Here is a 144,179-nt window from a genome sequence, read left to right as displayed (position 1 = left end):
GACTGATTCCATTTCTTACAAATGAAGATTTATCTGAGTCTCTTTGAACTTAGAGTCCTTCATTGATTAGTTTGTGTTCTAACATGATATATTAAACATTTGCCTTTAACTCTGGGGGAAAAAAAAAAAAACAACAACAAAAAAAAAACAAAAAACACTGGGGGGTACTATGATCAGACTACTGGGTAATTCCCTTCATTAAGACAAGGAAATGCCTTGATTGAGGTTCTAGGTACTTTGACTCCTGAGAGCAATCAAGGTGAATAACGAAGTGAGGAGATTTAGGAAGCCAGAAGTGTAGTGAGGAGATTTAGGAAGCCAGAAGTGAGTAACAATTTTGAATGCTGGAGGGTGTATATTTTGCCTTGACACTAAGGTTGCTCCTTGTACCATGCTGCTGCTGCTGCTGCTAAGTCGCTTCGGTCGTGTCCGACTCTGTGTGATCCCATAGACAGCAGCCCACCAGGCTTCCCCATCCCTGGGATTCTCCAGGCAAGAACACTGGAGTGGGTTGCCATTTCCTTCTCCAATGCAGGAAAGTGAAAAGTGAAAGTGAAGTCGCTCAGTCGTGTCCAACTCTTCTTGACCCCGTGGACTGCAGCCCACCAGGCTCCTCCATCCATGGGATTTTCCAGGCAAGAGTACTGGAGTGGGGTGCCATTGCCTTCTCTGGCCTTGTACCATAAGAGGGAGGGAATGAGGAAGTAATTAACCATCACTACAGGAACCATTGGTGCCTAATCTCAGTGCATTATTCAGTATCCATATCCTACAGCTCCCCTCTAAAAGTCAGAATGTGCTGCTATCATTCCTTAAAATATAAATACATTGACCCAGACATCTCTGGAAATAACAAAACACATTGCAAGGTCATCTACTTGATTTTTGTATTTCTACATATTTCCAGCAGTGGTGAGCCAACTTTTCCACATTTTAACACAATGGAATGTGAGTGATTAGAGTCGTTCATTTATGTGATGTTAAAAACTGTCAGGCAAAGGCTATTACAAGGAATCAATGCTTGGATCTGACAGCTGTGTAGAAAAAGCAGTGGGGTAAATAACCTATCACCAAGGAAAAAGAAAAGACAGGCATAGCAGTTCTATAACATATCTGCTGCATCCAATGACGTGCTTAATCCAAAGACAAGGATTTATGATTAAGGTTCACTTATGATTTGACTGATAGAATCTGAATTGTACATTCACCATTGTTCTATTACTGGAAGGCTGTGATTGTACTTAGGATATGGGTATTCTGGAAGAATATGCTATTTTTAGATTACATATTTCTCTTCTCAGCCCCCGGTGTTTGTTTGTTTGTTGTTCTCTTTTATTTGTTGTGATGTTTCATAAACTGATATATCTGAAGAACTATAAAGCCACTATTAAAATGCCACTATTATGTATTATGTTTACTTGTGTTTTTCTTTTAAATCCAGATTAGTCTCATAATATTCTTATCAATTTGGAAAAAGTTATAAAATTTCTCCTATTATGCTGTTATGGTTGTAATCAGCAATAGTTTCTCTAAAGTCTTTATCAAAAGAGTTAGGAAATTGGAAAACTGTGAATGAAGCCATTTTGCCAAATATAAAAGAGTATTGAAAGTCAATTCACACTCTTACTTCCACTTCTAAGTTTTAGATGTTTGACTTTTGAAAATTTTTCTTCTACCAGAGATGCCTCTGTAATTCTTATTTTAAGAAAATTTATTTTTATAATTGTCTATCTCTGTACTATATAGATTTTTAATTTCAATTAAAATCTAATATCATTAAAAAAATCAAAATTGCAGTCAACATTCAATTTCTGAGCAGCACCAATTTTAGAAAGTTGTGTAATAAAACTTATATGGTTTTCCTGTAGTTAGTCCTTTGTTTCTGTTATTTTTGTCATCTGTAAGATGAATGACTATGAAATAATAGACACCAAGGATAAAGAAGGACCAGATAAGTATAAGCTTTGTACTCATAAAGTTAAGAATCTAGTAGAAGAAAGAGTCAAACAGTTCACTCATTTAGCAACAATTTATTTTATTCCTGGTATGAGTTGAGCACAATTTTAGATATTGAGGCTAAAATCCAAGATGAGACAAACTAAAATTATGCCCTGGTAGAGAATCATTTTAGTGGTAGACGCAGATAAATTACAGAAGAAAGGGAGACACCAACTAAAAACTTGCAGTATGTGTAAGTATAATCAGTTCAGTTCAGTCCCTCAATTCTGTCCAATTCTTTGAAACCCCATGGCCTGTCCCACGCCAGTTTCCCTGCCCAAAACCAACTCCTGAAGCTTGCTCAAACTCATGTCCATTGAGTCAATGATGCCACCCAACCATCTCATTTTCTGTCTTCCCCTTCTTCTGACTTCAATCTTTCCCAGCATCAGGGTCTTTTCAAATGAGCCAGTTCTTCGCATCAGGTGGCCAAAGTATTGGAGTTTCAGCTTCAGCATTAGTCCTTCCAATGAATAGTCAAGACTGATTTCCTTTAGGATTGATTTGTTTGATCTCCTTGCAGTCCAAAGACTCTTAAGAGTCTTCTACAACACCACAGTTCAAAAGCATCAATTCTTATGTGCTCAGCTTTCTTTATGGTCAAACACACATCCATACATGACTACTGGAAAAACCATAGGTTTGACTATATGGACATTTGTCAGCAAAGCATTGCCTCTTCTTTTTAATATGCTGTTTAGGTTTTTCATAGCTTTTCTTTCAAGGAACAAGTGTCTTTTAATTTCATGGGTGCAGTCACCATCTGCAGTGATTTTGGAGCCCCCCAAAAATGAAGTCTTCAGTTTCCATTGTTTCCCCATCTTTGTTATGAAGTGATGGAACCAGAAGCCATGATCTTAGTTTTCTGAATGTTGAGTTTTAAGCCAAATTTTTCACTCTCTTCTTTCACTTTCATCAAGAGGTTCTTCAGCTCTTCTTTGCTTTCTGCCATAAGGCTTGTGTCATTCTTGAGTCTGAGGTTATTAATGTTACTCCTGACAATCTTGATTCCAGCTTGTGATTCATCCAGCCTGGCATTCACATGATGTACTGTGCATGTAAGTTAAATAGGCAAGACAATATACAGCCTTGGCATAATCCTTTCCCAACTTGGAATCAGTCTGTTGCTCCATGTGCAGTTCTAATTGATGCTTCTTGACCTACATACAGATTTGTCAGGAGGCAGGTAAGGTGGTCTGGCAGTCCCATCTATTTAAGAATTTCTGCAGTTCACTGTGATCCACAGAGTCAAAGACTTTGGTGTAGTCAATAAAGGAGAAGTAGATATTTTTCTGGAATTCTCATGCTTTTTCAATGATCCTATGGATTTTGGCACTTTGATCTCTGGTTTCTCTGCCTTTTCTAAATCCAACTTGAACATTGGAAGTTCCCAGTTCACGTACTGTTGAAGCCTGGCTTGGAGAATTTTATGCATTACTTTGTTAGAATGTGAAATGAGCGCAATTGTGCAGTAGTTTGAGCATTCTTTGGCCTTGTCTTTCTTTGGGATTGGAATGAAAACTTACCTTTTCCAATCCTTGACCATGCTGAGTTTTCCAAATTTGCTGGCATATTGAGTGCAGCACTTTCACAGCATCATCTTTTAGGATTTGAAATAGCTCAACTGAAATTCCTTCACCTCACCAACTTTGTTAGTAGTGATGCTTCTTAAGCCCCACTTGATTTCACATTCCAGAATGTCTGACTCTTGGTGAGTGACCACACCATCGTAGTTATCAGGGTCATGATGATCTTTTTTTATAGTTCTTCTATGTATTCTTGCCACCTCTTCTTAACGTCTTCTGTTAGGTCCATACCATTTCTGTTAGGCTTCTGTTAGGTCCATATCATTTCTGTCCTTTATTGTGCCCAACGTTGCATGACATGTTCCCTTGGTATCTCTAATTTTCTTGAAGAGATCTCTAGTGTTTCCCATTCTATTGTTTTCCTCTATTTCTTGCATTGATTACTGAGAAAGACTTTTTTATCTCTCCTTGCTGTTCTTTGGAACTCTACATTCAAATGGGTATATCTTTCCTTTTCTCCTTTGCTTTTAGCTTCTCTTCTTTTCAAAGCTATTTGTAAGGTCTCCTCAGACAACCATTTTGCCTTTTTTGCATTTCTTTTTCTTGGAGATGATATTGATCACTGCCTCCTGTACAATGTCATAAACCTCCATTCATAGTTCTTCAGGCACTCTGTCTATCAGATCTAATCCTTTCAATCTATTTGTCAACTCTACTGTATAATTGTAAGGGATTTGATTTTAGGTCATACCTGAATGGTCTAGTGGTTTTCCTTAATTGCTTCAATTTAAGTCTGAATTTGGCAATAAGGAGTATGTATAATAGCAAGGCATATTTTGAAATAAAGCATATTAAAGGAATAGCAGTAATTGAGAAGAGAAGGGATCTTAACTGAGTGGTCAAAAATAATCTCTGAAGAAGTCGGCTTTGAACAGTTTTCTGAATGATAGCAGATAAGAAACCACACAGATATTTCAGGAATTGATGATTATTCCAGGATTAAAAAAATTGTAAAATCTCTGAAGTCACTGTACAGGCTGACAGTTTCTATAAGAAGGAAAGTTCTAATTAAGAACAAACAGAAATTACAGGGGTTTGAGAGAAAAGGGAAGGACTCCCTGTGGATTTAATACTTAATAAAAACTATAAAGGATGAATAGGACTTAGTTTATAGTCACTGCGGTCAAGAATTTCACATTTCACAAGACAAACTCATGAATAAACACACATGCAACAAACCTTCACAAAAAACTACAAAATAACATGATTGTGATGATAATGATATACATAGGGAATTACAGACCATAAACAAAATGCCATCAATTTAGATTATTTGGGAGGGTTAGTAAGAAGAATGAGAAAAAGTATTAGTCAAATATCTCTTAAATGACGCAATTTTTGTTTGCTGATTTCAAGGGCAAATAGCCTCACTATTTAAGGAAAAAGATGCTATTCAGCTATAGAAGGTATAAAGCCATAGCAGTGTGAAAAATACTTGATGTTTATTTGCTACTGCTTCCAGGAATGGTGATCTAAATTCAGGTCAGTTCAGTTCAGTCACTCAGTCGTGTCCAACTCTGCAACCCCATGGACTGCAGCATGTCAGGCTTCCCTGTCCATAATCAACTCCTGGAGCTCTCTCAAACTCATGCCTATTGAGTTGGTGATGCCATCCAACCATCTCATCCTCGGTTGTACCCTTCTCCTGCCTTCAATCTTTCCCAGATCAGGGCCTTTTCCAGTGAGTCAGTTCTTCATATCAGGTGCCTAAAGTATTGGAGCTTCAGCTTCCACATCAGTCCTTCCAATGAATATTCAGGATTGATTTCCCTTAGGATTGACTGGTTTGATCTCCTTGCAGTCCAAGGGACTCTCAAGAGTCTTCTCCAACACCACAGTTCAAAAACATTTCTTTGCACTCAGCTTTCTTTTTGGTCCAACTCTTACATCCATACATGACTGCTGGAAAAACCATAGTTTTGACTATACGGACCTTTGTTGGCAAAGTAATGTCTCTGCTTTTTAATATTCTGTCTAGGCTTTTCATAGCTTTTCTTCCAAGGAACAAGTGTCTTTTAATTTCATGGCTGAAGTCAACATCCACAGTGATTTTGGAGCCCACAAAAATAAAGTTTGTCACTGTTTCCATTGTATCCCCATCTATTTCCCATGAAGTGATGGGTCAGGATGCCATGATCTTAGTTTTTGAATGCTGAGTTTTAAGCTAGCTTTTTCACTCTCCTCTTTCACCTTTATCATGAGGCTCTTTAGTTCCTCTTCACTTTCTGCAATGAGGGTGGTATCTTCTGCATATCTGAGGTTATTGATATTTCTTCAGATAATCTTGATTCCACTTTGTGGTTCATCCAGCCCAGAATTTCACATGATGTACTCTGCATATAAGTTAAATAAACAGGGTGACAATGCACAGCCTTGACATACTCCTTTCCCAATTTGGAAACAGTCCACAGTTCCATGTCTAGTTCTAACTGTTGCATCTTGACCTAAATACAGGTTTCTCAGATTACAGAAAGTAATGAGAACCTAGAAATATATGCCCTAAAGGCTTTTTTTTTTTTTTTTTTTTGCTATAAGAACATTTGAAACAGCTAAAACACACAGCCAAAACAGACTTTATTAATAGAGGAAAATTCAAAACCCAGCAGCAAGCACATCAGCGGACTTTGACACAATCCGGATTTAAGTTGTGATTCCCAAAGCAGAAGGAGAAGCAGAAGTAGGTACAGCCAGCCAAGCTTGTCTTCTATGTAGGCTAGGGAAGTAAAGCACTGAATCTGGTATACAATTGTCATATAGGAAGATTCCTTTAAAGTGAAATTTTAAAACATTAACATATGAATATAATTGAACAACTAAATGAAAATAGGGCTTTTCTTGTAGCTCAGTTGGTAAAGAATCTTCCTGCAATACAGGAGACCCGGCTTGTTCCCTGGGTTGGGAAGATCCCCGTGGAGAAGGAAATAGCAAGCCCCTCCAGTATTCTTGCCTGAAGAATTCCATGGATGATGCATCCTGGCAGGCTACAGTCCATGGGGTCTCAAGAGTCAAACACAAGTTAGTGACTAAGCTACCACCAAATGAAAATATATTAAAGATTTACAAAGTAATAGAATGTGTAGTGGAAAGGGTATAATGGTGAAATCATAAAGCCTAGATTTTTATGATGCTTCTTTACTACCCATGTAATCATAAACCAGTTATCTAAATATTATTAGCCTCAGTTTTCTCACCCATGGAGTAGTGATGCTGATACTTATACAGAGCTGTTGTGTTAATTTAATGAACCATATAATATGACAGATTCATATCTGAGGCTAAAATGGTAGCTATTGTGTATATATATATATATGACTAATAATTCTAGAAAAAGTAATTATATTGTTCAGAATACTATTAATTTATATTTCAGGGTCCTGTGTTGATTATTCATAGGCATATATTTACTAAAATATATTTTCATTCTGGTTTACCTTTTCTAATAATGTTCAATCCATAATCCAATATGTCACATTACAAATAATAATGGGTATAATTAATACCCTAACTGATTTTTCTTCTATTTATCTATAGGGCACTATCTTTCACTGTTGGACATAAAGAAGCTTAAACAAGTCTGTCTGTTACAAATTTGTATGGCATTTTCCTATGAAATTAGATTATAGAACTGTATAAAAAGTTCATGTAGTTAAAACATTTATCTTAAAAAATACAGATGGTCAATTTAGTATTTTAAAAGAAGATAAATTTAGATCTTAGAACCAAGGTCTTTCCATATTTTTTATACTCTGTCCTTCATGCTTGGTAAGTATGGCTTCAGTTTAAACTAAGTAATATTTTAGTCACAATATGCATAGCTAAAATGGATTTTATATTCTGCTGTTTCACAGTTAGTTACAGGTTTTAATTTTTTCCTTCCCTTTTGAAAAAAAAAGACATTAATTCTAGTAAAAAGTGTATTTCCAGCTTTATTGAAAAATAATTGGCATATAACATTGTGTAAGTTTAAGGTGTACACTGTGATGATGTGATACAAGTATGTTTTGAAATAACATATAATGATATTAGTTAATATATCTATGACCTAACATCTGTCAATCATACTATCACATTGTTGACTATGGTCACCATGCTGTATATTAGATCCCAGAACTTATTCATATTATAACTGTTTCTTTGTCCTGTTTGACCATCTGTACCCATTCCATCCCTAATCCTGGTAACCAATTTACTTTCTATTTATTTCTTCTTTAGTTCTATTCATTTGTGATTGAATGACTTATTGTAGCAGCATGCTGAAACTCCTTTATCAAGATCTTTTCTGTATTTACAACCCATTTTTGTTTTGTGTTTACCATGAAACTTATATAAAATATCTTATAGTTGTAATATCCTATTTTAAGTTGATAACAGTGTAACTTTCTTAATACACACAAACTTTATACTTCTTCCCCCATAACATTGTTACTGATGCTACAATTTAGATTTTTTTTATATTGTGCATCCAATAATAAAGGATTGTGGTTACAGTTATCTTAGTATTTTTAACTTTTAAAGCAAAATTGTAAATTATTTACATAATTAAATATTAGAGAGTACTTTTATAATATTAGAGAGTATGACTTTGACTATATATTACCATTACTTATCTCTTTTGTAGATTCACTTATTTTCACAGTGGCATCACCCTTTCATTTTAGCTTGTAGAGTTCCCTTCAGTTTTCTCTTGTAAGACAAATTCAGTGTTGATGAATCTCAGTTATTTGTTTAGAAAACTATTTATCATTTCTGAGAAATAGCTTTACTAGATATGGTATTCCTATTTGGCAATTGGTTTTTCAATATTTTTAAATTTTTTATTCCATTTTCTCCTTGTCTTCAAAGTTTCTGCTGTGAAAGCCACTGATAGTCTTATGGGGATTCCCTTGTACATGAATATTTTTTCTCTTGCTGCTTTCAAAATTCTTTATTTTTGACTCTTGAAAATTTAATTAGAATGTATCTGGGCATAATCCTCTTTGAGTTTAAACTATTTCAGATCTATTGAGCCTCATTAGATATCCAAGTTTCTTTTTATCATCCCCTTCTGGGATTTCCCATAATGTGCATGTAATTTCTTCTGATAATTCCTATGAATACCCTAGACTTTCTTCATTCCTTTTGTTCTTTTCTTTGACTCCTCTGACTGGAAAATCTCAAATAATTTGTCTTCAAGTTCATTGATTTTGCTGCCTTTTCAAGTCTACTGTTGTTCTTCATTGAATTCCTTAGTTTAGTTATTATATTCTTCTTCTCTAGAATTTCCTTTTTTAAATATAGTTTCTTTATACTTAATAAACTTCTTTTATTCATCCATTGATTTCCTAATTTTGTTTAGTTGTTTGTATTATCATATTTTGCTGAGCTTCTTTAAAAGGATTATTCTATATTCTTCATCAGAGAGTTCATAGATCTCCTTTTCTTTAGGATCAGCTATTGACATTTTGTTTCCTTTGACAATGTCACATTTACCTGATTTTTCATGATCTTTGTATCTTTTTTTTGGCATTTGTGTATTTGAGTATGTGGTCTCCTCTTTCTAATTTTACAGATCTGTTTTAACAGGGAATAGTCTTCACCAGTCAGATTATTTGGAAATATTCCATTGGTCAACACATAGCAGTCATGGACAAATGCAGCTTTATATTAGGTTCTCTAGTTGGGCAAGGCCACTGCCTATGTTCTGAAGTTGTCTTGACTGGGCTATATGATTAAGCAGGGCCAATGGATGAACTCCCTCATCAGGGAGGGCTTCTGACTATGCTCTGAAGTCAAGTGGGGCAACTAGCTGGCCTCTAAAATCACTTCTGACTGGCCTCTAAAAACACCTCAGATCTCAAGCTGTGTTCTCCTGAAGGTTGGTGCCACTGGCTAGATTCCATGATAAAGAGGGGTATGGGACACACTTTGTTATTGCAAGCAGTTGGGTGAAGCCTCATGTTGTACTCCTTTAGTGATTCAGCTGGCTGAATTCAGCATTCAGGTGGGACCATAAGCTATGATTTATATTCAGATGTGTTTTTAGGCTGTACTTTGCAACCAGTTGGGCCTGCAGGCTGTAACTCAGTATAGGAAGGAACTGCAAGCTCTATGGTCAGAAAATCTATTGGCTCTCCTCTGCTTTTGGGTGAGGTTACCGATTGGGCTCAATTGTCAGGTAGGGCCTCTATCTATATTTCACAGTTGGATGGGAATGGAGACAGTGCTCAGCATAGGTGGGGTCAACTGTCTAGGCTTTCTGGTTGTCTTGGGCCACAGGCTATTTTCTGGAATTAGACAAGATCAATGCTTGAGCTCCCTGCCTGGGCAAGGCTGCAGGGTGTGTTCAGCTATCAGGTAAGGCTGTAGCCTGCCAGGTACCTCTGTCCTTGGGGATTATCCAGGCAAGAATACTGGAATGGGTTACCATGCCCTTCTCCAGGGAATCTTCCCAACCCAGGGGTCGAATTCAGGTCTTCTGCATTTTAGGCAGACTCAATCATCTGAGCCACCAGGGAAGCCATGAAAGAACCATGCAGTAAAATTGGAACTGTTTCTCTTAACTTTTTAATGTGGTCCTTTCATGTTCTCTACTAAGGCATTTCTTTAGCCTTATTCCTGCATTCTGGAACTTCCATAATGGCATTTTGTCTGTTGGTTATTGTTAGTTGGTCTACTTGTGAGGGGCTTCCCATGTGGTACTAGTAGAAAAGAATCAGCCTGCTAATGCATAAAACACAAGAGACACTGGTTCAATCCCAGGGTCAGGATGATCCCCTGGAGGAGGAAATGGCAACCCACTCCAATATTCTTGCCTGGAAAATCCCTTGGACAGAAGAGCCTTGGCAGGCTGCAGTCCATGGGGTTGCAAAGAGTCAGAAGACTGAGCAGACATACACTTCTTGTGAGAGCAACTGAAGTCAGGAACAACCTATGTTGACATCTCAGTGACTGCACTACCCTTACAAATCCTTATGAAACTTTGCTTTAGCCAATGTTTAACTGTATCATATTGCATTCTGTTAATTGGCAGGCCAGTTTTACCATTTCTAATTTTTAACATTTTATTTCTCTTTAACATAATTATTTACTTTCTTTTCAGCTTTATAAATGCTGCTACATTTGTAGTTTCAAGTACAAAAATAAATTTTAAAATCTAGATCATATGCTCCATGATGGCAGGGATTTGTCTGGTTCATCACACACACACAAAAACTGGCATTAAGTAGATCTTTGTTGATTGAATGAATGAATGATGTGTTCTGACACCAGCAGAGCTTATAGAAGCAGAGATGAAGCAGAAAATATAATGACTGTCAAATGGGTGAACTTGAAGATGAAAAGACACTTTTAGCTTAGTTACTTTGATATGTGCTCTGGATAACACTCCAATTTTGCCTGAATTTTTGGAATGAAAACAGCTCTACTCCTAAATAATAAATTTATTAATTGCACTTCTTATGAGTCCTGACAGCAGTCAGCTTTGTGGGTTTCTGATTCCATTCCAAGGGGTTGAATGTCCCTGTGATTTATGTAATAGGCAGCAGTATCATGAGGAAAAGACTTGTAGGATAAAACTTAAAGATAGGAGCACAGATGGCTGCCTGTGGAGTGTGTGGTGTATGTTAATGAAAATGCATTGAACAGTGAGGGAAGAGCAGCAAACAATCAAAGGAAAGGTACCTTGAGTTTGGGGTTTTGTTTTTAAAGATAGATACTAATTTTTTTTCCTTGTGGAAATTTTCTAATTTATTTTACGCTAACAACAACAAGCACTTGGGGCATTATGAACACAGTATAGACATTAAAGAATAAAAACAAACAAAAAATTGAAAATGTTTAGGGTTCATCATACATTTCAATCATGTTTCTCTATGATTACTCATTATGTAGCCTGGTTTCTAAAAGGTATGTTCTAAGATCAGACTGTTAAACCAACACAACAAAAGGGCTTTATATAATTTTGTATATCACCATCTAGGTTTTCTACACATTTACTGTCTCTCCTGAAAATTCATAGATCATAAATGCTTGTGCATTGTATCACTATATTTTTAGTATAATCATACTCGCTGGATAATTATAGGCATACCTCAGACATATTTGTGGGTATAATTCCAGATCACCACAGTAAAGCAAATATTGCAATAAAGTAAGTCACACTCATTTAGGTGTTCCCCAGTGCATGTAAAATTTATGTCACTATACTGTAGTCTTATAAGTGTACAATCATGTTATATCTAAAAAAAAAAAGTATGTACCTTAATAAAAAAAAATACTCTACTGCTAAAAAAAAAATGCTAACCATCATCTGACAAAACAGGGTTGCTACAAACTTCAATCTATAAAAAAGTGCAATATCTACAAACTGAAACAAAATGAAGCACTGTAAAATGAGGTATGTCTGTATTTTGTTTACCACTTGATTTTGGTCCTACTTAAATTTTGAATTTCTTCTTTCTTCTTTAACTGTTGTTTCCCAAAAATATCAATTCATCACATGTTAGGTAAAGTAAAACAAAGAGGAATGGCTACTATAAAAATAACTCATAGGTGATTTGGTAAGTTTTTGTGAGACATTATTATTGATCAGGCAAGGTATTTCCATAATATCATTCTAAAACCTTCATATAATACTGCAAAATTGTTCAGATTTAGTCAAAAATTCATAAAGTCTTCATTTTTAAAAAGAAAAAGCAAAACATTATATTTATGATACATTGTTTTTTAAATAAAGAGAGGCATAACTACTTAAAAATTAGTGCTTATGTATAAGCCCAGGGAGGAATGATGCTTCATAATAAAGAAACTACTCACAGTAGCACACACATCATGTCCAGAAGAACTCTAAGCCACACTCTTGGCAACTGGTAAGGTTTAATAATGTGGTTTGGGAAAAAGTGGTATGTCTTTGGATGGACCCTTTTCTTTGTCTAGTTTCTTGGAAATGTTCTCAGCAATCACCCTGAATGCCAGCTTTCAAACTCTCATGCTTTTCTTCAGTGATTTGCCAGGACTGAGATAAGAAGATAAGCACGGAGGATGAATTCGAGATGATTCAGAATTTCAAAAATCATTTCTCAGGCATGTTTCTTTTGAATATAATCTCTTACAGAGTATGGATTACATACACCCACCTCCCCACAGCCTGTTCTGATGCATTTAAGAAAAAAAGAATGCCACTTTGTTTTTTCTAATCTAGAAGTCAGTCGTTCATGTACCATCTAAAGTCTACTCATTTTACGTAGTAACTGATTTGTCTACCCAGTTCAATCCTTATTTCATTTATTGCTCTGAGAGTAAAAATGGATGGAAAAAGAATATTTCAAAACATGGTGTTTTGTCCTCTCTACACTACCGAATCTGGGTAGGCACTCTTTGATCAGAGATCTAAGCAAGAGGTCCAAATTGATTAAAAAAACAACAAACAAAATATTTGCTCTAAGCTCTTTCTTGAATAATTTGTAGGAACCATAAAAGTAAAGCCATATAGAGGTTCTGTTTTTTTGTTTTTAATTTTTAACTTAATGTTTAATTTGCTTTTGGATTATACTGCTCCTTTAACTTTGTCTGGTGCTGTGGACATAAACACAAAAGAAAAATGCTTCTTACAACAATTCAAGATGCTCTCCTCTAGAAATTTCACTGCTTAATAGTCTCAGTCCATAGCATAGGTGAGTCTTGGACTCATGTTTTTCTAGACTTTGTTAATTGTTAAGGCAGTCATTTCAAATAAACCCACCCCTATGTGCTATTTGAATTCCCATACTTACCCATCTCATACATCTGATTTTTCTGTCTCCACAGCTTATATTCCATAAGCTCTGTATTTCACACATCAGCAAACTTGACTTTAGGAACACATTTTTAAAGTAACTATGTGTGTGTGCTCAGTTGTGCCTGACACTTTGCGACCTCATAGACTGTCCACTAGGCTCCTCTGTCCATGGGATTTTTCAAGCAAGAATGCTGGAGTGGATTGCCTTTTCCTCTTCCAGGGGCATCTTCCTGACGCAGCAATCAAACCTGTGTCTCCTGCATCTCTTCCATTGGCAGGCAGATTCTTTATCACTGAGCCACCTGGGAAACTCTTTAAAGTATCTGGTGGTGGTGGTTTAGTTGCTAAGTCATGTCCAACTCTTGTGACCCCATGGTTCCTCTGTCCATGGGATTCTCCAGGCAAGAATACTGGAGTGGGTTATCATTTCCAACTCCAGGGGATCGTCCCTACCCCAAGGATCAAACTCAGGTCTCTTGCATTGCAAGCAGATTCTTTACCAACTTAGCTCTGAGGTATCTGTGTAGCCCCAAGAGCTTAATGTCTAGAAGCACAGTAATTTCCACAACTCCTGCTGCCATATTGCAGTATCTTTGCTTCCCTGTGTTTATCTCCAAAACCACTTGACTATCAGTGATGAGTCAAAATGCATTCTTCTTTGCATAATTTTTGTGGCAGATGCTTAGCCACAACATCCAGAGAGCTGGTTTTCCATTGACAGGATGTTAAGCAATAGCTCTTCAAAATTGTTTTTAGCCATTTTAGCACTTATATCTATTAACCAAGGTCTCTGTTGATTATATTTATTGCATTATGTCAGGGGCAAAGTGTCAGAAGAAGATGGGCATGACGCTCAGAGCCATATTCATTTGTTCAAGTGTTTCATGAACGTTGTGCTTTCCACAGAGTTTGACATGCTCCTAGGTATACCACCTCCCTTTGTGGAGTCTGCTTTAGAAGTTCTACAGTAAGAACTATATCACCAATTTTTTTTAATGTTAAAAAAAATATGTATTTTATACCTAGTGTAGTTAAAAACACTAGTGTTTTTTAACTCCTCTATTCAGTAAAATTTGGTAAAGAAAACATTGCATGAACTCTATGCCAATTATTTGGTATTTAAAACCAATTAATGTCTCTAATTATTGGATGTGATTTCCTCAAAATTCAAAAAGGCCTATCAAATGTAGACCTTTTTAGTCAGTTTTTCATAGGACCAAGGCAAGTATAATATTATTCACTGGAAGGAGAGATTCCATGGTGATTGTAAGCCAAGGAATAGCCTGAATTCACATTTGGTGTTGGTTATTACACTTTGCAACAATTATTTTGCTTTTTGCATTAAAATTTTTAGGTAGTTTAATGATATTCTTATAAAAAGAAACTAGTTAATTTCCATATCAATAATAACACACCTGTCTTTTGCAACGAACTACTCTTCTCTTATGGATTAAACTGTACTGGCATTGTAAAAGCAATAGAGAAATACATTTTTCAGATCTTAATAAGCTTCTGTCAGTCTCGATGAGCCATCTGCTTTTTGAACCTGCCAAATGAGGCCCTTTTAGAAAGAATTAGTTAATTATTAATTCAATTTTCTCTTTCCTAAAACCACTTTAAGTGTTCACAGAAATATGCTTTTTTGCCTTCAGATGTACTGTATATTGATGGATCCTTAAATGGTATCTGATACTAACTCTGTCATCATCTAGCATCCTAGAAAATGAAATTGTTTGGTGACATAATTTATAACAGTATTATAAAATCCATTTTTTTTTTAATCTACCTTATGCCAGTTTCTTTGCCAAAGGTCCATCTAGTCAAGGCTATGGTTTTTCCAGTGGTCATATATGGATGTGAGAGTTGGACTGTGAAGAGAGTTGAGCGCCAAAGAATTGATGCTTTTGAACTGTGGTGTTGGAGAAGACTCCTGGGACTCCCTTGAACTGCAAGGAGATCCAGCCAGTCCATTCTGAAGGAGATCAGCCTTGGTGTTCTTTGGAAGGACTGATGCTAAAGCTGAAACTCCAGTACTTTGGCCACCTCATGCGAAGAGTTGACTCATTGGAAAAGGCTCTGATGCTGGGAGGGATTAGGGGCAGGAGGAAAAGGGGACGACAGAGGATGAGATGGCTGGATGGCATCACCGACTCGATGGACGTGAGTTTGAGTGAACTCTGGGAGATGGTGATGGACAGGGAGGCCTTGGTGTGCTGTGATTTGTGGGGTCGCAAAGAGTCGGACACGACTGAGTGACTGTACTGAACTGAACTGATGCCAGTTTATTAAAAATGTATTTTGAGTGAATTTTACATAAATATATACAAATGTATGCATTATAATTATGAAAATAGGTTGAAGTTTTATTTAGAAAATTTGGAAAAGCTATTGATACTGAAATGTTGAAGTATGTCTAGTTTCTAAAAAGTGGATTGAGATGCATTACTATACAGTTTGTTCTGAACATCATAAAAGTTGGTAAGGTTGATAAATTATGTTCATAGAAGCAGCTTACTTTAAAATATAGGACATTCAACATTTTCGTAATTTAAATTGCATTTGAGGTTGAAGTAATACATATAATCGTTTTAATTCATATTAATATGGGCACACAGGTTAATCAAAGTATATCACACCTTTGTCTTTAAAAATTCTTAGTTATTTAGTGAAGTAGTTTATTAATATGTCAGTTTTGCATATGAGATTGAATTAATGATTGGTTTTCTAATACATGCAAGCCCTTTATTATCTATAGAACTTTAAGTTATTCTTAAATTATGTGATAGAATTTTCAGATACTCAATCACATCTTACAGAACTACTTTTACTCTGATTTTTGGAGCTGGACTGTGGAAGGAGCAAAGATGGTTGATGAGGATGAGGATGGGATATTCTTCCCCACCCTCAAAGATAAAAGTACCGGAAGCTACTCAAAAGACTTCACAAGAGCAAATCAGCAGGGGTCAAAAGTTCTCAAACCTATTTGTTGGTTGAATTAGTGATTTGGTGCTTAGTCAACTATCTTGTTTTTCTTGAATGCTGACCTACATTTCCAAAACCACCAGATACTCTGGGGATTTAGAATAAACTAAAAAATTTAGCCCTCAATATTCCACAAATTGAGTCTTTGTGATTATTTTGAAAGAATGATTCCAGAAAAAAGGTGACAGAATGTTTATAATCTATGTGATACTTGTTAACATTGCTGTGGATATTCAACCCAGCCATCAGAATAATCAGTTTAAATAAAGTGAAATCATGTTATTCCTCAAAACACTGCGATCACCAAGTCATTCAGTGTAAGAGCCAATGTCTTTTATGATATCAAGTGCCTGCATGATCTAAATTCCTTATTAGCTTTCTGATTTCCTTTATTACTTGTCCCTCATAACTCCCATTGAGACCTACTGGCCTGTTTTCTTGAACATGAAAAGACATTCTCAATCTTCATAGACTTTGCACCAGCAGCACTCCCTTCCTAGAGCATGGTTCCTTTAGATATACACATGGCTTTCCATAACATGTCTAACTGCTTCACCTCATCCAAGCATTTGCACAAATGTCAAGTTCTCAATGAGACATACCCTGACTACTCAATATTAAATTGCCTATTACATCTGACACAGTAACTTCTACAGAGTCATGTTCCTTCTTTCTTTGGTCTCTTTCTCTCGATCCTTCTCATAATAATTGTAGCTTGTGTCACTTTCTAATGTGCTATATAATTTACTTTGTAATTATATACAATTGCTTACTCTCTGTCTCTTCCACTAGAACGTAAGTTCCATAAATTTAGGGAAAGACTCTGATGCTGGAAGGGATTGGGGGCAGGAGGAGAAGGGAATGACAGAGGATGAGATGGCTGGATGGCATTACTGACTCGATGGACGTGAGTCTGGGTGAACTCCGGGAGTTGGTGATGGACAGGGAGGCCTGGCGTGCTGCTATTCATGGGGTCGCAAATAGTCGGACACGACTGAGCAACTGAACTGAACTGAGGCATCTGGAGCAAAGTCTGACTTTTAAATGACACTTAAAAATAAAAATTACTTTTAATTTGATTTTTATTATTTGTGATAACATTATAGCAACTGGAAACAGATCTTTGAAAGTACATTGTTTCTGAAGTTAAAGATGTATGTTAGCACAACAATAAATCAGAATATGTAATTCAACCCTGCCCATTAGTGACCTTGTTGTATATTTCTTTGGGAATGTTTCACTGAGTGCATTACTATCTGCCTAATTATTGCTCACAAAATGTATGTCACATTCACTGAGTAAATATTAGCTTTATACTTCTAACTGCCACAATAAAACAAGCATATTGTAAAATGTCTGATCAGATTGAGCCAGTCTTTCCACAAACTCATGTCCAGTACACTGACAGAGAATCAAAGCACTTGGTAATAGACAGATGGTTTAAGTTTCTTAGATCTTAGCAGCATTGCTAATTATACTTACTCAAATCTTCACACATTTTTAGATAATATTACAACTCCATGAGCTTGACCTAAAGCATTGGAACCAACTCACAAAATTATAGATGGAATTTTGATAAGCTTATGAGAGTTTTCCTGAGGACATCTTATTAAAAAAAAAAAATCTCTGCTTGTCATAAACCACAGAAAGTGGGAAAAGGATCTTCAATGACCAAGATTGCTCAAGGGTTTCCTGGCAAATCTTAATGGGGTATAGACTTTGACTTAAAAATGCAATCCTTTAAGAAATCTTCAAAAATGCACATACGTTAGCAGTGAACACATGGACCTTGAGTTTAGACCTAAAAAGAAGGCAAGGTTAGGGTTAGAATGAAAACTGATTGAACAATTAGAGGAACATCATTTGCATTTGGAAAATATTTATAGACAATATATACTATTTACCAAGTATTCTCAGTAGTGGATACACTGCGGTAACTAAAATAGATAAATTAGTTGATTTAGTGGTATAGTTTTTCTAAGACTCTTCAATTTCTAAAACTCAAGTTATATTTTAATCAAGTCCTTTTAAGTAGCAAAATTAAATAATTTTATGTATACATGATATGACCAAATGCAGCATGAAATGAGGATTTCAAACTTTTCATCGTAGTACCCGATTTATAAAGTAAAAAACAGAATACTTCTGTCATTCTATAATCTGTGCTTTGTAGGGTAATTTCCAATCTTTACTGCTATTATATATAAAATCTCTATACACACAAATATATTTCTGTATTATATTCATATATATGCAAATCTAATATGCACACTATACATTTGTGTTTTTTTTCTCAACTACTACCACACAAACTATAGGAAGTTTTATTTAAATAAAATGAAATTTTATTTCCCTCAATTTCATCAATATGAAGTTTAAAAAAAACACATCTTTATTTTGTCTATGCAGGCAAAATAATAGGCACGTGTCATAAAATATTTATTGGAAAGCACAAACAATTTTGGGGGGTAAATTTTTCAATATTTAAACATTGTTTTCATCAGATGTATCATTGTCATCAACATTAGATCACCTTAGGCATTTGCTAGCCCTTCATTCCTCCTTCAGCTGATATTAATCATGTGACTTGAAAGAGTAACAAGGATGAAGCACAATGAATCACTAAGGGTGCTGAGGGCTCTTCATTGAATACCGCAGTTAGTAGTCATTGATCATAGGAAGCGGGAATTAAAAAAAAAACCCAATTTCATAAATATGGAAACTGAGTATTAGAGTGTCATGTAACACAACTTTGTACACCTTCTTTCTAATTCCAGAACCCATTATGTAAATGACCCATTAGAATGCTACTTATTGTGTCCTGTACCTTGCTAAGCCTATATTAACTACTCTTTATGAAAAACATCACTACAACCCTATTAGGGAGTCAAGACCATCTGATTTTACAGGATATTAAGATGAAAAAGGTTAACTGCATCCTCTGAGGTCCATAGCAATTTGATTTGACTCCAAAATCTATGCTAGCAGCCATGAAACTACAAGTTTTCTCATAAAGGTTAGTTGTCCAAATCTCTTACATTTGTATTCTTGTAATGCAAAGATGATGGTAGAGCAGAAAAATAATTTTCAGAGAAATTAATTCATTCACCATAAAACAGTAAAAATACGAGTATAAATGTATATATTTATTTCAATTCAGTTCAGTTCAGTCGCTCAGTCATGTCCGACTCTTTGTGACCCTATGAATCACAGTACGCCAGGTCTCCCTGTCCATCACCAGCTCCCGGAGTTCACTCAGACTCACGTCCATCGAGTCAGTGATTCCATCTAGCCATCTCATCCTCTGTCGTCCCCTTCTCCTCCTGCCTTCAGTCCCTCCGAGCATCAGAGTCTTTTCCAATGAGTCAACTCTTCGCATGAAGTGGCCAAAGTACTGGAGTTTCAGCTTTAGCATCATTCCTTCCAAAGAAAACCCAGGGTTGATCTCCTTCAGAATGGACTGGTAGGATCTCCTTGCAGTCCAAAGGACTCTCAAGAGTCTTCACCAAACCCACAGTTCAAAAGCATCAATTCTTCGGCGCTCAGCTTTCTTCGCAGTCCAACTCTCACATCCATACATGACCACTGGAAAAACCATAGCCTTGACTAAACGGACCTTAGTCAGCAAAGTAATGTCTCTGCTTTTGAATATGCTATCTAGGTTGGTCATAACTTTCCTTCCAAGGAGTAAGTGTCTTTTCATTTCACGGCTGCAGTCACCATCTGCAGTGATTTTGGAGCCCCCCCAAATAAAGTCTGACACTGTTTCCAATGTTTCCCCATCTATTTCCCATGAAGTGATGGGACCAGATGCCATGATCTTAGTTTTCTGAATGTTGAGCTTTAAGCCAATTTTTTCACTCTCCTCTTTCATTTTCAAGAGGCTTTTTAGTTCCTCTTGACTTTCTGCCATAAGGGTGGTGTCATCTGCATATCTGAGGTTATTGATATTTCTCTCGGCAATCTTGATTCCAGCCTGTGCTTCTTCCAGCCCAGCGTTCCTCATGATGTACTCTGTATATAAGTTAAATAAGCAGGGTGACAATATATTTATATATGTATGTATATATATTTTATGCCTAAGAATATATTTCTTTATTTTGTTTTTCTAGATAGAGAAAAACTGCCATATGCATTTTAATGTTATGCATATCATACAATATTTTCCTTTGTACTTCAGAAAATTATTACATATTTAGTCAAAATGGGATAAAAGTTAATAAAGCAGTTTTCATTCTAATAGATAAGTTCACTGTAAATTTACAAGACTACCTTTATTTTATATTATACAAATTCCAGAATGCATGTTATACTTAGTTTATCTACTCAAAATAAAAGCTAAACATTGTTCCTCTAGCTCTTCTAATGGAAAAAAAAAAAAGCAAAAGCCTCTTTGCAGCCCCATGGACTGTAGCTCACCAGTCTCCTCTAGCCATGGGATTCTCCAGCCAAGAATACTGGAGAGGCTAGCCATTCCCTTCTCCAGGGAATCTTACTGAACCAGGGATTCAACACAGGTCTTCTGCATTGCAGACAGATTTTCTACTGCTTGAGACACCAGGCAGGGAAGCCCCTCTTCTAAATCATAACTAAGTCTTCTGGTTTTGAAAGCAATGGAATGATGCATCATAGGCTACATTACAAATTACTGTACCAAATCCCAGAGATATCCATTAGTAAAAGATTTAAACATTTTCCATTTTTTTATACCTTTGAACAGAGGACACTATATTAAAGGAGGAAAATCCCAGAATGTTATCACATTATTTTTTTGATGTGCTAGTTCTTTTAAGAAATTGCTTCTTATTTTGACACACCACCGAATTTGATTTCTTTGATTTAACTGACAAGGATCTTTCCTGTGATAAAACAGTAAAGGAATACATGTACATTAATCAGATCACTATCACATCATGTTTTAGAAATGGAACAATATATGACCATTTTAAATTGTATGAAACGTTAAATCTTAAAAAATTGAGGAAAAGTTTAGCAATAGATAATTAATTGTATTCAAGTATTTGCTTACCCTCTTTTATATTAACTTTAAATATAACACTTTTTTTTAACACTATATGTGAAATAGACTCCCTCTTTCCTCTGTATCATGCTTTAGTTTTTCAAAGCACTTATAAGCCCATAAAATATTGTTCTGTATATTTTGTAACCATTTGTACTTTTCTTTTCCCTACTTTATTTCCAAATGTCCGTATGAAAACAGGCACTTCTGTTCAAGACTGTATACTTGGTCTGTAGGATTTTGTGAGACATGGAGAAGATAAATCAATTTCTGTTGTATAAAAAAGTGTGCAAATACCAAACAATAGTTTGGAATAAATATTAATTTGTTACTCATTTTTCTAAAAGAGTTAGTAAAGTATCATTTTATAGAAATATTATAATATCCTGAGTTCCAATTATAGTCCTAATTATAGTAATAGATACATTACTGTTTTTCTAAAATGTTATTATAAAGAATTGAAATCAACATTAAATGAGATTTTTTGGATGAATATGTGATACTATGTGAAAACAATTTTTGAATGAGTCTTATTTATAAAATGCAGGTTTAAGAAACTTCAATAGGGAGAATTTGGTTCCATGAATGAAAGAGATTATTTGAAATATATATTTGTTTTTATTAGATAATATACATAAAAGAGAATCATGTCATTTATCATAGCAATTTTCTACTGTACTGTAACAAATTTTCAAAAGACAGACCTTCCTTCATGTATTAATAGCAAGCATTTATGAAAGCTTTCATCTGTTCTTGGCTCATATTCTGACTGCTACATGAAGTGTTCATAAGTATTGAATGGTCAGACAAACTTGACTTGATTCCTTGCTTTACCTTGTATCAGCTAATTTTGGTATGTTACTTAAACTACCTAAATTATGGGCTATCTATAAAATTATGCTTGTCTGTCTTTGTGGGATTATAATAAGAATTAAAAAATAATATGTGCACATAAATTAGTATAGTGTGTTATGGATAAATATGTATCTGGAAATATTTTTGTGGATAAATAAGCTTTTTTCTATAATGTTTTTGTGTTTATACATATAAATAAAAGTGTGTGTATAATCACTACCTAGTTAATGCATGTTTTATCCACGTGTGATTATTTTTCTTAGAAATATTACACCCTCATGGTGATTATATATATATAATTTATATATGTATATATATTTTGTTTCAAAGATGTTAATAACAATTTGTGTTCTTAACAAAATATTCTTATTTTGATACTTTTACTGCAATACAGCTTAACGTATCTCTGGTTCTTCTTTATTCAAACACTGAATCCATTATCCGTTTTTAAAGACATTTAGGATACACGTTTTAGTTGTGCATGATTTATGTTGGATCAAGACAGAGTCTTTATCTACATAGTTTATTTTATTCGTTGTTAGATAATGATAACCATTTTCTGCTGGTAAAAAGCACAACATTTTCCTTTTCTTTCTTAATGTAATTATCTTACATTCATTGGAGACAAGAAGCATAACTATTTGAAAGCTCCATTATTTTCTCTTGCTTTGTGCCTAAAGCATATAAAGCAATCCATATGAAGTAAAGGAATTTCAGCAGTGACTATTAAATATTCTTAAGTGCAGATCAGGAAAAGAGTAAAAATGTGAAGAAACTGGATATTCGTATAAACAATAAAAGCATTAAATGACTATATTCCTATACACATCTGATTAAATATCAAAAATTAAAATGTATATTACCATGCCAAGAACTACTGTGTGGATTCTGCACACCAAATTATACAGCTATTATTGCAGTGATTGGATACATATAAAATAGATATGATTAGTAGCCCTGTCACTCTTAAGTCATTATCCAAATTATGCCTTGATTGTACTTTTCAAGAGCCTTGAAAAGAAGCAGTCTTTACATCTGCTGAACAAGATGGTATTTTGTAACAGAACATCTACACTGTATTGCTTTTGATTTAATTAGTGAAAATATAATCAAAAGAAAGACCTTAAATATTTCAAGACAGCAATTGGATTTTATTATGTAGTGCTACCAGGTTTCATTACTGATTTTAATTATTATATCTCTACTAAAATGAAAAGTGAATCATGGAATGTTTAATTTCCATAGATAAATGTTGTATTTGGATCCAGATGGTATGAGAAACTATGACTTATGCATCTGCAACCTCTTTTATACATCCTGTGACAAAACTATAGCAATGACAAATAAAATAACTCTTTAAAGTTAGTACTAAAACTCTGTCATGCACAAAACCATTTCCTAGAAGAAATTATACATAATGGTAAGTAGTGTTGAAGGTATGGAGTGAGTGTTTTAAGTTCTAAAGGAGTTAGATGTGACCGGAAGATTCACTCTAGCTGGATAATAAAACTGTAGTGTCTCAAATTAATAACAACAATGAAGCCAGAATCACCACACAGTAAAAGACATAAGATTTGGAGGGCCCACTGACTATAGGGCTATCTAGTAAATTAAAAAATAGATAAATAAAACATTTTATGTATAAATATACACAGAGAGATATGGCTTAAATACATCAGCATACTCTTCACAATCAGGTCTGTACTAGTGATTGCATTTGTTATATTACCAGTGTTTCTGAAAAAAGCATTTTCATGGTAGATAAAGACAAACACTCCTCAAATCTTCTATAAAGAATGATTGAAAAATTGAATGTGTGTTTGTGTGTGTGTGTGTTATTTTTAAATACATCCCACCAAGAGCCTTCAAATTAAATTACAAACCCATGTGTTAGTCATTCTTTCCACAATTCAAAAATTTTAAAGTTTACACTGGAGTTTATTCTGAGATGTATAATTCCAGCCACTGAAAACTAGGGAAAATAGTGTCAGTTACTTCCACCCACAACCCATTAGCTACAATTTAGCAAAAAATAATAGGAAGACAGAGAGCAGAGAAACATAATCTAGTTCTGCTGGGGAAAAAAAAGAAGAAGAAGGTGACCTGCAGGATGTAGTTAGAAGTCTCTGTAATAAACAGCTTAAAATTATCACTAACAAAAACTGCCCACAAAAATTGTGTTTCAACACATGAATTGAATCCAGAAAATGAAAATGGAGTGTCCTAAAATATGATCCTAAATAAATAAACAGATATCTTGCATCCTATCTTGAAAATTAAATGTTCCACACAGAAAAATAATTCAACTGAGGTTTTTTTACATGCTACATGGGAAAAAAAGTGTAATATACATCACCCTAAGCACTTAAATTTTTTTTCTAAAATCTGACTGAAACACAATAAAATCATTTATGTAAGTGATAAATTGCAATGTTAAATCACCTTTGCATCATTGTTCCTGATTACCAGACAATGAACAAGATTGCCCTTCGCATACTTTTCAAAATACCTACTGATATCCTATCACTTGATGAACTATTATTTGAATGACAACTTGATACTATTTTTGTGCAATATTTTGTTAAACTTTTCTACATTTGCTGTTCAGTAGCTCCATTGTGTCTGACTCTTTGCGATTCCATGGACTGCAGCACACCAGGCTTCCCTGTCCTTCACTATCTCCTGGAGCTTGCACAAATGCATGTCCATTGAGTTGGTGATGCCATCCAACCATCTCATCCTCTCTTGCCCCCTTCTCCTGACTTCAATCATTCCCAGCATCAGGGTATTTTCTAATGACTCAGCCCTTTGAATCAGGTGGCCAAGTATTGGAGTTTCAGTTTCAGGATCAGTCCTTCCAATGAATACTTGGAATTGATTACCTTTAGGATTGACTGGTTTGATCTCCTTGCAGTCCAAGGGATTCACAAGAGTCTTCTCCAACACTACAGTTCAAAAGCATCTGTTCTTTGGTGCTCAGCCTTCTTTATGGTCCAAGTCTCATATCCATACCTGACTGCTGGAAAAACCATAGCTTTAACTATATGGACCTTTTTCTACATAATACATATCATTACTATTTGTGACATAAGTTATCTTCTGTATAAAACTGATTATTAAGATGCAGAAGAAAATACTATTTCCATAAATGGAAGATAATCCTAGAATCACAAATTAGAATATTACACTTTAAATCTGAATAAGATTACTTAATCTTATTAGTTTTTTCAAACTCATATGTTTTAAATTACATGTATAACCCAAAAGTCTTATTTCATCACTTAGAATGACTTGAAAAAACAATCAGAAAACAATCAATTGAGTATTATTATTAAAAATTATAGTCATATTTAAGAAGATAGACAAAAATCCAATTAAACGTCTTGCAAAGATTCAAAACAATGATTTATACTATTTTTCATGAGGCTATTTACACCTAAAAATATTCAAAGAAATTAAGAAAACTTTACAGATCAGGAATATCATCACTTAAAAATAATCAAATCTTTCATATCAGTACAAGAAACAGCTTTCACACCTCATCAAAGAGATTGGAACCACAAGCTAACAAAATTGCATTGTATCATAAAATATTTAAAATTCATTTCATTTGTCAGGATTTTCCCTTTAATAATTAATCAGAGACTCACCCTTTAAGTTTAATAGGATCTGCATAGTAAAGGCAACTCCATATAACACTTAGTAATCTTCCCAGAAAAGTGCATGAAGTTTCAGTGTTGTTTTTTATTTTTATTACAATTTTTAAAACAGTGTAAAGTACCAAACATACATGTGCATACCAAGCAGATATTAAACCACTAATTTGTTGCCATGCTTTTTTATGATTTCTTAAATAAAAGATTAAGGATAGGCTTTTGTTGTCCTTATATCATAGACGACTCCATTATCTAATTGTTCCACTTCTCTCACTAGAAGGCAGTGGTTATTTTTGCTGCCCATGATTTTAGAGTTATTATAGCTCCATATCTGTGAATAGTTTTTATGTTTTTATTTTTTAATTTACATATATGTGTTACACTCCCCAAATCATTCATCTTCCTTTCTTTTACAATAGCATATTTTAAGAATTTTTAATATCAATACACATAGATCTGCTTGTGTGTGTGTTTGTGTTAAGTCACTTCACCTGTGTCTGACTCTTTGCAACCTTATGGTCTGAAGCCCACCAGATTCCTCTGTCCATGGATTCTACAGGAAAGAATACTGGAGTGGTTTACCATTTCCTCCTCCAGGAGATCTTCCCGACCCAGGGATCGAACCCACTTCTCTCATGTCTCCTGCAGTGGTAGGAGGGTTCTTTTACCACCTGGCAAGCTATTCTAATGCATCACATATGGCATTCTAGTATCGGTTCACTTGAGCCACTCAGTCAATTCCAACTCTGAGACTCCATGGACTGCAGCATGCCAGATTTCCCTGTCCATCACCACCACCCAGAGCTTGCTCAAACTGATGTTCACTGAGTCATTGATGCCATCCAACCATCTCATCCTCTGTCGTCCCCTTCTTCTCCTGCCTTCAATCTTTCCCAGCATTAGGGTCTTTTCCAATGAGTTATTTCTTCGCATCAGGTGGCCAAAGTATTGGAGCTTCAGCTTCAGCATCAGTCTGTCCAGTGAATATTCAAGACTGATTTCCTTTAGGATGGACTGATTTGATCTCCTTGCAGTCCAAGGAACTCTCAAGAGGCTTCTCCAACACCACACACAGTCCAGAAGCATCAATTGTTTGGCAATAAGCTTTCTTGATGGTACAACTCTCACATCCATACATGACTACTGGAAAACCCATAGCTTTGACCAGACAGACCCTTGTCGTTAAGTAATATCTCTGCTTTTTAATATGCTATCTAGGTTGGTCATAGCTTTTCTTCCAAAGAACAAGGGCCTTTTAATTTTATGGCTGCAGTATCATCTGAAGTGATTTTTTAGCAAGAAAATAGTCTTTCACTATTTCCATTGTTTCCCCATCTATTTACCATGAAATGATGGCACCGGATGCCATGATCTTTGTTTTTTGAATGTTGAGTTTTAAGTCAGCTTTTGAACTCTCCTCTTTTAGTTTTTTCATGAGGCTCTCTAGTTCCTCTTCACTTTCTGCCATAAGGATGGTGTTATCTGCATATCTGAGGTTATTGATATTTTCCAAGCAATCTTGATTACAGTTTGTGCTTCATCCAGCCTGGCATTTCACATTATGTACTCTGCATATAAGTTAAGCAAGCAGGGTGACAATATACAGCCTTGACACACTTCTTTCCCAAATTTGAACCAGTCCATTGTTCCATGTCATGTTCTAACTGTTGCTTCTTGACTTGCATACAGATTTCTCAGGATGCAGGTACAGTGATCTAATATTCCTGTTTCTTTAAGAATTTTCCTCAGTTTGTTGTGATTCACACAGTCAAAGGTTTTAGCATTGTCAGTGAAGCAAATGTCTTGCCGGAATCCTCCTGCTTTTTCTATTAATCAACAGATGTTGGCATTTTGATCTCTGTTTCTTCTGCCTTTTCTAAATCCAGCTTGAACATCTGGAAGTTCTTGATTCATATACTGTTGAAGCCTCTCTTGGAGAATTTTGACCTTTTTTTTTTTTTTTGCCAAAGTGTAAGATGAGTGCAATTATGCAATAGTTTGAACATTCTTTGACACTGGCTTTCTTTGGGATCATAATGAAAAGTGACCTTTTCCAGTCCTCTGGCCACTGCTGAATTTTCAAAATTTGCTGACATGTTGAATGCAGCGCTTTCACAGAATCATCTTTTAGGATTTGAAATAGCTCAGCTGGAATTCCATCACCTCCCCAAACTTTGTTTTTAATGACGCTTCCTAAAGCCCAATTGACTTCACACTCCAGGATGTCTGGCTCTGTGTGAGTGATCACACCATTGTGATTATCTGGGTCATGAAGATTTTTTTGTACAGTTCTGTGTATTCTTGCCATCTCTTCTTAATAACTTCTGCTCCTTTTAGGTCCATACCATTTCTGCCCTTTATTGTGCCCAGTAATAGAATAATTAGAATATAATTCTAATATATGAGTATCTAAAATGTATACATCCATATCCTTACTGACAGGCACTGAGTTTTTGCCACTCTTGTACTCTTACTGATTCATTTTATAGTATATGTCCACGTTTTATTTTTAAAAAGTAACAGAGTGTTCCTTAAAGTGTACTAAATATTTTCCAATTTTTCTCCAAATATTGTTCCTAATTTACTCACTGACCATTTTTTCCATGAAATTTTTTGTTCATGGTTCTTTATATTTGAGAACTTTAGGTTTTTGTTAGTATGATGTGTGGAATACCTTTTCTAATTGTATCATTCTTGACTAACTTGAAGGGTTTTATGCCCCGTGTATTTACTTATTATTAAGAGTTATTCTTTTTTAGTTTGTCTTCCTGGCTGTTTTACAAAGTCTTGGTTTTTGGTCATTGATGTTTTAAATAATGCTTCCTAGACTATGCCTTGCCTTTTACCTTATTGATGTTTTATTTGCTACACAATACTAGACTGTTTTTAATTTTGCTAAAATAATAAAATAAATTTGCATTAATCTTTTCCAATATGGTTTATTCCACTAATTACAACATTCAATAGTGTTGAATTGTTTTTGTTTCGGTGTTTGAGTGTGATTTTTAATATTAATATGTAGAATGCTTACATATTTTAAATTTAGTGAGCATTCATTTTAGTTCATTAGATAGTCATATTTCAGTGTAGTAAAATTTATACTCTTCTTGTGAGCATGATTGTATATTTTTAGCTTATTTATATCTATACTTTTCTATAAACTATTTCTTAACTTTTATGCCCAGTGTTTTTATTTTCAATTTTTCTTTTTTCTCTTAATTTTAAAACTTCTTTATATTTTATGATTAGTCCTTTTTTGTTGGTATGTGTTGAAAATATTAATCCCATTTTATTTTTCTATGGAGTTTTTGTCATGAAACTTTTTATATACTTAAATGTAGTTAAAATGACCCATTTAAAAAAATTTTATTGCCTTTTCTTTGTGAAATAATTTTAAAGGTATATCAACTCCTTTCGTATTTGAGATTTCCTTAATGGTTTGTTTGTCCTCTCTGTTTTAAAATTTAAGTCTCTTGAACATTGGAATTATTCTGATATAAGGTACGCCTGTGGATTTAATCTTTATCCAAATGTTTATAATTAAGGAGAAGTTTTGCATTATTTCAACAACCTTTCAATAATCTACAAAGACTGAGCATATCATTATCTCTCTATGTCTACTTGTATGGGAATTATATTAATTATCTAAATATGGGTAATCCCTATTCTTATTGATTTTTAGAGAAGCATGTTTTATTCAATTATGTTTATAAATAAATAAAATTTATTTTAGCATTAATAGTTTATGCTTTTAAAAAAATTGATAGTATATCTTCTCATTGCTCTATTTGTTTTTTCGTTTTTCTAACTATTCTTACATGCTGCTTTTCCACATTCATTTTATAATCACTTTGTCTTATTCAAAAAATTCTTGGAGTTTTAAAAATCAGATTTGCTTTAAACTTATAAACTAAAAGGAACTGAAATCTCTAACTCACTGAGAGCTCAAATCCAAGAAAGGTGTGTCTTTCCATTTGTTCAATTCTAATTTTTCCCTTCCAATTCTATATATTTCTAGTTACATTTATTAAAGTATATTTTTGCATGTGTAATTATACATAACGCCATATTTTCTATTATATCTGCTATCTGACTACTTAAGTAACAAGCATTAGTTATGCATATAGTGTGAGGTAGGTATCAAAGTAAGTAGTTTTTCATATCTAACTATTTCAGTGCAATTTATTCAAAGTAAACATCTCCACTGAATTGCAGAGGCAAAATTATCTTAAATGAAGTAATCATATAGGTATTGTGCTTAGTCGCTCAATTGTGTCTGACTCTTTGTGACCACATGGACTGCAGCCCACCAGGCTCCTCTGTCCCTGGAAATTCTCCAGGCAAGAATACTGGAGTAGGTTGCCATGCCCTCTGCCAAGGGATCTTCCCAACCCAGGGATCCGATCCATGTCTCCTGCATTGCAGGTGGATTCTTTATGGCCTGAGCCACCAGGGAAGCCCAATCATATAGGTATACATGGATTTATTTCTGGACAGTCCATCCTGTGAGCCTACATATGTTTGTACCTATAGTGCTATATATTGTTTGGTTTGGTGGTGGTGGTTTAGTGAGCTTCCCCAGTAGCTCAGTTGGCGAAGAATCTGCCTGCAAACAGGACACCCAGGTTCTACCCCTGGGTCAGGAAGATCCCCTGGAGAAGGAAATGGCAGTCCACTCCAGTATTCTTGCCTGGAGAATCCCATGGACTGAGAAGCCTGGTGGGCTACAGGCTATGGGGTCACAAGAACCGGACCTGACTTAGTGACTATGACTATGGGGTCACAAGAGTCAGACAGGACTTAGTAAGAGTCCACCATTATTTGGTCCAGATTTACATAAAATTTAAAAATGTAAGCTAATTTCTCCAAGTCATTTTGCAAAATTTTAGTTATTTTAAAATTTTTTTCTAATTAAATTTTCAGATCTGCTAGGATTTGATTGAGATTGTACTCATACTATAAAGCAATTTGTGGAGAACTGACATTGTATATTAATTTACAATGTATTTAACCTTTCCATCCATGAAAATGGAAAATATATTATTTATTTATACATTATTTATCATAGAAGTTTTCTACAGTTTCCAGAGTTGCAATTTGTATCCTTATACACATTTCCACAGATTTATTTCTATGTAGCTACTAACAGAACTGCCAATCAATATCTTCTCTCAAGAAACTCTGTGTAGCTTTTTACTGTTTTTCACATTGTATAACATTTTAAACTTGTTCGTTGCCAAGATTCTTTGCAAAACTGTAAGCTTCAAGGATGGTTTTGTGTAAATTTTTATCCTACTTGTACACTCCAAAATCAGAACACATGTTTTGACAAATATAAGCACAATGTATATTTGTTAAATAAATAGATAGATAAGTGGGTAGATAGATGGGTAGATATGTTGTGATATGTGTATGTGTGTGTGTGTATCAAGTTAAGTAATGAGCTCCATAAGAACCTTTATTATTTAAGCATAATTTAACATAATTTAAAGGAAAACGGTAAGGCATAAGACATCTATGACTGTGATATGATAGCATATGTTAACTAACCAGATTATGGTATGGCTCTGCCACTTACTGAACATGCAATATTGCTTAAGTTTGTGTCCTTGGACATATTTATCCTGATATCAAACTGAAAAATATATACATATGTATATACATATATAATTATATATAAATTGATGTATGTATATATAGAAAACATATGTGTGTGTGTATATATATATGTGTACATTCTTATATTCATATAATTAATTCTCTGAAGATGTAAAGACATGTCATTTATTTTCCAGTCCGAGAAAAGGAAAGAGAAATATGTGGAATTCTATCAAAATGGGTTACAGTCAGTAAGTTAATCTACAAACAAACTCTGAATGCCTGCTAGGTTATAGGCAGTATAATAAGCACTGAGGTTATAATAACCAAAATGGACAAGCCCTCATAGTGATTGCATAAACTAAGAACATGATAGCAATTACAAGGGAAAATATAAGGTTGCTATAAGATACCATTAAAAACAAAAACTCTTTACTACAGGAACATGGGGTGAAGAAGATTATTTTTTTCTAAATATGAGATTTACACTAGCAGATGAGAAGGTGTGCATCAGGTTTCAGGTTCTTGCATGGATCTACAAAAAGGAAAAAAAGAATTTACCAAGAAGTATTCTTCTCTCAAGAAGACATAAAGAGTACAAACTCAAAAGAAATAAAATGTAACTGGTCACATAAAGAAGCTAAAAGCATTTTGCTCCTGAAGAGTTTTATTCTGGTTTCAGACATACTAAGCAAACTTGTTTTCAAATATTTGTAATCGTTTATTGAAGTATTTTTAAGGTCTAACTGTTCAGATCCTTGGATCAAGATAAGTAGTTAGACAATCTTAAATTACTTTGAAGAGAGGTTTTATTTTTTGTTTTTGTTTTTGCCTCTGCTCTTTTTCATTTTTAGGACTGTAAGGAATAAAAAGAAAACAGAACAAAGTTGAACTAGAGAGGACTGGCAGTGAGTATTTGGGGTAAAGGAAGAAAGAGTTCTTGTCTTTCTTCGAGACCATAACAGTTGACCATTTCAATCTCTTGCATGATTCATTGTTTGAAATATGTGTCCCTTCTGAATAAAGAGTGCTTTTACCTTAAAATTCCAACCTTGTTACTTATGATACATAGTCTGGTCTTGATCACTCATCATACACAGACCCATTTTTTTTAAATAAAAAAGGAGTTAGATTTTTAATTCATCTTTTAAATCCAAAACTGTGTGAGTACGTCATTGACATTAAAAATATTGCATATTGCCACACATGTTATCTTAATATATAGAATCTCTCTCTGTCTCTTCTTTTCTCCCCATCAGTTCAAACGTAAAGTCCCCTGTTAGAAGTTTTTACATTGTGGGAGAAATAAATATATTAGGCTACATTATTGTTTTTGAACTTAGTAACATAACATCTCTTTATTTTTTAAAAACTAAGTCTTCCATTTTTGGATAATCCCCCTATTTTGTAGAGTAGATATATTTGAAGAGTCACCACTTCATTTGCAATTACTATGTAGAAAATAAGATTGCCAAACTAAAAATGATGGCTATTTTACAATGAGTTTTACTATATAATATTTTGTAAGAAAAAAAAAATGAATGAGAATATTAGCAGAAGCAAGAAACTGATTTATTCTCTCATTCAGAGAAAAATATCTTTTTATGGGCATTGAACATGCATTTTATTGCCACATTCTTGAAACTAAAGAGCTTCAAAAATCATGAACTACTGAATCAAATCATTTTATGCAATTATCCATTGCTTTTCTTTGTTTTATCTCTGATTCTTATCAATTAAACATTAACAATATTATGTTATTTTAGCATTTTGATAATTTTATATCATCTTATGTGGAACAGTGATGAACAGTATTTTGAATTTTCTTTGAGTGGATATATAAATTATGTTACAAGAAAGACTTTTAAAGGACATTTGGTACAACCATCCATTTGACACTTTAATATCATCAGACTTTCTTAAGTAATCAGTAAACAAATCCCTTCTATTTTCTAAAGAAACTGTTCTGAAAAAGACTGTGACTTGCCAACCACTAAGAACAAGTACTAGTTAATCTTCCATATATTTAAAACATGTCTTCTCACAACAGGAGAGTGAAAAACTTATCAGTATTGATCAGGATTTATTCCCAAGCATATTTAGGCCAATTGTAGCTGCTATTCTGCTTGCTTATATAATTATAGGTTATTCTAATTACCTAGTTTTATTTACCAATATCAAAGTTGTTAAACACTGATGTAAAATGGATGAATTTCCTAAGGAAATTAAGTTGAATATTTGCAAAGATCTTTTAAGAATGAATTATTTACAGTATTCTCCTAAATTACTTGGAACAGTATATGTAACTATCTCAGAAAAAAAAAGCTGAGTGTTTTAAATTAGACTGCTTCACAAATGTATTTCATAGACAGAAAGAAACTGAAATTTAAATATGAATTACGGGTGTGGTTTCTGTGAGAGAGATGAATTAGAACTCAATCAGTGACAGAAAAAAAGAAGTAGAAGGGTAAGGAAGAGAAAGAAAGAAAGCAAAAATAGAGAGAGAAGGAAGAAAGAAAAGAGGGAGGGAAGGAAGGGAGAATAATCACAGATATGATAATATTATAACAGTTGCCAGTAATGCTGAAGAATCTGAAGTTGAACAATTCTATAAAGACGTACAAGACTTTCTAGAACTAATACCCAAAAAAGATATCCTTTTCATTATAGGGGACTGGAATGCAAAAGTAGGAAGTCAAGAAACACCTGGAGTAACAGGCAAATTTGGCATTGCAGTACAGAATGAAGCAGAGCAAAGTCTAGTAGAGTTCTGCTAAGAGAACACATTGGTCAAAGTAAACACCCACCTCCAACAACACAAGAGAAGATTCTACACATGGACATCACCAGATGGTCGACACAGATATCAAATTGATTATATTCTTTGCAGCCAAAGATGGAGAAGCTCTATACAGTCAGCAAAACAAGACTGGGAGCTGACTGTGGCTCGGATCATGAACTCCTTATTGCCAAATTCTGACTGAAATAGAAGAAAGTGGAGAAACTACTAGACCATTTGGGTATCACCTAAATCAAATCTCTTATGACTATACAGTGGAAGTGAGAAATAGTTTTAAGGGATTAGATCTGATAGACAGAGTGCCTGATGAACTATGGATGGAGATTCATGACATTATACAGGAGACAGGTATCAAGACAATCCCCAAGAAAAAGAAATGCAAAAAAGCACAACGGCTGTCTGAGGAGGCCTTACAAATAGCTGTGAAAAGAAGGGAAGTGAAAAGCAAAGGAGAAAAGGAAAGATATACCCATTTGAATGCAGAGTTCCAAAGAATAGCAAGGAGAGATAAGAAAACCTTCCTCAGGGATCAATGCAAAGAAACAGAGGAAAACAATATAATGGGAAAGACTAGAGATCTTTTCAAGAAAATTAGAGATACCAGGGAACATTTCATGCAAAGGGGCTCAATAAAGGACAGAAATGGTATGGACCTAACAGAAGCAGAAGATATTAAGAAGAGGTGGCAAGAATACACAGAAGAACTCTACAAAAAAAGCTCTTTATGACCCAGATAATCACGATGCTGGGATCACTCACCTAGAGCCAGACATCCTGGATTGTGAAGTCAAGTGGGCCTTAGGAAGCATCACTACGAACAAAGCTAGTGGAGGTGATGGAATTCCAGTTGAGCTATTTCAAATCTTGAAAGATGATGCTGTGAAAGTGCTACATTCAATATGCCAGCAAATTTGGAAAACTCAGCAGTGGCCGCAGGACTGGAAAAGGTTAGTTTTCATTCCAATCCCAAAGAAAGGCAATGCCAAACAATGCTCAAACTACCACATAATTGCACTCATCTCACACACCTGTAAAGTAATGCTTAACATTCTCCAAGCCAGGCTTCAGCAATATGTGAACTGTGAACTTTCAGATGTTCAAGCTGGTTTTAGCAAAGGCAGAGGAACCAGAGATCAAATTGCCAACATCCACTGGAGCATCAAAAAAGCAAGAGAGTTCCAGAAAAAAAACATCTATTTCTGCTTTATTGACTATGCCAAAACCTTTGACCATGTTCAGTTCAGTTCAGTCGCTCAGTCCTGTCTGACTCTTTGTGACCCCATGAATTGCAGAACGCCAGGCCTCCCTGGCCATCACCAACTTCCGGAGTTCACTTAAACTCACATCCACTGAGTTGGTGATGCCATCCAGCCATCTCATCCTCTGTCGCACACTTCTCTTCCTGCCCCCAATCCCTCCCAGCATCAGAGTCTTTTCCAATGAGTCAACTCTTTGCATGAGGTGGCCAGCGTACTGGAGTTTCAGCTTTAGCATCATTCCTTCCAAAGAACATCCAGGACTGATCTCCTTTAGAATGGACTGGTTGGATCTCCTTGCAGTCTAAGGGACTCTCAAGAGTCTTCTCCAACACCACAATTCAAAAGCATCAATTCTTCAGTACTCAGTTTTCTTCACAGTCCAACTCTCACATCCATACATGACTACTGGAAAAACCATAGCTTTGACTTGACGGACCTTTGTTGGCAAAGTAATGTCTCTGATTTTGAATATTCTATCTAGATTGGTCATAACTTTCCTTCCTTTCCTTTGCTGCCAAGTAAGCGTCTTTTAATTTGATGGCTGCATTCACCATCTGCAGTGATTTTGGAGCCCCCCAAAATAAAGTCTGACACTGTTTCCACTGTTTCCCCATCTATTTCCCATGAAGTGATAGGACAGAAGCCATGATCTTCATTTTCTGAATGTTGAGCTTTAAGCCAACTTTTTGACTGTGTGGATCACAATAACTATGGAAAATTGTGAAAGAGATAGGAATACCAGATGACCTGACCTTCCTTTTGAGAAACCTGTATGCAGGTCAGGAAACAACAGTTAGACCTGGACATGGAACAACAGACTGGTTCCAAATAGGAAAAGGAGTACATCAAGGCTGTATATTGTCACCTTGCTTATTTAACTTATATGTAGAGTACATCATGAGAAATGCTGGGCTGGAGGAAGCACAAGCTAGAATCAAGACTGCCGGGAAAAATATCAGTCACCTTAGATATGGAGAGGTCACCACCCTTATGGTAGAATGTGATGTAGAATTAAAGAGCCTCTTGATGAAAGTGAAAGAGGAGAGTGAAAAATTTCGCTTAAAGCTCAACATTCAGAAAACTAATATCATGGCATCTGGTCCCATCACTTCATGGCAAATAGATGGGGAACCAATAGAAACAGTGGCTGACTTTATTTTCAGGGGCTCCAAAATCACTGGAAGGAAACTTTCAGTTTCCTTGGAAGGAAAGTTATGACCAACCTAGATGGCATATTAATAACCAGAGACATTGCTTTACCAACAAAGGTCAGTCTAGTCAAGGCTATATTTTTTCCTGTGGTCATGTATGAATGTGAGAGTTGGGGTATAAAGAAAGCTGAGCACCGAAGAATTGATGTTTGAACTGTGGTGTTGGAGAAGACTCTTGAGAGTCCCTTGGACTGAAAGAAGATCCAACCAGTCCATCCAAAAGGAGTTCAGTCCTGGGTGTTCATTGGAAGGATTGATGTTGAAGCTGAAACTCCAATACTTTGGCCACCTATGTGAAGAGCTGACCTTCTTGAAAAGAATCTGATGCTGGGAAATATTGAGGGCAGCAGCAGAAGGGGACAACAGAGGATGAGATGGTTGGATGGCATCACTGACTCGATGGACATGGGTTTGGGTGGACTCCAGGAGTTGGTGATGGACACAGGGACCTGGCGTGCTATATATAGTTCATGGGGTTGCAAAGAGTCCGACATGACTGAGAGACCAAAATGAACTGAACTTATATATTATGAATTACAATAATTATATTTTATTATTTAATATATATGTATTATTATTTGATAAATGTTATGCATTATATATTAAATGAATTATTTAACATGTATTATAATTTTTGTATGTTTAAAATTCATGTGCTAGTGTAATTATGATGTAACAGTACATAAAAATACATACACAAACAATAGAAGCTACATGTGAACAAATGAAATCTAAATCAAAATAGAAGTTGTACTATCTCCTTGTTTCCTAGTTTGTCATCTTAAGCTTAATCCTCTCAAGACTGCTGTTCATGTACACTTATAGGAAGATGCTGACAATCAGTTCTAATTTCCTTGTGTCTGGTTTTGGTGTGAACCAGAGAACATGCACTATTACTCCACATTCATTTAAATCCATGCGTAGGGTTAAAAGTGCATGTCTTTTTTTAAGAATTTCATACCATGGAGTATGCTCTTCAGTTTCAACCTGGGTATTGCTCTCTGCCAAACCCAGTTTCTAGCCTCAGTTCTTTGTGATCAAATGTCAGCACAATTTATTCTTTATTAAAATTTATTTGTTTATTAATTTGAGGTAACTGGTTTAAAACATTATATATTTCATGTGTACACTAGTCACTAGTGAAGTCACTCAGTCGTGTCAGACTCTTTGCGACCCCATGGACTATAGCCTACCAAGTTCCTCTGTCCATGGGATTTTCCAGGCAATAGTACTGGAGTGGATTGCCATTTCCTTTTCCAGGGGATCTTCCCAACCCAGGGATCGAACCCAGGTCTCCTGCATTGTAGACAGATGCTTTACCATCTGAGCCACGAGGGTACACTATTATATTTCAAATTCTATATTTGTCATTAACTCATCTCTCAAATCCATGAGACCATGACAGATGGGCAACTCTTGCAACTTCTGTTGCTGCATGCTCAGTGTTGAAAAACAAGCTACCCTTCATTATATTCACAGCCTCTGTGGGAATAAGGGATTCAAAAAGACTTGTCTCTGATCTCCTTCAGGTATCCTGGTGGTGGATTAGTCACTAGTTGTGTCTGACTCCTATGAGCTTATAGATTGTAACCCACCAGGCTTCTTAGTTCATGAGATTCTCCAGGCAAGAATACTGGAGTGGGTTGCCATTTCTTCTCCAGGGGATCTTTCTGACCCAGGGATCAAACCCAGATCTCCTGTATTGCAGGCAGATTCTTTACTGACTGAGCTACCAGGGAAGCTCATTACCTAAATATTAGAAGGTTCATAATTACACAAATATTAGATTGCCTAAAATTGTCCTAATTCACTGATGGTTTGTGTACTTTTTATCAATCTCTACTTCTTCTTTGTTTGGCTGTGAATAATTTTTATTGTGTTTTAAATTCACTAAACTTTTCACCTACCACATCTAATCTTTCTTTTTTCATTTATTTATATTTTATTAACATGTAATTGATACATAATATTATACAAGTTACAGGTGTACAATATAGTGATACATGTTTTTTAAGGGTTATACTTGACTTAAGTTTTTATAAAATATTAGCTATATTCTCTGTGTTGTACAATATATCCTTGTGGCTTATTTCATACTTAGTAGTTTGTACTTATTCTTTTACCCCTGTATTACCCTGCACCTCTTCCATCTCTCCACTCTTAACCACTTGCTTATCCTCTGTATTTGTGTATCTGTTTCTTTTTGTTATATTTCCTAGTTTCTTGTACTTTGTAGAAGCCACTTGTAAGTGATATTATACTGTAATTGTATTTTTCTGATATTTAATTTAGCATAATACCTTCCAAGTTCATCCATCTTATAGCAAATAGCACATTTTTCATTGTTTTTATGACTGAGTGGTATTCCATTGACTTCCATGGTTCAGTTGTAAAGAATCTCCCTCCAAGTAGGAGATGTGGGTTTGATCCCTGGGTTGGGAAGATCCCCTGGAGAAGGAAATAGCAATCTACTCAAGTATTCTTGCTGGGAAATCTCATGGACAGAATAGCCTGGTGGGCTACAGTGCATGGGATCACTAAGAACTGTACATGACTTAGGGACTAAATAGCAGCAGCAGCAGTATTCCATATATATTTCACATCTTTATTCATCTGTTGGTGGACATTTGTTTCTATATCTTAGCAATTTTTAAATAATACTGGTATGAACGTTGAGGTGTAAATATCTTTTCAAATTAGTGTTAGGGTTTGTTTTTCTTGGAGATACACCCAGTAGTGAAATTGCTGGGTCATATAGTAGTTCAGCAATATATGAACCATGAACTTCCTGATGTTCAAGATGGTTTTAGAAGAGATCAAATTGCCAACATCTGCTGGATCATGGAAAAAGCAAGAGGGTTCCAGAAAAACATCTATTTCTGCTTTATTGACTATGCCAAAGCCTTTGACTCTGTGGATCACAATAAACTGTGGAAACTTCTGAGAGAGATGGGAATACCAGACCACCTGACCTGCCTCTTGAGAAATCTGTATGCAGGTCAGGAAGCAACAGTTAGAACTGGACATGGAACAACTGACTGGTTCCAAATAGGAAAAGGAGTACGTCAAGGCTGTATACTGTCACCCTGTTTATTCAACTTATATGCAGAGTACATCATGAGAAATGCTGGCCTAGAAGAAACACAAGCTGGAATCAAGATTGCTGGGAGAAATATCAATAACCTCAGATATGCAGATGACACCACACTTCTGGCAGAAAGTGAAGAGGAACTAAAATGCCTCTTGATGAGAGTGAAAGAGGAGAGTGAAAAAGTTGGCTTAAAGCTCAACATTCAGAAAACGAAGATCATGGCATCCAGTCCCACCATTTCATGGGAAATAGATGGGGAAACAGTGTCAGACTTTATTTTTGGGGGCTCCAAAATCACTGCAGGTGGTGATTGCAGCCATGAAATTAAAAGATGCTTAATCCTTGGAAGAAAAGTTATGACTAACCTAGATAGCATATTTAAAAGCAGAGACATTACTTTGCTGACTAAGGTCCATCTAGTCAAGGCTATGGTTTTTCCTGTAGTCATATGGATGTGAGAGTTGGACTGTGAAGAAGGCTGAGCACTGAAGAATTGATGCTTTTGAACTGTGGTGTTGAAGAAGACTCTTGAGAGTCCCTTTGACTGCAAGGAGATCCAACCAGTCCATTCTGAAGGAGATCAACCCTGGGATTTCTTTGGAAGCAATATGCTAAAGCTGAAACTCGAGTACTTTGGCCACCTCATGCGAAGAGTTGACTCATTGGAAAAGATGCTGATGCTGGGAGGGATTGGGGGCAGGAGGAGAAGGGGACGACAGAGGATGAGATGGCTGGCTGGCATCACTGACTGGATGGACGTGAGTCTGAGTGAGCTCCGGGAGTTGGTGATGGACAGGGAGACCTATCATGCTGCTGTTCATGGGGTTGCAAAGAGTCGGACACATCTGAGCGACTGAATTGAACTGATAGTAGTTCTAGTATTAGCTTTTTTGAAAAAGTTTTTGAAAAAGTTCCACAATGTTTTTCACAGTGGCTGCACCAATTTACATTTCTACCAACAAGAAATGTACTATTTCTACAAGAATTCCTTTTTCTCCAAATTCTCACCAACATTTGCTATGTGTGTTCTCTTTGTTGATAGCCATTCTGATAGTCAAATAGCCACCTCAGGATAAGAGGGAGGTGATGTCTCACTGTGGCTTTGATTTGCATTTCCCTTAAAATTTACAATGTTAAGCATCCTTTCATGTGCCTATTGGTCACCTGCCTTTCATCTCTGGAAAAATCTCTATTCATGAATGGGAGAAAATATTTGCAAATGATAAGACTGATAGGGGGTAATATCCAAACTATATAAACATCTCATACAACTTAACATCAAAGAAAATCCAGATTAAAAAATAGGCAGAAGAATTATCTAGTCTGTTTTTAATCCTATTTAGTGAAATTTTTTTGATATTATAGTTTTTATTTTTAGAAATAGATTTTTTTGAATCTTCCATGTTTGTACTTACCAAGATAAATTTTACTCTGCCTCCTTGTATATATTTCAGCTATAACAACCTCTATATAATTCTTGCATCCGTTTCTATTATCTGTATCACTATCAGGTCTATTTCCAGTAATTTCCTTTTTTTTTTTTTAATTAGGAATTTTATTTTCCTGTTCCTTTGCGTGCCTGCAACTTTTTTGTTAGATATCAGACATTATGGATAATAACTAGTTGGGGGTTGGATTTTTTTTTATTCCTTTGAATACATTTGACCTTTTAAGTTACCTGAAAACATTTTTATCCTTTGAGACTAACTATTAAGTTTTATGGGCTTCCCTCATGGCTCAGCTGGTAAAGAATATGCCTGCAATGCAAGAGACCTGGGTTCAATCCCTGGATTGGGAAGATTTCCCTGGAACACGGAAAGCCTACCCACTCCACTATTCTGGCCTGGAGAATACTGGACATGTTCCACGGACAGAGGAGCCTGGCAGGCTACAGCCCATGGGGTTGCAAAGAATCAGACATGAATGAGCTACAGATACTACAGAAATGACAGACACGACACTAAAGTCCATGGGATCACAGAGAGTTGGACACAACTGAGCTGCTTTCATTTTCATTTTTTCACTTTCATTAAGTTTTATTAGGCACGGTCAGAACTGCCTTTCGTCTAGGACAAAGTTTTCACCTCCAAAGCATGACTCAGCTGATTTCCTAACCCAGCACACTTCAAATTATAAGATTTCCACCACTGTTGATCAGCTGTCCCAATTTGCCTGGTATGGATGCATTACCAAGAATACAGGGACTTCAGTTCTAAACCCAAGACCATCCCAAGTAAACTAGGACTATTAATTATACTTTGGGGAACACATATTATTTTGCCTCTGTGAAATTCTTGCCTGGAGAATTCCACGGACAGAGGAGCCTGGTGGGCTACAGTCCATGAGGTTGCAAAGAGTCAGACACTCCTGAGTGACTAACACTTTTCACTAAGTTTGGAGGATTATATGCACTGATCTCTTTTCTTTCTCCTCAGCAAAAGATTGTATGGGAAGCCTGTAAACCTCTGGAGTTTCCTACTGCAGCTCTCCTTCTGTGGAATTCTACCCTGCAATCCTTAAGCTTTTGGGCATTGCCAGACTCCCACACCATCTTTTCAACTCACACAGGATAATCAGCTTTCCTAAAGACTTTTTCGTGCCATTCAGTCTATAAATTGGAACTGTCTTAGGGCTCAACTTCTTGACTTCTCCTTTCTTAGGATTTCTGTCCTGTGTTGCCTGCCATCCAAAGACTAAAATCCATTGTCTAATGTATTCTGTCCAGATTTTTGTTTTATGGAAGGGAGTCATGCTAATCCCAGTTATTCCATTTCAACTGCAGTCAGAAGTCTTTGACACATTTAGACAAGTATCTTAGTATTTGTGGTATATATTGAAAGTCAGCTAATAAATTATACCATTTGGATATATATAAATTTTTTGAAGAAGTGGAAGAGGAAACTGAAGATTATGTAAATAGCTATAGTTTTCATTTTAAGTAAAGTAAATATAAAATAATACTTTTAAAGTAGATTATAAAATAAGCAGCATGGGCTCATAAGAATAAAATCAGGTGTAAAATTTTATATATGTTTAAAATAATGGGATACTTTAAAAATATAGAACACAAGAAATATAAATTGCTGTAACCATTAAAACATGAAACCTCTTTATTTGATATTTACCGAAGTAATTTTATGTGTAGTGACACACTATCTGGATTTTTGTTAAAATATTACTGGAAAGACAAAATAAATACCAAGCCAAAAAATTACAAACAAAAGCAGTAAAAGAAATGAATGTATTTATGAAATAAGATAGACAAAATGTTATTTGTTGATGCCTATAGGTGGACATAGAATACTATATTCTACTGTTCTGTTTTTATATATTTTATAACACATAATTTTTCTAAACTGAAATAGTTAATATTAAAATCTGTGAATTTCAGCAGAGAATGATCAAGGTACTTAAATATGACTAGAAAGTATTAGAAACTGGGAGGTTTGTGTCAACATTTGACCAAGAAGATAATGTTGTTAACCACAATTGATAATTTTATCTCACTAACAAAAAGATTCGTGGCAAAATGCAGACAAGGATTTAACCAGTAGCAATACAATGCAATAGTTGAAAGTAGGATATTCATATAGTGGAATGCAGGAGACATACAGAAGTATAGAAAATGAGGAGAGATGGACAATGAGATTCTCAAGGTCTTAATTTCTCAGATAAAAAATTGTAGAAGAGTTTCAACAATTGAAATTTAGATGATATAAGTAATGCTTTGGAGAAGGCAATGGCACCCCACTCCAGTACTCTTGCCTGGAGAATCCCATGGACGGAGGAGCCTGGTGAGCTGCACTTCATGGAGTCGCAAAGAGTCGGACACGACTGAGCGACTTCACTTTGACTTTTCACTTTCATGCATTGGAGAAGGAAATGGCAACCCACTCCAGTGTTCTTGCCTGGAAAATCCCAGGGACGGCGGAGCCTGGTGGGCTGCCATCTATGGGGTCACACAAAGTCGGACATGACTGAAGTGATTTAGCAGGTAATGCTTAAGGTACAGAAGTAGTTTGATGATTGACTAATGAAATAATTTCAATCATTTCAAAATTATAGTTACTACCTGAGTTGAGGGAGAATTTTGAGAACTGAATTATACAATGAAATTTTTATATGACAGAGAGCTGAGAAAATCAATAGAGCAAAGAAAAGCATGAAAGTTGAAACAGAGAGTTAGAAAACAAATGAAGTATAATTAATGTGCATAATGGAAAGATATGATGCCAGTAAATCTTTAAATTAAATTTTTTTTCTTGCTTTAAGCATTTAATATTTATTGGATTTCAAACCATCGTGTAGAAGGATTAAAAGGGAATAATTGTGAGGAAATAGGAATTAGCACTTGTTCGTTCACTCTGAGACATTAAGCTTTGAAAGGGAGTAAATATGAGGATTTAAAGTTTAAGTTTTGATTGATTTTTATCCCCATCTCCATCTGACCAAAAAAAATTCTGAAACAGATTTGTAAACATCAAGAACAGGGAGGAAGAAAAGAGTTTAAAGTTTTGATGAAACAATTACTCCAGATTCTTTGCAACTGTATGTGGTGTGGAAGTGGGAATACCTCTATTTCCTAGTGAATTTCATGTGTAGAGAGTCCTGCTACCCACACAATTTGTCATTTTTATTTAGCATTTATCTTTGAGCATATCATCAAATTGATGGCTTATTCAAAATAATAGAAGAATACAAACAATTTAATAATTTGATGTAGTATGGCTGCATGTCACATAATAAGAGCCTTTAAAAAGATCCATGTTTTCAGAAAGTCCCTGGAGGCCCTCATGGAATTTAAATTACTGACTAAGTATTGTGAACCAGAAGGTACAAAGTGCAGTTTGATAGCAAGACTCAGTGGCACTGGGAGACCTAAAAAAGAAGAATTGGTGTTGTTTCAGCTTAGAACATGCCCATGAGTGCTATTATTGATTTTATGATATGTTGTTTGTAACTGAGATCAAAGCAATTGTAATGCCTCCAGGTTGTTTCTCTTCCTTCCTTCCTCCGCCTTTCCCACCCTATTCTCTCCTTCATTTCTCTTGTCTTTCTTTGTCCTGTATTACACTGTAATACAAGAAAATAAGCCAATTTAAAATATATATAAATACTTTTAAGATCATTTGTTAATGGTGGAATAGGTAGTCAGTTTTATAATTCACTTTGAACAAACAAATGGAAAGAAGTAACTAGAATATCACTTTTCAGAAAGTCAGAAACAGGAATAAGTACATTTTAAAAGGGCAGACAATAATGTGTACAGGGCAACTATATTATATGTTATTCTTTACATTTTATTTACAATTTTATATATATTTATATATACACATATATATATACATCTTTTCTCCACAATATTCGAAAATGCTCAATTCTAATTATTATTAAATTGAAATTAATTAGTTTAATAAAATTAATTAAATGAAGCTGATTTCAGTTCAGTTCAGTTCAGTCACTCAATCATGTCCGACTCTTTGCAACTCCATGGACCACAGCATGCCAGGCCTCCCTGTCCATCACCAACTTGCAGAGTTTACCCAAACTCATGTCCATTGAGTTGGTGATGCCATCCAACCATCTCATCCTCTGTTGTCCCCTTCTCCTTCTGTCTTCAATCTTTCTCAGCATCAGGATCTTTTCAAATGAGTCAGTTCTTCTGATCAGGTGGCCAAAGTATTGGAATTTCATCTTCAGCGTCAATCCTTCCAATGAACACTCAAGACTGATCTCCTTTAGGATGGACTAGTTGGATCTTTTGGCAATCCAAGGGACTCTCAAGAGTCTTCTCCAACACCACAGTTCAAAAGCATCAATTCTTCTGCACTCAGCTTTCTTTATAGTCCAACTCCCACATCCATACATGACTACTGGAAAAACCATAGCCTTGACTAGACAGACCTTTATTGGCAAAGTAATGTCTCTGCTTTTTAATGAAGCTGGTAAGTTAGTGAAAATTTGAACTACCTTATAAAATCTGCCTCAAATTTTCTGAAACTGAATTCTAAAATGCTTGGTAGAAACTATTTAAAAACCCAATTTAAAAGCAAATTTAAAACTCAACCACTTTGGGAAATTACCAAAAGAAAATAAGTATTTTTTTTTCCTTAAAAAGTAGGAAATATATGTATAATGAATAGTTTACAACAGCATAGAGATGTTCAGGAAATCTTGCAAGAAGCTAAAACCCTGTTATTCAGTTTTACAGTACTTCTCTTAATGTAAGATTATGTCAGTGTGACTTTATTTTAAAACTGGAATTCATAATCTAATGGTCATTTAAAAAAATCTGTTAGCCTTTCATTATTTGACAGTACTGCATCTACTTCAGTTCTGTATGTTTGTAACTTTTTAAAACCCTCTGAGTTTTGTAATTCCTTTTCTACTTTCTGATATCTATCTCTATTCCTAAGAGTTCGCAGCTCTGTCTTTTGTCCTATTTTCTTTCCCTTGCCTACTCTTTCTCCCCAGAGCACTTGCTTTCCTGGCTTCTACTATAACCTGGACACAGATAACTCTCAAATTTTCATGCCTCTGTTACTTTCTTGCCTTTAACTTTTCAGTGACTCTCTGATGGCATTTAGGCTAGCATTCCAGTTTTATCCAGGGCTTCCCTCATATCTCAGTGGTAAAGAATCTGCCTGCAATGGCAGGAGACCCCCATTTGATTCCTTGGTTGGGAAGATCCACTGGAGAAGAGAAACGCTACAGACTCCAATATTCTTGGGCTTCCCTTATGGCTCAGCTGGTAAAAAAAAAGAAATCTGCCTGCAATGTGGGAGACCTGGGTTCTATCCCTGGGTTGAGAAGATCCCCTGGAGAAGGGAAGTGAAAGTAAAGTCACTCAGTTGCGTCTGACTCTGTGACCCCATGAACTATAAAGTTAATGGACTTCTCCAGGCCAGAATAATGCAGTGGGTAGCCTTTCCCTTCTGCAGGGGATCTTCCCAACCCAGAGATCTAACTGGAGTCTCCTGCATACAGGCGGATTCTTTACCAGCTGAACTACTAGGGAAGTCCTTGGAGAAGGGAAAGGCTACCAGTTTTAACCAAGTTCTACCATATCTTTTAAGACAGAATTTAAACATTTGACAGATGCCGCTTCCTCTGGTAAGAAAATTCTTACTCTGCTGTTTGCTAAGCTGAAGCCTATTCATGCTTCAAGTTTTAACATAAACATGTTAAATGGCCTTCAGAGGCCTTCTCTGATATCCACAGTACCAATTAAGTCCCCTCCACTTCATTTCCTCATATCCTATTTTTTTGTCCATAGGGATTATTTTACAGTTTTCTGTTATCTGTTTATTTGTATGATTATGTGTGTTATATCTGTCTTTGATCCTATGCTATAAGCACTCTGAAGACAATGACCATACCAGATTTATTCCCCACTCTATGCTCAGAAACAAATAAAGAAACTCTCAAAATATAAGTGGATGAACCAATTAAATGCTTTTCTTAACTTATGAGCTAGAGTTATATTTTCAGTTGTTTGGAAGATTTATACATATTGTTAATTGTTACTTCCCCAAACTTTTCATGTCAAAAACTATATTCATCTTTTCCAGAAAGAGACTCCCCCTCATTGCTACATTTTATAAACCTGGAATCATCTTGATTTTATTTCATTTCCCCCATTATTGTTTTATACATGAAATAGCTTTATTTCTTCATTCATAATTTTTCTCATATTTTCATTTTTTTCTCCTTCCTGCAACCACAAAATTCATTACCACATTGAAAATACAAATTCATATTTTATGTATATTTTCTTCTGAACTAGAAGAATATTTGAAGAATGTGTTCTGTTTATGTAGATATAATTCCACATATCTCTTTGTGATAAACATATAATTATCTTTCAGGTCTCTGTTTAGAAGTGACATTTTTGTAGGAAAACGCTTTTTGGTTATTGTCAAAAGTGGCTTCCCCAGACCCTGAAATGGGGTTTAGTGATCTGAATGTTACTTAAGGTTTTAATTGGAGTTGATACCTTTAGAAGGAAGAGAAAGAAAGTATGATGGACTAAGAGAGAAGCCTGTCTATGATGTGGCCTGATGGCTGCCTTGGCTGACTGCAGGGGTTCTGAAGCTAAAATGGTCCATCAGGTTGTTCTGTGTTAGTTCAAAATGTCACACCATTTTTATGTTCACCTCCATCATTGGGTGAGCCTGGGAGGAGAGTGACTTTGTATAAAATCACATGGCTGTCCAAGGGTGAGGTAATCCCTGAAGCAGCTGACAATGTCAGTCCCATCAGCATGCACATTTCTTACTTGGTGGAGCTGGGTGACATGTCATAGTTTCCACTACCGTCACTGAAGGCTGAATTAGTGCAAGTGTTTTGCATACTGCTTTCCAGTTCCAAGGGAACTTTGGTTTTATTCATATGGTTTAATTTGATTAATTTAAACAGAAAACACAATCTAAGGACATAAAAAAAAACCCACTTATCTAGGATTTGTTAATTTAGGATTCAGGATAATGTTTATTGTATCATTCAATGGATATTCCTGTCCTTTCCAGTATTTTTGAATAAAAAATAAACATGAATTACAGTAACCTTCTTTGAACTTTCAGTATTATACTATGATTATCCAGATCTTGATATCAGATAACCTTATTGCAATTTTCTATTTAGTTATGTATTAATCATTATTCCAAATTTCCACAAGGACAAGTTCTTCCTCAATTTAATTCTAGAAAAATGCCAGAAATACAGCAGTGCATTTACCAAATATGTTTTTGAATGAATGAGAATTGCTGTGTGTCAGATTCCAATGATGTAATTTGAGTGGAAACTTGCAACATGATTCCTCCATGTGTCTTGTCTATAAATTGTGAATCTTATAAATTCAGAAAGTACAAGACTACAAGCTCATGAATGGATCTGAGGCACAAAATTCTGTTAGAGTAGCAAGCTGGACTCTTGGTCACAACAAGGAGAATCACTTTTATCCATTTTCTCACTCTCTTAAGAATGTCTTTTTGATCCTGTAATTAACTTGGCATTTGAAGAGTGATAAGTTTAAATCCTCTCTTCAAGAACTTGTACTAAGACTAGAACTGAGCTATCCATGTGGCATATTTTATGTAAGCCAGCTCATGGAACTTGCTCTAACAGCCAATCTATTTTACCCAAACCCCATCCCAATGCCAGAATGTAACTATTACAAACTCATTGATGAGCAAATACCAAGAGTGATCCAAGGAAGAGGGTAAGATATTGATAGCTGACAATGGGTCCTGATGAAGTTCATTTCTATAACTGACCTATCACACATTCCTGGCTTTGATGTTGTATTGAAAGAATTTAGGGTTAATTAAAAGTGAAGTGATAGTAAAGTTGCTCAATCATGGTTGAATTTTTTGCGACCCCATGGACTGTAGTTTACCAGGCTCCTTTGCCTGTGGGATTTTCCAGGCAAGAGTACAGGAGTGGGTTGCCATTTCCTTCTCCATAGGGCTAATTAAATGGAATCAATTAAAATTTTCCTAAATTTCTATGGTTCCATGTTTGGGTTAGTATACCTAAGTACAAAGGAAAACCTCTGAACTGTAAAAGCTAAGTCTTAAAGCTGTGTTTATGAACTCAAGATTTTTATGTGCAATAGTCACATAGAACTGTTCCAGGTTTTATTTAATATTTTACTTAAATCTACTTTTGTAAACCCAAAATGTTTTTAAAGAAAATAATTAAACCACTAATTAAATTAGCAAGTAATTAAAAAAAGAAACTATCATTTTTTACCAATAGAAATCAGCCAATACTTAAATACTATTATATTTAATTCAGATTTCATGAAAAATTATATATGGTTGAGAGAATATGCCCTACACAGTGGTAAGTAGTCTCTTAAAGATTAGTTTAGTTGTTCCCTTTTCCTTACCCATTAACATCCTGCATAGTTTCAAGCTAGAGGTCTGTCAGAATTTGGGAATAATAGCCCTAAAACTATCAACATATGAAATCACATTATTCCTGAACTTTAAATATAAGAACCTCAGATTTTTAAAAAAAGACTTAGCCATTATCTTACATAGCCTTAATGAGCAGAATTTGTATTCCCTAGTGAGGTTCATTAGCAAAATTATTAAAAAGTATTGTGCTTAAAGTTAACCATAGAATATTTTATCACCCTGGATTGCATTCAAATCTTTTGCTTTGCTTTGAATAAGCTTTAGAATGGGAACTCAAATGCTGAAAACCCTTCTTTTCTCATGAAATCATATGGTGAGTAGAAACTCAGATAGGCCATGCAACTCCATCATCTGACTTCAAAGTTGGATACATCTAAACTACTCCTAACAGATGAACTTCTGTTCTCTTTTAAGATACCACTAACAAAGGAAATTTTAAATTTATTTCAGGGATATTTCCTCAGTACTAATACCTTTAACACAGAGGGAAATCTGAGCATTTAAGGCAGAGTTGATCTGCTAAATATTATTTGTTGATCTGCTAAATATTTTATTTAATTTCAAATGACAAAAAATAAATTGTAAATCATCTTTTAAAAATAATGCTTAAATCTATCCTTGCCTCCTCTTTTCTAAACTAAAAATCTGAGGTAATTTTTTAATTATGCAAAAAATTCTGAAAATTTACGAGAACTTCATAGTTTTTAAAATGTAGACTTTTGAAATGGCTGTAATTTTCATGTATTGGAATAATTTTCTATTACAGCAAGCAGTTTTCAAATACCCAATTTTTCACACTAATTTCCATACTAAGACTTTATTTATATTATTCTGTTTCATAGCTATCATCAGAAAAAAAAAATTAGCCAATGATCCAATGATATATTTCCCAAGTTTATGACTTTGTCATTACTTATCAGATATCCTAAGAATAAATATTCCCACTTAGAGTAGAAAGAATCTTATTTTTTTAAATATTTCCCCTAATGTTTTACTAAGCTATTTTCATTGACCTATTTAGAAAATTACATTAAAAAAAAAAAAGAACATTACATTAACAAATAAAAATGTCTATGCGGAAAACAGTTAATGACATTATATCATACAGACAAACCAAAATATTATATCATGAAATACTGGTAAGACTAAAACAAAAGTTCCAGAAATTGAAAGTCAAATAAGTTTTTTATTCATTTCATTTTATGGAAATAGATGTTTCCAATATGTACATTTTTCATGTAGCTAGATTTTTTAAAAAGGTGAAAAATCTGTGTATTGATTAAAGCATTATAACCAGTATAAATACCACATGAAGGAGCTAATTCAATCCAATTCAATCTAAATCAGTTCAGTTCAGTTGCTCAGTCATGTCTGACTCTTTGAGACCTAATGAATTGCAGCATGCCACGCCTCCCTGTCCATCACCAACTCCCAGATTCTACCCAAACCCATGTCCATTGAGTCAGTGATGCCATCCAAGCATCTTATCCTCTGTTGTCTCCTTCTCCTCCTGCCCCCAATTCCTCCCAGCATCAGAGTCTTTTCCAAAGAGTCAACTCTCCACATGAGGTGGCCAAAGTATTGGAGTTTCAGCTTTAGCATCATCCTTCCAAAGAACATTCAGGACTGATCTCCTTTAGAATGGACTGGTTGTATCTCCTTACAGTCCAAGGGACTCTCAAGAGTTTTCTCCAACACCACAGTTCAAAAGCATCAATTCTTCAGCGCTCAGCTTTCTTCACAGTCCAACTCTCACATCCATACATGACCACTGGACAAACCATAGCCTTGACTAGATGGACATTTTTTGTCAAAGTAATGTCTCTGCTTTTGTATATGCTATCTAGGTTGGTCATAACTTTCTTTCCAAGGAGTAAGCGTCTTTTAATTTCATGGCTTCAATCACTATCTGCAGTGATTTTAGTGCCCCCAAAATAAAGTCTGACACTGTTTCAACTGTTTTCCTGTCTATTTCCCATGAAGTGATGGGACCAGATGTCATGGTCTTAGATTTCTGAATGTTGAGCTTTAAGCCAACGTTTTCACTCTCCTCTTTCACTTTCATCAAGAGGCTTTTTAGTTCCTCTTCACTTTCTGCCATAAGGGCTGTGTCATCTACACATCTGAGGTTATAGATGTTTCTCCCAGCAATCTTATTTCCAGCTTCTGCTTCCTCCAGTCCAGCGTTTCTCATGATGTACTCTGCATGTATGTTAAATAAGCAGAGTGACAATATATAGCTTCGATGTACTCCTTTTCCTATTTGGAACCAGTCTGTTGTTCCATGTCCAGTTCTAACTGTTGTTTCCTGACCTGCATACAGGTTTCTCAAGAGGCAGGTCAGGTGGCATGGTATTCCCATCTCTTTCAGAATTTTCCATAGTTTATTGTGGTCCACACAGTCAAAGACTTTGGCATAGTCAATAAAGCAGAAATAGATGTTTTTCTGGAACTCTCTTGCTTTGTCCATGATCCAACCAATGTCGGCAACTTGATCTCTGGTTCCTCTGCCTTTTCTAAAACCAGCTTGAACATCTGAAATTTCATGGTTCATGTATTGCTGAAGCCTAGCTTGGAGAATTTTGAGCATTACTTTAGTGGCATGTAAGATGAGTGCAATTGTGTGGTAGTTTGAGCATTCTTTGGTATTGCCTTTCTTTGGGATTGGAATGAAAACTGACCTTTTCCAGTCCTGTGGCCGCTGCTGAGTTTTCCAAATTTGCTGGCATATTGAGTGCAGCACTTTCATAACATCATTTTTGAGGATTTGAAATAGCTCAACTGGAATTCCATCACCTCCACTAGCTTTGTTCATAGTGATGCTTTCTAAGGCCCATTTGACTTCACATTCCAGGATATCTGGCTCTAGGTTAGTGATCATACCATCCTGATTATCTGGGTCATGAAGATCTTTTTTGTACAGTTCTCCTGTTTATTCTTGCCACCTCTTCTTAATATCTTCTGCCTCTGTTAGGTTCATACCATTTCTGTCCTTTATCGAGTCCATCTTTGCATGAAATGTTCCCTTGGTGTCTCTAATTTTCTTAAAGAGATCTCTAGTCTTTCCCTTTCTGTTGTTTTCCTCTATTTCTTTGCATTGATCTCTGAGGAAGGTTTTCTTATCTCTCCTTGCTATTCTTTGGAACTCTACATTCATATGATCATATCTTTCTTTTTCTCCTTTGGTTTTCACTTCTCTTCTTTTCACAGCTGTTTGTAAAGCCTCTCCAGATGGCCATTCTGCTTTTTGGCATTTCTTTTCCATGGGGATGGTCTTGATCCCTGTTTCTTGTACAATGTCACATATCTCCGTCCATAGTTCATCAGGCACTCTATCTATCAGATCTAGTCCCTTAATTTATTTCTCACTTCCACTGTATAATCATAAGGGATTTGATTAAGTCATACCTGAAGGTCTAGTGGATTTCCCTACTTTCTTCAATAAGTCTGAATTTGGCAATAAGGAGTTCATGATCTGAGCCACAGTCAGATCCTGGAATTGTTTTTGCTGACTGTATAGAGTTTCTCCATCTTTGGCTGCAAAGAATATAATCAGTCTGATTTTGGCATGGACCATATGGTGATGTCCATGTGTAGAGTCTTCTCTTGTGTTGTCGGAAGTGGGTGTTTGCTATGACCAGTGCATTCTCTTGGCAAAACTCTATTAACCTTTGCCCTGCTTCATTCTGTATTCCAAGCCTAAATTTGCCTGATGCCCCAGGTGTTTCTTGACTTCCTACTTTTGCATTTCAGTCCCCTATAATGAAAAGGACATCTTTTTTGGGTGTTAGTTCCAAAAGGTCTTGTGGGTATTCATAGAACCATTCTACTTCAGCTTCTTTAGCATTACTGGTTGGGTCATAGACTTGGATTACTGTGATATTGAATGGTTTGCCTTGGAAATGAACAGAGACCATTCTGTCATTTTTGAGATTGCATCCAAGTACTGTATTTCAAACTCTTTTGTTGACCCAATGGCTACTCCATTTCTTCTAAGGTATTCCTCCCTACAGTAGTAGATATAATGGTCATCTGAGTTAAATTCACCCATTCCAGTCCATTTTAGTTTGCTCTTCCTAGAATGTTGACTTTCACTCTTGCTATCTCCTGTTTGACCACTTTCAATTTGCCTTGATTTATGGACCTAACATTCCAGGTTTCTATGCAATATTGCTCTTTACAGCATCAGACCTTGTGTCTATCACCAGTCACATCCACAATGGGGTATTGTTTTTGCTTTGGCTCCATCCCTTCATTCTTTCTGGAATTATTTCTCCACTAATCTCCTGTAGCATATTGGGCATTTACCGACCCGGAGAGTTCCCCTTTCAGTATCCTATGATTTTGCCTTTTCATACTGTTCATGGGGTTCTCAAGGCAAGAATACTGAAGTGGTTTGCCATTCCCTTCTCCAGTGGACCACATTCTGTCAGACCTCTCCACCATGACCCGCCTTTCTTGGGTGGCCCCATAGGGCATGGCTTAGTTTCATTGAGTTAGAGGAGGCTGTGGTCCATGTGATTAGATTAACTAGCTTTCTGTGATTATGGTTTCAATGTGTTGGCCGTCTGATGCCTCTCGAAATACCTACCATCTTACTTGGTTTTCTCTTACCTTGGAAATGGGGTATCTCTTCACGGCTGCTCCAGCAAAGTGCAGCTGCTGCTCCTTACCTTAGATGAGGGGTATCTCCTCAGGGCCACCCCTCCTGACCTTGAATGTGCAGATCAGGGGCAGCGGCCAAGAGGAGCTACACTATGCCAGAGGTCAGGGGCGGCGGCCAAAAAGAGCTACTCAAATCTAAATATCCTTGATGATTTATTAGTCCTGGTATCACTTAGAGCCATCCCCTACCAAACTGATTAAGTCTCACCTTTGTTTTAAAGAAGACACTGTTAAAATGATGTCCTGTGATTTCAAAGGCTAGTTGGTAGAAGACATAATTTTTTTCACCCTGCTGTGTCTTGGTTCACTAGCTCTGGGGGAAACTAAATCTTATATCAGTAGCATGGTCCAGCAATCTTATGGGAAAATTCACGTGGGAAGGAATTCTTGGCTTCCTGTCAACAGCCAGCACTAATATGTCAAGCATTTGAATGACTGTTCTTGGAGTCAGGCTCTAGACTCAAGTAAGTTTAAGAAGACAACTGCTTTGGCCTACATATTAATTTTAGTCTCATAAGGAACTCTGTATAAAATGGTAAAGATACATACTTTTAAGATGCTAAATTCTGGGATGATTTCTTAAATAACAATAGATAGCTGATACGTTATCTTAAGCTCTAAAGAAATAGAGTGTTTTGTCTTCTTTTCTGATTACAAAAATAAAGTATTACCTTGTTTTAATATCAGTTTTTGGAACATTACAGATCCGGTTATATGTGAAAAGATAAAAATAGAATAAAATCAACACACTCCTAGCTAGACAAGGATATCTTTGATGTTAATGATTATCTGTGGTTTTCTAGACATGACATATATAGATAGAATTACTGAACAAATAAATGGAGATTTTGAATATATGAGGAGAATTAAACAAAAACCATATCTGTGATATTTGATAAACTCAACTGTAGAGATTGGTTTGATAAACTGCACAGATTCATTGATACAAAATAGGTACATATAAATATATACACACATTCCTTTCCCCCGCCCCCGCCCCCACCCCCCCCACCCCCGCCCAAGAGGTAAGTATGCAAGTTATGTGGGAAGAGAGTTGTAACACAGTCGCTCTGAAGACACCATTAACTGATGCCTGAAACTTAAGTGAGTGAACCTAAGAGCTAAAATGTAGGTTTGTTTTTTTTTTTTTTACTAAAGTGCACACTCTTCAATGTCATATAATGTGTAAGGTTATATGCTATACATTGAAGCTACCACAGTAAAGATTTTATAAAATCGTGATTTGATTTTTTCAGCTTAATTTTTTTTATTATCATTTTTTTTGTTTGTTTCTTTCTTCTTTTGGATTATAGACTTTCTTGAGTAATCCTCAGTGGTAGATTTCCCTTTTTAACTTTTTTTCTTTCTTTCTTTTTTTTTTTTTAAAGTTAATACTTATTTCCAAGATGAGGTAAACATGGAAAATTTGCTCAAGCAAATCTTTTCAGCACTTCTACAATTTTACATATCATGCATCAGTCTTCAGTTTATAAGAGATTTGGAATTTACTTTAGAGTAATTTACAATGTACACATCTTTTGTTATTAATATATCCATTGTTATTGATTTATTTATATTTTATTTTTCCTCCTCTATCTTATATAAGATTTTTATATTTTGTATATTATAGTATTTTTCTGATGTAATATACACATACACACTCACAGAAATGGACACAGACACATTTTGGCAACATTTTTAAAATTTTTTCACATGTGTATAACTTGATTAAAAATATATTTCATATAGATTTATTGATTACTAATGTCATATAAAAGTTGTGTCTCTTTAATCTGTTAGGCAGACCAGATGTTTGTTTATTAATTTTAAACTTGTCAATGTAATTTAGCTCTGCTATTTTCTTTTTGTTAGCTCTGCTATTCTCTTTTTTGCCATATTATTAATTAAATATCATGAAACAAATACTACATAGACATGTAATTTCATTAATTCGGCAAACACACAGTTTTATAACTATCACATGATCAAGATACAGGAGATTTCTACAAATAGTTATTTATGATGCCTTAATAGTCAATCTCTTATCTCAATCCCACTCAAAATACACATGCAATTGCTGATTTTTCTACCCCAATTATTTTAATTTTTCAGAATATTACATAAGTGGGACAATATAAAGGGTAGAATCACTCAGACATTTGGGATCAATTGTGCTACAGTTCTGATCCAGAACGTGAGCCCCACACTCTCCTATGCTGTGAACCAAGGCAACTTGCCGTCTCTGGCCAGGCTTGCTACCTTGTATGCCTTCTGCTCTTTCTCGGATGGCTCAGTGGTAAAAATAAATAAAGAAATGAAAGTATCTGTCTGCCAGTGCAGAGGATGCAGTTTTAATCCCTGGGTTGGGGAGACCCCCTGGAGGAGGAAATGGCAACCCACTTCCATATTCTAGCCTGGGAAGTCCAATGGGCAGAGGAGCCTGGCAGGCTATAGTCCATGGGATCAAAAACAGTTGGACACAACTTAGCAACTAAGCAAAAGCATGAGCTCTATGTCTTCCACAAGTTTTGTTTCCCTAAGGAACATTCCTCCCACAACTTTTGTCCTCCCTCCCCAAGACAGAGACCAGAGCAGTGTCAACTCCTGAAGAAAAACAAACATTTCTACTTAGATGTCAACTCTTGAAGAGAAGTTGACATCTAAGTAAGAACTGGAAGAATGACTATATTTTCTCAAAAACAAACTCTGTGGTAATGTTTCTAGGAATTGAATAAGCCCTTGTAAGCACCTGGATCAATTAGTATACTGAAAATTTAAGCTAAATTCATATTTTAGACAAAATTTTCTGTTAGGATGCGTATTTTATTTACAGAGAGGAAATCAATGTAGGAATCCAGGAACAATTACAGATAAAGAAAAAAATTAGTTTTGTTGGAATGTAATCATGATAAAGGGGAACAAAAGTAAACAGGAAAATCCAATGGAATCCAAGTTTTTAGATGGATAGTTGAAGATATTATAATATAGTAAGGAGTATTGTGTTGCATAGAAAGTGTGAGAAAGGTGGGTTTTTCAGTTTTTCTCTATATTAGGAAGAAATAATTTAGTGTTTCCTCACTAAGAAAGATATTAATTATAGGTCTTTATTTCTTGTTCTTTTTTAGTTTGATGAGAGTTTTTATTATAAGTGGATGTTGTACTTTATTATACTCTTTGATGTATTATTGAAAAGTTGATATGATTTTCTTCTTTAAACTGCTGACATAATAAATTAATGATTGGCTTTTGAATGCTGAATCAACCTTGTAATCCTAGTATAAACCCTTTTGGTAAGGATATGTTATACATTTATGATATTGATGACAACAATAGTAAAAATAATAAGTGGAAATTATTTGGAATTTTTGTTGTAGTTGTTTACTGGAAAGAAGTCATCATATAATATTATTTCAAATAATATTGAGGCAAATTAAAATGTGTATTTAAACTCTAGGGCAAAAACTATAAAGCATAGCTATAATGAATAAGCCAATGTGTTGCTTCCTTATGAGTATTTGGTTTTAAGCAGGAGACAGATTTCTTGTTTATTGGAAAGCAAATAACTTAATCTCTAAATGTACAAAAGAATTAATGATGGCCAATATTTACCAGAAAATAGTATGCCCAAAAAACTTTATCTTGTTCCATGGCTAATTGTCTTTTAAATGCAAAGTCAGTTATTTTCTGTCTTTTTTTCAGAAAAAGCCCAGTGTGCATTCTAATATTTCAACTGGACATCTGTTCTGTGTAATCAAGAGGACTATAGCCTATTGAGAGTGACACAAAATAAAACCATTTAGATAATTTTATTTTCTGCTGTCATTGATGCAGTAGCCCCTCCTACATACTACCTTTGAAGTATTTATTGTCAAAAACTGAAGTTTTCATAAAGCAAGTTGATGATGTAATAATTCACTTTAGTCTCATTGTTAATATAACATTGCTTTGTCTAAGTTTTAGTTCTGAAAACTTCAGGTTTTGAAATTAATTTTACTATGGTCAAGAAGCAACAGTCAGAACCAGATGTGGAACAGCTGACTGGTCCCAAATTGGGAAAGGCTGTATATTGTCATCCTGCTTATTTAACTTTTATGCAGAGTACAGCATGCGAAATGCCAGATGGATGAAGCACAAGCTGAAATCAAGATTGCTGGGGGAAATATCAATAACCTCAGATACACAGATGACACCACCCTTATGGAAGAAATGAAGAATATATAAAGAGCCTCTTGATGAAAGTGAAAGAGGAGAGTGGAAAAGTTGGCTTAAAACACAACATTCAAAACACAAAGATCAAAGAATCCGGTCCTAAAACTTCATAGCAAATAGATGAGGAAACAATGGAAACAGTGACAGACTTTTGTATAAAAAATCACTGCAGATCGTGACTGCAATTATGAAATTAAAAGATGCTTGCTCCTTGGAAGAAAAGGTATGACCAACCTAGACAGCATATTAAAAAACAGAAACATTACTTTCCAACAAAGGACTGTCTAGTCAAGACTATGGTTTTTCCAGTAGTCATGTATGGATCTGAGAGTTGGGCTGTGAAGAAAGCTGAGCACCAAAGAATTGATGCTTTTGAACTGTGATGTTGGAGAAAACTCTTGAGAGTCCCTTGGACTTCAAGGAGATCTAACCAGTCAATCTTAAAGGAAATCAGTCCTGCATATTCATTGGAAGGACTGATGCTGAAGTTGAAACCTTATTTTGGCCACCTAATTCGAAGTACTGACTTCTTGGAAAAGGCCTTGATGCTGGGAAAGATTGAAAGCAGGAAGAGAAGGGGATGACAGAGGATGAGATGGTTGGATGGCCTCACTGACTTGATGGATGTGAGTTTGAGCAAGCCCTGTGAGTTGGTGATGGACAGGGAAGCCTGTGGGTGATGACAGGGTCACAAAGAGATGGACACATCTGAGTGACTGAACTGAACTGAAGGATATTACACATATCATCAGACTCTTTTGTGCCTTAGAAAGCGTGAGTCATGGAATACTAGAATCATGATGTATTTTGTGCATACAACCTTAATGATCAAGCAAAACACTACTGAATAAGGTGAAAAATGGGAAGTTTTATCATTATTGTTGTATTTTTATTATCAATCTGTTTAAATATTAGTAAAACAATGTAGATAGCCTCTATATACTCACACCTTAAAATCTAGGATAAGGGTGGTAGTGTACACTTATGATATCTTCTAAAAGATAAATTAATGCCAATAATTTAATAAAGATCTCAGGGGAAAAATGAAGGTTAAGCAACATACAAAACTAGCTAAGAGAGTTATAAATGTGTATTAGCTGTGTTCTTCGAACTTAAAGTTGTTGTTAGCACCTTATAAACATGTATTAAATTCAAGAACTATTTAAATGAATAGTTGGTTGGCATGCTTGAACAAGTTTTAAAAGTAATACATATCTTTGAATTGTATTAATAAGGCAAACATCCTTTCTTTTGATCATAAGAACTATTTTCTATGTTAAACTGATACTGTCTACTTAAGATATACTTAAAAGATCAGTGTTTATGCACAAACACACTCACTCAAACATCCACAAAATTTTGTATAATATAAGACAATATGTGTGTGTGTGCTCAGTCACTTCAGTCGTGTTCAACTCTTCATGACGCTATGGACTGTAGCCTGTGAGACTTCTCTGTCCATGAGATTATCCTGGCAAGAATACTGGTGTGGTTTGCCATTTCCTCCTCCAGTGACCTCTTGACCCTGGGATTGACCCTGTGTCTCCTGAGGCTTCTGCATTGACAAGCAGATTATTTACCACTGAGCCACCTTGAAAATCCATATGAAACAATATATGAGAATCTAAATGATATGGCACAGCCTGTCAGCAGCAAATGTGGATGTCAAGGGGACAGTTGTCTTGCACTGAGCTCTAAGCAGTTTCATACCTGACCTTGGTCACTTGATAGAACTCCAGAACTAGCTAATGGCAAGCAATATAACTAATGTTTGCTGGACAGATTAGACACTGTTATTTTAAAATTTAAAATGCATGTCTGTTTTCTAAAAATATATTGGGAAATTCCCCAGTGGTCAAGTGGTTAGGACTCCATGTACATGAGGGCCTGGGTTCAATCTCTTGTTGGGAAATTAAGATCCCACAGACTGTGCAGTGAAGCCAAAATAAATATGATAATTAATAATAATGATTTATTTATTGATTTATTCCAAAATCAAATAATTTTATTTAAAAGGATTTGTGAGTATAATTCTTTTTAATTTAAAGTAAATAGAATTTTAGGAAATATACACTGAAAACACTGAAACTTCCCATTCCTAGACATATATACAGAAACTATGAAAACTCTAATTTAAAAAAGGCACATGCACCCTCATGTTCATAACAGCACTGTTTACAATAGTCAAGACATGGAAACAACCTAGGTGTCCAGCAATAGATGAATGGATAAAGAAGATATAGGATATATATACAATAAAATATTCAGTTCAGTTCAGTTCAGCCACTCAGTCATGTCCGACTCTTTGGGACCCTATGGACTGCAGAATGCCAGGCTTCCCTGTGCATCACAAACTCCCAGAGCTTGCTCAAACTCATGTCCATTGAGTCAGTGATGCCATTCAACCATATCCTCTGTTGTCCCCTTCTCCTCCTGCTTCAATCTTTCCCAGCATCAGGATCATTTCCAATGAGTCAATTCTTCACATCAGGTGGCCAAAGTTTTGGAGTTTCAGCTTCAGCAATCAGCTGCATTGAGTGCAGCACTTTCACAGCATCATCTTTCAGGATTTGAAATAGCTCAACTGGAATTCCATCACCTCCACTAGCTTTGTTCATAGTGATGCTTTCTAAGGCATATAATATTATAATATTCCATAATGATGGAATATTACTAACCATAAAAAAGAATGAAATAATGCCATTTGCAGCCACATGGGAGGACCTAGAGATTAACATGCTAAGTGAAGTAAATCAAACAAAGAACAATAATATGATATGATAATATAACATAACAACTATATGATATCACTTATATGTGGAATCTAAAAAGAGTAAAAATAGCTTATTTATAAAACAGAATCAGACTCATATATATAAACTCTGCATCACACCAGGCTTCCCTATCCATCACCAACTCCTGGAGCTTGCTCAAACTCATGTCCATTAAGTCAGGGATGCCATCCAATCATCTCATCCTCTGTTGTTCCCTTCTCCTCCTGCCTTCAATCTTTCCCAGGATCAGGGTTTTTTCGAAGGAGTCAGTCCTTCACATTAGGTGGCCAAACTTTGGAGCTTCAGCTGCAGCATCAGACCTTACAGTGAATATTCAGGATTGATTTCCTTTGTGATTGACTGTTTTGTTCTCCTTGCAGTCCAAGGGACCCTCAAGGTTCAAAAAGCATCATTTCTTTGGTTCTCAGCCTTTTTCATGGTTCAACTCTCACATCCATATGTAACTACTGGAAACACTATAGGTTTGACTATATGGACCTTTGTCAGTAAAGCAATATCTCTGCTTTTTAATATGCTTTCTAGGTTTTTCATTGCTTTTCTTCCAAGGAGTGTCTTTTAATTTCATGGCTGCAGTCACCATCTGCAGTGACTTTGGAGCCCAAGGAAATAAAGTCTGTCTATGTTTCCATTATTTCCCCATCTATTTTCCATGAAGTATGTGACCAGATGTGAGAGTTGGACTATAAAGAAAGCTGAGCACCAAAGAATTGATGCTTTTGAACTGTGGTGTTGGAGAAGACTCTTGAGAGTCCCTTGGACTGCAAGGAGATTCAACCAGTCCATCCTAAAGGAAATCAGTTCTGAAAATTCATTGGACGGACTGATGTTGAAGCTGAAACTCAAATATATTGGCCATCTGATGTGAAGAGCTGATTCATTTGAAAAGACTCTGATGCTGGGAAATACTGAGGGCAGGAGGAGAAAGGAATGACAGAGGATGAGATGGTAGGATGGCATCACTGACTCAATGGACATGGGTTTGGGTAGACTCTGGGAGTTGGTGATGGACAGGGAGGCCTGGTGTTCTGCGGTTCATGGGGTCACAAAGATTCAGACATGACTGAGTGACTGAACTGAAACTGGATGGGACCAGATGCCATGATCTTAGTTTTCTGAATGTTGAGTTATTTGTTACCATACATAGTACCATGTATAAAACGGATAAACAACAAGAATTTACTGTTTAGCACTGGGAACTATATTCAATATCTTGAAATAACCAATGTTTCAATAATCAATAATGGAAAATAATCAGAAAAAAATTGTGTGTGTGCGTGTACTCTGAATATAAGTTAAATAAGCAAGGTGACAATATACAGCCTTGACATACTCCTTTCCCAATTTGGAACCAGACTGTTGTTCCATATCCAGTTCTAATAATTTCATTATTAGTCAAACCATTGTAAGTCAAAAGGAGTAGAAGGGAAATTTTACCCCTCCTTGACTGTACCAACTTATTGATAATAGTATTGCTTCAACAATGACTGCTCAGCAGAATACCTAATCAAATATTTTAGGTTCAGTTCAATATTTAAACAGTTCAACTTCTGTGATTATCTTACTAATATGTCATAATGATAATTTTGGAGAAACAGTGAATCAGTTTTTTATAATTAGTTTCTTACTACAGAAGGGTTCAATGAAATTTTAGAAAATATAAATTGACAAAATAAAACTTCACAAAATTTATGATTGACAAATAGCTCTTAGAGCATTATATTTGATTTTGTAAAAGTAATTGCAATTTTACATTGTTAAACTGTGCCATTTGATATTGGAATACATTCTTAAATGCAGTAATGTTATGCATGATTTTAATGTACATTTCTCACTTTATGCTTTTGCTAATGATTTATTACTTGCTGTTTATTTTATATGTATTTTAGACTAGGAAAATTATGTTAGACAGATGGTAAACTTGAGCTATTTTCTTATTTGAGTTCAAAATGGGTCCTAAAGCAGCAGAAACAACTCACAACATCAACAACACATTTGGGCTAGGAAGTACTTACAAAGGTGCAGTGCAGTGATGGTGCAAGAAGTTTTGCAAAGGAGACAAGAGTCTTAAAGATATAAAACACCATGGCCAACCATAGGAAATTGAAGATGACCAACTGAGAAGATCATTGAAGCTGATCCTCTTACAACTACAGAAAAAGTTGCAGAAGAACTCATTGCTGACCATACTATGGTCATGTAACATTTGAAGCTAACTGGAAAGATGAAAAAGCTCAATAAGTGGGTGCTTCATGAACTGACTGCAAATTTAAAAAACATCATTTTGAATTATCATCTTCTCTTGTATGCAACAACAGTGAACCATTTCTGTATCGGATTCTGTCGTGATATGTGACAAGAAGTGGATTTTATATGACAACTGACAATGGCCAGCTGAGTGGTTGGACCTAGAAGAAGCTCCAAAGTGTTTCCCAAAGCCAAACTTGCACCAAAATAAGATCATGGTTACTGTTTGGTGATCTACTGCCATCTGATTCTGCTGCCAGTCTGATCCACTACAGCTTTCTGAATCCTAGTGAAACCATTACATCTGAGAAGTATGCTCAGCAAATAAATGAAATGCAGAAGTTGAACAAATTTGGCTACAAAGTTTCACTCCATCTGCCATATTCACCTGACCTCTTGACAACCAACTACTACTTCTTCAAGCATCTGGACAACTTTTTGCAGGGAGAATGCTTTCACAAGCAGCAGGAGGCAGAAACTGCTTTCCAATTCATTGAATCCTGAAGCATGGATTTTTAAGTTATAGGAATAAATAAACATTTCTCATTGGAAAAATGTGTTGATTATAATGGTTCCTATTTTGATTAATAAAGATGTGTTTGCACCTAATTATAATGATTTAAAATTCATGTTCAGAAACCACAACTACTTTTGTACCAATCTATTATTTCATTCGCTGGATCATTGAAAAAGCAAGAGAGTTCCAGAAAAACATCTATTTCTGCTTTGTTGACTATGCCAAAGCCTTTGACTGTGTGTATCACAATACACTGTGGAAAATTATGAAAGAGATGGGAATACCAGACCACCTGACCTGCCTCTTGAGAAATCTGTATGCAGGTCAGGAAGCCACAATTAGAACTGGACATGGAACAACAGACTGGTTCCAAATAGGAAAAGGAGTATGTCAAGGCTGTATATTGCCACCTTGCTTATATAACTTATATGCAGAGTACATCATGAGAAAGGCTGGGCTGGAAGAAGCACAAGCTGGAATCAAGGTTGCCAGGAGAAATATCAAGAACCTCAGATATGTAGATGACACCACCCTTATGGCAGAAAGTGAAGAGGAACTAAAGAGCCTCTTGATGAAAGTGAAAGAGGAGAGTGAAAAAGTTGGCTTAAAGCTCAACATTTAGAAAACTAAGATCATGGCATCTGGTCCCATCACTTCATGGCAAATAGATGGGGAAACAGTGGAAACAGTGAGAGGCTTTATTTTTTCAGGCTCCAAAATCACTGCAGATGGTGATTGCAGCCATGAAATAAAAGATGCTTATTCTTTGGAAGGAAAATTATGACCAACCTAGACAGCATATTGAAAAGCAGAGACATTACTTTGTCAACAAAGGTCCATCTAGTCAAGGTTATAGTTTTTCCAGTGGTGATGTATGGATGTGAGTGAAAGTAAAAGTGAAAATGAAGTTGCTCACTCATGTATGATTCTTTGTGACCCCATGGACTATAGCCTACCAGGCTCCTTCACCCATGGAATTTTCCAGGCAAGAATACTGGAGTGGGTTGCCATTTCCTTCTCCAGGGGATCTTCCCAATCCAGGGATCGAACCCACGTCTGCCGCATTGCAGGCAGACACTTAACTATCTGAACTACCTGGGGAAAGTTGGACTATAAAGAAAGCTGAGCAGATGCTTTGGAACTGTGGTGTTGGAGAAGAGTCTTGAGAGTCCCTTGAACTATAAGGAGATCCAACCAGTCCATCCTAAATGAGGTCAGTCCTGGGTGTTCATAGGTAGGATTGATGTTGAAGCTGAACCTCCAATACTTTGGCCACCTGATGCGAAGAGCTGACTCATTTGAGAAGACCTTGATGCTGGGAAAGATTGAGAGCAGTAGGAGAACGAGATGACAGAGGATGAGATGGTTGGATGGCGTCACTGACTCAATGGACATGGGTTTTGGTGGACTCTGGGAGTTGGTGATGGACAGGGAGGCCTGGCATACTGTGGTTCATGGAGTCACAAAGAGTCAGACACGACTGAGTGACTGAGCTGAACTGAACATTTCATGCAAAATGTATTTTTTATAAACTAATTTACACACTAGTAAACCAAAAACTTTTAGTCATGCTAGATTCTAAACCATGTAAGGTATTAGGAAGTCATCTGGCAATTATTTGCCTTAGATGGAGTTAATAAGATGAATGCTGTCACTGTGCAATATAGAAACATACACATGAACATAATGGCGTGTTACATTACTTTTGTGCTTTGTGTAAAAATATTTCCCTATGAAAAGGCTTTTATCAGCGACAGATTTGCAAATTTATCAAAACTCGGAAACTAGCATAGTGTAATTTATTCCTGAGCAGAGGAGAGGGATAAACCTTTTAGATGAAAACACAGGAAAGTGTTTCCACTTGAATAGAAAAGGTAGCAATCCCAAAAGGTTTATTGAACATGAAAACTTGAAATGCTGTAATGCTCCTAAGGAATTAAATGATGCAGTAATAAATCACAAAAAGGATATGAATTACCAAAAGTGTTTGCATAATTGTAATGTACAAGTGCCATTATAGTACATTAGTGTAGGATTCTAAAAAAATTCTATAGAAGAATTCCACTACTAAACTGTAGAAATTATGCTTATTTTTCCTCCATATATTAGTATTAGACCATTCATCTAGCTTTCAAAATTTTCCATTTAATACAAAATTTTACTCATTTAAATGTGTGACATGATTTTATTTCTAATGCTCACATATATAGACTTCTAAAGTAAGTGGTGACTTCCCAGGTGGCTCAGACGGTAAAGCATCTGCCTGCAATGCTGGAGACCTGGGTTCAATCCCTGGGTGGGGAAGATCTCATGGAGAAGACAATGGCAAACCACTCCAGTATTCTTGCCTGGAAAATCCCATGGACAGAGGAGGCTGGTAGGCTACAGTGCATGGGGTCGCAAAGAGTCAGACACAACTGAGCAACTTCACTTTCACTTTCAAAGTAAGTGGTAGAACCTACAAAGGAGCCCAACAACAACAAAAGTAACTTTAACAAATATTCATTGAGCATTTATAATTTTCCAGCTGCCCTTCTAAGAATACAAAAACTACAAGAGATAGATCCCATGGAGCAGGAAATACCGACCTGTCCCAGTATTCTTGCCTTAAAAAGTCCCATGAACAGAGGATCCTGTAGGGCTCCAGTCAATGCGGTCACAAAGAGTGGGACATGATTGAGCAACTGAGCACAGTATACAGTGTATGAGATACCTGAGAGTAAAAGTTTACATTCTATCGAAGTGTAATAGCAAAATAAACAGATAGTGGAATAATAAATATATGGCTGATGATGATAAGAATTACAGAGAAAAACTAAATGAAAGTGAAAGTCGATAGATAATGCCAGGGTAGAGGTTAATTTTATTTTATATTTGATGGTTATATTTCACTTATGAAATGTTATTTGAGCAGAAAAACACAGGAAATGAAGGAGGATGTCATACAAATATAAATAAAAACATGTTCCATGTAGAGGAAATTACAAGTATGTAGACATTGAGTGAACAGCTTGTCTGTTGCATTTGAGGAATAACTAGGAGGCAACTAAGGTCATAGAGATGGCAGAGGAAGAACATAGTGGTGGATTAACATCTAGCACTTAGAAAAGCTTTGAATTTTTAGTTTTATTTTTCTAGCAGCAGAAAGAAACCGTCTGATTTTATCTTTCAGAAAAGTTGCCTTGTCAAAAACAGACTGGGGAGGAGGGAGAAGTGGAGCAAGTTTGGAAGTGAGGAAATCAAACAGATCAATAATTCAAGAACGTATTATGGTGTGTTTTTTTTTTTTTTTTTTTAACCAAATCAGTGGTAATGGACATGTTCAGGCATGGCTTGTTCTATATGTATTTGGGTAGTTGATGAATATAATTTGCTGGTGAATGGAATGAGGCATGTGCAAGACAGAGTATGTCAACATTTATTTTATCTCCTGAAAGTGAGGGGTGGAATCTTTATTTCCTGATATGAAGAGAACTTTGGGTAGAGGTGTCTTTTCTGACTGAATAACACAATGATTATTGGGATCTAGTTGTATGACAAACAGCAATAGTAAGTGCAAAGCTTAAGAGGTAAAAGATCATAATACATTGGGAATGAATGTCATCAAGGAAGCATTGTGTTGAATTTCTTGTTATGTAAAGGAATATGTGAGTGAAGCCACTTGGGGTGAAGAAGACTGCTATAAATCCAATCTTACAGTTCCCAGTGAAGAAGAGTGTATAATCAGACATGTGTTATTAAAATAATCAAATGTAATGAAGGTAGAAAAGTAGAACAATAAGAAACATTAAAAAAAAAGAAAAACAGAGGTTTTAAAAAGTACAGAGATTTAAGAAGAGAATCAGTTCAGTTCAGTTCAGTTGCTCAGTCGTGTCTGACTCTTTGCGACGCCTTGAATAGCAACATGCCAGGCCTCCCTGTCCATCACCATCTCCCGGAGTTCACTCAAACTCACGTACATCAAGTCGGTGATGCCATCCAGCCATCTCGAATATCAAAGAGTAAAAATGACACTGATATGTACTCCTGATCCTAAGGACAAGAGCATTTGGAATGTTTTTCCCCACTTTGAAAAAATTTGAATGATTCAGGGAAGAATCAGTTTTTACTAAGGCAGAGAGATGCAATAAACTCTCACAAAGAATTCTCTGATAGGCAAGATAATTATTTCCCTTGAAACAAGTTATGTAGAAGACAAAGGGAAAGGCTTGGAAGTAAAAGAGATCACACTGATAAGAATTAGGAAAAAGATAAAAAGGATTGAAAAACTGTACCTTTGACAGAGACCTAGAAAATAGGAGTTTTATGGTTTAAAGCCTATGGTTTAAAGATTTTAGGATAATATAGCCTGATGCTTCTAGAGCCCAAAAAAAAAAAAAAAAAAAAAAAACTGCTCCTTTCATTAACTTTATTGACTAACTTTTAATTCACAAAGTTATTAATTTATTAACTAAGAATTAAATATTAAAGTATCTTGAAAGTAAAAGAAAAACATATGTTATACTAACATTAATCAAAAGAAAATTTTGGTGATTATATAACATGATGTAAGATGGATTTTAGAGCAAAATGCATTACTAAACATAAAGAAGTGATTTTAAAAATATAAACAAGCAAAAGGGTCAATATATCAGAGGAATATAGCAATTCTTGACTTTTAGATAACTAATAAAAGATCTTTGGTACACATTAAACAAAAACTTATACCTTGAAGAAGAAATGGAAAAATTGGCAATTATTTTAATTAATTTCAAACATTCCTCTTTTAACATTTTTTGCAAGTACTCTGCAAATTCAGAAGATATAGAAGACTTGAAAAAATCACCAACAAATTAGAAATGATGGATATTATAGAAATAGGAAAATACCGGTACATTAATAAGTGACTTTCTTTGAGAAAATAAACATTGATTTTCTAGTTACTATTTTTTAGTGCTATCTGGAATGAGAGAAGTAGCATATTTCTTGAAAGACACAAGCTATTGAAACACAAGAAAAAACAATAAATATTAACAGACCTACAGAAAATGTATTTCACATTAAAATCATACCCACAAATACAAGTCCAGGAAGAAGCAGCACAAATTATATATAAATGAAGATTGAAGAGGAAAAGAATATTTTCTAACTCAGTCTTCAAGGCCAGCATTACTCTGATACCAAAATCAGAAAAAGAAAATTATAGGAAAGCAACACAGTGTCATTTACAAGGATAGATTCAAATGTCTTTCAGATGTTTTACTAAAAGGAACACAAAAAACAAAAAAAGGTTAACATATGTTGACAAAGTAGGATTTATTTCAGAAATGCTAGTTTAGTTTAACGTTTGAAAGTATAACAACTTACCAAAGGACATCCATATGATACTTTTAATAGGTTTATAAAAATCTTTAGGTAAAATTCAATATCCACTATGGATAAAACTCATCAAACTATGAATTAAAAAAAAAACTCATTATGATAAAGAACATCTACAAAAGAATACAATTTTAAAAAGCTATTAAACATCATATTTAATGGTGAAACCTTGAGTATTTGCTCCCTAAAATATAGAAGAATAGCAGTAATGTCTTCTCTCACTATTTTAAACATTGAAATAAATAAAATCTCACCTAGTGCAATAAGGCAAGAAAGAAAAGCAATAATCTTGCTTAAAAAGAGAATAAAAATTTATTCACAAATGGCTCAACTCTCTGTATCTATGATGGGAACTGGCAAGGTTGCAAAAATCAACAGCATAAACAATCATGTATTTCTATATTCTAACTATAAACAAAATGAAAAGTACTATTTACAGTGGCATAAAATATAAGCTTGTTCCTTGGAAGAAAAGTTATGGCCAACCTAGCTCAGTTCAGTTCAGTTCAGTTGCTCAAACATGTCCGACTCTTTACGACCCCATGAATCACAGCACGCCAGGCCTCCCTGTCCATCACCAACTCCCGGAGTTCACTCAGACTCACGTCCATCAAGTCGGTGATGCTGTCCAGCCATCTCATCCTCTGTTGTTCCCTTCTCCTCCTGCCCGCAATCCCTCTCAGCATCAGAGTCTTTTCCAATGAGTCAACTCTTCGCATGAGGTGGCCAAAGTACTGGAGCTTCAGCTTTAGCATCATTCCTTCCAAGGAAATCCCAGGGCTGATCTCCTTCAGAATGGACTGGTTGGATCTCCTTGCAGTTCAAGGGACTTTCAAGAATCTTCTCCAACACCACAGTTCAAAAGCATCAATTCTTCAGCACTCTGCCTTCTTCACAGTCCAACTCTCACATCCATACATGACCACCGGAAACACCATAGCCTTGAATAGGCGGACCTTAGTCGGCAAAGTAATGTCTCTGCTTTTGAATATGCTATCTAGGTTTGTCATAACTTTTCTTCCAAGGAGTAAGTGTCTTCTAATTTCATGGTTGCAGTCACCATCTGCAGTGATTCTGGAGCCCCAAAAAATAAAGTTTGACACTGTTTCCACTGTTTCCCCATCTATTTCCCATGAAGTGATGTGACCAGATGCCATGATTTTTGTTTTCTGAATGTTGAGCTTTAAGCCAACTTTTCCCCTGTTCTCTTTCACTTGCAACAAGAGGCTTTTTAGTTCCTCTTCACTTTCTGCCATAAGGGTGGTATCATCTGCATATCTGAGGTTATTGATATTTCTCCCGGCAATCTTGATTCCAGCCTGTGCTTCTTCCAGCCCAGCGTTTCTCATGATGTACTCTGCATATAAGTTAACTAAGCAGGGTGACAATATACAGCCTTGACGGACTCCTTTTCCTGTTTGGAACCAGTCTGTTGTTCCATGTCCAGTTCTAACTGTTGCTTCCTGACCTGCATACAGATTTCTCAAGAGGCAGGTCAGGTGGTCTGTTATTCCCATCTCTTTCAGAATTTTCCACAGTTTATTGTAATCCACACAGGCAAAGTTTTTGGCATAGTCAACAAAGCAGAAATAGATGTTTTTCTGGAACTCTCCTGCTTTTGCCATGATCCAGCAGATGTTGGCAATTTGATCTCTTGTTCCTCTGCCTTTTCTAAAACCAACTTGAACATCTGGAAGTTCACGGTTCACTGATTGCTGAAGCCTGGCTTAAAGAATTTTGAGCATTCCTTTACTAGCATGTGAGATGAGTGCAATTGTACAGTAGTTTGAGCATTCTTTGGTATTGCCTTTCTTTGGGATTGGAATGAAAACTGACCTTTTCCAGTCCTGTGGCCACTGCTGAGTTTTCCAAATTTCCTGGCATATTGAATGCAGCATTTTCACAGTGTCATCTTTTAGGATTTCAAATAGCTCAACTGGAGTTCCATCACCTCCACTAGCTTGTTCATAGTGATGCTTTCTAAGGCCCACTTGACTTCACATTCCAGGATGTCTGGCTCTAGATGAGTGATCACACCATCGTGATTATCTGGGTCATGAAGATCTTTTTGTAGAGTTCTTCTGTGTATTCTTGCCACCTCTTCTTAATATCTTCTGCTTCTGTTAGGTCCATACCATTTCTGTCCCTTATCGAGCCCATCTTTGCATGAAATTTTCCCTTGGCATCTCTACTTTTCTTGAAGAGATCTCTAGTCTTTCCCATTCTGTTGTTTTCCTCTATTTCTTTGAATTGATCGCTGAAGAAGGCTTTCTTATCTCTTCTTGCTGTTCTTTGGAACTCTGCAGTCAGATGCTTATATCTTTCCTTTTCTCCTTTGCTTTTCACTCTCTTCTTTTCACAGCTATATGTAAGGCCTCTCCAGACAGCCATTTTGCTTTTTTGCATTTCTTTTCCATGGGGATGGTCTTGATACCTGTCTCCTGTACAATATCACTAACCTCATTCCATAGTTCATCAGGCACTCTATCTATCAGATCTAGGCCCTTAAATCTATTTCTCACTTCCACTGTGTAATCATAAGGGATTTGATTTAGGTCATAGCTGAATGGTCTAGCAGTTTTCCCTACTTCCTTCAATTAACCTAGACAGCATATTAAAAAGCAGAGACATTACTTTGCCAACAAAGGTCTGTCTAGTCAAAGCTAGGGTTTTTCCAGTAGTTATGTATGGATGTGAGAGTTGGACTATAAAGAAAGCTGAGCACTGAAGAATTGATGCTTTTGTACTGTGGTAATGGAGAAGACTCTTGAGAGTCCCTTGGACAGCAAGGAGATCCAACCATTCCATCCTGAAGGAAATCAGTTCTGAAAATTAATTGGAAGTACTGATGAAGCTGAAACTCCAATACTTTGGCCACCTGATGCAAAGAATTGACTCTTTGGAAAAGACCCTGATGCTGGGAAAGAGTGAAGGCAGGAGGAGAAAGGGACAACAGAGGATTAGATTGTTGAATAGCATAACTGACTCAACAGACATGAGTTTGAGTAAACTTTGGGAGTTGGTGATGGACAAGGAGGCCTGGTGTGCTGCAGTCCATGTGGTCACAAAACTTCAAACATGACTGAGCAACTGAACTGAACTGAACTGGCTGAAGATACACAAACTACTTGAAGAACAATCTGATAAAAAAAAAAATGTACAGAACTTCTGCACTGAAGGCCCCCAAAAATATTTTACTAAGTAAAAAATTATTTTACTAAGATAAAATTAAAAAAAATAGATTGAAAGCTATATAGTAATCATGGATCTGAACACTTATATTGTTAGATGTCAATTTTCCTGATAGATAAAATGCCATCACAATTAAAGCTTTCATCAGGTTTTTGTTGTTGTGAAAAATTGGCAAGCTAATTCTAAAATATAAATAAAGATAAAAGGACTTAGAATAGCTAAATTAAAGTTTTAAAAGAAACAAGGGTAGAGAACATATACTGACTTTGTTTTTATAAAACTGCAAAAATGAAAACAAAGATGTAATGATGTCATAGTAGACAAATCAATGTAACAGAAAATAGAGATTCATGATTCATGCATCTTTGCTCAATTGATTTTTGACAACTGTACACAGGCATTCAGTGGAGAAAAATAAGTTCAGTTTAGTCTCTCAGTTGTGTCGCACTTTGCAACCCCATGGACTGCAGCATGACAGGCTTTCCTGTCTATCACCAACTCCTAGAGCTTACTCAAACTATTGTCCATCAAGTCCGTGATGCCATCCAACCATCTCATCCTCTGTTGTCCTCTTCTCCTCCTGCCTTCAATCTTTCTCAGTATCAGTGTCTTTCCCAATGAATCATTTCCTCACATTAGGTGGCCAAAGTATTGGAACTTTAGCTTCAACATCAGTCCTTCTGATGAATATTCAGGACTGATTTCATTTGAGATTGACTGGTTTTGTCTCCTTGCTGTCCAAGGGATTCTCCAAGGGAAAAACCACAGCTTTGACTATATGGACTTTGTTGGTAATGTAATGTTTCTGCTTTTAAATATGCTGTCTAGGTTTGTCATAGTTTTTCTTCCAATGAGCAAGCATCTTATAGTCTTCTAAATATGGTGCTAGAATAATTAAATATCCTTGTTAGGAAAAAAAAAAAAAGGAATGCTGATCCAAAGCTCATATCAGATATAAAAATTAGCTCAAAATGTATCATATACTGAAATATAAAAGCTCGAAGTATAAAAGCTTTATGAGAAAACACAAAATAAAAATATTTTTATCTCAGTTTAGCAAAGATTTCTCAGAATACCAAAAGCATTATCCATGAAAGAAAAAGTGAAGTGTTAATGTTGCTCAGCTGTGTCCATCTCTTTGCGACCCGGTAGAGTCCATGGAATCCTCCAGGCCAGAATACTGGATTGGGTAGCCTCTCCTTTCTCCAGCAGATCTTCCAAGATCTCCCACCTTGCAGGTGGATTCTTTACCACCTGAACCACAAGGGATGCCCCAAAATAGTAGAGTGGTTAGCCTATCCCTTCTCCAGGGGATCTTCCTGACCCAGGAATTGAACCTGGGCCTCCTGCATTGCAAGTGGATTCATTACCAACTGACCTATCAGGGAAAGAAAGAAAAAAAAAAAATTTGGTGTGATCAGAATTAAAATCTTTTGCTTCTTGAAAACATTGTTAATATTTGTTTCAAAAGAAGAAGCCAACAAATTGGAGAAGGGTCTTGCAAATTGTATCCCTGAAAATTAATATCTACTCAGATTATTAAAAAATAAAAATTAAAATTAACCTCACTAATCATTAAGCAGAGTAGGTACCCAATTTTATATATGAAGAAAGTATTTGAAAAAGTACTTCACTGATGGTACATGATGGCTTATATGCGCATGAAAAAAGGCTCAACATTTAGACATTAAAAAATAGAAATTAAAATCACAGTGAGATGAACCTACAAATCTACTTAAAAAATTGAAACTATAAAGACTGATAATACTTGGTATGAGCAGGTTATGAAGCAACAAGAAATTCCATAAACTGCTGATGGCATATAACATGATATATTATATGTGAAAAATTGTTTGAAATTTTCTTAAAATGTTGAGCATATTGTGATTATATGATATAGACATTCTTGTCCTAGGAATTTACAGAAAAGAAACAAAGCCTGTGTTCATACAAAACCTTGGAAGTGATGCCAATAACCATTAACACAGCAATGATAAGTTATGATATATATTTTAAGCATAAAATGAACTATTGATATATACAGCTTAGATGATTCTCGAAATAATTATGTTAAATGAGAGAAACCAGTAAATAAAGGGTGTATGTAAAAATTTAGAAAATATAAACAAATGTATAGTAACAGAAGGTCACCAAGTATATAGTCTGATTTTGATGGCCTTTTTCTGTGTCACCGTAACTCCTTACACTTGGATCTCGGAGGATTTGTCATACCATATTGAAACATGTACTCTTTTTCTTATTCTGTCTTACTAGAATAAGTATCCTTGAAGTTGTAGACATTTGAACTCTCAGTTATTAGCAGAAATTCTATCCTGCAGTAAGTTTTCAAATATAAAGGACAGAGTTTTACAATGACATCTAAGCTTTTACATGAACTAGCCACTCATTTAACCTCTGTGACCTCATACCTACTACTCCCCACTCACTCACAGAGGCCTCCTTGATATTCCTCAGATATGCCAGGCATGATCCAACCTTAAGCCTTTGCAATAGCCAATACTTTTGTCTAGAATAGCCTTACTGCTGACAGTTCTTGGCAAACTATCTCACCTTTTCATTTCTTTGTTCAAATGTCACCATCACTATAACTACTCTGAGCTTCCCACTTAAAATTTTAACTCCCCATCCTCTGCTACCAATCTTTTTCTCACCCTAATCTATTTTTTCCCCCACTGTACTCCTCGTCTTTCAACATATGCTTAATTTTCTTATTTAGAATTCTTGCTTTATGTATTTATATCCCCTATTAAAGCTATGCAAAGCCAAGTGTTTTGTCCACCAGCATAATCTAAAGTAGTATCTGCTCTATAGAGACTTCGTAAATTACTGAATAAATTAATGTTAAAAGAATGCATAATTTTATAGCTCAGTGACAAAATTTTTAAGTTAAATTCATGAATATTATAGCTTAGATTTATTTCAAAAATATTCTGTAACTTTTAGTAGATAATATATATGAACCTTAAAGAAACAAACATATAAATTACTAGTTCATAACTACTCCAAAGATGGGCTTGATAAGGACAAAAATGGTATGTACCTAACAGAAGCAGAAGATATTAAGAAGAGGTGCAAGAATACACAGAAGAACTCTACAAGAAAGATATTCATGGCCAAGATAAATCACAACGATGTGATCACTCACCTAGAGCCAGACATCCTGGAATGTGAAGTCAAGTGAGCCTTAGAAAGCATCACTACGAACAAAGCTAGTGGAAGTGATGGAATTCCAGTTGAGCTATTTCAATTCCTGAAAGATGATGCTGTGAAAGTGCTGCACTCAATATGCCAGCAAATTTGGAAAACTCAGCAGTGGCACAGGGCTGGAAAAAGTCAGTTTTCATTCCAGTCCCAAAGAAAGGCAATGTTAAAGAATGCTCAAATTACCGCACAATTGCACTCATCTCACATGTTAGTAAAAGAATGCTCAAAATTCTCCAAGCCAGGCTTCAGCAATACGTGAACCATGAAATTCCAGATGTTCAAGTTGGTTTTAGAAAAGGCAGAGAAACCATAGATTAAATTTCCAACATCTGCTGGATCATGGCAAAAGCAAGAGAGTTCCAGAAAAATATCTATTTCTGCTTTATTGACATTGTCAAAGCCTTTGACTGTGTGGATCACAATAAACTGTGGAAAATTCTGAAAGGGATGGGAATACCAGACCACCTGACCTGCCTCTTGAGAAATCTGTATGCAGGTCAGGAAGCAACAGCTAGAACTGGACATGGAACAAAAGACTGGTTCCAAATAGGAAAAGGGAGTACGTCAGGGCTGTATATTATTACCCTGCTTATTTAAATTATATTCAGAGTACATCATGAGAGATGCTAGGCAGGAAGAAGCACAAGCTGGAATCAAGATTGCCAGGAGAAATATCAATAACCTCAGATATGCAGATGACACCACCCTTATGGCAGAAAGTGGAGAGGAACTAAAAAGCCTCTTGATGAAAGTAAAGGAGGAGAGTGAAAAAGTTGGCTTAAAGCTCAACATTCAGAAAACGAAGATCATGGCAAGTGGTTCCATCACTTCATGGGAAATAGATGGAGAAACAGTGGAAACAGTGTCAGACTTTATTTTGTGGGGCTCCAAAATCACTGTAGATGGTGATTGCAGCCATAAAATTAAAAGATACTTACTCCTTCAAAGGAAAGTCATGACCAACCTAGATAGCATACTCAAAAGCAGAGACATTATTTTGTCAACAAAATTCCGTCCAGGCAAGGCTATGGTTTTTCCAGTGGTCATTTATGGATGTGAGAATTGGACTGTGAAGAAGGCTGAGCACCGAAGAATTGATGCTTTTGAACTGTGGTGTTGGAGAAGACTCTTGAGAGTCCCTTGGACTGCAAAGAGATCCAACCAGTCCATTCTGAAGGAGATCAGCCCTGGGATTTCTTTGGAAGGAATGATGCTAAAGCTGAAACTCCAGTACTTTGGCCACTTCATGAGACGAGTTGACTCATTGGAAAAGACCCTGATGCTGGGAGGGATTGGCGGCAGGAGGAAAAGGGGACGACAGAGGATGAGATGACTGGATGGCATCACTGACTCGATGGACATGAGTTATGAGTGAACTCCAGTAGTTGGTAATGGACAGAGAGGCCTGGTATGCTGCAATTCATGGGGTCGCAAAGAGTTGGACACGACTGAGACTGAACTGAACTGAACTGAACTACTCCAAAACCATTTATTTCCACACTTCTAGATCCTCTCTGAAGACTCCAAGATAATCTCTCAAAGGAAAGAATTTATTTTAAAAAGCAGCATTTTTGTAAATAATTTAACAAAGCAAAAGTTTTGTTCAGCTATGTATATCATCAGTAATCATAATAAATGTTTTTAATAAGCATGAAATTATAACTCTGAAGTTTACTAAAATTAAACCACCTGCTAAGGCTAAGAAGATGAGAATAAACATTCATTTTTTTCCAAATAGGTGGAATGTAATGCCTGTTTTAATCAAAACATAAGGATTTATTCATATTGGCAATAAAGGACAGTGCAACAGAAATCATAAAAATTTATATTTTAAATTTCTAAAGATCTTCAAAATGAAGGGTATACAACTTTTAAATGCTACATGACGCTATATAATGACAGGATGACAAGTTGTAACAAATGGCATTTTAAAAGCTCTGCTTATAATGGTACTAAAGGTATCATTTCCTATAATTTTATATATGTCATTAATTTACTATATCTGGATGCAACATATTACCAAACAGATGTTCATCTGGGACTAAGATATTTTAATAAAATATGATAATTTAAGCCTACATCTATTAAAAATTTTTTAATCTAACATTCATAGTCTAGCTAAACATATTACATTACCAACAAAACTTTTAGAAAACAGGAAAAGTGGTGTTTGAAAAGAATATTTCTTTCAAAACTACATTTAAATGAAAGCATTTGCCAATATTTGTTTTCAAGAACTTTCAATATAATTTTATAAACTAGATTTCTGACCAATTCATACAATACGATATTTGTTAGAAAATAAGAAAGTAACTGACATGTATATTTAATACTGTAGAAGGTTTTGATAAAGAACACTTAATTGTTTAGTTTGTATTGGGGTGTGTCAACTCACAGAAATTGATAAATGCTAAAAAAAATTTATCAAATTAGATATAAATTAGATCAAATTGCCAAATCTTCTATATCATCGAAAAAACAAGAGAGTTCCAGAAAAACATCTATTTCTGATTTATTGATTTGGCAAAGCCTTTGACTGTGTGAATCACAATAAACTGTGGAAAATTCTTCAAGAGATCGGCATACCAGACCACCTGACCTGACTCTGTAGGCAAGTCAAGAAACAACAGTTAGAACTGGACATGGAACAAGAGACTGGTTCTAAATAGGAAAAGGAGTATGTCAAGGCTATATATTGTCACCCTGCTTATTTAACTTATATGAAGAGTACATCATGAGAAACACTGGGCTGGAGGAAGCACAAGTTGAAATCAAGATTACTGGGAGAAATATCAATAACCTCACACACACAGATGGCACCACCTTGCATGGTGGAAAGTGAAGAACTAAAGAGCCTCTGGATGAAAGTGAAAAAGGAGAGTGAAAATGTTGGCTTAAAACTCAACATTCAGAAGACTAAAATCATGGCATCTGGTCCCATCACTTCATGGCAAATAGGAGAAACGGTGGAAACAGTGTCAGACTTTATTTCTTGGGTCTCCAAAATCACTGTAGATGGTGACTGCAGCCATGAAATAAAAGATGCTTACTCCTTGGAAGGAAAGTTATGACCACCCTAGACAGCATATTAAAAAGTAGAAACATTACTTTACCAACAAAGTTCTGTCTAGTCAAGGCTATGGTTTCCAGTGGTCATGTATGGATGTGAGAGTTGGACTATAAAGAAAGTTGAGTGCTGAAGAATTGATACTATTGAGCTGTGGTGTTGGAGAAGACTCTTGAGAATTCCTTGGACTGCAAGGAGATGTAAAGGAATCCTAAAGGAAATCAGTACTGAATATTCATGGGGAAAGACTGATGTTGAAGCTGAAACTCCAATACTTTGGACACCTGATGTGAAGAGCTGACTCATTGGAAAAGACCCTGATTCTGGGAAAGACTTAGGGTGGGAAGAGAAGGGGACAACAGAGGATAAGATGGTTGTGTGGCATCACTTACTCAATGGGCATGAGTTTGAGTAAACTCTGGGAGTTGGTGATGGACAGGGAGGCCTGGCATGCTGCAGTCCATGGGCTTGCAAAGAGTCAGACACGGCTGAGTGACTGAACTGAACTGAACTGAAAAAATTATATATTATAAAATTATAGTTATTGCCAAAATGTTGAAATAACTTGAATTTTTGGATTCCCTCTTTCACAGTCAATTTTGGAGAAATTTTACAATTAGGAAGTAAAAATATGTTTTAGATACTAACAGATAATAAACAACGAAACACCAGTGAATCCTGAGAAGACTCAAACTGTCTTCCACTGGTATATTTTAGGTCCTATTTCTCCCTTTGGGACAAATTTTAACTGGCTCTTCACTTGTAGATGTCAGTCCAAGTGATGAGGATATCAAGAGTGTGTAAAAATCTTTGAAGAGGGAAGAACTTGATATAATTTTTCTAGGGAGACCAACTCCCTCAGGTATTATTCATGAGAGGTGAAAACTGAAACCTTGACTGTAAGATTTGCCATACAGAGTTAACATGAAGCATGAGTGGTAAGGGTAAGTTCTGAAATACTTGAGATTCTAAATCCTTCCTCACTTGTGCATTTCTCATTAAATAACCCAGTTCTCTCACAGAGTGATTACTGGCCTTCAGTCTTTCACTGATGCACATTACCAAGTAAAGTAGTCATAGTGCAAATATGCACATAGTTCAGTTAGGGAATGTGGTTGAGTTATGGCCAATAGGATTTGAACAAATACTTTGATAGCCACTTCTAGACTTGTTCCTGAAGAATATCTTTCATTTCTCTCTTCCCATCTCTCCAGAGAACTCTACCTAATATACTCTATCATAGTAATATCAGAAGTCAAGCTTTTTGCACACTGTAACTGTAAGAATGAAGCTGTTCAGTATGTGATAAATCCTGACTGATGAGAAAAAAAAAAACTTCACTGTAATTATCTGCAAAGAATTCATGTATTTTGCTTGTTTAGGAAAGCCTAGCATACCTTGACTTTACAATAGATTGCTAATACTAAAAGAAAATAAACTCACATATCAAAATAAATAAGCACATGAAAAATACAACTTTTTTTCCCTAAAAAACACATTTTTTTTTTCCCTAAAAATCACCATATAGTGGTCCCCATACACAAAGTGAGGTATTACTGGAACAGGCAAGAAAAATAAAACCTTAAATGTAATATAAAATAATGATATATATATAAGGAGAAAAAAAAGATGCTGTTAACATAAGATACAATTATTGACTAAAAGAATTAAAATAAAGAATGGATAGTCAGATGATTGTCAATGTAAAATATATACATATGTTGAAAGCAGATTAATGACCTCTGCTAAAATGAAGCAGAAAAAGAGAAAAAAAAAGAACATATTTGATTAAGCATTGAAATATATTTTAGAGAATTAAAGAGAAATGAAAGATACTTGATTGCAAGAAAGGCAAACAAGAGAGAGAAAAAAACACACTCATGGATATATTATGGTGAGTTTTAAGAATACAAAGACAAAAAGAGAAGATTGTGAATTATGTCCAAGAGAAGGAACAGATGCCTGAAAAGTACAAAATCACGGTGATCAAACTTTTGATAGCAACTACATTTAAAAAAGATGCTGAGTATATGTATGCTTTTTTATGTATAGATGGAAAAGATATTTGAAACTAAATATTTTGCATCAAACCAAACTATTGATTTAATGTGAGAGCACAATAAAAATCCCCTGATGGATGTTTGGTCTTGGAACAGTTGTCACACAGAGACACACATTTTGGAAAAAAAAAAAAATGGAGGACAACTCAATTTATTAGAAGAGACACACATATTTTGAAGGAAATATGAGTATAGCAAGCAGTGCAAAATTTAATCCTTAAATTCTGAATGGCTTAAATTTCAGAAGTATTTGTCTGTCTTTGTCTTTAATTAAATTTTATGCAACTTTTTCATGAATTCTAGAAAATCAGGCCATTCTGATCTCTCTTTGTTGTTAATTGAAATTTCAAGAGAACATAACTATGAAGTTAGTCTGGCCTATTATTTTAGCCATTTTTGCAACAGAGGGGGTAGTGTGTATGTTTGCATGTTTAGTTATTTAATTTTTTGTATTTTTACTTTGCTATGTGATTTTAAAATGGATTTAATTTTAATAAAATGTGATTTTTTGAAATTTTAGGTTTTATCAAATGGAATGGCACTTGTGTGAAATAAAAATGTACATCTCCATATTAAAAAAAATAAAACAGACTGGTCTCTTAAAAATGGCCAAAAGTATATTATATTTATCAACTTAAAACTGGTAATGTACTATAATGTATTTCTTGTCATGGAGAACTCAGTTCAGTTCAGTTCAGTCACTCAGTCATGTCCGACTCTTTGCGACCTCATGAATCGCAGCACGCCAGGCCTCCGTGTCCATCACCAACTCCTGGGGTTCATTCAAACTCATGTCCATCAAGTCGGTGATGCCATCCAGGCATCTCATCCTCTGTTGTCCCCTTCTCCTCCTGCCCCAATCCCTCCCAGCATCAGAGTCTTTTCCAATGAGTCAACTCTTCGCATGAGGTGGCCAAAGTATTGGAGTTTCAGCTTCATCATCAGTCCTTCCAATGAACACCCAGGACTGATCTCCTTTAGAATGGACTGATTGGATCTCCTTGCAGTCCAGGGGACTGTCAAGAGTCTTCTGCAACACCACAGTTCAAAAGCATCAATTCTTTGGCGCTCAGCTTTCTTCACAGTCCAACTCTCACATCCATACATGACCAATGGAAAAACCATAGCCTTGACTAGATGGACATTTGTTGGCAAAGTAATATCTCTGTTTTTGAATATGCTATCTAGGTTGGTCATAACTTTCCTTCCAAGGAGTAAGCCTCTTTAAATTTCATGACTGCAATCACCTTCTGCAACGATTCTGGAGCCCCCCAAAATAAAGTCTGCCACTGTTTTCATTGTTTCTCCATCTATTTCCCATGATGGCGAAGAGGAGCAACCCCACAACCAATGAGTGGCAGCTGCACGGGCGGGGAGGGCTGAAAGGAGCTACTCAACGTTCAAGGTCAGGAGGAGTGGCCGTGAGGAGATACCCCTCATCCAAGGTAAGAGAAACCCAAGTAAGATGGTAGATGTTGTGAGAGGGCATCAGAGGACAGACACACTGAAACCATAATCACAGAATACTAGCCAATCTTATCACATGGGCCACAGCCTTGTCTAACTCAATGAAACTAAGCCTTGGAGAACTAGGAAAAGGAAATAGTTTCCAACCTTTATTTTAAATTACAAAGGAAATATTTTCCTACATTTATTTTAATTTACCTCTTTATTTAAAATTCTACTACTAGTTCATATTGACAATTATAAGAGGAGAAATTTCAGAATAAAATACAGTATTACTTACTAAACAAGCAGCAAAATTTAGCAAAGTATGTATAATGATTTTGAACATGAAGTATAATTTGAATGATTTCAATGTTTTACACAGAATGATGGCACTTTATTTCCTTAAAAGCTGCTAAGTAGCCCAAAACATTGCTACAAAAACAAATTTGACTCTGAGGATGGGTTTGCAAATCCACTTTGGTTAATGTATGTATAACTTGCCATTGTGAGTCATCATTATACATTATTTTTATGTGTAATGTTCTGAGTTCCTTTAGTTCAAAACCATGCAGCCAATTAGCAAAAATATTCAGGTACACTCATAGGCTAACTCCATATTTTGAAATAAGAAGAACATTACCATCCATTCCAACAAAAAATACATTTTTTATAAGTGGGGATTTTGTTATTCAACACAGTTTACATAGTAAGCAGAAATGGGAAATGTTGTATCTAGTAACCATCTAAAATGTCATTTTAATTTTCAAGATAATGCATACACAGAATTTATATATTAAATATATTTGTATGATAAATATACATTAAATAGATTGAGAACATTTTTAAAAATCTAAATATCAATATATGTATATAACTATGGAAATTAACCTTACATTTGTAACAGCAAATTATCATGAAAGTCTTAAAATTAGTCAGTCTTCTCTGCATTGCTAGGCAAAATGATCAAGAATCAGTTTAAAAAATTAATCTCTATACAAGTTATCCTGTTAGCATCACATCAAGTTGCTCATGTAAAAAGTATTTAATCACCAATCAAGTTCTATAATTTACATTGACTGGCAAGCAATTTTTTAAAACAGGGACTTATATCCAAAGTTTACTTTTTCTTCTTCACTGTCTTACTAAATTGCATATATTCATCCTAATGGATGTTTACATGTGTGCCCAGTTGTGCCTGTCTCTTTTCTACCTCATGGACTGTAGCCCTTCAAGCTCTTCAGCCCTGGAATTTTCCAGGCAAGAGTACTGCAGTAGGTTGCCATTTTCTCCTCCAGAGGATTTTCCCACTTAGGACTCCAACACACATCTCTTACTCCTCCTGTCAGTTCAGTCACTCAGTCGTGTCCGACTCTTTGTGACCCCATGAATCTCAGCATGCCCAGGCCTCCCTGTCCATCACAAACTCCCGGAGTTCACTCAGACTCACACCCATCATGTTGGTGATGCCATCCAGCCATCTCATCCTCTGTCATCCCCTTCTTCTCCTGTCCCCAATCCCTCCCAACATCAGGGTCTTTTCCAATGAGTCAACTCTTCGCATGAGGTGGCCAGAGTACTGGAGTTTCAGCTTTAGCATCATTCCTTCCAAAGAAATCCCAGGGATGATCTCCTTCAAAATGGACTGGTTGGATCTCCTTGCAGTCCAAGGGACTCTCAAGAGTCTTCTCCAACACCACAGTTCAGAAGCATCAATTCTTCGGCACTCAGCCTTCTTCACAGTTCAACTCTCACATCCATACATGACCACTGGAAAAACTATAGCCTTGACTAGACAGACCTTTGTTGGCAAAGTAATGTCTCTTCTTTTGACTATGATATTTAGGTTGGTCATAACTTTCCTCCCAAGGAGTAAGCGTCTTCTAATTTCATGGCTGCAGTCACCATTTGCAGTGATTTTGGAGCCCCCCAAAATAAAGTCTGACACTGTTTCCACTGTTTCCCCATCTATTTCCCATGAAGTGATTGACTAGATGCCATGATCTTCATTTTCGGAATGTTGAGCTTTAAGCAACCTTTTTCACTCTCCTCTTTCACTTTCATCAAGAGGCTTTTTAGTTCCTCTTCACTTTCTGCCATAAGGGTGGTGTCATCTGCATATCTGAGGTTATTGGTATTTCTCTCGGCAATCTTGATTCCAGCTTGTGCTTCTTCCAGCCCAGCGTTTCTCATGATGTACTCTGCATAGAAGTTAAATAAGCAGGGTGACAATATACAGCCTTGACGGACTCCTTTTCCTATTTGGAACCAGTCTGTTGTTCCATGTTCAGTTCTAGCTGGAAAAGATCAGTTTTCATTCCAATCCCAAAGAAAGACAATGCCAAAGAATGCTCAAACTACTGCACAATTACATTTATCTCACATGCTAGTAAAGTAATGCTCAAAATTCTCTAAGCCAGACTTCAGCAATAAGTGAACCATGAACTTCCAGATGTTCAAGCTGGTTTTAGAAAAGGCAGAGGAACCAGAGATCAAATTGCCAACATCCGCTGGATCATGGCAAAAGCAAGAGAGTTCCAGAAAAAACATCTATTTCTGCTTTATTGACTATGCCAAAGCCTTTGAGTGTGTGGATCACAATCAACTGTGGAAAATTCTTCAAGAGATGGGAATACCAGACTACCTGACCTATCTCTTAAGAAATCTATATGCAGGTCAGGAAGCAACAGTTAGAACTGGACATGCAACAACAGACCGGTTCCAAATAGGAAAAGGAGTACTCCTCCTGTACTGGCCAGCAAAATCTTTACAGTTGAGTTGCCTGGAAAGCCCATTCTAATGGGAATTAAAATAAAATGCATGGTATATCAGAACTGAGATGTTTAGCTCCCAATCCTTGAATGTACTTTATGGTAATGTAGCAAAATATGAAAATTAATAATGATTCATGAAATATTTGTCATGATTCACAAGGAGATAAAGAGCTTGTACAAAAGTGTAAATTGCTTTGCATTAAACACATCGTGTATTTCAGCTGACGTTTTTTTAATATCAAGACTTTCTCAAAAAAAAGGAAGCAATGATTTATGTTTTATCTCAAGTGCCTAGCTACTCCTGGACCAATAACCCATGGTTCAAAGTTCAGCTACTCTAAATAGCATTACTTCACATAATTCCTAACATAGTCTTTAATTTAATGACATTCTGTCCAGCTAGATTTATTTGATGTAGCAAAAGACAAATTTATCAAAAGATCATTCTTAATTTATATAGATTTCCAAACTTCATTTCTGTATAAGACCCAGTGAAGTGTTTTTAAAAAACAAACAAGAAAATGCCAGGAGCACTATTAGGTCAGCCTTAGGCAAAAAGTGGCTGATTCTATCTTATTCTCTCCTAGGAAGTATATTGCAGTCATTAAATCTAATAACCTGAGGCGATGATATCAAATTCCTTAGGTTAGAAAGTTTCAAGAACAGTTTGTGTGGGTTCATTTCATTTAGAATTTGACAAAGATTTTGTTGTTTGTATATTTTAATAATTGATTTTTAAGGAGTAATAACTATGTTTTAAATTGATGCTGTTATTTGAATACTGTTGGATAATATTCCTAAAATTGGATATCCATTCATCCTAGGAAAAGGAAATTGAAAAAAGTATTGCTTTTTAGATCTGACTTCTTTGAATCATTGAAGCTTTCGCATAAATGCAACAGAAAAAGTGATGTTTAAGTATACAATAATTTCTATAAATAAATTATATTACATGGGAAACCTAAAATACATTGGAATGACTAGAGTTTAATAAGATCTTGTTTTCAATTCAAAGTAAACTGTAAAGTGAATTATACACCTTCAGTTCAGAGATATCAGCATTCATTAAGATAACAGATAAACTAATTGTGTTGAGATTTCAGTGACATTAATATTGCACTTACCAAAAACAATGGCTGATATTTCTAATTATGGATTCTTGATATAATATACTCCCCAAAGAGGAGTAATATTGTGATGTTTAATTGTTTGTTATTAATAATAAAGGATGTAACAATCATTATAAGTATAGTAGGAAAAATATGACATCAGCAAGTGCATTTAGAAAGTGGGAAATGCTAGGAAAAAATACCTCCCCATATTTCTCAAGTTAACACAATATAGTAGATCTGAAAATATTTCTTAAAGTTACTGTGTGTTAAACTCATTTTGGTAATTCTTTTTTACTTGAAAATTTAGGAGTTGAGGTATATGATAAAGATTACACAAAACAATCTCAAGATTTTATTATTTTAAAATTCTTAATAAAGCACAAATCCAAAGGGACTGTCTTTGTTCTGATTTAATTAACAAGTTGTCAATTAACTCTCCCATTTCATCACAGTATATCAGACATTAATAACTTTTTAATAGTCCTACCTGATGCAGTAAATACCATCCTTCAGACACAGTGATCAGAGACCATCAAATAAACAAGAGAACTGTAGTTTAAGCATCTACCTGCATCCATATGGGACTATGGCAGACAATCTTTTGATCACAATATAGCAATGGACAGAAATTATTCATGATCTGTAATGAACCTACTGATGAAGTAGAAGTGGTTGCGATATTAATTTACATTGAATCTTTATTAATTACATTGTAAAAGAAATACAACATGGCAAAGCAGAAGTGAATGATAGAAATGCTCAGCTCACACTCTTTAAATATTTTATTTTTATATGTTTAGATCAGTAGTTTAATAGTCAACCATATTCAATTTTTTATATTTTGAAAATTTTTACAAAAGTAACAAACCTAGCAACTAGAAAATACATCTTCTTGTAAAACAGTTTTGCCAGTGCCATAGAGAAACATCAAAGCAAATAATAAAAATAGTCAATACTTCACAATTTTTATTTTGTCTACTTTATGTAATAAAAATATCAGAAACATAACTTAAGAGGAGCATTAAACCAACTTGAAAAATTATTTTTCCAGAAGTTATAATACATTAGTTTGGTGATTTATTCAAAACAATTATATTACAAGCTTTAGTGTTCTTGCAGTGAGTCCCACTTAATCAACAAATGAGTCAGGGAGCTTATCATTATTGAACTAATATAATACTGAACTTATTCAGAGAAAACTTTCTTTTTTTTTTTTGAAAATTTTCTTTTCTTAACATATTTCAAATAGTCTGCGAAAGGTAAAGTGGATCTAAGTAATCTTTATATAAGATTTGAAAGAAATATGTATCTTCTAAAGGATATGTAAAGTACCTTCTCTATGTAAGGTACTGTTCTGGGCTTTGTGGAGAACACAAGGAGTCAGATGTGGTTTTTGCTTTAAGAAACATATACTATACTAAGGTTTAATAGACAAAGGAGCATTTTTTCTCTAAGAAAAACACTGTGCCTATTCTTTTTACTGAAATTTTAACCTCACAGCTTTCATTCTCAACCATATTATTCTAGTGAATTCAACCTGCTATAATAGAAATATCACAGATTAAGAGGCTTAGAAACACAGAAATATGTTTCTCACAAGACAGATTAGCAATTCCAAGGTTAAAGTATAGGGATATTTGGTTTCTGGTGAGAGCACACTTCCTTATAGGTGGCTGTCTTCTCATGATGTCCTCATGCAGCAGTAGGGTAGGAACCCTCTGGGGTTGCTTTAGGACACTGATCCCATCCATGAGGGCTCTATCTTCATGGCCTACTCATCCCCTCAAAGTCTCTCTTTTTAGTACTTCGGGGGTTAGATTTCAAAATTTCAACATGTCGGTTTTGGGGAGACACAAACATTTAAATCATATACACATATAAAGAGGTCAAGACACACACACAAACAAAATTCTACTTTAAATATCCTATTTTTTTCAACTGCAGAAAAATTGCAATTTAATTTTCCTCTTAAGTGATTCATTGGAGTAATTCATTCACATCCAATGCATCTAAACCCAAGACCATTCAGTGTAAAGTTGGCTACTCAACATATACAAAGAATTATTTCTTCAGAATATTCCATTTGTTTTCTTCACAGAACTTAGTGCAGTTATTGGAGAGGTAGACATAGATGTATATATACATACACCCACAACTCCTTATAACTCAGATGACAGAGCAGAGCACCTTAGGTGTTTAATGCAGGAGATGTGGATTTGATCCTTGGGTCAGAAAGGTCTCCTGGAGAAGGAAATGGCAACCCACTCCAGTATTCTTGCCTGGATGATTCCAAGGACAGAGGAGCCTGGTGGCTATAATCCACAGAGTCACAAAGAATAGGACAGGACTGAAGTGACTTAGCATGTATGCCTGCAAAGTCATTTAAATAAGCATTCTGTGAGGCAAGTAATTTAAGTCCACTAAAAGAGCTGAACATTTTCTTGAATCTTCTGTTTAAGAGAACTGCATGCATTGTATATTTTTTGAAACAAATGGTATACCCACTTCAATATTTTGCCTGGGAAATCCCATGGACAGAAGAGCCTGGTGAACCACAGTCCATGGGGTGCAAAGAGTTGGACAAGACTGAGCACATACACATGCATACACACACCCACACGTGTATGTATGTATATACACTTTTTCTGTGTAATGTTACCCATGTAAAGAAATTTTAAACTCAAGGAAAGAAGAAGTCTGTTTTGTTTATTACTTAATATTCGGTTTTTAGCCAATATTCTGCCTTATAACAGAAAATTCAGTAAAAAGTTTTGGAATTCGTTAATGGACAAATAAACAAGAGAATAGTTAATGGATAAAATTATCTATTCTGGTATGATTTTGTATTTTTGGCTAGCATCTTTTCTTCCCCTTTAAGCTTCCTTTGTTTTATTTTGAATCATTAAACAGAAATTTCCTGAATGATATGGACATTTGTCTCAAAATGCTTTGAACAACAATATGAGATTTGGAATGGAGTACAACAGAAAAAAATGTAGACCAGACCCTTTATCTTGTCTCTACCTGATGAATGCACAGTACTTCCACAGGTGCAGCTCTCTGTGACCATAGCTCCAGTTTAATTGTGTTTGGGTATATGTTTAGAGGTTGATAACACTATCCCAAACTGTAAAGGGTCTGAGAGTTATTTTCACTTACTTGCAAGCTAAAAAGTGAGTCAGTCATGGTTTCACAGGTGCTGATAAAAGACACAGACTCCTGATTTTGAAATAAAAGACAATTTCTTATTCACAGCAACAGCTGGAGTGCTAGCTGTGTGTGTGTGTGTTTGTGTGTGTTTGAGATAGAGAGAGAAAGAGTTCTCTGAGCCCTAATTTCCACATGAAGACACAGAAAAGAGGCAGAGAATATCTGTAAAACCATGAGTTGCATTAGAAGGGAAGGAAGCATGCTTGTACTTTGACCTGAAGGAAGATACTGTCTTCCAAGTCTGTTCAGTACACAAACGTCCTTCAACAGATAGGATAGGGCAAATAATAAGGGCAGAAACATAAGAGGCCAATATAAATTGTCTACCCCAAACACAAAAATTGTTAGAGATCCCCCATATGGAACAGAGTTTGAAAATACTGCGGGATTGTTACCGACAGAGGACGGGTCCAACTGCTTGCTGCTCAGAAGCCAATAAATAGGCCGGGTTGGCAGAAAGGAAAGTTTGCTTTATTTCAGATGCCAGCAACTGGGGGTGGGGGGTGGAGAGGGGTGTGGATATCTGTCCAAAGACCTACTCTCTCCACACTGGCAACCAATGGGGCAAAGGTTTTATAGACAGAAGGAGGGGGCTACATGCAGGAAATAGCACTGTCAGCAGTTTTCACTTCAAATTGATTATCAGTGGTCTGACCAGTGTCATCTCATTTATTTGAGGTACAGTTCATCTTCGGTTCCAGGTTCTATTTGTTCCCATTTCTTTGAGGTTAATTCTCAGTATTGTGGGGCAGCTTATGTCATAGGTACAGTCTGGTGGTCATGTAATTAACTTCTTCACCCTGGTTTTTTAGTACCTATAAGACAGCTCACAGGATCTGGCTCAGAATATGACCTATAGCCCTTGAGAAATAACTAAAGGTCGTTGACTATGCTTAATGACTACATTATTACTATTCAATCTCCTTTGTCTGTTTTTCTTTGTTTCTGCATTTCTCATTTATCTGATTAAACTTACTCTTTGACTAAAGTTTTCCACAGATGAAAGGCAGGCAGAAGACATGCAGTGAAGCATGGGGGGAAGCAAGGTCCTTAGGATCCTGCTTTGTTTCACGATATCACTTGGATAAGATAAGATGGACAATAGCCTGCTAGGCTCCTCTGTTCATGAAATTTTCTAGGCAAGACAACTGGAGCAGGTTGTCATTTCCTTCTTCAGGGGATCTTCCCAAACCAGGGTCAAACCTGTGTCTCTTACATCTCCTACCTTAGCAGGTGGGTCCTTTGCCACTAGTGCCACCTGGGAAGCTCTGATCAAGGACTGTGAGGGATCAAATCTTATTAGACAGTTCTGGGATCCAGTAAACCTCAGCCAAGCTTTATAAAATTGAGACAAGAAGCCATCAAAATCTGAGCTCAACTATATAAGATGTGTGATTATAATTCTAGTCCCTGTGGGGTTATCCCCCAGAGGCAGTTTCTCTAATTAAGTTGGAGTAGTTTCCTAAACAGCACAACCCCATTTACTCTAAAAGAGAAAATATATGCAAGAGGCAAAGTGACACATGGAAGCATCCTGCTTTTTAGTGGAGTATAGAATTAATTCCTTTAGGATGAACTTATTCCACATTTGACTTCCCACTTGAGAGAAGACTAAAGTGACTCTGACCTAATAGAATTCCTGACCTAATTCCTAATAGAATTTAAGTTGGAGGTATGGCAAAAGGAAGATTACACAAGACTATAAAATTATGGGAAATTTCAATTAGACAAGCAATAAATTTCAAAGTACTTTTGTTCTTGTTAATATGACAGACTCTTCACCTAATCATAATTTTATTTTGATACTGTATGGTGACTTCAAATGCATTAAAAATGTTAGAATTTACCGTATCAGATCACATGGAGTCTTGTAGTTAATGATGAAAATACTTTAAAAAGGATGGCTTACCAATTATTAATAAATTTGGAGTTTGGTAATGAAACATGACAACACTTAGAACAACAGGGTAAAGAAGTAGGACAAAGCTGTAAAATACGATCAAAAGATAATACTTTTAGGCCTGACAAAGAAAAAGTTATTCTTTACAAGATGAAATTGTGGCTGTTGATATTTTATAACTAATTTTCCGAATAAGGACAGAAAGGATCGCCTAAACTACAGCCAAAATCTTATACAAAGCAGCAGGAGAATGATGCTTTCCTACAGAATAGATTTTTCTAAATGGCCATGTTAAAGGGTAGGATAGATGATGCACTGAGAGTCTCTAACTATAAGATTTATACACTGACTTATAATGTTTTCAAAATAATGGATATTATTAATCGGCTTTTATCAAAGACAAGAAAAAAATCATTAATGGTCTCTTTTTATAAAAGGAGGTAAACAACAACAACAAAATTAGGGAAGGCCTATTAAAATAAAAGCAAATATTGAACATAGGTATTGTTAAAGCATGAATACAGAGGATAGAAGTTCTAGTACAGAACGAGGGAAGCGTAGCTAGATGACAGAATAGAATAAAAGGAACTCAGTTAGTAAATTTAGAAGAATTACTCATCATCCAGAGATTGCAAAGAGTGGGGGGTGGGAGTGGGGGATGGGGAGAGCAAGAGTGAGCAAGAGAGATCTTAAAAGCAGAGAGAGAGAACAGGTAGACCAAAGGAGAGTTTACAACATTTTAACCTCTAAAGGGAGAATTCCCAAGGCTGAATAGGAAAAGGAATAAAGATCTTCATATGATTAAACACAGATAAGTCACGTACTACCATAGGACTCAGTTCAAACTCGCACAGAGTTGTAATGAGGAAAATTACCTGTAAATGAAAATTTTTAAAAATTGTTTACTTTGTTTAATTAGTTCTACCAGATAGCAGATGGAAATGAAGACAAAGTATGATGTCACACCAGGGAAGAATATTACTTCTGTTTTAAAAAAGAAGGTGAATTACAAGCTATATTACCTGGGATTGCCCCCCTTGAGTCATGTGTGAATCTTAGAGTTACAAATCCACAATGCATCATTTATTCTCTTTTGTAATGCTACCATTTGGAAGGGTCCATGATTTAAGATGACTTATTTTCCTGTGCCTTTTAAGGATTGTCAGTTACTACTTAGCTTGCCCACTCTCCTCTTAATCATGACCATGAAGAGTTAGGCCCACCTGGAGGAAGAAGTAGTAGAGGAAGTAAACAACTTTCGAGAATCTCTTTAAGAAGCAGATTATAAGACAGTGATTTCTTTTCCTATCAAATAACAAATTCTTGCAAAAATGACATCATATAACTTTACACACTATAATAGCATTATCCTTCTGGACCCAGAATCACTTGCATGTTTTTTTTCTTTTTTTTCCATCACTGAGTAATATAGTTATCTACACAACTAAAACCCAGAAGACCTTTGATATAATGATTATTAACTAATGTCACCTACATTATTTCAAAGCCTCTTTAAGGCTTCTGAAATACCTCTGTTCTGCACTTACTAAGCATCCTCTACCTACCAAACCCTCTAAGAGTCTCTACCTTGATGAAACTTTGAAGAAGATCCAGGCAATATACAAGGAAATAGCAATACAAATAAAATAATTACATCTTTGATTATATAGATATAATCTATGGATGCCATAGCAAATTGATGTAAGAGCAATGATAACAGTCTGGATTTCTTTATAAAGAATTCTGTCCTACACAGAAATTGACATTTAGGGAAAATAATTACTGGAAGACATCTTGTACCATGTAAAATTATTCCACCACACAGTGACCAAATGTTCCAGTTGTGATTGTTTCTTTGTTCAGTTGTCATGAATTAAGTCTGGGTTTTAGTCATTGTGTTAAAACCTGGTAATAAAAACAACCACATATACCTTCGACCTTTCTTCTCTTGACTAATAAAACGTGTATGTAAGACAAGTGTTTCAAGTGTTGTCGATGTGAGAAAATTTTTACCTGAGAGCTTAAATTAACATTACGAGTGAAAGGTTAGTGCTCTTTGTGATAGTTTACTTTTTTTTACAATGTTAAATATCTAGTTCTTGGAGGGTTATTCTACTCTGTGCCATTCACATCAGAAATGACTGTATGACTTGCTTTCATCAGTGTGTCATTTGGACAGAAGATTTAAGAGCCAACTTGTAGTTAGTCATGTCTTTTTCCTTTCTGTGAGAGACTGTCAGTGTTCTAGACAGAGGTGATCCCTCAGGTTGGTCTTGGTGGGAGAATGGCATTAATGGATGGATACTTAGCATAAGTAAGGAAACAAAACAAACAAAACAACCAATAGTTGTTGCAATCCACTGAGATTTAGAGTTTACTTGTTTCATCAGTGTGGCATAGTATCTTCTGATTGATAAACTCTACATAACTTTAACTGGTTTAAAAAATATTCCCCAAATACTCCCTCTTGAATTCAGACCTCTTGTTAAAAACAAATAAACAAGTAGAAAACATATATAACCTTGGAAATTCAACTGAATAACTGAATTCCCCCTGACACTCTAAACTTAATCAACTAGACTCAACAAATTTATATTGGTTTCAACACGTCTAAATGATACTTGCATCTCAACCTAGACTATCAACTTCTTAAAGGTAAAAAACACAGTTTATAACCCCCAGTAGTTCCACAGACATTCCTAACACTGTCTTTAATAAGCACTTTTTGATGTAAAATACTAGTAAATAAGTTTTTTTCTAAAAAAATAAGAAGATATACTTAGTTGAAAAAGAAAGTAAAACATAAGACTCTGTTGAATAATACAAAGATTATAGGAAGAGAAAATAATTAAAATAAAGAAAATAGAGATTTCCATTTAAAGGAGAAATGACTAAGACAATGAATTAAAAAAATATTATGGGAGATAAGAAAAAAATAAATGAGGCATTTTTGGAAAATAGTAGCAGGTGAGCAGCAGGCAAATTAATGCTACCTCTGTAATAATAGTAGTTCTTTTTGTGTTGTACCTTACTTATTTAAACTATTAAATACACAATGGAAACATTTATATTTAGGATTAAGTTTTCAATATTTTTTTCTGTTTGAAAATGTGTCACAGAAAGAATGTCAGCCTAAAGATATAATGGAAACATGTAATAACCTACACTGTTCAAATGTCTAATTTGTAAATCCTGTTAAAGCAAACTTGTCAGTGGTTTTATAAGGAATTAAATATGTTCACTAATGAAGATTTGTTTGAAATTCTAAAGTGAATGGTTGTGGACACTTTTTCTAATTCTGCCAGCTCTTTCCAGCTCTTTTTCTTTTAGCTCCCCATAGAAATAGTCTTTTTATGATATAATTAAATATTGTTATTGTTTTGCTAGCTTTTGGCCTTTGTTTCCTCCTTTACTTTTTCCTCTCCTCCTCATCCTCTTCTATCCTAAATATTTTCTCCGATTAAGTTTTCATTTAGTAGCCAAACTGTCACTGTCCCACTATGAATCTTTATCAACAATTTGCTTGCCCAAAATATGAAGCAGTATCAGTATTTAGAAGCTAGGAATTTAAATAATCTGTTTAAGCATACATTTAAAAAATTTGTTGAAGTATAAATTAATTAAATTTAGATATTTATAAACTGTATCCCAGATATTCAAGCTATCATCTTCAGAACACTTATTTTTGTTCAATGCTCAAATTAAAACATGGTTATTTTAAAATATAAAGAAATGTGAAGAAAAAGTAGACCATTGCTTTTAAGTTTTGAAGTTTATTTCATTGATTAAAAAATTAAAAAAAAACTAATTTAATAACATTTTTTCTTAAATGACAACAGTGGAGTTTTCTGAGTTGTGTTTCATTAAAAGAACAACATGACCTCAGTTACTTGTTTAAATTATCAGCTTAAAGGATAATCATGGGAAATAGTGAAACTTTGAATTAGTTATGAATGTATCAGTTAGGAATGTATAATATGGTCTAAGGAGTTCCATATGGAGTTGCTCCTTTTGTTTTGTTTTGGTTTTTTTTGTGAGCAGTAGCAAACTATACAAAGGAAATTAAACCTAACAACTTTCACAGAAATTCTTAAGGATTTTCTGAGAAGGCAGCAAGGGCAAGAAAAATTTCAGCAAGGGTAATTACAAGTTTCAAATAGTCATCCCTTAATTATGAGAGATTTTAAGTTCAAGTAATACATCTTTTTATAAATCTATCATATTTTATTAATTACCCCAAACTGCTCTCTTGAAATCATGGATTGCCACTTACATTCTTTTCACATAGTTCATGTACTTAGTACTTAAAATGACCCTTATGATTTATAGGTAAAGGTATTTTACTAATTTACTTATTTAAATGTATATATTAAAAATTGTGCAAATTATATGTTTATATATGTAAATTCTGAATATACATGTGTATGTATTCAGTAAAAAAGTCTTCTTAGGTTAACATTTTAAACCTACTATACTTGTTATAAAAAGACAGACTTTATGAACTCTCCAAATCTCTGATTCTCAAATTCATATTGCATTTGTGAAATCATCAAACTAAACATCAAACATAAGCCCTGTTCAGTTCAGTTCAGTCGCTCAGTCATGTCCGACTCTTTGTGACCCCATGAATCACAGCATGCCAGGCCTCCCTATCCATCACCAACTCCTGGGGTTCATTCAAACTCACATCCATCGAGTCGGTGATGCCATCCAGCCATCTCATCCTCTGTCATCCCCTTCTCCTCCTGCCCCCAATCCCTCCCAGCATCAGAGTCTTTTCCAATGAGTCAACTCTTCGCATGAGGTGGCCAAAGTATTGGAGTTTCAGCTTTAGCATCATTCCTTCCAAGGAAATCCCAGGGCTGATCTCCTTCAGAATGGACTAGTTGGATCTCCTTGCAGTCCAAGGGAGCCTCAGGAGTCTTCTCCAACGCCACAGTTCAAGCCCATCATATATAATAATGACTAATGCACTACAGAGCATATATAGGATGTTCCAGCTTCAAGCATTGTGGACTGCCTGTGTGCTAAGTTGACTCAGTCATGGCCCACTCTTTGTGACCCTATGGATGTTAGCCCACCAGGTCCCTCTGTCCATGGGATTCTCCAGGCAAGAATACTGGAGTAGGTTGCCATGCCCTCCTCCAGGGGATCTTTCCAACCCAGGAATTGAACCCATGTCTCTTATACTCCTGCATTGGCAGATGGGTTCTTTATCACTAGTGCCACCTGGGAAGCTCTGTGGATTACTGAACTCAAATTTCCATCCCAGTAGTGTTTTGTATGTGTCTGTGGTTTATATGCCATGATCAAGTGGAAATGTTCTTCTGCTCAAAGCTTCCAGATGAATATATGTGTATGACAGTTTCAGAATAGGTAATCTATAGACTAGTGACATAACATAGTTTAATATGTAGAGCACTATAAATGCTGCTGCCATTTTACTTTGCTTAGTAAAACATCTCTTCCTTCAGTTATCAAGTATTTTACTTTATACTGAAGTGACAGAGTAATTTTATAGAGTAAAAACATAGCATAAATCCCAGAAGCCTTGATCATTTTTTTCTGTCAATTTTGGAACACAAAGTTAAGGTTTAAATGCAATATTAGTGGCAGTTGAAGAAAAGCTAATTAAGAATTTGCTTTAGTTTTAACACTTTAATAAGGTGATGAACAGTTGAAATCAGTGAAAATAGGGAGTTTACAATGAAAACAATAATCTCAAGTGTATAATGACTCACACTGTCTTAATAGTGTGTGTATGTGCACTCAGCAGTGTCTGACTCTCTGCAGTCTCATGGACTCTAGACTGCCAGACTCCTTTGCCCATGGAATTTTCCAGGGAAGAGTACTAGAGTGGGTTGCCATTTCCTACTCCAGGGAATCTTCCTGACCTAGGGATTGAATCCTTGTCTCTTGTGTCTCCTGCATTGGCAGGCAGATTCTTTGCCACTAGCACCAAGGGAAGTATCAATAGGATTTGCTCAGTTCTATGCCCATTGGATTAAGCCTTATCCACATTGTTTCCCGCTCTACAGTAAATTATCTACTCAGATTTGCAAAAGCTAAAGATAACATGATATTGGCTAGAGAGAGGGTACAGAATCTAAGATCACTTAGTACTGAGCCCTTTTTATGCTTTGCTCCTTCACCCAGCTCTCTTGCTCTTCTAGACATATAGTTTTTCTCTCTTCCTCTGAAAATGGAATACATTTCTCTCTCCTCATGTGTTTTCTTGTCTTCAGAAAAATAAAATCTTGCCTTACCATAGTGAATTTATATTTCTCTCCTACAATTAATGGATTTTTTGGAACTTTAAGCACTTCTTCCATGCCACTTTAGGGTACTAGAAAGAAAGCAGAATGGTAAAAGAAGAATATTCACAGATTTGTAGTTTTGGATGTAATTGTGCCATAATACATAATAATGTAATTAAATCAAGAGTATAGCAGATTATGGAGAAGGCAATGGCACCCCACTCCAGTACTCTTGCCTGGAAAATCCCATGGACGAAGGAGCCTGGTAGGCTGCGGTCCATGGGGTCGCTAAGGGTCCGACACGACTGAGCAACTTCACTTTCACTTTTCACTTTCATGCATTAGAGAAGGAAATGGCAACTCACTCCGGTGTTCTTGCCTGGAGAATCCCAGGGATGGGGGAGCCTTGTGGGCTGCTGTCTATGGGGTCGCACAGAGTCGGACACGACTGAAGTGACTTGGCATTGCAGATTATAAGTTTTAAAATACTTGCTGGCATGTTGTAGAGAATGTTTTTCTTTCAATGACTTGAATATTAACTATTTTCTATTATTTACTGATAGTACAAAAACATCTCAACAAAATACACAATACTGTGAATGGATATTATGCTTTTCCAATCACACATTGCAAAATAAGCTCTTAACAATTAGAATTTATTTAAATCATAAAACATGACTAAGTCAAGATTTCAATTTAGATATAAATAATTTTCATGGCATAATTCTCTCCACTTTGACCTTCTGCCTCTGACAGCTTTTCATTTTTAACTGAGGGTAAGATGTACCATTTAGTTTACTTGGCAAATTTCTTTTTCTTTTGTCAAATAATGATAAACTTAGTTGACTTTATGATAGTAACATCAAAAACCATATCATTGAAATATAGTCACCAACAATTGTTGTACTGCTATATGTAACAGCTAATTGTAGGAAGGATTAGTTTGTAGCTGACGTTGGTATATTAACTTATAATTTTTTCTTGTCCAGATACGTTTTTTCATCCCTCTTGGTCTTGGTATTGGCTGTTGTTTTATTGGTTTAAGAAGTTTCTTTATACCCAATATAGATGAAATTACCAATCACAGTGCCTTACCTTTGAACAAAATGTGGACTTAAAACACATAGTGGACCCCCAGATATTTTTTTATCACATGATAAACCAATGAGATTCTTCCCTGAAACATCTTAAGTAAACTCAGTAGAAAAGAAATGCTAACTTCCTCTTTGACAACAATAACATTAAATAAAATTTACCTTAAACTTCTGTGGTTATATTGCCAGATTTCAAGGAGAAAAAATAGCTGTAAGGCAAAACCGGTATGCAGAGGGAAGGAGAGACTGATGAAAAGCTCTGAAATGACCGCCTAATGCACCAGATGCATTTGTTCCTGAAGTCATTCCTTGGGCATAACTGGCAAATTCCTAATTTTGTTGCCTAAATTGCATCGTATTATTTTGCCACAGGAAACTGAAGAATTTTGATAAATATAGAAATTATTTTTTGAAAGTATGCTTTTAAAGTGACAGTACATAAAATATGGTATGGACTAAGTGGAAATGAGGACAGAGAAGATCTCTCTAATTCTCATTGAAAATTAATAATCTTCACATAATAATTAAGCAGATGGTAATTTATATTAATATATGCTGCCTTTTGAGATTCAGACTTTCTCAAGTCTGAAATTTTAGAAAAGTAGCAAAAAGTATCTGAATATAGGAGTGGGATGATTATTTATGAAATTCTCTTTATGCAAAATAATAGAGACACGTGGAATTTGTGTTCAATTTCTTTTAGCTTTGTATTTAGGGAAAAAATGGAAAAGTACAGATGACACTAAATTCTTTCAGGGAATATAATACCAAATTCATGAGAACAAATAATATGAAGAGTTCTTGACTCTGCAAGTAAGCAGAAAAATGATTTTCATTGATTTTGAGATGTACAAGAAGTGTAAGATAATTTGTCTAAGAACAAAATTCACATTACAATTTTTTAAAAGGCCATAAGATAAAATGACATAGTAGCTGACTTTATCAAGCTGCTTACCTAGTCCAGAAAACTTCTTTTATATCTGCTGTCATATTTCTGCTGAATGGACTGCATTTCACAAACTCCCTGTCCTGGAATTCTAAGGGTTAAAATAGGTTAAAGAGAAGGAGGTAATGGGCAGTTGGTGGTGAAGTTGAATCTACAGTTACACTTTTTGCTTTAGGTTCTTTGCTATACCCTTGATTCCTTAGTTTGATTATTTTTTACATAAGTCAACTACATTAGATTTTGTTTTATACACAGTTTGTCCCAGCTGAATTGATCAGTCATCATAGGTATAAAATGACACTACTAGAGTCTGAAATTAATCCATTCTTGGTTTCATCAAATTACCACTTTTCTTTAATGGTTCCTTCATTTTAAATTTCTAATATTCATTCATATTTCTGTTAATTTTATATCTTTTAATTTAAATTCCAAATTTACTGAGAAAATTTTAAAAGTCATAAAAATAAAAATGTACTGTGATCTAACCCAACAGAGATAATTAGGTTGTTAAAGTGTCTTGATCCTTCCTCTCATATATATGTCCTAATTTCATTTCCAAATTAAGATCTACTGAGATTATGATGAATATCCTCTTAGTCAAGAACATTTCTGGCTATAAATACATCTTACACTCTAACAACAGGGTATAAAATATAAAAGACATTTGATCGACAAAAAAATGTTCTTTAAGTTTGGTCTTATCCAAAACTACCATGAGCATATTTGGTCTATGCCTAACAGTTTTGAGTAGGAGCAAATTATCAAGGATATTTTGACATAGATGAATTCTCCAAGGATGTTTTAGGCAGAAGTAAATTGTCCTGCCAATATCAAGGACCCTTTGGCATGGACCAAATGCCCTACTGACCAAATATTCCATGGGTCAAATGTCTTATAGATGTTTTGGAGTGGATCAAATGTCTGTTGTTCAGTAGCTCACTCATGTCCAGGTCTTTGTAACTCCATGGACTGCAGCATGCCAGGCTTCTCTGTCCATTTCCATCTCCTGGAGCTTGCTCAGAATCATGTACATTGAGTCAGTGATGCCATCCAACCATCTCATCTTCTGTTGTCTCCTTCTCGTCCTGCCTTCAATCTTTCCCAGCATCAAGGACTTTTCTCATGATTTGACTCATCTCATCAAGTGGCCAAAGTATTGGAGTTCCAACAACACTCCTTTCTAATGAATACTCAGGATTGATTTCCTTTAGGATTGACTGGTTTGATCTTCTTGCAATCCTTTGGACTCTGAAGAGTTTTCCCCAATATCACACTTCAAAAGCATCAATTCTTCGGGGTTCAGCTTTGATTATGGTCCAACTCACATCCATACGTGACTAAGAGAAAAACCACACATTTGATTATATGGACCTTTGTTCACAATTTAATGCCTCTGCTTCTTAATCCACATCTAGGGAAGTCCCGATGGATTAAATCTTGAAATTTCTAAGTTACCTGGAGTTTCAGATATGGATAATTATTTTAAAGGTCCTCACATTATACACAATGTGATTTGCTCATTCTTAGACATTTCATCCTGATCGGTGTTTAAAGATTGCAACATTCTGGTAGTAAAGATTTAACTGGAGGCAAACAATCAGAGATAAAGATATATTCTTCATCTTAATAATCAAAGATTTTTAAAAGGAAAAATTCACAGAGTGATAAATATAAGAATTACTGCAAATATTGAAACCAGAAGATCGAACATGGACCCTATAGAAGACACCATCAAGGGTTATTTTAGTTTTTTTCCAGTGAAGTTCTGTCAAAGACTAAAATGTTTTATTATTAAATAAATTTATGCAATAAATAATACAGAAAAAATTTAATAAGTTAGAAAACACATACATATTAGTTCAGTTCAGTTCATTCACTCAATTGTGTCTGACTCTTTGTGACCCCATGAACCGCAGCACCCCAAGCCCCCCTGCCCATCACCAATCCCCAGAGATCACCCAAATCCATGTTCATCAAGTCGGTGATGTCATCAAACCATCTCATCCTCTGTCATCCCCTTCTCCTCCTGCCTCAATCTTTCCCAGGATCAGGATCTTTTCAAATGAGTCAGCTGTTCGCATCAGGTGGCCAAAGTATTGGAGTTTCAGCTTCAAAATCAGTCCTGCCAATGAACACCCATGAATGATCTCCTTTAGGATAGACTGGTTGGATCTCTTAGCAGTCCAAGGGACTCTCAAGAGTCGTCTCCACTCCACAGTTCAAAAGCATCCATCCTTCATCACTCAGCTTTCTTTATAGTCCAATTCTCACATCCATACATGACCACTGGAAAAACCATAGCCTTGACTAGATGGACATTTGTTGGCAAAGTAATGTCTCTGCTTTTTAGTATGCTGTCTAGGTTGGCCAAAACTTTCCTTCCAAGGAGTAAGGGTCTTTTAATTTCATGGCTGCAATCACCAACTGTAGTGAATTTAGACCCCAGAAAAATAAAATCAGCTATTGTTTCCCCATTTGTTTGCCATGAAGTGATGGGACCAGATGCCATGATCTTCATTTTCTGAATGTTGAGCTTTAAGTCAACTTTTTCACTCTCCTCTTTCACTTTCATCAAGAGGCTCATTAGTTCCTCTTCACTTTCTACCATAAAGGTGGTGTCATCTGCATATCTGAGGTTATTGATATTTCTCCTGGCAGTCTTGATTCCAGCTTGTGCTTCTTCCAGTCCAGCATTTCTCATGATGTACTCTGCATATAAGTTAAATAAGCTGGGTGACAATATACAGCCTTGATGTACTCCTTTTCCTATTTGGAACCAGTCTGTTGTTTCATGCCCAGTTCTAACTGTTGCTTCCTGACCTGCAAACAGGTTTCTGAAGAGGCAGGTCAGGTGGTCTGGTATTCATATCTCTTTCAAAATTTTCCATAGTTTATTGTGATCCACACAGTCAAAGGTTTTGGCATAGGCAATAAAGCAGAAATAGATGGTTTTCTGGAATTCTCTTGCTTTTTTGATGCTCCAGCCAATGTTGGCAACTTGATCTCTGGTTCCTCTGCCTTTTCTAAAACCAGTTGAATATCTGGAAGTTCACTGTTCACTTATTGTTTAAGCCTGGCTTGGAGAATTTTAAATATTGCTTTTCTAGTGTGTGAGATTAGTGCAATTGTGTGGTAGTTTGAGCATTCTTTGGCATTGTCTTTCTTTGGGATTAGGATGAAAATTGGCCTTTTCCAGTCCTCTGGCCATTGCTGACTTCCAAATTTGCTGGCATATTGAGTGCAGCACTTTCACAGCATCATCTTTCATGATTTGAAATAGCTCAACTGGAATTCCATCACCTCCACTAGCTTTGTTCATAGTGATGCTTCCTAAAGCCCACTTGACTTCACATTCCTGGATGTCTGGCTCTAGGTGAGTGATTACACCATCGTGATTATCTGGGTCGTGAAGATCTTTTTTGTACAGTTCTCCTGTGTATTCTTGCCACCTCTTAATATCTTCTGCTTCTGTTAGGTCCATACCATTTCTGTCCTTTATTGAGCTCATCTTTGCATGAAATTTTCCCTTCGTATCTCTAATTATCTTGAAGAGATCTCTAGTTTTTCCCATTCTATTGTTTTCCTCTATTTCTTTGCATTGATCACTGAGGAAGGCTTTCTTAGCTCTCCTTGCTATTCTTTGGAATTCTGCATTCATATGGGTATATCTTTCTTTTTCTCTTTTGCTTTTCACTTCTCTTCTTTTCACAGCTATTTGTAAGGCCTCCTCAGACAGCCATTTTGATTTTATGCATTTCTTTTTCTCGGGGATCATCTTGATTCCTGTCTTCTGTACAATGTCAGGAACCTCCATCCATAGTTCATCAGGCACTCTGTCTATCAGATCTAGTCCCTAAATCTATTTCTCACTTCCACTGTATTATCATAAGGAATTTGATTTAGGTCATACCTGAAAGATCTATAGTTTTTCTCCACTTTCTTAAATTTCAGTCTGAATTTGGCAATAAGGAGTTCATGATCTGAGCCACAGTCCACTCCCAGTCTTGTTTTTGGTGACTATATAGAGCTTCTCCATCTGTGGCTGCAAAGAGTATAATCAATCTGATTTTGGTGTTGACCATCTGGTGATGTTCATGTGTAGAGTCTGCTCTTGTGTTGTTGTAAGAGGGTGTTTGCTATGACCAGTGCATTCTCTTGGCAGAACTCTATTAGCCTTTACCCTGCTTCATTCTGTACTCCAAGGCCAAATCTGCTTGTTATTCCAGGTGTTTCTTGACTTCCTACTTTAGCATTCCATTCCCTTATATTGAAAAGGACATCTTTTTTAGGTGTTAGTTCTAGAAGTTTTTGTAGGTCTTCATAGAATTGTTCAACTTCACCTTCTTCAGTGTTACTGGTCAAGGCATAGACTTGGATTACCATGATATTGAATGGTTTGCCTTGGAAACGAACAGAGATCATTCTGTTGTTTTTGAGACTGCATCCAAGTACTGTATTTTGGACTCTTTTGTTGACCATGATGGCTACTCCATTTCTTCTAAGGGATTCCTGCCCACAGTAGTAGATATAATGGTCATCTGAGTTAAATTCACCCATTCCAGTCCACCTTAGTTAGCTGATTCCTAGAATGTTGATGTTCACTCTTGCCATCTCCTGTTTGACCACTTCCAATTTGCCTTGATTCATGAACCTAACATTCCAGGTTTCTATGCAATATTGCTCTTTACAGCATCGATCCTTGCTTCTATCACCAGTCCCATCCACAACTGGGTTTTGTTTTTGCTCTGGCTCCATCCTTTCATTCTTTCTGGAGTTATTTCTCCACTGAGCACCAGTAGCATATTGGGTACCTACCAAACTGGGGAGTTTCTTTTTCAGTATCCTATCTTTTTGTCTTTTCATACTGTTCATGGGGTTCTCAAGGCAGGAATACTGAAGTGGTTTTCCATTCCCTTCTCCAGTGGACCACATTCTGTCAGACCTCTCCACCATGACCCATCAGTCTTGATGTTCCCTCATGGCATGGCTTAGTCTCATGAGTTAGACAAGGCTGTGGTCCACGTGATCAGACTGACTAGTTGTCTGTGATTGTGGTTTCAGTCTGTCTGCCCCCTGATGCCCTCTTTCAGTGCCTACTGTCTGACTTGTGTTTCTCTTACCTTGGATGTCGGGTATCACTTCACGGCTGCTGCAGCTAAGCATAGCCACCGCTCCTTACCTTAGACTTGTGGTAGCTCCTCTCGGCCGCTGCCCCTGACCTTGGACATGGGGTAGCTCCTCTCTGCTGTGCTTCTGCACTGTCCAATATAAAGCAAATTATATCAGTAATTAATAACCAGTATTGGTTGTTCTTTAGTCACTAAGTCATGTCTGACTCTTTGCAATCCCATGGACTGTAGCATGCCCAGCCCCTCTATCCATGGGATTCTCCAGGCAAAAATACTGGAGTGGATTGCAATTTCCTTCTCCAGGGACTACACAATGTTTACCTTATATGAAAATCAATAAAAAGAAAAAGTTGATATATATTAAGGTTACATAACAAACATGAAAAACACTGAACAAATTTAGAAAGTTATTATGAAAATGAATCATTTCCAAGTCACAAAATATACCATCAACTTTATTTTTATTGATTTATTTTATTCTTTTTTACTGATTCATATGTATTGTTTTTATTCTTCAAGCATAATTCCTTCTTGGATTCTATAAGGAAAAAATTTTAATAAAATGTATCACCTGAAATAAATATTCTAAAACTGACTTGAATGCTGAATCTATTTGAATTTGTTTCAAGTCCAGAGTCTGTGAATAATAGGCTACATCTTTAAGAATTTTCTGAAAGAAAACTGGCTTTCAGTGTAGATTTTCATCAACATCAAAGAGAATAAAGCCATATATATATTAGCATTAAAGGAGAATTGTGAGAAATCTGTACTATAGGCAAATTTAGCACATATTTTACATATAAATCCTTTAATTTAGCTGTTATAATAAACTAAATTAGAATGCTGGTAGTCTGTGATTAAGCATCAAATATGATATATTCATGTCTGGTAAAGAAAAAAATTAATGATTAGCTAATAAAGTATCTCTCTCTTCACACATTTAATTATTGATCCCTTTTCTGAAATGTTTACTTAACTTTTTCCTGAATTTTAAAGTACTAATTTTTTTATAAGTACACAATGTGCTCTCAAAATCTTTATTAAATATAGATTTGGAAAACTAAAGCATAATTGTATCTCTTCTGTAGTTGATTTTTAAAAATAATTTTAGATCATTTTGCTGAGGACAATAAAATATAATATTCTTTTAGTTTCGTATTGTCTCTATAGCAAATTACCACAACTTGGCTTGAAACAACATAAATTTGTTACTTTATGTTGTGAAAATCAGAAGTCAAAATGGAACTCACAGGGTTAAATTCCTTTCTGAAGCCATTAATGTTGAATTCATTTCTCTCCTTTAACAGCTTCTGAAAAGCATTCCTTAGCTCCTGGCTCCTTCCTTCAGCTTCAAAACCAGCAATGACCATTGGAGTTTTTCTCACAGTGTCAGCTCTGTTTCTGATTCTTCTGCCTCTCTTCCCAGATTAAGGTCCATTCAGATAATTTTAAATAGTTTCTTTACCCTAGGATCAGTAGATTAGCAACACTGATTTGATTCCGTGACCTTAATTCTCTTTTTCCATGTTCTATAACATTTTCATAGGTTCCAGGGATAAGAATGTGGACAGCTTTAAGGTATGAAGTAGCATTATTTTGTCTCCATCAATTCTCATTATAAAAATGTAAATCAATTATTATTTGTTATTCATTAAAAATTCTGATTATCTACTATGGGCAAGGCACTATGATAGGTGTTGATGATACATTAATAACATGGTTCTTACTTTGGAGATATATGGTACATAAGGAGAGAGTAAGTGTTGTTAATAGACCATTAAATGTGCTAAGTTGCTTCAGTTGTGTCCAACTCTTTGCAGGCCCATGGACTGTAGCTTGCCATGCTCCTCTCTCCATGGAACTTTCCAAACAAGATTACTGGAGTGGGATGCCACTTCCTATTCCAGGTGATCTTGCTGACCCAGGGATTGAACCACACTTCTTGCATCTTCTGCATTGGCTGGCAGATTCTTTATCACTAGCACCACCTAGGAAGCCCAACACCATTAAATAGTATGTATTAAAAATATATTGAGAAGGGCAAGAAAATACACCAAAGAGGTCCTCATTATCCACTAGGGATGACATTTTCTTGCTGAAGACGGTGTCTTTTAAACTGAGGTTCTGGAAAAAAATATAAATTTCCCATGCATACCTATGTGTATGGTTGTGTGTATATGTACATGTGTGGCTATGTATGCTTGCAATGCATGTTCAGGAAAAGGAAGATTTTGTGCAATGAAACTGAGATGGAATGGCACAAAAGACAAAATAGATGATAGTATTGTCGGTGGTAAACATGGGGATTAAGAAATAAATCAAATGTGTAGGAACATTTCTGTCTGTATAAAGAGATCAAGAATATCTTCAACTCTGAAAACTTGATGTAGAATTAATTTCATCAGACCTGTATTTAAGAGGATTATTCTAGCTGCTATTGGAAAATTAAACAGAGGTTGGCATGGAATTATGAAGGATTAATGACAAGCTCACAGTTTGTTGCAATAATCAAGAGAGAAGAGAATGAGATTCTCCAGGTAACTGAAGCAACCTGTTATGTGAAACAAGCAGGTTCATTTTTACCTGTGAAATATTTAGTGTATAAGTGCCTATCAACAGTTTCCCAGCATAGACACATCCACCTCTTCATGGTGAGATGCTCAGTCCACAAGAAAGTGCAAGGGTTTATGTCACATCATATTAAACAGTCTGGACTTTCAAAGAAGTGTGAATTGCAATAGTCATAAATGTATCTGTTCAAGTCATGTCTGCCATAGGAAAGGTGGTTTTAGTGTCCACAGCTCAGAAATCCCTAGAAACTTCAGTTAATATATATGTAACATGTATATAATCGGAGAAGGCAATGGCAACCCACTCCAGTACTCTTGCCTGGAAAATCCCATGGACGGAGGAGCCTGGTAGGCTGCAGTCCATGGGGTCGCGAAGAGTCAGGCACGACTGAAGCGACTTAGCAGCAGCAGCAACATGTATATAATATATATATTTAAATTTTTCCTAACTGTATATGTGGAAACTGCCTTCATTTTCTGAGCCAACATTTCATTAGCTCCTTGCCCCAAACAAGCTTCTACAGCTAAACCGTATACTAAATTATTTAACAATTAACCTATTGAGACCATTTCCCCCATTTCCTCTATGGAGAATCACAGCACTTTCAGAGAGACAGGACAGTTATTTTTATTGTTATGAATATCAAGAGCTTACAACTCTCAACACAAGAATTTCACTTTATTATTTTCTCTATTAAGTGCAATCTCCTTTCTAATTTACCTTTAATGTATTAAGGGAGGGTTCTTATGTTAAAAAAAATAATCATGACATAAGTAAACAGTTAATATCTCAAGATTTTATTGACAAACAGATGGCATTAGCATCAAAAAATGGATTTCTGCCAGATTTTGGACAAAATTGTTAAGAAATGAATTCAATAGTAGAATGAGTAAACCACTCTAAAGTTACCAAGAGATATGTTCAAATCATGCACCACAAATCCACCAAGCAGGAGAAGAGGAGGTCCCTGAAAAGGGCAGTCAGATTTCACATAGGGAAGAAGTTGAAATGGGTGTTCTGTGAAGATTTTTTTTTTTTAATTTAACTCTTGGGGCTTCACCAATAGCTCAGTTGGTAAAGAATCTGCCTGCAGTCCAGGAGAACCTGGGTCAGGAATATCCCCTGGAGAAGGGATAGGCTACCCACTCCAGTATTCTTGGGCTTCCCTTGTGGTTCAGCTGGCAAAGAATCCACCTGCAATGAGGGAGACTCAGGTTACTTCTCTGGGTTGGAAAGATCCCCTGGAGAAGGGAAAGACTACCCACTCCAGTATTCTGACCTGGAGAACTCCAAGGACCGTATAGTCCATGGGGTCGCAAAGAGTCAGATGTGACTGAGTGACTTTCACTTTCACTTTAAAAAGAGAGTTTTGCTTTTAAGGCACAGTGAATTAGGTCAGGAGAGACACAAACTCACAAAAAAATAAAATGGGAGGAAAGATGAAAATCATAAGAATGGAAGCTTGAGATAGGAAACATGACTACTTAATTGCATTTGATATAGTATAGTGCCAAAGGCTAATAGAAATGAGAACTATCATGAATTGACTGATCTTGAATAGTAGAATCAAAAAAATATTTCTTTCCAGTTAGCAGCTGAGGTCTTCATGTAGGTTTTCAAATAGAGCATTGATAGGAAACTGTTCAATGTTTTTGAGGATTATGCCAATAATGACACAGCATTTTTATAAATATTACAGATAGTTCCCAACTTATGATGGCTCCATTTAAAACTTGTCAAATTTATGATATTGTGAAAGTGATACACATTTAGTAGAAACTCCACTTTGAGTTTTGAACTTTGATCTCTTCCCTGGGTTAGCAATATATACTAAGATACTAGAGCCTCAGCTTGCAATCAGTTATATTATTATGAGCATGAATAACCAATACACATAACAACCTTTCTATACCCAGACAACAATTCTAGTTTTTACTTTCAATACAGTATTCAATAAATTACATGAAATATTCAACACTATAAAATAGATGGTGGTTTGATTATTTTGCCCCAATTGCAGGCTAATATAAACATGTTCTGAGCATGTTGTAGGTAGGCTAAGCTAAGCTATGTGTGCTGTGCTTAGTCGCTCAGTCATGTCCAACTCTTTGTGAGTCCATGGCTGTAGCCTGCCAAGCTCATCTGTTCATGACGTTTCTCCAGACAAGAATACTGGAGTGGGTTGCCATGCCCTCCTCCAGGGAATCTTCCCAACCCAGGATTGAATCCAGGTCTCCCACATTGCAGGTGGGTTCTTTACCATCTGAGTCACCAGGGAAGCCCAAGAATGTTGGAGTGTGTAGCCTATCCCTTCTCCAGGAGAGCTTCCTGACCCAGAAATTGAATCAGTGTCTCCTGCATAGGTTAGCTCTTTTGTATTTCCCTACAAATTGATGAATTTTCTCTTCTTGAAAAAAAATCTGATTATAGTAGGATTTTGTACAATGTTGAGGATATTTTGTATGATAAGACTGGCAATTCAGGATTAATATCTTCATCTTGGCAGGTATATTGGTCAAATGGAAGAGGGCGGAACTCAGAAAAGGCTTCTAATTGATTGTAGGCACATAGACTTCTCTGTTTAATGACATGACACTGGTAAAATGTAAGGGCTTATAAATTTGGAACTGATTGGAGGAAAACCTTCCCATGGTGTGGTGACCACTGGCAAAATACTCTGTATCAGGAAATCAGAAAAATACTATAACTGCCCCTTAAAATGGACTATATAATTTTATGGCTGGTGTAACATGTGTAGCTATGAAAGTTAAAATAATGATGAGTGAAGTAAAAAGAGGTAATTAAATATCACACTTCAGTGCATTAACCATTCATCCACAGGAACAAGAGAAGTGCTTCTTCTCTAATTGATTCTAGTAATATATGTTTGAGTTGCTATGCTTTAATAAGATCCATTTTATTTTGCTATTGCTGAAACATTGTTTGTGGTTTTGTGTTAAAAAATGGTTTGCTATTTGGAAGGACATGGTGTCTATTACAACATTTGGCATAGTACAGATATTCAGGCAACTTGTAGCCTTCCTTTCTAGTTCAGATTATAGCAGCTTGGGGGTATAAAATGGTTTACAATCTCACTTATATCCTCTGTTTCTCTCCATTATAAATCTTTTCAATACTTTCAAAATTCCATGCAGTTTTCTTTTTTTGAGAGCAACAAGTAATTATATAATCCTGATATAAATTATTACCAATCTTAGGAAGTTTTCAGAGAATATAATTAAAAATTGTAATTTAAAAGAAGCTCTACTTTTGCTTTTAAGGCCTCCAGTTATGAAAACAAAAGGAAAAGTATTTTAAATATTGTAAAACTAGTCTGAATATAGATAATGAAGTTGACTCAAACTAGGCTTTAAGTCAGCCTCTATTATTTCATGTAACATTGTAATTCAGGACGATCTTAACAAATTTTTTAATGCAATTGTTCAATCAATTTCAGGATCAATTTTCCTCTCCCCTTTTTAGATTTTTCTGGCTCGTCTGATAACTGACTTGACATGGAACAGATCAAAGGGAAAATCAAACAAAAGTTTAGAAATAGGTGTACATGGAAGTGACCTTCCAAAATTGAGTAATTCACCAAAATGGCTGAAGCAATTACCTTAAAATTATCTTTGGCAAAAGACAAAAGATGTTGGGGATAATGGTTTTGGATCTCAAAGGTGAGGAAGGCAATTTATATGATAAAGCAAATGTTTGGTAAATGAAAGTTTGTTGAGCTAGGCAGAAGCAATGGGACACAAAGTGCACTCTGATTTTTAAGCCCTGCCAAGTTTTTCCCACCGCACCTAGCCCATATTTTTTGCAGATATATCTATTAATGGCTCTATTTCAGGAACAGATCCTCCATCTAAATTCTTTTACCCAGTTTGAGGGAAGGTTAAATTTTCTTTCTCAGTCTTTTGAGTCTTGATTGTTTTCAGCTTGAAATAATCTGCATGCTGTAGAGACACATTTCAGGGGGGCAAATTTTAGTTCCCTAGAAATATAAAATAAAATCATTTAAAATTAAAATTACATGTGACAGTTAAATAAGTAATAGACTAGATTGAATAAACTGTATCTCTGGTATGTCACTAAATTAGCTTCAACAATGAATTTATTATCTCTCTGATGACTGGTTATTGCACTATTTCAAAATGATTTTATAATTGCAATTTTTCTGTATTGAATTCTACTTTTATGTGAGAAGCTGTATTTGATAATATATCTGCTTTAACTCAATTAATTACAATACATTTCCATTATCAATATACTGCCTTAACTTTATAGTTAAATGAATTAAAGCAAAGAAAGGTAAGATCACTCAGAGATCACCAGTTACTTCAGGAGAGATCTGGGATTCACTCTCAGATTGGATTCAAAAGCTCTTATTCTCAGTTACTGTGTTTGAAAATCTATACCAAACTTACCTCACTGTGGTACAGCTCATGTGTAGACACCAGTATCACAAAGTAGTCATTAAATTCTTTAACAAAAGAAACTACAATTTGCCCAACTTTTTATGCCTGTTATCAATAACAGTTGTTCATACATTGTGCTTCTGCCACTTGTTGGCTGTGCAAGATTGGGAAAGTCAATTTACTTCACTCCACCTCAGCCATCAGAGAAGTCAATGGCACCCCACTCTAGTACTCTTGCCTGAAAAATCCCATGGATGGAGGAGCCTGGTAGGCTGCAGTCCATGGGGGTGGCGAAGAGTCAGACACGACTGAGCAACTTCACTTTCACTTTTCACTTTCATGCATTGGAGAAGGAAATGGCAACCCACTCCAGTGTTCTTGCCTGGAGAATCCCAGGGATGGAGGAGCCTGGTGGGCTGCCGACTGTGGGGTCACACAGAGTCAGACATGACTGAAGCGACTTAGCAGCAGCAGCAGCAGCATGGGGTGAAGATGACACCTAACAGCCTCCCCATATTCTGTGAGGTCGAATGGCCCCTGTGGGAGTAGGATGGCCACCAGAGAACAACATGAACTTAAAAATAGTGGAAGCAGTCTATACAGTAGTCACAGGAAAGACAGGACACCTGGATCAAAATCCGTATATTGATTCATGGCTAGAGTTAGCTCAAGACCCTCTTACTTGGACAAGGTTCTGTATCCAGAAGGGAAAGGGAAAAATATTAATGGTACAAAAATTGATTGATGATAAAAAAGGAATTCTATAGGATTTGGACAGGGATGACCTTCCCCCTCCTCCATACTGGATAATAACACACCCGCTGCCCAATGCTCCACCAGGACTGAAGTCTGCCTTAATGCCTGATCCAGGGCCAGGTGAAGTCTTCTAGCAGCCGCTGCTTCTCTGCCAGCTCTCCCGAAGGTCGTAGAGCTGCCACCTCAGCAGGCTCCAATCCTGGTGACAGAAGCCTCTGGCCAACACTTCCAGGATCCAACTCCAGCCAAACAGCCCAAACTATACCTGCCTCTCCTGGTGAGTACTCACAAGAAGTGAAGGGAGACATCAGAAGTAAGCAGAGACTGTGCTCTGCCAGAGAGCCGGAGGGAGCAAAAGAGAACAGACAAGAGATTTACAATGCTAGCTGCTGCTCTGGGAAAATCTATCTCGGGCCCTCCAGAAAACCTCCTCTGCCCCAGGGACAGGACAGTCCTTCAAACGGTCCCAACGAAGGCCCCAGCCCTGTTACAGCCAAACCAGTGTGCTCGGTGCCACGGTTTTGGCCACTGAAAGAATGAATGCTCTAAGGCAAGGAAGGAGAAGGAAGCTCCCACAGTTGTGGGGCTTGCTGACTTGGAAATTAAATAAGGCTGCCGGGGCTCAGAGATATTAGGTCCCTGAGAACCCACGGTAACCTTAAAAGTGGGGGACCAAACATTCTTGGGTGCCCAGTACCCCTGTTGGGAAGAGACTTGCTCTCCATACTAGGAGCATAAGTGACTTTCTTCCCAGAGGAGAGGCCCACCTTCCGGATGGATACTATGACTTATTTGCTCTCTCTCTCAATACCCCCTCAAGATGAGTGGAGGTTGCATGAGCCTCCAAAAGAAAAACTAGGTGGGCCAGAAGAGCATGAGAGAGAGCTAACTCAATTATTCCCTGAGGTCTGGACAGAAAACAACACCCCCACCCTCCGAACCCCTGCCTCAACCATGCTGGCTAAATAGAGGCCCAGGCTGGCATACTACCCCACATCAATAGATTGAATCAAGTGGGCATTCTGGTAGAGTGCCAGTCAGCTTGGAATACACCAATCCTGCCAGTCAAAAAGGAAGGACAGGACTATAGGCCTGTACAGGATCTCAGGCTAGTCAACCAGGCTATTGTGACTTTACACCCCACTGTTCCAAACCCCTATACTTACTTAGTCTCCTCCCACCAAGGACTAAAGTTTGTACTTGCCTAGATCTCAAGGATGCCTTCTCCATATGTCTCGCCCCAGTGTCACAGCCCATCTTTGCCTTTGAATAGGAAGATCCAGTCGGGGGCACCAAACAACAGCTCACCTGAACTCCCCCATAAGGGTTTAAGAATTCCCCAATCATCTTTGGGGAAGCCTTGGCTTCTGACCTGGACTCATTCCACCCGGAAAAGTACAGATGTTGGTTCCTACAATATGTGAATGACCTGCTGCTGGCTCCCAAGACCAAGAAAAAATGCTGGGAAGGGACAAAAACACTGCTTCACCTGCTGATGGAAGCAGGTTACCGGGTGTTGAAGAAGAAGACACAGATCTGCAAGGAGGAGGTAAGGTATCTGGGGTTTGTTTTAAAGAAGGACGCAAGGTTCTAGACCCCAATTGGGTCCTATATACTGATGGCACTAGCCTAATAAACAAAGACAATGGCTGTCAGGTTAGCCAAAGCAGAATTATTGGTATCAGAGGAGCTGGCACACACTCTGGTAAGCCAAACACACCAAGAGACCGACCTAGGCCATACTGCCTGCTCACAGTTTAATGCTGCCTCTCAGGTATTCAGATAAAAACCTCTGGGTATTTAGCTGAAAGGCATGCTTCCCTTTGAACACCTGGGAGTGGGCTTCGCTAAAATGAAACCTCACCGACAGCACCATTACATGCTGATCATGGTATGTACATTCTTGGGATGGGTAAAAGCTTCTACCTGGACTGAAAGAGCATCAAAAGTAGCCCAGTGCCTGCTTAGGGAAATAGTTCCCAGATTTGGATTTCCTACCAGCATTGGACCAGACAATGGCCTGGCTTTCAAAGCTGATTTAGTACAACAAGTAAGCAAAACTTTAGACATCAAATAGAAAATGAACACTGCATATAGGCCCAGAGTTCTGAGATGGTGGAATAAATCAACTGGACACTTAAAGAGACTCTCCAAGTGGATCATAGAGACTGACTGCTCCTGGGTGGACTTGCTGCCATGGGCTCTGCCCAGACTCAGGATGACCCCATGGTCCCAAGGCTATTCTGTATACGAAACTGTGTATGGGAGGCCCCCTCCCATAATAAAACAGATATCAGCAAATTTGCCTCAGGTAAGGGGAGATGGGATTTCACAGCAGATGGAACTGTGTAAGGTAATAAACCAGGTAACTAAGTTTGTACAAGAAAGGGTACCATTCCCCCTCGGGGAACAGATTCAGGAATTTGTGCCTGGGGATCAGGTGTGGGTCATGGACTGGAAACACGACTCCTTGGCCCCATATTGGAAGGGTCCATATACTGTTGTTCTAACCAGCCCTACTGCAGTTAAAGTTGCAGGTATCACTCCCTGGATCCTCCATATGAGGATGAAGAGAGCATACTACACAGACCTAGAGGATGCCAAGTGGACTATACAAAAGGACCGCACTGATCCCTGTGAAACCAAGATCATCTTAAAGAAGAAGAGGTGAAGCTCTACAATCAACTGCTGCTACAAGGACTTGCCGGTATCATCTTGAAACTAACCATAGTTTCAGCACAAAGAGGGACCTGTGCTATAATTAATGTTGAATGTTGTATATATATTCCTGATTTGTCTGGCAATATATCAGCCAACCTAGGTGACATGAAAGGTCAAGTAAAAGCTGTGTCTGATGGTAATCTTTCTTTTTGGACTTCGGTCCTATCTTGGGTGAAGGTTGATTGGTGGAAAACTATGTTTACCGTTGTTATAGTTACCTTGATAGTTCTGCTTTGTGGATCCTGCATTTTACAATGTATTATGAACTTTGTAACCCAGAGGTTGGTGTCGTTCTCCCAAACTGGCAGTCAGAGAGCCTGGGTGCAATGTATCTCTGAGTGATGCTCATACTATGAGTTAAGAGCATCAAGAGGAGGGAATGAAGAAACAGTTAGAACAGTCTCCAACTTGAAAGCAGGACTCCACCTTGAGCCAGACTTGGACTTTGAGCTATATGCCCAGTATCTATGGAAAAAACATACCAACTGGAAAACAAGGCCCTCCAGATGGAAAAACCCCAGGGCTGATACCTAGACTCTCCATTGCCTAAAAGAATACCCTAACTATCTGTGTAACCAAATAGAATCATAAATTCTATTATGCTTATTGGGGTATGACCACAAGCCTATTGATAATTGTCCACTGTTAACTACCTAGGCTTTAGGCATATGAATCATGGGTTAACTTTAATTGTATCTTTCTCTTCTTTTGTTCAGACTAGTTTCAGGGAATTTGGGGAGGTGGATTTGGGCATGTACACTTAGGGTATATACTGCTACTTCTAAGTCACTTCAGTCGTGTCCGACTCTGTGCGACCCCATAGACGCCAGCCCACCAAGCTCCCCCATCCCTGGGATTCTCCAGGCAAGAACACTGAAGTGGGTTGCCATTTCCTTTTCCAATGCATGAAAGTGAAGTCACTCAGTTGTGTCTGACCCTCAGCGACCACACGGACTGCAGCCCTCTAGGCTCCTCCATCCATGGGACTTTCCAGGCAAGAGTACTGTGGTGGGGTGCCACTGACTTCTCCGTAGGGTATATAAGGTTTTCACAAAAACTGGTTGGGGTCCTTGGCTAAGAGGAGACTGCCTTGGGCCTGCCAATGTAATAAACTGAACTTCACTATCTGCATTGTCCTTCTGAGTGAGTTTGTTTCCCAGAACACATGGCTACAACACTATTTCTTGTGTAAAAAAGTTATCATAAAATTAGTGGCTTACACAATACAAATTTACTATCTTAAATTCTGAAGGTCAGATGTTCATAATGTATCTCTAGTTTCAAATCAAGGTGTGAGCAGGCCTATGTTCCTTCTAGGGCCTAGGAGAAAATCTTCATCTTTTCTAGTTTCTTGAGGTTGCCCACATTCCTTGGATCATGACCCATCTTCTCCCTCTGTTTTCAAAGCCAGCAATGTTTGGCCAGGTCCTGCTCATGTGGTAATCTCTCTGGTTTTCCTGTTCTTCTTATCTCTTCTACTTTTAAGAATCATTTTGGGTTATACTGGGCCCACTGAAATATTTCAGGATAATCTCCCAATTTTAAGGTCAGATTATTAGCAACACAAATTCCATGTACATGAGAAAGTCATTTTCCTTTTCACACAACCTCACATGTTGAAAAACTGCTTTGAAATTTACCTTTTCTAATTTAAAACTAAAAATATGCTCTCCAGTGCTGAGATACAAAAAAAAAAAAAAAAAAAGATTTAAAATTCACAACATAGCATGGTCTTTTAAAGTCAGAATTTTTAATTCCTTAGGAGAGTTTAATTGTGTGGAAATCAGTGAAATATGATTGTTCATTTCTTAGCACAATTGTTACTATAGACATATGATTTAAATGAAAGATCAAACTCATTATATTTGTAATTGCTTGGTTTGCTTTTGTACAGTTCTAATATATTTGACTAAATGATGAAATCCTGAAGACATCAAATTTGTGATAGTCTTGGAAGTAAAACCAATAAAAACATCTGATCAGCATTATTTTTGTTAATCTTCACTATTAACACTTCAGTTTTATTGTGTTGGTTAGTAATTCAAGAAGAAAATCCTTTACAAGGAAGGAGGGGATTAAATTTCAAGAAACTTCTTTAACTCTATTCATTTATGAGTTCTGACAATTTGTCAACTCCATTTTTGCTGAAGGCACACAATGCTAACATTTGTCATGACATGTACAGAAGAAAAGTGCTTAGTGATACATTTTCCATATAATTTTATTTTTTAAGAGGTATAAATTCACAAGTTAAATGTCTAGATGTATAATCTCAATCTTTTTAATAGACATATTATTTTCCTAGAATTGGATGCTTGTAATCAATTAAGTCCATTGGGGCTATGGCAGAGGAAATATTTTTAAATGTAAATGCAATCACAAATGTGTAGGATATAGTGAAAAAATTATATTTAAAATATTTCCTTACCCACTAACAATTTTAAAAATGTAAGGTTTTTATTCACACCTGAGTAAAATTATTTCCAAAAATTGGGTAATTAAATATTCAAAGACACATTAAATGAAACTAATACATGCAAATATAGTTGCTACTAATATGATTTGAATTTGACTAAATTAACAGTATTAGTGGATCAGCAAGTACATTGGTGATAGAAATAAAGGGTACCTGATTTTAATCAGAAATTATGTTTTCTGGATGTTGGTGAACAATTACTTTGAAAGATAAATGTGTTTAAAGGCAGTATATTTTATGAAGTTTATTTACTGCCAGTTTAGTCATAGATTTGCATGTTTGTTTCCCAAAATACCCTCATCTATGGCTTAAATATTTAATAGAATATTCATCAAATCTAGGGGTTCACAGTTAAATGGTAAAGAATCTGCCTGCAATGCTGGAGACACAGGAGACATGGGTTCAATACCAGGGTTAGGAAGATCCCCTGGAGTTCAGTTCAGTTCAGTCCAGTCACTCAATCGTGTCTGACTCTTTGCGATCCCATGAATCCCAGCACGCCAGGCCTCCCTGTACATCACCAACTCCCGGAGTTCACTCACACTCATGTCCATTGAGTCAGTGATGCCATCCAGCCATCTCATCCTCTGTCGTCCCCTTCTCCTCCTGCCCCCAGTCCCTCCCAGCATCAGAGTCTTTTCCAGTGAGTCAACTCTTCGCATCAGGTGGCCAAAGTACTGGAGTTTCAGCTTTAGCATCATTCCTTCCAAAGAAATCCCAGGGCTGATCTCCTCAGAATGGACTGGTTGGATCTCCTTGCAGTCCAAGCAGCTCTCAAGAGTCTTCTCCAACACCACAGTTCAAAAGCATCAATTCTTCAGCACTCAGCCTTCTTCACAGTCCAAATCTCACATCCATACATGACCACAGGGAAAACCATAGCCTTGACTAGACGGACCTTAGTCAGCAAAGTAATGTCTCTGCGTTTGAACATACTATCTAGGTTGCTCATAACTTTTCTTCCAAGGAGTAAGCGTCTTTTAATTTCATGGCTGCAGTCACCATCTGCAGTGATTTTGGAGCCCCCCCAAAATAAAGTCTGACACTGTTTCTACTGTTTCCCTATTTATTTCCCATGAAGTGATGGGACCAGATGCCATGATCTTCGTTGGCTTTAGGCCAACTTTTTCACTCTCCACTTTCACTTTCATCAAGAGGCTTTTTAGTTCCTCTTCACTTTCTGCCATAAGGGTGGTGTCGTCTGCATATCTGAGGTTATTGATATTTCTCCCAGCAATCTTGATTCCAGCTTGTGTTTCTTCCAGTCCAGCGTTTCTCATGATGTACTCTGCATAGAAGTTAACTAAGCAGGGTGACAATATACAGCCTTGACAGACTCCTTTTCCTATTTGGAATCAGTCTGTTGTTCCATGTCCAGTTCTAACTGCTGCTTCCTGACCTGCATACAGGTTTCTCAAGAGGCAGGTCAGGTGGTCTGGTATTCCCATCTCTTTCAGAATTTTCCACAGTTTATTGTGGTCCACACAGTCAAAGGATTTGGCATAGTCAATAAAGCAGAAATAGATGTTTTTCTGGAGCTCTCTTGCTTTTTCCATGATCCAGTGGATGTTGGCAACTTGATCTCTCGTTCCTCTGCCTTTTCTAAAACCAGCTTGAACATCAGAAAGTTCATGGTTCACGTATTGCTGAAGCCTGGCTTGGAGAATTTTGAGCATTACTTTACTAGCATGTGAGATGAGTGCAATTGTGCGGTAGTTTGAGCATTCTTTGGCATTGGCTTTCTTTGGGATTGGAATGAAAACTGACCTTTTCCAGTCCAGTCCCCTGGAGTAGGAAATGGTAACCTATTTCAGTATTCTTGGACAGAGGAGCCTGATGGGCTACAGTCCATGAGTCACAAAGAGACAGACACAATTGAGTGACTGAACACCCTCATGTACGCGTGCACACACACACACACATACACACATTAATTCTAAGACTTCTCCCAAGAGTACTCACTGGAGAGCTTTCAGAGTATATTACTAAAATATTCAGTAAAAGTAGAGATATGCATATCCTAAAACCCAGTTACAGGTTATGTAATTATGTAAACCCAGAGAAACATGGAGGCTTGTAATAAAAAGTTATAGGAGTGAAAAAGTGAGGGAAGGGAGACTAAGTTCACACCAGTGGAATAGGTAAGCATACTGTAGAATATTTATGCAGTAGAATAGTAGACTGAAGTCAAAATAAAAACAAACTATAGCTGTACCTACTGGTAAAAAAGAAAAAAAAAGATTAACAAATTAAGAGTGAAGAAAGTTTAAAATAGAGATATAATGAACTTAGATAAAAAATGCAAACAGTGCATATTAATCAAGGATATTTTAAATTCATTAGGGATGAATTTAAATGTAATAAAATATGAAGATATGCAGGAAAATGCATTGGAATAAGGGTAATCACTATATCTTGCTTCTTGGATGCCTCAGCAGTAAAGAGTCCACCTTCAGCACAGGAGACACAGGAGGCACGAATTCCATCCTTGGGTTGGGAAGATCCCCTGGAGAAGGAAATGGCAACCCATGCCAGTATTCTTGTTTAGAGAATCCCCATGGACAGAGGAGCCTGACGGGTTACAGTTTAAAGGATCGCAAAGAGTCAGACACAGCTGAGACACTATGCACATATTTCTTTCCAGACAGGAGAATTTATTCAGGAAAGCAATATATAAGCCTTTCAATATATCTGTAATGGGTGAATTCTAATGTTGGATGCTGACTACATCAGGTTTTCTAAAAACGCATTTCAATACATTTTAATTGTATAAATTATCATATAAAGCACCCTTCCATTGCACAAATATGATCTGTTAGTTCATACTTTCTGTGGTGCCACTTGTCTGTGTATGTATAACAAAACTGTAAAATAAAGTTAGTTGGGCTATTCCTTTGCAAAGCTTTTTGCCTCAAGCAGAATCTCCAACGTGCCAATTCTTATACAACTTGTAGGGTAATTTCCTTTAGAAAATAGACCAACTTCCGTCTCCATCTCCCTTAGATACTGATGAGGGAATGTGGCCAGCAGTACATTCACAAAATGGAAAAAAGATCTTGGGTGTTGGCTGTCCTTTAACAATTGACAGTCTGCTCTCTCTGAGATAGACACTGGCCTCTTAGCATACTAGAAATTCTTTCTAATTCCTCTACAATCAGCTAATTTGGGAACAAAAGTTGTCACTCAAAGTGTGACATTGAAAATCACTGATCTAAAAGATTCTTACCAGAATGTTATATTGAGGTCATAGCAAACTCCTTCCCCAAATACCAGCTTCTATTATTTCTATTAGCAGTTACATTGTCACTGTATTACTCATTTCTCTGAGCCCCACTCTTATCTGCACATATGTGAAAAATTCTTTTGTATGCAACAAACTTTTTTGTTTATTTCTAAGTATGTTTAGTGAATACTGGATGAATAAATAAATAAGAACCTCTGGAGAATAAGCTTGTCTACGTTGAGAATCCCTGGTGCCAAAAGTAAATATAGTCACTAGATTCTATCTTAAGTGAGATTTTAACCCAGGGACATACTTGTCTTAGTCTATTCAGACTTCTATAACAGAATACCATAGGAAAGGTAACTTATAAACAACAGAAATTTATTTGCCATAATTCTGGAGTCAGGGAAGTCCAAGGTGTACTGATATGGTTAGGTTGTAGTGAAGACACTTTTCTAGGTTGTAGACTTCAAACTCCTCACTGTTTCCTCACTTTGTGTAAAGGGCAAGAAAATTCTGTGGTGTTTTTTAAAGGGTAATTATCCCACTCATGAAGGCTTCCTTGGTGGCTCAGTGGTAAAGAATCCTCCTGCCAAAGCAGATGACAGATTTAATCCCTGGGTTGGTAAGATCACCTGGAAGAGGAAATGGCAGCCCCCTTGAGTATTCTTGCCCAGAAAATTCCTTAGACAAAAAAGCCTGGCAGGGTATGGTCCACAAGGTCTCAAAAAGTTGGACATGACTGAACAACTAAACAAAACAACAACAATCCCATCAATCAGGACTTGACCTTTGTAGCCTAAGCACCTCCCAGAAGACTCACTTCCTAATAATAATACATTGGACATTAAAATTTAAACATATAAATTTTGAGAGTATACAAATATTCAAGCCATAACAATCTTTGTATGATGACACCAGGAATAATAAAGATCATTGCAAAATTATGTATCAATTTATATTTATGAAATCATTAACTCAAAGCCATTGTCAATGAATCAAAAGTTGTCTTATAAGCATGTAGTTATATGCATTATAGTACATTGAGAATTTGGATCTTAAAAACTATATAAAGGGGGTATGGTAAACCCTAATGATTAGGCTATTGCTATAAATAATTTCAGAGCAAAAATACTTTATGTTGTAACTACTCTAAGACATAACTCTACTAAGAAGGAATTGATGTAGCAATCGTATACTGTTTTTTTTTTTTTGACGTCATTATTCGAAAACACAAAACAGTTTCCATTCCTCATCCTCTTCCTCCACCTCCTCCTACTAATCTTTCATTTACTTGGACCTTAAGAACAGTTCAATCAAGCAAAACAAATATTATCAAAGATTCATTCCAAGTTTTATTTGTGTTTAGTTATAAATATTTGAGAAGGAGATGAAAATGTAGTACAGCAATAGCCATTTTGTTATATAAAGATGTTCAGAGAAAAAGAGATCTCTTTTTCTCCTTGAATCAACCAAGTTACAACTGAGAATTAATTTTAAATTACTTTTCAATGTACCATTGCTTTTCCAAGATAATTAAAATTCATTATATTATGCACAATATTTAAATACTATACTTTCCTAAATCTTATAGGATAAATAGAAAGTTTAATAGATTGACTATAAAGGTCTTTTGATTGCATACCTATCTGATAGGAAAATCCAATTTCGTATTCTAACTGCATTTGTTGAAAAACGCGACAATGGTTTCTTTAAAACTCTTCCTGGGATGACTACCGGCACCTAAATTCCATTCTGAAAAGGCTATAGTACTTGTTCCTTGACATTTTCAAAGTTCATGTGATCCTGAAATGATTAAAGGTTATCTCTAGAGCATATTGTTGATGACAGTTTCCTTAGTTTGTTATAGTTCATAGGTAGCAAAGAATCCATTGTTTTAAGAATTCTCATTTTCTCTTTTACTCCATCCCTCAAGACACAATTTAAGCCATTCATTGTTCCATAAACTGATGTAGACTCCTATACACTAGGATAGCATATTACCTATAGTGATACAAACACATAGTTTGAGTCTTTCAGAAATCATTTTATTTCTATCATTTTCTTTAATGTTATTCTATGTAAATGATATATTACTCCTTTATCATAAACCAAGAAAAATAGAACCCAAGAATAATCTTGTAATCTATTACCAGTTGTTTTATTTGTACAAGGGCTATATAAAAGAAAACTAATAGAATATATTTACACTAGAGATGCTTTCACTCTTAACATGCATTTTTATTCTATTATAAACTTGTTTGTTTTATTAAAGCTCATTAAAAAATCAGATGATAAATGTACATAAAGTTGATTAATTATTTTAAATTTTAAACTAAGTACCTATAACACTAAATATGTTAATGTGAACAGAATTTCTAAAATTTTCTTCTCTAGCCAAAGGAGTAAAATGGTTCCTACTTTAGAGACCACCAATCAATGGTTTCTTGTCAATTTACAACTGTTAACTATTGTTTAATCAACCCTGAGATTTTATGCTCTGCTTAGTTACAATTGGTGTAGTTGTTTAGTCATTTTTTCTGACTCTTTACAACCCTAGAAACTATAGCCTAACAGGCTCTTTGTCCATGGGATTTTACAGTCAAGAATAATGGAGTGAGTTGCTGTTTCATTTCCTTTTTCAGGGGATCTTCCTTACCCAGGGATAGAGCCTACATCTCCTGCACTGGTAGGTGAATTATTTCCACTGAGCCACCAGGTTATCCCTAATTAATAATTGTGTTTATTAGTTGCTCAGTTGTGTCCAACTCTGTGTGACCTGGAATTATCCAGGCAGGAAAACTGGAGGGGATTGCCTTTCCCTTCTTCAGGGGATCTTCCCAACCCAGGGATTGAACCCAAATCTCCTGAACTTCAGAAACTCTTTACCATTTGAGTTACCAGGAAAGCCCAATTAATAATACATGTTAATTCTCTCTTTCTTTTTCATACTTTCAAATGTGAATTTGCAAGAGAAATAATCCCTTTAGCTCATGGAAATATTGTGGCAATATTTTTATTACATAGTAAATTCAGCAAGACAATTTTTAAAATATTTTACACTCAGATATCTGCTGATCTTTTCTTTTTTTCCATTCTTGCTCTCTTTTCTCTTATCTGACCCTTTGTTGTATGATGCATACTTTAAACTGTTCTCATTTTACAGATGATATGGCTGAGGCTGCTGCTGCTGCTAAGTCACTTCAGTCGTGTCCAACTCTGTGCGACCCCATAGATGGCAACCCATCAGGCTCCGCCATCCTTGGGATTCGACAGGCAAGAACACTGGAGTGGGTTGCCATTTCCTTCTCCAATGCATGAAAGCGGAAAGTGAAAATTGAAAGTGAAGTCGCTCAGTCATGTCCGACTCTTCACAACCCCATGGACTGCAGCCCACCAGGCTCCACCTTTTTAACTTTTTAATCATGTGCTTCAATACAGTTGCCTTACATTCACTTCCCCCCATCTTGCTTACCTTCTTGGACTTTCTTCTACTTTTCCTTTTCATTCTGTCTATGAAGTTCCTTGGTACCCTATTTACTTCTAATATTTCTACTCAATGAAACACTTAAATTGTCATTCCACCTCCTTCCTAATTGGGGTGAGAAGAGCCTTACCTGCTAGATCCTAGAGTGAGAAGGGGATCGGTATGTCTTCACCTGCCGGTCAGCACAGCCGAACCAGAACACCACATGGTCCAAGACTGTTTCTCCCTAACTTTCAAAATCCATTCTGCTTTGGTGGACTTGATCAGGTGTGGATGAAAACACAGATGGGTTAATTATTCCATGTCCTAGGCCATCTCTGGAAAAGCCAATCGTACTCACGTATGTATCCCTCTCCTTCTAGCCTGACAATTCCGAGGAGGTCAAGAATTTCACAGCAGATGGGACACCTCCTGGGGGAGGGTAGAATATGAGCACACAAGGACCAAGTTTCTTCCCCTAAAAATCCCCTGGCAATTGCTTAGTAATAGTTTTCCCCAAGACAGCGTGGACACCACCTCCTAAATGACCTTCACAAATTTCCTTCCTAAGCCCTAACACGCTTGTCTACCTGTGTACCAAGCAACTGCCACCTGTCTATTCCAGGCTCCTGTGGGTCCCCACTCCTTCTAGTCCCTCCCAGGTGGGTGATCAGGCCCCCCTCTTCCACCCTGACAGATGGGTTCCTCCTCACCTGAGCACCCAGTTGCCTTGCTGCTGTTCATTACCTGCCAAAGTGAAGAAACAAGGCATTGAAAGGCTGAATACTTCCAAAGAGGTGAGGTGCCTTCCCTCCCTAGGAGATTCTAGCCACAAAGCCTCAGGGTGGCCTCAAATAAGACCTATCTCTTCAAAGTGAAGAGTTCCCCAGCCAATGCACCAAATGTTGTAGCCACGTGTTCCAGGAAACAAACTCACTCAGAAGGACAATACAGATAGTGAAGTGCAGTTTATTACACCAGTGGGCCCAAGGCAGTCTCCTCTTAGCCAAGGACCCCGACCAGTTTTTGTGAAAACCTTATATACCCTAAGTGTACATGCCCAAATGCACCTCCCCAAATTCCCTGAAACTAGTCTGAACAAAGGAAGAGAAAGATACAATCAAAGTTAACCCGTGATTCATATGCCTTAAGCCTAGGTAGTTAACAGTGGACAATTGTCAATAGGCCTGTGGTCATACCCCAATAAGCATAATATAATTTATGATTCTATTTGGTTACACAGATAATTAGAGTATTCTTTTAGGCAATGGAGAGTGTAGGTATGAGTCCTGGGGTTCTTCCATCCCTGGGGCCTGGTTTTCCAGTTGGTATGTTGTTTCCACAGATACTGGGCATATAGCTCAAAGTCCACAGTCTGGCTCAAGATGGAGTCCTGCTTTCAAGATGGAGCCTGTTCTGTCCGGTTCCTCCTTCAATAGGAAACCAATACTGCCCCAAAAGATATTTAAGGTTTTTCATGTGTGATATTCATGGTATTTCAATGAATATAATGTCAATCTACAAATATTTTATATTTTGGAATGTATATATAAGTCAGGAAATGTATCCCACTTTCAGTCAAATTCACAGACATGTTTTACTCAGAAGCTTGGATTACCAAATAACTATAAATTAAAAACAGGAAGAACATTAATTCTGGGTAAATCTATCTTTTGTTTTTAGCACTTCTTTGTTGATGCTTCTTTTAAGTAGATAGAACTCACTTGCTGCTCTGATATTCTCTAATTCTTTTTCTTTGTGTGTGCCACTTTGATATAACTTTCCTTCAATTATTCCTACCATTTAGATTCAAATATTTCTATACACTTATCTTATTTCAGATTGTCAAGTTTATATTTTATTTTCTCAAGGATCACGTTTTTGGTACTAATCACCAAATCCAGGATAAGGCAGTAGTAAGAGCAAATCTTTTTTTTTTTTTTTTCCTGTGATCAGATACGAACATTGTTTTTTCAGGTAAGTTATTCAAATTCAGCCAGCATTGGTTCATGTATAAAGAGTTCATTACTGAAGAAATAAGTGTCTTCTGCTGCTTTTTTGGAAGGGAGTTAAAATTTTTGATTTTTATTTGAAGTATAGTTGATTTACAGTGTTGTCAGTTTCAGGTGTACAGAAAACATTCATTTTTACACATATATTTATCTATTCTATTTCAGATTCTTTTCTATTATAGGTTATGATAAGGCATTAAATATAGTTACATGTGCTAAAGAGTAAGTCCTCATTGCTTATCTAATTTAGGGGGATTTTTATTAATCATATTGACTAGTTCAGGAAGGCTGACAAATTTCATCTAATCTTGTACATTTCTGAGTCACTTTAGTCTACTTAGTCTTTTTTTTTTTTTTTTTTAAGGGGCTATTTTACACAGATGTTTTCTTCCATTGCCATTTCAAATGGTTCATTTGCCTGTTAGAGAGCCATGGATTTCTTTTATGTTAATTCTGACTATGTTATTTCTGACTTTGGTCGAGTGGCTAATGCTTCCTGCTGCTTAGAACTTCCTTTAACTGATTCTGTAGGATTTACCTAGCACTAGATTGCACTCCTAAAAGAGACTGGTTTTCCTTGCTCCTTCTATTAAAAAAAAAAATATATTATAGTTGCTTTACAAGTTTCTGCTGTACAGCAAAATGAATCAGCTATAGTAGTCGCTCAGTCATGTCTGACTCTTTACAGCCCCATGGACTGTAGCCCATCTGGCTCCTCTGTCCATGAAATTCTCCAGGCAAGAATACTGGAGTAGGTTGCCATTCTTCCCCACTCAGGGATTGAATCCAGGTTTCCTGAATTGAGGCAGATTCTTTACTATCTGAGCCATGAGGGAAGCCTGAATCAGCTATATGTGTATATACATATATTTACTGGTGTTGCCCTGAAGATCTTGGCACACTTGTGCAAGGTAATTGTAGTCTTTCCATGAACCTCCTATAACACTGTACCAAATGGTGTTGGATGTGTCTCTAAGACTAGGAAATGTGAGCTGAAGAGTCTTTTTAGGGAAAACGAGCTGCAAGCCTCCCTCCAGTGTGTGTTTGGGGTGGGGGGGTTAATCAAAGTAAAATGAAACTTTAAAAGAAAAAAAATAAATTTATATGATTAAATGGATTATTTCTTTAAATAAAGGAAACAATGTTTTTGAGTTCTGTGGTTTCAAAGAAATTATTTATCTTCTTAAATAGGAACATCTCATTAAATCTGTTGGGAAAAAGTGAACTAATCAAGGAAGGCGACCTGGAAAGAGGCAACTCAGCAGACCTGGGTTATAAAAACCCAACACGTTCCTGAATGTGTTGAAAAGCCTGTCTTCAGAATGAGCCCTTGGCTGGCTCTGAACCTAACCTCTGATCTCTTAGGATGCTCTGCTTGGTAAGATTATTATTAGTTTTTTCATTCCTGAGGCCTTGGACCAAGCCTTACCAGCCTGGCCAGATAAATTTATCCTAATGATGTGATTTGTGGTGAATGCTTAGTTTTTCTTTGGGATGAAGTTTGAATGCAGTCTGAGAAACTGAAGTCAGTCACATGTCAGTACTTCATGTGTACTATAACTGCTGCTGGGAGAATTAAATCTGTGCCTTTATGACTCCACTGGGCAGGGACGCCTGAAAGCTTGTACCTGGTTTCTCTGGCCTTCCCCCCACGTGCCTTTTCACTTTGCTGATTTTGAACTGTGTCCTATATTATGTAATAAACTGTAACCACGGAAATAACAGATTTATTATGACTAGTAAAGTCTTCAAGTAAATTATGAAGGCTGAGATGGGTCTTAGGACCCTGATATAGATGAGAAAAAATATTATTGTAGGAAATACATCTTGTTTAATAAAAGTCCTAGACTCCAGTTACAGTTGCCATGAAAGTTTTAGCACTGGTCAAAATAGAATTAGCAATAACAAAAAATTAGGTCAATGAATTTTCCTAGTTCTGTTTGTTATATAAACAACAAAGATGATCATATTTACTCAAAAATAGAAACATTAAGGAAATTAGGGCTACAGAGTCTATCTGCCTTTTATAGTTTACAATTTGATATGATTTCTTTCTATTATTCACAAAAACTCATCTTTAATCATATAATTTAAGTAAGTGAAATCAGGGTCTCATATGTCTAAGTTTGATTTATAGTAAACTTTACAAAAGTATGTTTAAAAATATGACAGGTATGTAATATGTATTGATGCTTAAGATGTTGAATTTTCTTTTAATGTGCATTCGTATACATGCATGCTTAGTTGCTCAGTCATGTCCATCTCATTGCAGTCCCATGAACTGTAGCCCACCAGGTTCCTCTGTTTGTGGGAATTACCCAGGCAAGAATACTGGAGTGGGTTGCTGTTTCTTCTTCCAGGGGCTCTTCTCGATCCAGGAATGGAAACTGCATCTCTTGTGGCTCCTGTATTGACAGGTAGATTCTTTACTACTGAGTCACCTGGGAAGCCCAAATTCATTTACAGAAGATGCTGAGGATCTAAAATTATTTCACAAATGCCTTTGCAGCTAATTTTCTGGATATTCTTTGGTTACTCAAATAGTATAAATTTAAATTTGAATTACTGGAACAGGGAGGTAGGAGTTGAGATGTCCCTTGTACTGACACAGATGAGGAAAAAAAAAAAAAAAAACAAACAGTGCAGTTAGGTCAACTCTGCTTTCTGATTCTAAGTTTTTTTATTTTTATTTTTTTTTATTTTTCTACAGTGGAGCTTATGATCATGGTAGAGGCAGTTTTATTTGGAAGTGAAGTCATTCCTGGAAATGTGGCCAGAACGTTTATTTTAATATACTTCCAATGATTTTGTATCCTCCTAATGACCAAAGTGAAGTGAAAGCTGCTCAGTTGTGCCCAACGCTTTGCAACCCCATGGACTATACAGTCCATGGAATTCTCCAGGCCAGAATACTGGAGTGGGTAGCCTTTCCCTCCTCCAAGTGATCTTCCCAACCCAGGGATCAAACCCAGGTCTCCTAGCTTTGCAGGCAGATTCCTTACCAGCTGAACCACAAGGAAAGCCCAAGGATACTGGATTGGGCAGCCCATCCCTTCTCCAGGGGTTCTTCCAGATCCAGGAATCAACCCCTGGTCTTCTGCATTGCAGGAGGATTCTTTACCAACTGAGATATCAGAGAAGCCCTAATACTGGCTAATAAATCCCTTTCGATTTAAATTTGCCAGAAAATGTTCAGTTGCCTGAAAGCAAAATCAAGGGATTCCATAAAGAGGAAGAGTCACCTTTAATTTATGCTGCTTCACAGCTTTACTTTAAAAAGGTTTCAAAAAAGAACATCAATATTTCACAGAATTTTCATGTTTTCTTTTTCTCCAATAGAAGACAACCAATTGCAGTGTCAATTCACCTAATGAATTCCCAACCTACCAGAGTGAGCTCTACTCACATAAAAGGCACAGTCAAAACCTTTGTTCTGAAAGGCTCTTTATATTTTAGTTCAAGAATGCAGGAAACTCAACATGAAAATGATATTATTAACTGGATATAGATAGTTCTCTGTTAAAACCATAAAATGGTTATGCCAACATGAGAGTCACTTTTAATATACTCACCTCAAATTATTTATTTCTTCATCATGTCAGAATCTCTGGAGAGCATCAACATCAGAATGTAACAAATGCATCTCATTTTCTGTAGTTGACAACAAAGAAATAGCCGGGAACACATACTGAATCATAGCCCAGCAGAACTTGTGCTATTCACTATAACTCCTCCATGCCTTAGGTGCCTCTTAACCTAGAATTCTGAGTGAAGGACAACTATCACTCATAATTTTGCTTCAGGTATCTCAAAGAATTTAAGAGCTAAGTAAAGTTAAGTAAAGTTAACAGCTAAGTAAAGTTAGTTTAAGAGTCTCAGTCTCCAGAACTTGTTCTGTTTGCAAAGTTATTTACATTTCTGTGCCCATGACCTGTAAGTAAAACTGAAGAGTCACTTAAAGAAAATCATGTTGTCTTGGGAAATTATTTTACAAGACAGACACAAGAGAGACCTGAAGGATCCTTACCATATTCTAATGTGTTTATAATCTTTGTTGCAAAGGAAGAAACTTTCTTTGTATTCTGTCCTTTACTTATATAAGAATTATTGTTAAAATTCTATTCTGAAAATAATAAACACAAAGATTTAACCTTTTATAAATATTTAATTCCATTGATAAATGAGAAAAACAAATACTTAAGAAGTAAATGTAGTTTTATTTACCAAATAGTGAAAAATGGTAACTGTACCAAAAACTATAATCAAAGCAGTGGCAATTTTGGTAAGAATCCTGCTAATGCAATTTGGAGAGAATTCTCCTACCTCTGTTATCAGATCATCCTCAACATCTAATTAAATTCTTTTATCCCACATCATCTCGTAGGTGATATCTGATCACCATGACATACCTTCAAGGAAGAATTCCGTTAGGTCAGTTTGCAGTGAATCTCTCTACTCTTTATGCTTCCTCTCAGTAATTTCCCATCTAACAAATCACCTCCCCCACCCTTCCCCCACACACACACACACCAAATTCTCCCTGGGGATTTTACCCCCCCCCCCTTTTTTTTTGTATTTAAAGTTGAGCCTGATAGCTCTCACCTGCTGTGATACTCTTGACACCTATGGTGATAGGTCTTACTTTTTTAACAGACATCAATATAAGTTTTTCTTTAACCCCACCACTTAAACAAAACAAGTAAAAACTATCTTTCTGTTTCTTACTTTGGCAAAGTTCCTCATGGGATAGTCTACATTTAGTCTCAAATTCTTCCACCACTTTTCTTTTCAGCCCACTTTAATCAGCATTTTACACCTAATATTCCACCAAAACTGTCCTTGTCAAGATCACTGAGATGGAGACATTTGATCGAAGTCTTAAAGGGGGAAATGGAGAAAAACTACTCAAAACTGCGGCCCAAGGAAAACAAAGGAGACAGTAAGGCTCAGTGTAGTAGAAGACATGTTCAGAATGGAAAAGATCTCAGATGGAGGAAAGATTGTAGGTCATGATGATAAGGTCAGCTCTACACTGCCCTTAGAGAATTTGAAATAGAGCAGGGATAGGGTAAGGAGATAGGCTTTGCTGATGGCTCCATCAGTGAAGAATAAGTGGCGTGGGTTCCATCCCTGGTTCAGGAAGATCCTCTAAAGAAGGAAATGGCAACCCACTCCAGCATACTTGCCTAGAGAATGTCATGGACTGAGGAGCCTGGTGGGCTACAGTATATGGAGTTGCAAAGAGCTGGACACAACTGAAGTGACTGGGCACACATACATGGTAAGGAGATTATCCTGGCTATGGTGCTGGTGCTGTCAACAGACAGAAAAGTTGATGACTGGAAGCCGGGAAACCACTCAGGCCGTGAGAATAACCAAGGATCTAGATAACATTGCCTTTGGTCCTAGTGTTTGTGGTGGATGAGAGCAGTAAATTGCTGATAAAAATTGGAAGTATTTCCAGGGTTGAGTCGACAAGATTTGCTGAAGAAATTGACATAGAGTAAGAGAAAATGAATTTAGGATAATTCAAAGATTTCATTGTTATCAATGAAGAATACAGTATTTTCATTTTCAGTCCTATAAGGGGATTGATTTATAGGGAGACTTGAGATTTCAGTGTGGGAAATGAGAAAATAAGAATGATATGAAGTTGGGGGAGGTAGCTTTTTCTTAGAAATTGAAGCATGCTTCATGCTGAGGATAAGCATTCAGTTAAAAAGATTGGAGGGGATGGATCAGAAGAGAGATGAGAATGTTGCCTGAGAAATATCACTGTGGAGGAAAGTACAGATGGAATGTAGTGTATAAAATATGAGTTTTGGACTTGAGGAAATGCACAGAAACACAGTAAGGGGCTGTGTTTTCATCTTAATTGATCTTTCTGGAGCACTTTTCTTAGAATGTCCTTATTGAAATATCTTCCCAATGCTTTGCTTTGTTGAGGTATATGTTGCATACTTTAAAATGAATAGATATTAAATATAAGTACTATGTGCTTTGGTAAATGGATACATCCGTGTAGAGTGTGCTTTTATTGAAATATAGACATCACTCCCTTTATCTCAGTTCCTAATCAATAATGTCTTCATTTTGACTAAATCATTGGTAGCACATTCTCTTCTGCTTTCTTTCACCATAAAATAGCTTTGTCAGGTTTTAATTTCAGAAATATGTTGTTCAGTTGCTAAGTTGTGTCCAACTCTTTGTGATCCCATGCACCATAGCAGGCTAGGCTCCTCAGTCCTTCACTATCTACCTAAATTTGCTCAAATTCATGTCCATTGATTCAATGATGCTGTCTAACCATCTCATCCTCTGCTGCCTCTTTTCCTTTGGCCTTCAGTCTTTCCCACTATCAGTGTCTTTTCCAAAGAGTTGACTCTTTGCATCAGGTAACCAAGTACTGGAGCTTCAACTTCAACATCAGTCCTTCCAGTGAATATTCAGGGTTGATTTTCTTTAGGATTGATTGATTTGATCTCCTTTCTGTCTAAGAGACTCTCAAGAGTCTTCTCCAGCACCACAGTTCAGAAGCATCAGTTCTTCAACACTCAGCTTTCTTTATGGTACAGATCTCACATCTGTACATGACTATTGAACAAACCATAGCTTTGACAATATGGACCTTTGTAAGCAAAATGATGTCTCTGATTTTTAATGTGTTATCTAGGTTTGTCATAGCTTTCCTTCCAAAGAGTAAGCTTCTTTTAATTTCATGGCTGCAGTCACTGTCTGCAGTGATTTTAGAGCCCAAGAAAATAAAATCTGTCACCATTTCCACTTTCTCCCCATCTATTTGTCAAGAAGAGATGGGACTGGATATCATTATCTTAGTTTCCCAATGTTGAGCTTTAAGCCAGCTTTTACACTCCTCTTTCACCTTCCTCAAGAGGTTCTTTAGTTTTTCTGCCATTAAAGTGGTATCATCTGCATATCAGAGATTGTGATATTTCTCCCTGCAATCTTGATTCCAGCTTGTGATTAATCCAGCCCAGCATTTCACATAACATAATCTGCATGTACGTTAAGTAAGCAAGATGACAATATGCAGCCTGTCATACTCCTTTCTTTTAAATTTCAGAAATATGGAATGGTAAACTATGAAGTCCTCTGCTATTGTGAATTTTAATGCTGCAGATTTATAATGTTGTGTGTGTGTTAGTCACTCAGTCATGTCCAACTCTTTGCAACTCCATGGTCTGTAGCCTGCCTTGCTCCTCTATTCATGGAATTCTCCAGGCAAGAATACCGGAGTGGGTTGCCATTTCTTTCTCCAGGGGATCTCTGACCCAGGGATCAAACCCAGGTCTCCAGCATTGAAGGCAGCTTCTTTACTATCTGAGCCACTAGGGAACCTGTATATTAGAGTTGGACATGACTGAGCAATGCACACACAACATTATAAATCCCATAACATTAAATTTCACAGTAGCAGAAGAGTTCATATTTTATCATTCGATATTTCTGAAATTTAAAAGAAAGGAGTATGATAAGGCTGTATCTTATAATGTTATATGAATCAGTAATTTGTCCTTTTTAAGTCCATAGTTGTAGTACATTGTATGAATATATACATTTATACCAGATAAGAGACATTTAGGTTGTCTTCTGCTTTATGTTTGATTATGAATAGATTTTCCAGAAATATTATCATAAAATTCTTTATATTGGCATTTGATTTTATTTCTCCTGGATATATGCTTAGTGGTAAAATTTTTGAGTTATAGAAAAGGTATATTTTTAACTGTATAATGTTGCCATATTGTTTGCTAAAATGATTGTTTCACACTCCCTCAAGCAATGTAGAGTTCTGGTTGTTATATTCCTTACCATCATTCAGTTGGATGTGGTGCTTTCTCATTATGGATTTAATTATATTTCATTAAAGATATTGAATATTTTTTCATATGCTAGTTTACTTATTTGCCATTTTCCTCCATAAAATCTTTCCTCATGAAATTGTAATTGTTGTTCATTTTCTGGTTTGTATCTTTAACATCAGAGTTCTTTTATTTAAACTTAAATATTTTGGGATCCACATGTATGTTATAAACATTTCTCCCAATCTATTACTTGCCTATTCTTTATGTATGTATGTGTGTGTATATATATATATATATATATATATATATATATTTGCCTGCATTGGGTTTTAGCTGTGGCACACAGGATCTTTGTTGTAGTGAGCAAGCCCCGTGGTTGCCACATGTGGGGTTAATTGCCTAGTCCATGGCATCTGGGATCTTAGTTTCCCAACCAGGGATCAAACCCTTGGCCCCTGCATTGGAAGGTAGATTCTTAACCATCGGATAACCAGGGAAGTCCCTCCTTAGTATTTCATCTTTTTTTAATGTAAATTTAAAAATGAATTTTTTTCTTTTTATATCTGATATTTCATTGATAGTATAAAGAAATGCAATTGATTTCCTTGGTTTAATCTTCTATCCTGCTACCTTGAGGAATTTATTTATTGAGTTCCAGTAGCTTTTGTGTGGAGTCTAAAACTAATCATGCCTTTAAAAGAGCATTTCTCTATGACCCAATCTTAAGGATGATAGCCAATTTAACTTTCTGTCTCCAAATAATATTTGTCTCAGTATTCTATCTTCTCAAAAGCAGTTAGCATTCACTTAAACTATTTATTTTCTTGATTATTGGCCCAGTTATATCTATACTTCAGGGACTATATTTGTCAGTTTCATCTTGGTAGCTTCCATGCTCCATAAAATGTCTGGAATATTTTAGTCACTTCATAAATAATTTTAAAGCCAAACCATACACTAAAAAATTATTATTGCTGTATTATGCAAGCATTCAAATGATCACTACTGCACAGTCTTAAAAAAATGGATTTAAATTGTAGCTTAATGGAAGAGTGAAGCTTAAATGACAAAATGGAGAAAAGGAATTTCAAATATGCTATACACACACACATTCTAATTTTAAATTAAATAGTGTAGATATGAGGATAGATCATGTCAATTATGGTGTATGGGAAATAATGTCCGAAGTTTAGGAGAGAAACAAAAATAATTAGTAGGGAGAAAATCAGATTTGAAGAGACTTATGAAAATGCAATATTATGTTGAATGGAAACACACAATTGTTCATTTATTCTATTAATGATTTTATGTTAATACAGATAATTATATCAACTATGTGATTAGAATCAATCACCTTTTTTCCTCACTTGTCCTGTGTCAACATTGCATGTGAAGTAACTTAACTGATGGAAATATATTCTGTCTTAGAAAATTTTTCATAACTTCAGTATCTGATATGATGTAATGGATCTGGTATTTATATTTCCTATTATGCTTGAAAGAGGTCATTTAAGTTTCTCTTTCCTTCATGACAGCACATTTTATTATCAAAATGAGATTCAGATTATGGGGTATGATATGTTGAGTTCAGTTCAGTTCATTTCAGTTTAGTTGCTAAGTCGTGTCCAACTCTTTGCGACCCCATGAATTGCAGCACACCAGGCCTCCCTGTCCCTCACCAACTCCTGGAGTTCACTCAGACTCAGCGTCCATCGAGTCAGTGATGCCATCCAGCCATCTCATCCTCTGTCGTCCCCTTCTCCTCCTGCCCACAATCCCTCCCAGCATCAGAGTTTTTTCCAATGAGTCAACTCTTCTCATGAGGTGGCCAAAGTACTGGAGTTTCAGCTTTAGCATCATTCCTTCCAAAGAAATCCCAGGGCTGATCTCCTTCAGAATGGACTGGTTGGATCTCCTTGCAGTCCAAAGGACTCTCAAGAGTCTTCTCCAACACCACAGTTCAAAAGCATCAATTCTTCAGAGCTCAGCCTTCTTCACAGTCCAACTCTCACATCCATACATGACCACAGGAAAAACCATAGCCTTGACTAGATGGACCTTAGTTGGCAAGGTAATGTCTCTGCTTTTGAATATGCTGTCTAGGTTGGTCATAACTTTTCTTCCAAGGAGTAAGAGTCTTTTAATTTCATGGCTGCAGTCACCATCTGCAGTGATTTTGGAGCCCCAAAAAATAAAGTTTGGCACTGTTGGCACTGTTTCCACTCTTTCCCCATCTAATTCCCATGATGTGATGGGACGAGATGCCATGATCTTCATTTTCTGAATGTTGAGCTTTAAGCCAACTTTTTCACTCTCCATTTTCACTTTCATCAAAAGACTTTTTAGTTCCTCTTCACTTTCTGCCATAAGGGTGGTGTCATCTGCATGTCTGAGGTTATTGATATTTCTCCCGGCAATCTTGATTCCAGTTGTGTTTCTTCGTGCCAATTGAGGAGACGTGGGTCCGATTCCTGGGTTCGGAAGATTCCCCAGACAAGGGAATGGCAGCCTACTCTAGTACTCTTGCCTGGGAAATCTCATGGACAGAGGAGACATCTGTAGCCCATGGGGTCTCAAAACAAGTCAGATGACTTAGTGACTAAAAAACAACAATAACATGTTGAGCTATATCCATATTAATATGTGTGTACTTAGTCATTCAGTCATATATATAAATTGAATAGACACATGATATTACAATACTTAATATTCTGAACTAATTTAATAAAGAAACTTAGGTCACACAACTACAGAAGTTTGGGTGTGGTGAAACATGAAAGAAAGTTTATGCTCAAAAGATGCTTTAAAACATTGATGCTTAAGGTAATTAGGCCAAAGCACAAAGCTCTACTTTTTAATTTACTAATTGTATGACTTTGACCAATGTGGTCCTTTTGACTCAGATTCCAAATATGGAGAATGGTGATAAAACTTCCTGTCATGTATTAATTAAATAATTATTAAAATTAATTTCAATTAAAATTAAAAGAGATAATATATATAAAAGGTTTTGCCCAATGTGTGATATGTAGAATGCCTTAGTCAATGGTTTTCATTAATATTCATAAAAATCATTTCACTATATTATCATTTTTTCCAATTATTTCATTCATCTAAAATCTTCCATTGTCTAGAGGGAGTTTTGAATCCTGTACCTTACAGCAAGACTACATATTATTATACTAAAAGAGTATTTTCATTACTAAAAGTTGTATTTTTCAGAGAACATAGTGTAATCATTGATTTTCTATAAACAAAGTTGCTAAGTGCAGTGAAAATTTAACATTTGAAAATGCAGGCCACAAATAACCAGTTTTGCCTCAACAAGGAACATCAAGTTGGCTAATTTAGTTTGCATTGTCCTTGTGCCTTTGTGTTTCTTTTCCATTCTCTTCTGTCAAACTGACAAACTCATTCACATTCAATATTTTTTTCCTGGAATTTATATATAATTATTTTTAAAATATTAGCTAAAATACATTAGAATACCAAACTTAAAGTAAAGGCATGTGTGTGCTCACTAGCTCAGTTGTTTCCACATCTTTGTGACTCCAAATGGGATTTTCTAGGCACGAATACTTGACTAAGTTGTCATTCACTTCTCCAGGAAGAAAAGGTATAATTCCTGACAAAACTATAGAAAAATAATGATAAAATGTTGAGGAAAATACTTCATATAACTTCAATAGTCTTCTTGGCACTTCCCAAAATATTGTTGCACAGAAGACTGCTGGCTCTAACCACAAGTAATAGAAGACTAGAAGGAGATTTTGTATTGATGTCTACATTATCTACTTAATTGTTTTACTATACATTAACCTAGTTCAACCATATAATGATTTTATCTTAATTATTTAATTTTAGATTGTCTGGATTCTATAGTGCTAATGTGTTCCCTTTAGAATCTTTGATAACAAGTGCTTAATATTCAAAGGTATTACTAAAAAAAGTTGTCTTTGTAAAAGTTTTTCTCCAACATGCATTTAATTTGTCTGTGTGACCATAGTGATTGCCTTCTGAAATCGGGCAGCTTTTATCAGGAGTCCGAAGTAATCAATGCTTACTTTGAATATTTTGCTCTTTTGTTGACCCTGGTTTTACAGTATCAAATGTGACTACTCAGCATCACTCATTAAGTATGCACTTCATTTTAATAAAATATTTCAATAACACTTATGTGGTAGAGACTTTTATTATTTTTTTCTTTCCTAATTACAACTGTGTTTCTTTACATTTAACAGAATATGTTGCAATTATTAAAAATGGTGATGCTTATTCAGCCTGCATCTTCAATCGTGTGTGAAGACTGTCACAGGGGAATGAACAAATTACTTAATTAAAGTTGTTTTATATAAACCACTTTTATGAATCACTTTTAATTTCTGAAAATAATAAAATTTGTATGTATTTAAAAATATATTGCATACTAAATTAACTTATAATGGTCTTGTCAGATCATAGAACATTGGAAATATTTTATACATGTTTAATGGGCATGAGCTCATGACAGGTCACTAATGGAGCCCACTTAATGTATGACTTCGAAGGTTTTATATATATATATATATACATATACTTCATATAAAGCAACCTCGAAATAGATATGTTCCCCTATGATTAGTCATGGAGAGCAAGCATAACTAAATTAGATGGATAAAAACAGGTTATATTTACTCTCACATAATATTATCTATATATAAATATAATCAGTGTGTCTGAGAATACTATCCTTTTACTTTAGGAGGAAAAGATCTTAAAAAGGCTTTCTCCATTATCAACCTCTGCTCTCCCCAGCCACCATAGTTTATAAACTGGTTATTTTTAGAGGAAGAAGCATATGAATTGAACAATTAAACATTGATTCAGCTTCAGTTCAGTCACTCAGTCGTGTCTGACTCTTTGCCAGCCCACGGAATGCAGCATGCCAGGCTTCCCTGTCCATCACCAAAACCCAGAGACTACTCAAATTCAAGTCCATTGAGTCAGTGATGCCATCCAATAATCTCATCCTCCATTGTCTCTTCTCCTCCTGCCTTCAATCATTCTCAGCATCAGGGACTTTTCCAATGAGTCAGTTCTTCACAATAGGTGTCCAAAGTAATGGAGTTTCATCTTCAGCATCAGACCTTCCAGTGAATATTCAGGACTGATTTCCTTTAGGATGGACTGGTTGGATCTTCTTGCAGTCCAGGGGAATCACAAGAGTCTTCTCCAACATTACAGCTCAAAAGCATCAATTCTTCAACACTCAGCTTTCTTTAGATCCAACTCTTATATACAAGAATGACTACTGGAAAAAACCACAGCTTTGACTAGCTAGACCTTTGCCAGCAAAGTAATGTCTCTGCTTTTTAATATGCTATCTAGGTTTGTCATAGCTTTTCTTCCAAGGAGCAAGCATCTTTTAATTTCATGGCTGCAGTGACCATCTGCAGTGATTTTGGAGCCCAGGAAAATAAATTGTCTCACTGTTCCCATTTCTTGCCCATATGTTTGCCATGAAGTGATGTGACCAGATTCCATGATCTTAGTATTTTGAATATTGAGTTTTAAGCCAACTTTTTCACTCTCTACTTTCACTTTCATCAAAAGGCTCTTTAGTTCTTCACTTTCTGCCATAAGTGTAGTGCCATCTACATGACTGAGGTTATTGATATTTCTCCCGGCAATCTTGATTCCAGCTTGTGCTTCATCCAGCCCAGTGTTTCTCATGATGTATTCTGCATATAAGTTAAATAAGCAGGGTGACAATATACAGCCTTGATGTACCTCTTTCCCAATTTACAACCAGTCTGTTCCACGTACGGTTCTAACTGTTGCTTCTTGACCTGCATAGAGATTTCTCAGGAGGCAGGTAAAGTGGTCTGGAATTTTCATCTCTAAAAATTTTCCAGTTTGTTGTGATCCACACAGTCAAAATCTTTGGTGTTGAGGTCCTTTAGTGGACCAGAACCTGGTGGTCCAGAATCGATGATAAGGAAGTAAAGGAGAGAGAAAGAGGCTTATATTCCTTGGTTTATGCAGAAAACCAATAAAGCTCCTGACACGGGGCTTGTGCTGTTCACGAAGGCACCTGGAGCCCTCTCGATGGGGTGAAGACACAGAGTGCCTTCTCAAGAGGGTCTTAGAAGCCTGAGCAGGGAAGTGGACACAGTGGGCTTCTGTGCTCTGGAGAATTAGCCTGAGAGAGAGAGAAAAAACACAGGGACCCAAGCTCTGATGGAGCAAAAGTGTTTTATTCAACATTGTGAGGGTATTTATACTGTCTTACAAGGTAGCTATTTTCAACAGAGATAAAATCAAAACTTACAAGTTATCAAAGAAACATGAGGTCATCCATATGAAAGAGAGGGTTGTAAATAATCACATTTCCATATGGTTCATAAAATGGAAGAGGGTCATAAATAGTTACTTATCACCATATGGAAAAACTAACAAAGGAAATACATGCATTCTTAAGCCCCCAGGAGTAGCTTGCTACTCTGCTTATTTCCTGAATAGTCAGGAATTAATAAAGGACAGAGGATTCATGACAGATCTAAAACAGCACAGGAAGCCTCCTGTTAAATGCTTCCTGACACTTTGGCATAATCAATAAAGAAGAAGTAGATTTTTTATGGAATTCTCTTGCTTTTACTATCATCTAATCGATGTTGGGAATTTGATCTTTGCTTCCTCTGCCTTTTCTAAATCGACTTGAACATCTGGAAGTTCTTGGTGCACATACTGTTGAAGCCTGACTCGGAGCATTTTGAGCATTACTTTGCTAGTGTGTGAGATGAGTGCAATTGTGTGGTAGACATTCTTTGACATTTCCCTCCTTTGGGATTGGAATGAAAACTGACCTTTTCCAGTCCTGTAGCCACTGCTGAGTTTTCAAAATTTGCTGGCATATTGAGTGTAGCTCTTTCACAGCATCATCTTTTAGGATTTGAAATAGCTCAACTGGAAATCCATCAACTCAGCTAGCTTTGTTTGTAGTGATGCTCCTAAGGCCCGCTTGACTTCACCCTCCAGGATGTCTGTCTGTAGGCAAGTGATCACACCATCGTGATTATCTGGGTCATGAAGATCTTTTTTGTCCAGTTCTTCTGTGTATTCTTGCCACCTCTTATTAATATCTTCTGTTTCTGTAGGCCCATACCATTTCTCTCCTTTACTGAGCTCATCTTTGCTTGAAATATTCCCTTGGCATCTCTAATTTTCTTGAAGAGATCTCTAGTCATTCCCGTTCTATTGTTTTCAACTATTTCTTTGCATTGATCACTGAAGAAAGTTTTATCTCTCCTTGCTATTATTTGGAACTCTGCATTCAAATGGGTATATCTTTCTTTTTCTCCTTTGCCTTTAGCTTCTCTTCTATTCTCAGCTATTTGTAAGGCTTCCTTAGACAACCACTTTGCCTTTTTGTATTTCTTTTTCTTGAGGATGGTCTTGTTTACTGCTTCCAGTACAATATCATCCATAGTTCTCCATCCATAGTTCTTCAGGCACTCTCTCTATCAGAACTAATCCTTGAATCTATTTGTCACTTCCACTGTATAATGTAAGGGATTTGATTTAGGTCATACCTGACTAGTCTAGTGGTTTTTCCTACTTCTTTCAATTTAAAGCTGAATTTGGCAATAAGGTGTTCATGTTCTCAGCCACAGTCAGCTCCAGGTCTTCTTTTTGCCGATAGTACAAAGCTTCTCCATCTTTGAATGCAAAGAATATAATCAATCTGATTCCAGTATTGACCATCTGGTGATGTCCAGGTGTGGATTCATCTTATGTTGGAAGAGGGTATTTGCTATGACCAGTATGTTCCCTTGTAAATCTCTGTTAGCCTTTACCTTGCTTCATTTTGTATTCCAAGGCTAAACTTCAAACTTGCCTGTTTCTGCTTCTTGCCTGTTTCCTTTTTTCTTTTCTTTTTTTTTTTGCCAACCCAAAAAAGGCAATGGCAAAGAATATTCAAATAACTTCACAATTGCACTCATCTCACACTAGCAAAGTAATGTTCAAAATTCTCCAAGCCAGCCTTCAACAGTATGTGAACTATGAGCTTCCAGATATTCAATCTAGATTTAGAAAAGGCAGAGGAACCAGAGATCAAATTGCCAACATCTGTTGGATTATAAAAAAAGCAAGAGAGTTTTGGAAAAATACCTACTTCAGTTTTATTGACTATGCCAAAGCCTTTGCCTGTGTGGATCACAAAACTGTGGACAATTCTTAAAAAGATAGGAATACCAGACCACCTGGTCTGCTTCATGAGAAATCTATATGCAGGTCAAGAAGCAACAGTTAGAACCAGACATGGAACAACAGACTGATTCCAAATCAGGAAAGTAGTAGGTCAAAGCTGTATATTGTCACATGGTATATTTAACTTATATACAGAGTATATCATGCAAAATGCCAAATGAAGTACAAGCTGGAATCAAGATTGCCAGGAGAAATATCAATAACCTCAGATACACAGATGACACCACCCTAATGGTAGAAAGCAAAGAAGAACTATGAAGCCCTTGATGAAAGTGAAAGAAGAGAGTGAAAAAACTGACTTAAAACTCAGCATTCAAAAAACAAAGATCATGGCATCCAGTCTCATCAGTTCATGGCAGATAGATGGGGAAATAATGGAAACAGTGAGATACTTTATTTTCTTGGGTTCCAAAATCACTGAAAATGGACTATAGCCATGAAATTAAAAGACACTTGCTCCTTGGAAAAAAAAGCTATGATTCAACCTAGGCAGCATATTAAAAAGCAGAGACATTACTTTGCTGACAAAGGTCCATCTAGTCAAAGCTATGTTCTTTTCCAGTAGTCATGTTATGGATGTGAGAGTTGGACCATAAAGAAAGCTGAGTGTTGAAGAATTGATGCTTTTGAGCTATGGTGTTGGAGAAGACTCTTCAAAGTCCCTTGGACTGCAAGGAGATCCAAGCAGTCAACCCTGAAGGAAATCAGTCCTGAATATTCATTGGAAGATCTGATGCTGAAGTTGAAACTCCAATATTTTGGCCACCTGATGTAAAGAACTGACTCATTGGAAAAGACTCTGATACTGGGAAAGAATGAAGGCAGTAGGAGAAGGGGATGACAGAGGATGAGATGGTAGGATTGCATTACCGAACTGATGGATATGATTTTGAGCAAGCTCAAAAGTTGGTGATGGATAGAGAAGCCTATGTGCTTTAGTCCATGGGGTTGCAAAGAGTCAAATATGATTGAGCAACTAAACTGAACTGAATTATTTTACTAAATTAACTACAGTAAACATTTTCAAATTAGAAGTTGTGTGTTAGTAAGCATTATTTCTATGTATCCCATAAAAGGTAGCTTGTTAATTTTCAGGAAATAATTTAGAGAAGGAAGATATTTAAATTGCTGATTAATTAATTAATACCTTCACCTCCCTCCACCAAGGAAAACTAGTCACCTCTAAAATTATATGTGATATGTGAATTTTAATTTGTTTTATGCTATGTAGATTTTTATAATGTTATTTAAGGTAGAATTGGAAAACAGTATTTGAGTACTAATTAAAATTATTAGATAAAATTTCAGGTGTGGTTTCACACAAAATGGATAAATTTATTTACTGTATGATAAAACAAAGATCATGGCATCTGGTCCCATCACTCCATAGGAAACATATGGAGAAACAGTGGAAACAGTGTCAGACTTTATTTTGGGGGGCTCCAAAATCACTGCAGATGGTGACTGCAGCCATGAAATTAAAAGACTCTTACTCCTTGGAAGAAAAGTTATGACCAACCTAGA

This window comes from Oryx dammah, unplaced genomic scaffold (assembly GCF_014754425.2).
Source record: "Oryx dammah isolate SB20612 unplaced genomic scaffold, SCBI_Odam_1.1 HiC_scaffold_3, whole genome shotgun sequence".
Taxonomy (NCBI): domain Eukaryota; kingdom Metazoa; phylum Chordata; class Mammalia; order Artiodactyla; family Bovidae; genus Oryx; species Oryx dammah.
The sequence above is the reverse complement of the archived record's forward strand: the minus strand, read 5'-3'. Positions refer to the sequence as shown.